General features: G+C 47.3%; 2 protein-coding genes across 8 annotated transcripts; both read right to left on the minus strand.

The window, feature by feature from the left end:
- Positions 1–6,209: 6,209 nt before the first annotated feature.
- LOC141059990 (nuclear RNA export factor 1-like) lies at positions 6,210–74,892 on the minus strand. Of its 6 annotated transcripts, none has more exons than XM_073556223.1 (23): positions 74,760–74,868; positions 68,913–68,956; positions 63,913–63,974; positions 54,823–54,882; positions 54,646–54,745; positions 53,223–53,306; positions 52,691–52,795; positions 49,664–49,774; positions 46,080–46,149; positions 41,604–41,692; positions 40,941–41,048; positions 24,549–24,658; positions 24,425–24,461; positions 23,827–23,895; positions 22,230–22,285; positions 19,284–19,391; positions 18,422–18,483; positions 18,023–18,138; positions 16,420–16,462; positions 15,952–16,027; positions 8,112–8,294; positions 7,718–7,778; positions 6,210–6,604 (listed from the first exon to the last, which is right to left on the minus strand). In XM_073556223.1, exons 3-23 carry the CDS (start codon positions 63,942–63,944, stop codon positions 6,539–6,541), a joined length of 1,746 nt encoding a protein of 581 aa, XP_073412324.1. In that variant the 5' UTR covers positions 63,945–63,974; positions 68,913–68,956; positions 74,760–74,868; the 3' UTR covers positions 6,210–6,538. The 6 variants fall into 6 exon arrangements, with proteins under 6 accessions (XP_073412324.1, XP_073412321.1, XP_073412325.1 ...); XM_073556220.1 differs by having other exon boundaries at positions 54,823–54,885; XM_073556224.1 differs by having other exon boundaries at positions 74,728–74,762.
- Positions 74,893–84,830: 9,938 nt separating this feature from the next.
- Positions 84,831–99,686, minus strand: H3-3A (H3.3 histone A). 2 transcript variants are annotated; one of them, XM_073556390.1, is made up of 4 exons: positions 99,502–99,686; positions 95,734–95,891; positions 92,151–92,304; positions 84,831–85,842 (listed from the first exon to the last, which is right to left on the minus strand). In XM_073556390.1, the coding sequence occupies exons 2-4, from the start codon at positions 95,859–95,861 to the stop codon at positions 85,714–85,716; spliced, it is 411 nt and encodes a 136-aa protein (XP_073412491.1). In that variant the 5' UTR covers positions 95,862–95,891; positions 99,502–99,686; the 3' UTR covers positions 84,831–85,713. The 2 variants fall into 2 exon arrangements, with proteins under 2 accessions (XP_073412491.1, XP_073412490.1); XM_073556389.1 differs by lacking the exon at positions 99,502–99,686 and adding an exon at positions 97,118–97,274.
- Between the last annotated feature and the right edge of the window lie 27,539 nt (positions 99,687–127,225).

The following is a 127,225-nucleotide window of genomic DNA, read 5'->3' on the forward strand; positions in this document are numbered from 1 at the left end:
CCTCCCCTTTTCCCATCGCATGGACAGTCTCGAAGGATCTTTCATTAAGGGAAAAACTTAGTGTTTAGGGGGGATTGTCAAGGTGAAAATATATTTTCTTACATAACTTTTATACTTTTATACTGTGAAACAATAAGTTTTTCCTAATTGCTTGCTAATGCAAATGTAACTGTATTAAAGATGGCTGCCAGTGTTCACTTTCACTTAAATTCAGTGTCTAAAGAGTTAAGTTTCATTTCTCCTAAAAAAAGATAACTCAGGAATGTGAAGAAGTAACCATCGGGAGACTTTTTGAGAATCAGAGAGAGACTGGACACTAGATGTATACTGCATAAACCCCGCCTAATGCACGCCTTCCCCTAACACTCAATATAGTATTGTGTATTTGTAAATAAAGCCAGTTGTTGTACTGCTCCTGACAGGTGTGGATGCGGGACATCAGCTAAGACTGAATCAGCTGCGTGTCTGAGTCATTCTTAATTGGTACCAGATGTTTTGCGCTCGCACAATGATTTGGAATGACTGGTGAATGAGGATTTATTGTCGTTTACGACCCCGACAATGGTATCACTGCATGGAGAGGACAGGTGTAGCGCATGAGTCATGAGTGGAGGTGGTATCACTGTATGGGGAGGACAGGTGTAGCGCATGAGTCAGGCGTGGACGTGGTATCACTGTATGGTGAGGACAGGTGTAGCGCATGAGTCAGGCGTGGACGTGGTATCACTGTATGGGGAGGACAGGTGTAGAGCATGAGTCAGGCGTGGACGTGGTATCACTGTATGGGGAGGACAGGTGTAGCGCATGAGTCATGCGTGGACGTGGTATCACTGTATGGTGAGGACAGGTGTAGCGCATGAGTCATGAGTGGACGTGGTATCACTGGTGAGGACAGGTGTAGCGCATGAGTCATGCGTGGACGTGGTATCACTGTATGGTGAGGACAGGTGTAGCGCATGAGTCAGGCGTGGACGTGGTATCACTGTATGGGGAGGACAGGTGTAGAGCATGAGTCAGGCGTGGACGTGGTATCACTGTATGGGGAGGACAGGTGTAGCGCATGAGTCATGCGTGGACGTGGTATCACTGTATGGTGAGGACAGGTGTAGCGCATGAGTCAGGCGTGGACGTGGTATCACTGTATGGGGAGGACAGGTGTAGAGCATGAGACATGCGTGGACGTGGTATCACTGTATGGGGAGGACAGGTGTAGCGCATGAGTCATGCGTGGACGTGGTATCACTGTATGGTGAGGACAGGTGTAGCGCATGAGTCATACGTGGACGTGGTATCACTGTATGGGGAGGACAGGTGTAGCGCATGAGTCATGTGTGGACGTGGTATCACTGCATGGGGAGGACAGGTGTAGCGCATGAGTCAGGCGTGGACGTGGTATCACTGTATGGGGAGGACAGGTGTAGCGCATGAGTCATGTGTGGACGTGGTATCACTGTATGGGGAGGACAGGTGTAGCGCATGAGTCAGGCGTGGACGTGGTATCACTGTATGGGGAGGACAGGTGTAGAGCATGAGACATGCGTGGACGTGGTATCACTGTATGGGGAGGACAGGTGTAGCGCATGAGTCATGCGTGGACGTGGTATCACTGTATGGTGAGGACAGGTGTAGCGCATGAGTCATGCGTGGACGTGGTATCACTGTATGGGGAGGACAGGTGTAGCGCATGAGTCATGCGTGGACGTGGTATCACTGTATGGGGAGGACAGGTGTAGCGCATGAGTCAGGCGTGGACGTGGTATCACTGTATGGGGAGGACAGGTGTAGCGCATGAGTCATGTGTGGACGTGGTATCACTGTATGGGGAGGACAGGTGTAGCGCATGAGTCAGGCGTGGACGTGGTATCACTGTATGGGGAGGACAGGTGTAGAGCATGAGACATGCGTGGACGTGGTATCACTGTATGGGGAGGACAGGTGTAGCGCATGAGTCATGCGTGGACGTGGTATCACTGTATGGTGAGGACAGGTGTAGCGCATGAGTCATACGTGGACGTGGTATCACTGTATGGGGAGGACAGGTGTAGCGCATGAGTCAGGCGTGGACGTGGTATCACTGTATGGGGAGGACAGGTGTAGCGCATGAGTCATGCGTGGACGTGGTATCACTGTATGGGGAGGACAGGTGTAGCGCATGAGTCAGGCGTGGACGTGGTATCACTGTATGGGGAGGACAGGTGTAGCGCATGAGTCATGTGTGGACGTGGTATCACTGTATGGGGAGGACAGGTGTAGCGCATGAGTCAGGCGTGGACGTGGTATCACTGTATGGGGAGGACAGGTGTAGAGCATGAGACATGCGTGGACGTGGTATCACTGTATGGGGAGGACAGGTGTAGCGCATGAGTCATGCGTGGACGTGGTATCACTGTATGGTGAGGACAGGTGTAGCGCATGAGTCATGCGTGGACGTGGTATCACTGTATGGGGAGGACAGGTGTAGCGCATGAGTCATGCGTGGACGTGGTATCACTGTATGGGGAGGACAGGTGTAGCGCATGAGTCAGGCGTGGACGTGGTATCACTGTATGGGGAGGACAGGTGTAGCGCATGAGTCAGGCGTGGACGTGGTATCACTGTATGGGGAGGACAGGTGTAGAGCATGAGACATGCGTGGACATGGTATCACTGTATGGTGAGGACAGGTGTAGCGCATGAGTCATACGTGGACGTGGTATCACTGTATGGTGAGGACGGTAGAGCGTGAGTCATGCGTGGACGTGGTATCACTGTATGGGGAGGACAGGTGTAGCGCATGAGTCATGCGTGGACGTGGTATCACTGTATGGTGAGGACAGGTGTAGCGCATGAGTCATACGTGGACGTGGTATCACTGTATGGTGAGGACGGTAGAGCGTGAGTCATGCGTGGACGTGGTATCACTGTATGGGGAGGACAGGTGTAGCGCATGAGACATGCGTGGATGTGGTATCACTGTATGGTGAGGACAGGTGTAGCGCATGAGTCATACGTGGACGTGGTATCACTGTATGGTGAGGACAGGTGTAGCGCATGAGTCATGCGTGGACATGGTATTACTGTATGGTGAGGACAGGTGTAGAGCGCGAGTCATGCGTGGATGTGGTATCACTATGGTGAGGACAGGTAGAGCGTGAGTCATGTGTGGATGTGGTATCACTGTAGGGTGAGGACAGGTGTAGAGCGTGAGTCAGCATGGACGTGGTATCACTGTATGGTGAGGACAGGTGTAGCGCATGAGTCATGCATGCATGTATCACTATGGTGAGGACAGGTAGAGCGTGAGTCATGTGTGGACGTGGTATCACTGTAGGGTGAGGACAGGTGTAGCGCATGAGTCATGCGTGGACGTGGTATCACTATGGTGAGGACAGGTGTAGCGCATGAGTCATGCGTGGACGTGGTATCACTGTATGGTGAGGACGGGTAGAGCGTGAGTCATGCGTGGACGTGGTATCACTGTAGGGTGAGGACAGGTGTAAAGCATGAGTCATGCGTGGACGTGGTATCACTGTATGGGGAGGACAGGTGTAGCGCATGAGTCATGCGTGGACGTGGTATCACTGTATGGTGAGGACAGGTGTAGCGCATGAGACATGCGTGGACGTGGTATCACTGTATGGTGAGGACAGGTGTAGCGCATGAGACATACGTGGACGTGGTATCACTGTATGGTGAGGACAGGTGTAGAGCATGAGTCATGCGTGGACGTGGTATCACTGTATGGGGAGGACAGGTGTAGCGCATGAGACATGCGTGGACGTGGTATCACTGTATGGTGAGGACAGGTGTAGCGCATGAGTCATGCATGCATGTGGTATCACTATGGTGAGGACAGGTAGAGCGTGAGTCATGTGTGGACGTGGTATCACTGTAGGGTGAGGACAGGTGTAAAGCATGAGTCATGTGTGGACGTGGTATCACTGTATGGTGAGGACAGGTGTAGCGCATGAGTCAGGCGTGGACGTGGTATCACTGTATGGTGAGGACGGGTAGAGCGTGAGTCATGCGTGGACGTGGTATCACTATGGTGAGGACAGGTGTAGCGCATGAGTCATGCGTGGACGTGGTATCACTGTATGGTGAGGACGGGTAGAGCGTGAGTCATGCGTGGACGTGGTATCACTGTAGCGTGAGGACAGGTGTAAAGCATGAGTCATGCGTGGACGTGGTATCACTATGGTGAGGACAGGTGTAGCGCATGAGTCATGTGTGGACGTGGTATCACTGTATGGTGAGGACGGGTAGAGCGTGAGTCATGTGTGGACGTGGTATCACTGTAGGGTGAGGACAGGTGTAAAGCATGAGTCATGTGTGGACGTGGTATCACTGTATGGGGAGGACAGGTGTAGCGCATGAGTCAGGCGTGGACGTGGTATCACTGTATGGTGAGGACGGGTAGAGCGTGAGTCATGCGTGGACGTGGTATCACTGTATGGTTAGGACAGGTAGCACGTGAGTCATGCGTGGATGTGGTATCACTGTAGGGTGAGGACAGGTGTAGAGCGTGAGTCAGAATGGACGTGGTATCACTGTATGGTGAGGACAGGTGTAGCGCATGAGTCATGCATGTGGTATCACTATGGTGAGGACAGGTAGAGCGTGAGTCATGTGTGGATGTGGTATCACTGTAGGGTGAGGACAGGTGTAAAGCATGAGTCATGTGTGGACGTGGTATCACTGTAGGGTGAGGACAGGTGTAGAGCGTGAGTCATGCGTGGACGTTGTATCACTATGGTGAGGACAGGTGTAGCGCATGAGTCATGCATGTGGTATCACTATGGTGAGGACAGGTAGAGCGTGAGTCGTGTGGACGTGGTATCACTGTAGGGTGAGGACAGGTGTAAAGCATGAGTCATGTGTGGACGTGGTATCACTGTAGGGTGAGGACAGGTGTAGAGCATGAGTCATGCGTGGACGTGGTATCACTGTATGGTGAGGACAGGTGTAGCGCATGAGTCATGCATGCATGTGGTATCACTATGGTGAGGACAGGTAGAGCGTGAGTCATGTGTGGACGTGGTATCACTATGGTGAGGACAGGTGTAGAGCGTGAGTCATGCGTGGACGTGGTATCACTGTATGGTGAGGACAGGTGTAGCGCATGAGTCATGCGTGGACGTGGTATCACTGTATGGTGAGGACAGGTGTAGAGCGTGAGTCATGCGTGGACGTGGTATCACTGTATGGTGAGGACAGGTGTAGCGCATGAGTCATGTGTGGACGTGGTATCACTGTATGGGGAGGACAGGTGTAAAGCATGAGTCATGTGTGGACGTGGTAACACTAGGGTGAGGACAGGTGTAGAGCATGAGTCATACGTGGACGTGGTATCACTGTATGGTGAGGACGGTAGAGCGTGAGTCATGCGTGGACATGGTATTACTGTATGGTGAGGACAGGTGTAGAGCGCGAGTCATGCGTGGATGTGGTATCACTATGGTGAGGACAGGTAGAGCGTGAGTCATGCGTGGATGTGGTATCACTGTAGGGTGAGGACAGGTGTAGAGCGTGAGTCAGCATGGACGTGGTATCACTGTATGGTGATGACAGGTGTAGCGCATGAGTCATGCATGCATGTGGTATCACTATGGTGAGGACAGGTAGAGCGTGAGTCATGTGTGGACGTGGTATCACTGTATGGTGAGGACAGGTGTAGAGCGTGAGTCATGCGTGGATCTGGTATCACTGTAGGGTGAGCACAAGTAAAGCGCGAGTCATGCGTGGACGTGGTATCACTGTATGGTGAGGAGAGGTGTAGAGCGCGAGTCATGCGTGGACGTGGTATCACTGTATGGTGAGGACAGGTGTAGAGCGTGAGTCATGCGTGGACGTGGTATCACTGTATGGTGAGGACAGGTGTAGGGCGTGAGTCATGCGTGGACGTGGTATCACTGTATGGTGAGGACAGGTGTAGAGCGTGAGTCATGCGTGGACGTGGTATCACTGTATGGTGAGGACAGGTGTAGAGCGCGAGTCATGCGTGGACGTGGTATCACTGTTTGGTGAGGACAGGTGTAGGGCGTGAGTCATGCGTGGACGTGGTATCACTGTTTGGTGAGGACAGGTGTAGGGCGTGAGTCATGCGTGGACGTGGTATCACTGTTTGGTGAGGACAGGTGTAGCGCATGAGACATGTGTGGACGTGTTATCAGTCAGGATGGGTGTAGAGTGAGATTCGTGGTGCGGAGGGGTCACACAATAACACTTAGTAACAGAACATTTCCTTTAATGGATGTTTTATACAAAAGTGAACGTTCTGAAGTCTTAAAAATTTATAATAGAAGAAACCATCTTTCCTCCGCTCTAATCGCAGCTTCCTGCTCACAGAGGAGCGTTAACACAACGGTGCAGATTCTCTGCAGAAACCTTGGGCGCCATCTACATGACGGGAACGAGGCCACATTTGACCATTTCTTCCACAAGACCCGGACGCCGAAAAACAGACAAACACAAGAACATGAAAGAAGGACAACAAAACCAGGGATGATCCCCCTCCGTGTAACAGAAACCGATCAGTGGGGACTCGTCCTCGCACACGTCATCCCAACATGATGGCCGCCAGCTCCTTCTCTTCAAAGGCCTCTGGAGGAATGGTGCCCCGAATCTAAAGGGGAAAAAAAGATACTAAAGGAAAACCCAATCATACATGACCGCCTGTAAACCTGGAGACAAGACTGAAGGACCATTCACCCCTTTATACAGTCGGGGGGCAAGCTCCCTTAAAGGGGTTCTCCAGTTATATGCAGATAAACATTAAATGGCGTCTGATCAAGACGACTGATGTCTATATGCAGTATTAGCGCTTATAGATATCACGGAGGGGTCTCTGTCAGACCCCCGGAGTGAGCTGGAATGGGATCAGTACATTGCGCTCTTGGTTACACCAGTGTCAGAGCCAGAGAGATGGACACATCTACCATGGAGGCAAGTATAGGACTCCATCACGGTTTCTCTTTCAGCCCCATCACACCCGGTGTTTCCAGTTTTGTGAGTTCGCCAGTTTCTGTTCCCCACGACTGCGCTCAGTGCACAAGCTCCATACAGACATGGGGGGAGAACGTGAGCGGCCGCAGAGCCCGGACCTCAGCCCCGTCCAAATCAATACTGGAGACTGTGAGCCCGGCCTCCCTCCAACATCAGGGTTCGACCCCATAAATGTTTCTCTAGATGCCGCCAAAGTCTTAGGGTATGTGCACACGCTGCGGATTTGCTGCGGTTTCTAATCCACAGCATGTCAATTCGTTGTGCGGACTTCCCAGCGGTTTTACACCAGCGCCATTGTAGAGGTGTCAAGTCGCAGGGCAAGACCGCAGGCTAATCCGCAGATAAACCGCAGGTCTTTTGACCTGTGCATTTTGCAAAATCCGCAGCACAAACCGCAGCGTGTGCACCTACCCTGATAGAAATCCTTCCCAGCACAGCGGGATTCATTATACCTGCAGAGGGGCCAACTCCATATTAATGTCTATGGATGTAGAATGGGAGGTGTGGGCCCCTGGAGGTGAATGTAGGGGGCACATACTTTACTCCACATTCTGTATGTACAGTGGTTCTATAGAGCAAGAACTGATCTTTGCAGCAGCAACCAGCTCTGGCCAATAGAGGGCAGCACTGAACCTCTCTCCACCTCAGTAGGACACCTGTGGACACAGTGCAGGGGCCGGCTCCGCTTCACTAGAGACCGTCAGCAAGTAGGTTGGTTATGAAAACCATTTACCTTCAGGTAATGAAACATTTCCTTTGCTTGCTGCACATCCCAGTTGTTGTCACGAAGACATCTGTATAGAGAAAAGAGCTTTTATCAAAAGACACCGGCGGCAGGAAGCCCTTGCCCGCAGAAAGCCCCCCTGCCCGTGGCTTGTTTGACCTATGGGGATGTCAGGGCAAAATGTCCTGAGACCTTGAGTGGATCAAAATCTAAAGTTACATGTCATAGAGACAAAACCTCAGCTGTGAGAAGCGTCAGGGCTGCACAGGCTTTCAGGACCTGGATTTTTTTTTATTCAGTGACAGCAAGCAGTGATCTTGGCCACCGACTCAAATTTAAAAAAAAAAAAGTGTATTATGAAGTTGCAGACCCCCGGGACCGGATGACGGCCGGCGTCACTCACTTTACAGCCCAGTCTGGTTTCATCTTCGTGTACGTAGAGAACGAGTGGACGGTGTCGCTCACGTCGGTGGAAGGGGCTTTCTCGACGATCGCCAGCATGGATTTGGGGGGCTCACGTGACGGCGTTTCTTGCGGACCCACGTAGGCATTCAGTATAACCATCTGATCATTCAGGATCTGAGCACTGAAAAAGAAAAGAAAAACACTTAATAGAATGATCATAAGAAGGAAAATTCGGCAATTTCAATATCTCCGCTTGCTTTCAGTGAATTGTCCCTTTCTTGCTGTTTGCACAGACCCGATACCTGTAGTAACTGGTGTCAATACAATCCCTGTGAGAGGAAGCTGGCAGAGTTTACCTGCGCTGATACACTGTAACGAACGAGAGAAAATCATCTCCTGATGTGTTTAGTCAAAAGATTGACTGGGCTGGAGCCAGCGCTAACAAACCTTCTTATTATTAGATTTTATGCCTCGGGGCACAATCAGGAATATTCTCACTCATTAGCAAGCAGAGATTGTAAAAACGCTGAAAAAATAGAAATTCTGCAAAACGGCCAGTCACACGCACTCTGCCCCTCCATGACTGCAAGTCCACTGCCAGGAGGAGCGGAATGGTTGCACATGCGCCCTGACACGAGGCGGCACGGACGAAGATCACCGATCCATAGGATAAGACGAAGCAGCAGGGAGCACTGGCGACCATTCAGCTCCTCATGGGGGTCCTGCCGCCACGGAGGGGTAATCTCTCCACACTACTCCTCCTCCTGGGGGTCTTGCGGCCATGGAGGGGCAATGTCTCCATACTCCTCCTCCTGGGGGTCTTGCAGCCATGGAGGGGCAATGTCTCCATACTCCTCCTCCTGGGGGTCCTGCTGCCACGGAGGGGCAATCTCTCCATACTACTCCTCCTCCTGGGGGTCTTGCAGCCATGGAGGGGTAATCTCTCCATACTCCTTCTCCTCCTGGGGGTTCTGCAGCCATGGAGGGGCAATCTCTCCACACTACTCCTCCTCCTGGGGGTCTTGCAGCCATGGAGGGGCAATGTCTCCATACTCCTCCTCCTGGGGGTCTTGCAGCCACGGAGGGGCAGTCTTTCCATACTACTCCTCCTGGGGGTTTTGCAGCCACGGAGGGGCAATCTCTCCATACTACTCCTCCTCCTGGGGGTTTTGCAGCCACGGAGGGGCAATCTCTCCATACTCCTCCTCCTCCTGGGGGTCTTGCAGCCACGGAGGGGTAATCTCTCCACACTACTCCTCCTCCTGGGGGTCTTGCAGCCATGGAGGGGTAATCTCTCCATACTCCTTCTCCTCCTGGGGGTTCTGCAGCCATGGAGGGGCAATCTCTCCACACTACTCCTCCTCCTGGGGGTCTTGCAGCCATGGAGGGGCAATGTCTCCATACTCCTCCTCCTGGGGGTCTTGCAGCCACGGAGGGGCAGTCTTTCCATACTACTCCTCCTGGGGGTTTTGCAGCCACGGAGGGGCAATCTCTCCATACTACTCCTCCTCCTGGGGGTTTTGCAGCCACGGAGGGGCAATCTCTCCATACTCCTCCTCCTGGGGGTCTTGCAGCCACGGAGGGGCAGTTTTTCCATACTACTCCTCCTGGGGGTCTTGCAGCCATGGAGGGGCAGTCTTTCCATACTACTTCTCCTGGGGGTCTTGCAGCCATGGAGGGGCAATCTTTCCATACTACTCCTCCTCCTGGGGGTCTTGCAGCCATGGAGGGGCAATGTCTCCATACTCCTTCTCCTCCTGGGGTCTTGCAGCCATGGAGGGGCAATGTTTCCATACTCCTCCTCCTGGGGTTTTGCAGCCATGGAGGGGCAATCTCTCCATACTACTCCTCCTGGGGTCTTGCAGCCATGGAGGGGCAATGTCTCCATACTCCTCCTCCTGGGGTCTTGCAGCCATGGAGGGGTAATCTCTCCATACTCCTCCTCCTCCTGGGGTCTTGCGGCCATGGAGGGGCAATGTCTCCATACTCCTCCTCCTGGGGGTCTTGCAGCCATGGAGGGGCAATGTCTCCATACTCCTCCTCCTGGGGGTCCTGCCGCCACGGAGGGGCAATCTCTCCACACTACTCCTCCTCCTGGGGGTCTTGCAGCCATGGAGGGGTAATCTCTCCATACTCCTTCTCCTCCTGGGGGTTCTGCAGCCATGGAGGGGCAATCTCTCCACACTACTCCTCCTCCTGGGGGTCTTGCAGCCATGGAGGCAATGTCTCCATACTCCTCCTCCTGGGGGTCTTGCAGCCACGGAGGGGCAGTCTTTCCATACTACTCCTCCTGGGGGTTTTGCAGCCACGGAGGGGCAATCTCTCCATACTACTCCTCCTCCTGGGGGTTTTGCAGCCACGGAGGGGCAATCTCTCAATACTCCTCCTCCTCCTGGGGGTCTTGCAGCCACGGAGGGGCAGTTTTTCCATACTACTCCTCCTGGGGGTCTTGCAGCCATGGAGGGGCAGTCTTTCCATACTACTTCTCCTGGGGGTCTTGCAGCCATGGAGGGGCAATCTTTCCATACTACTCCTCCTCCTGGGGGTCTTGCAGCCATGGAGGGGCAATCTTTCCATACTACTCCTCCTCCTGGGGGTCTTGCAGCCATGGAGGGGCAATGTCTCCATACTCCTTCTCCTCCTGGGGGTCTTGCAGCCATGGAGGGGCAATGTTTCCATACTCCTCCTCCTGGGGTTTTGCAGCCATGGAGGGGCAATCTCTCCATACTACTCCTCCTGGGGTCTTGCAGCCATGGAGGGGCAATGTCTCCATACTCCTCCTCCTGGGGTCTTGCAGCCATGGAGGGGTAATCTCTCCATACTCCTCCTCCTCCTGGGGTCTTGCAGCCATGGAGGGGCAATGTTTCCATACTCCTTCTCCTCCTGGGGGTCCTGCAGCCATGGAGGGGTAATCTCTCCATACTCCTCCTCCTCCTGGGGGTCTTGCAGCCATGGAGGGGCAATCTCTCCATACTCCTCCTCCTCCTGGGGTTTTGCAGCCACGGAGGGGCAATCTCTCCATACTACTCCTCCTCCTGGGGGTCTTGCAGCCATGGAGGGGCAATCTCTCCATACTACTCCTCCTCCTGGGGTTTTTCAGCCACGGAGGGGGAATCTCTCCATACTACTCCTCCTCCTGGGGGTATTGCAGCCACGGAGGGGCAGTCTTTCCATACTACTCCTCCTGGGGGTTTTGCAGCCACGGAGGGGCAATCTCTCCGTACTCCTCCTCCTCCTGGGGGTCTTGCAGCCACGGAGGGGCAGTCTTTCCATACTACTCCTCCTGGGGGTCTTGCAGCCATGGAGGGGCAGTCCTTCCATACTACTTCTCCTGGGGGGTCTTGCAGCCATGGAGGGGCAATCTTTCCATACTACTCCTCCTCCTGGGGGTCTTGCAGCCATGGAGGGGCAATGTCTCCATACTCCTTCTCCTCCTGGGGGTCTTGCAGCCATGGAGGGGCAATGTTTCCATACTCCTCCTCCTGGGGTTTTGCAGCCATGGAGGGTCAATGTCTCCATACTCCTCCTCCTGGGGGTCTTGCAGCCATGGAGGGGCAATGTCTCCATACTCCTCCTCCAGGGGTTTTGCAGCCATGGAGGGGCAATCTCTCCATACTCCTTCTCCTCCTAGGGGTCTTGCAGCCATGGAGGGGCAATGTCTCCATACTCCTTCTCCTCCTAGGGGTCTTGCAGCCATGGAGGGGCAATCTCTCCATACTCCTCCTCCTCCTGGGGGTTTTGCAGCCATGGAGGGGCAATGTCTCCATACTCCTCCTCCTGGGGGGTCTTGCAGCCATGGAGGGGCAATGTCTCCATACTCCTCCTCCTCCAGGGGTTTTGCAGCCATGGAGGGGCAATCTCTCCATACTCCTTCTCCTCCTAGGGGTCTTGCAGCCATGGAGGGGCAATGTCTCCATACTCCTTCTCCTCCTGGGGGTTTTGCAGCCCTGGAGGGGCAATGTCTCCATACTCCTCCTCCTGGGGGGTCTTGCAGCCCTGGAGGGGCAATGTCTCCATACTCCTCCTCCTCCAGGGGTTTTGCAGCCATGGAGGGGCAATGTCTCCATACTCCTCCTCCTCCAGGGGTTTTGCAGCCATGGAGGGGCAATGTCTCCATACTCCTCCTCCTCCAGGGGTTTTGCAGCCATGGAGGGGCAATGTCTCCATACTCCTTCTCCTCCTGGGGGTCCTGCAGCCATGGAGGGATAATCTCTCCATACTACTCCTCCTCCTGGGGGTCTTGCAGCCACGGAGGGGCAATGTTTCCATACTCCTCCTCCTGGGGGTCTTGCAGCCATGGAGGGGCAATGTCTCCATACTACTCCTCCTCCTGTGGGTCTTGCAGCCATGGAGGGGCAATATTTCCATACTCCTCCTCCTGGGGGTCTTGCAGCCATGGAGGGGCAATCTCTCCATACTACTCCTCCTCCTGGGGGTCTTGCAGCCATGGAGGGGCAATGTCTCCATACTCCTCCTCCTGGGGTTTTGCAGCCATGGAGGGGCAATCTCTCCATACTACTCCTCCTGGGGTCTTGCAGCCATGGAGGGGCAATGTCTCCATACTCCTCCTCCTGGGGGTCTTGCAGCCATGGAGGGGCAATGTCTCCATACTCCTCCTCCTCCAGGGGTTTTGCAGCCATGGAGGGGCAATGTCTCCATACTCCTCCTCCTGGGGGTCTTGCAGCCATGGAGGGGCAATCTCTCCATACTCCTCCTCCTCCAGGGGTTTTGCAGCCATGGAGGGGCAATCTCTCCATACTCCTTCTCCTCCTAGGGGTCTTGCAGCCATGGAGGGGCAATGTCTCCATACTCCTCCTCCTCCTGGGGGTTTTGCAGCCATGGAGGGGCAATGTCTCCATACTCCTTCTCCTCCAGGGGTTTTGCAGCCATGGAGGGGCAATGTCTCCATACTCCTCCTCCTCCTGGGGGTCTTTCAGCCATGGAGGGGCAATGTCTCCATACTCCTTCTCCTCCAGGGGGTTTTGCAGCCATGGAGGGGTAATGTCTCCATACTCCTCCTCCTCCTGGTGGTCTTGCACCCATGGAGGGGCAATGTCTCCATACTCCTCCTCCTCCTGGGGGTCTTGCAGCCATGGAGGGGCAATGTCTCCATACTCCTTCTCCTCCTGGGGGTCTTGCAGCCATGGAGGGGCAATGTCTCCATACTCCTTCTCCTCCAGGGGTTTTGAAGCCATGGAGGGGCAATGTCTCCATACGCCTTTTCCTCCAGGGGTTTTGCAGCCATGGAGGGGCAATGTCTCCATACTCCTCCTCCTGGGGGTCTTGCAGCCATGGAGGGGCAATGTCTCCATACTCCTTCTCCTCCAGGGGTTTTGCAGCCATGGAGGGGCAATGTCTCCATACTCCTTCTCCTCCAGGGGTTTTGCAGCCATGGAGGGGCAATGTCTCCATACTCCTTCTCCTCCAGGGGTTTTGCAGCCATGGAGGGGCAATGTCTCCATACGCCTTCTCCTCCAGGGGTTTTGCAGCCATGGAGGGGCAATGTCTCCATACTCCTCCTCCTGGGGGTCTTTCAGCCATGGAGGGGCAATGTCTCCATACTCCTTCTCCTCCTGGGGGTCTTGCAGCCATGGAGGGGCAATGTCTCCATACTCCTTCTCCTCCTGGGGTTTTGAAGCCATGGAGGGGCAATGTCTCCATACGCCTTCTCCTCCAGGGGTTTTGCAGCCATGGAGGGGCAATGTCTCCATACTCCTCCTCCTGGGGGTCTTGCAGCCATGGAGGGGCAATGTCTCCATACTCCTTCTCCTCCTGGGGGTCTTGCAGCCATGGAGGGGCAATGTCTCCATACTCCTTCTCCTCCAAGTGTTTTGCAGCCATGGAGGGGCAATGTCTCCATACTCCTTCTCCTCCAGGGGTTTTGAAGCCATGGAGGGGCAATGTCTCCATACGCCTTCTCCTCCAGGGGTTTTGCAGCCATGGAGGGGCAATGTCTCCATACTCCTCCTCCTGGGGGTCTTGCAGCCATGGAGGGGCAATGTCTCCATACTCCTCCTCCTCCAGGGGTTTTGCAGCCATGGAGGGGCAATGTTTCCATACTCCTCCTCCTCCTGGGGGTCTTGCAGCCATGGAGGGGTAATCTCTCCATACTACTCCTCCTCCTGGGGGTCTTGCAGCCATGGAGGGGCAATGTCTCCATACTCCTCCTCCTCCTGGGGGTCTTGCAGCCACGGAGGGGCAGTCTTTCCATACTACTCCTCCTGGGGGTCTTGCAGCCATGGAGGGGCAATGTTTCCATACTCCTTCTCCTCCTGGGGGTCTTGCAGCCATGGAGGGGTAATCCCTCCATACTACTCCTCCTCCTGGGGGTCTTGCAGCCATGGAGGGGCAATGTTTCCATACTCCTCCTCCTGGGGGTCTTGCAGCCATGGAGGGGCAATGTTTCCATACTCCTCCTCCTGGGGGTCTTGCAGCCATGGAGGGGCAATGTCTCCATACTCCTCCTCCTCCTGGGGGTCTTGCAGCCATGGAGGGGCAATCTCTCCATACTACACCTCCTCCTTGGGGTCTTGCTGCTATGGGAGAACAGGGGACACAGGTTGTAGATGGGTGGGATGCAGCGTATCTATAGCGGAGTGCCCCTTTATGTCCTCGGTATATTTGCTCTACGATCTACCGATGTTCCAGTCATTTCTCCCCACATACTTGTATCATGGCGCCAAATACCCCTCAAACCGAGACACACAGATCTCTAACTCAGACCCCAAAAATATCTCCAGGACCCTATTGCACCGAGATAAGGCCGGCAGGATGGAGGATGGATACCAAGGTCTGAACACTTTTACGGAGCTCTACTTGCTGTGGTCCAATTGCTAAACTGTAATGTGCTCATTACGTCGTGGTTATCGGGGTCCCGTCTCGTGACCAAGACACACTGTATCCACTAGGTCAAAATGACAGCAAGCAGAGTTACTGGAAACCCAAAGGAACTGAAGGAATTTTTGAAAATTGAGGAAACGGATGACACAAAACAAAATGTTATTTTCCAGAATTACTTTAGCATCCCTTTAAAGTGTAAAGGAATGGTAAAGTGTAAACCAAGAAGAAACTTCAGTGCAATTGTCACCATTATGCGTCCCACGTGCAGCGCAGCGGTGCGGGACCACCGCTCCATTCATTTCTACGGGATCAGGAGTGAGCAGTCACATAGACAGTGAGTGGCACAGTGTCATTGCTCTATTCTGTTTGCGATTGCGGGGGTCCCCAAGATGACAGACCCCCCCAACACCCCATCAATCAAAAATGAAGTAACTTTGTAACTATTTTTGTGTGTTCACAGCTCCCATACAAATCTATGTGCCTCCATAGCAACAGACTACGAACAAACCTTGTGTAGTCTGATCCTGCAATCATGTGTTACCTCCATCTAGAATGAGAGGACAGATACAACACATGTCTGTGCGGTTACAGGCTGCGCAGGGCCTGACTGCGCGGGGCCAGGCTGCACGGTGCCAAACTGCGCGGGGCTAGACTGCGCGGGGCCAGACTGTACGGTGGCGAACTGCGCGGGGCCAGGCTGCACGGTGCTGAACTGCGCGGGGCCAGACTGCACGGTGCCAGGCTGCGCGGGGCCAGGCTGCGCGGGGCCAGGCTGCGCGGGGCCAGGCTGCGCGGGGCCAGGCTGCGCGGGGCCAGGCTGCGCGGGGCCAGGCTGCGCGGGGCCACGCTGCGTGGGGCCAGGCTGCGCAGTTTCAGGCTGTGCTGGACCAGGCAGCGCAGGGCCAGACTGAAGTCTGTCTGATTCCAGCTCATTCGTTTGCAGATTTACCACTGGAGGACATGTTCAATTCTTATAATTCCAAGTCCATTTCTCGTACCTGTCTTCAGAGGCCGGGACAATGATGAAAGTCCTTCTGAAGGAGATGATGGGGTTCTTGCGGCAGTTCGGGTTCACTGTCGAGAGAATGTCTATTAACTTCTGTCCAAAGACCACCCCACCCCATACACAGACTTAAAGGGGTAAATCCCATCAGTATGTGATGACATATTCTTAGCATGTGTCATCACTTATTGATCACTGGAAGTCCGACCAATCCCGAGAATGGAGAGGCTGCAGTTCTCCATCGTCAGGAGTGCCCTGTGCAAAAGTGAGGGGATTATTGTACATAAGACTGATGTAGCCCCTTTATGCTGCCCACAGATATTTAATTTTTAGCAGATCTACCCAGTTTTTAATTGACTGTCTCCCCTCCAAGAGCCCTGTCCCCTGATAATGACCAGGCAGTTTGCTTTTTAATCTATCTGATCCCGGTGATTTCCCTATTGTACAGTAGGACATTACTCACCTTCCTTAAATCCACCTTCGAAGGTGAAACAAATGAGCGAAGCCTGCGGAGAACCAAGGAGTGATATACATAATATGTGAGAGCCGTGAAATATAAGCCGCCTAGACCCCACAATCACACAATGGGGGCTCCACACACGTCAGATCATTGGAAATTTAGAATTTGCAACAAATTTATTTCCTTTAAGGAAGAAATTTAAAAAAAAATCCAAAATGTGTAAATAGACCCCTAAAAATATTTTGCATACACCATTGCCCGATTCCACACACGGCCCAACGATCCCACACATGGCCCAGCGAGGCCCCGTTCCCACACACGGCCCAGCGATGCCCCGCTCCCACACACGGCCCAGCGATGCCCCGCTCCCACACACGGCCCAGCGATGCCCCGCTCCCACACACGGCCCAGCGATGCCCCGATCCCACACACGGCCCAGCGATGCCCCGATCCCACACACGGCCCAGCGATGCCCCGATCCCACACACGGCCCAGCGATGCCCCGATCCCACACACGGCCCAGCGATGCCCCGATCCCACACACGGCCCAGCGATGCCCCGATCCCACACACGGCCCAACGATGCCCCGATCCCACACACGGCCCAGCTAGGCTCCGCTCCCACACAGGGCCCAGCAATGCCCCGATCTCACACACGGCCCAACGATGCCCCGATCCCACACACGGCCCAGCGATGCACCGATCCCACACACGGCCCAGCGATGACCCGATCCCACACACGGCCCAACGATGCCCCGATCCCACACACGGCCCAGCTAGGCTCCGCTCCCACACAGGGCCCAGCAATGCCCCGATCTCATACACGGCCCAGCGATGCCCCGGATCCCACACACGGCCCAGCGATGCCCCGATCCCACACATGGCCCAACGATGCCCCGATCTCATACACGGCCCAGCGAGGCCCGATACCAGACATGGCCCAGCGAGGCCCCGATCCCACACACGGCCCAGAGATGCCCCGATCCCACACAAAGCCCAACAATGCCCCGATCCCACACATGGCCCAACGAAGCCCCGATCCCACACACGGCCAAGCGAGGCCGCGACCCCACACATGGCACCAAAGAGGCCCTGATCTCACAAGTTGCCCAGCGAGGCTGCGATCCCACACATGGCCCAGTGAGGCCCCTGATCCAACAGATGCCAGACTAACCTACTTCTTGGATTGCAGTACTCCCATAGGGCTTGTTCACATGTAACGTTCTTGATGCTTTTTCTTATGAGAAAATTTCATGGGAAATAAAAGCATCATTCACACTGTGCATTATTTCTTCTTGTGTTTTTTGACCTGCGGTGCGATTTAATTCACTGTTTTTACTGCAGTTTTTCTTCTGCTGAGATCAGCACCAAAAGTGCATGAAAAAAAAGAATAAAAAATGCTCAAAATATCTGCTTCAGTTTTATGGCCATAAACTGCGTGTTTCATGCAGAAAAAAATAAATGCATGAAAAACACTACATGTGAACACATGCTTATGTGACAGGGTCAGTGGACGTTCTGCAGTCGGGGGGGGGGGGAGGGGGTCAGAAACGTCTCTGCAGCTGAGGATCCTCGGGGCGAGAGTCACACCACACTCCGACACTTACGGTCACGCAGCTGACATCCAGTGTCATGGAGTCCAGCTGGTGCTCCGTTTTGGGAAGATTACAGAGGAAGCCGACCACCTGCAGCCGGTTGTACTTTAACAGCTGACGTCTCATTTCTAGAGAAAAAAAAAAGAACAGAAAGCAATGAAATATTAAAGGGGTATTCCTGCATTCACGGAGCAACCTCACCGCATCGCCATGCTTCTGCTTGCTACATGCATCTCTTCTGCATCACGAGTGTGGACCTTGATTTAGCCATTCTAGGTGGCGGACTACAGTTCCCAGCATGTACTGATGACTATACTTCTGGCTGTCCTGTAGTCTCCACCATCTTGTGCATTTCATATTGTGCAGTTTGTCTAACAGGAGTGATGGTATATACCGTACACATGGCCATACCTGATCCCTTCACTTGGAGAAAGTTGCGATTCTCTTTCCAGTATTCCTTAATCTGATCGAAGCTAAACACAAACAGACGGAGGTGTTACATAGCCGATCCCAGGGGCAGCGGACATAGACTACACAGCACAGGAACCAAACCCACAGACAGGACTGGCATCAACCCCCATATACAAAGCTGTCTGATACAGCAACGACAGGGTTGCACTGCTCCGCCAAAACCTGCCACTCCACAAATCAGTGGAGGCGCAGGATCTCCATCGATCCCACAGAGTTCCTAGAAATCCCTTTCAATCGTCCTACAAGGAAAAGTTCTGTAACTTTCTAAAATATTTTCAAGAGTTTTGTTTGCTGTCAGTAAATAGAAAAATTTCTTCTTACTTCCAAAGTCTAAAAAAATATTTTATATGTATATCATAGGGGCCGTTTTGTGCTGCCGTCCAGGCCCTGAGACCCCCACCAAACACGCAGCTATATAGTGGGCAGCGCCTGCATGAACGCAGCAGAGAGGGGTGTACATGCTTATTAGTAACTCTATGGGTCTGTACACCACACTGTTCGCACTTCAGAGTATTGTTTTGACTCATCGGTGGGGGTCTCAGAACGTAGACCGCCCTTCTGATACAGGTTACGGTGCATCGGAATCCTCTTTTTCAGTAGGGATCTTTCCATTCGCAGACAGCACCCAAATGGCTATGAAATGTAAAAAAATGTAAATGAGAAAGTTGCAGAACTTTGATTAAACTATTATAATTATATGTCATCTACTAAATAAAACAAATCTATGTAACGAGTAGACAGCGATGTAAGCGGAGGTCACGTCTTGACAACATACGGCCGCAATGCTACCCGGAACACCCACCAGGTTTTTGGATAGAAGACTTTGGGGACACTAAACGAGCAGCAGCATTTCTCGTGATAAAGAGGCAGGAGGGCCTTGCGGTCATTAGAATCGTACACAGTGAAGTACCTCAAAGAAAAAACAATATAAATAATGTAATAACCTATCAGAAGATGAATTTAATACTGAGTTCAATTTAAGTTATAAAAATGTATATGCAATGAGACCCCCCTAGTGGTGACTGTATAAATCTGAATGTAGTGAGCCCCCCTAGTGGTGACTGTATAAATCTGTATGTAGTGAGCTCTCCCTAGTGGTGGCTAAATAATTCTGTATGTAGTGAGCTCCCCCTAGTGGTGACTGTATAAATCTGTATATAGTGAGCTACCCCTAGTGGTGACTGTATAAATCTGTATGTAGTGAGCCCCTCCCTAGTGGTGACTGTATAAATCTGTATGTACTGAGCTCCCCCTAGAGGTGACTGTATAAATCTGTATGTAGTGAGCTCCCCCTAGTGGTGGCTATATAAATCTGTATGTAGTGAGCTCCCCCTAGTGGTGACTGTATAAATCTGTATGTAGTGAGCCCCACCCTAGTGGTGACTGTATAAATCTGTATGTAGTGAGCTCCCCCTAGTGGTGACTGTATAAATCTGTATGTAGTGGAGCCCCCCCCCTAGTGGTGACTGTATAAATCTGTATGTAGTGAGCTCCCCCTAGTGGTGACTGTATAAATCTGTATGTAGTGAGCTGCCTCTAGTGGAGACTGTATAAATCTGTAAGTAGTGAGCCCCCCCTAGTGGTGACTGTATAAATCTGTATGTAGTGAGCGCCCTCTAGTGGTGGCTATATATATCTGTATGTAGTGAGCCCCCCTAGTGGTGACTGTATACATCTGTATGTAGTGACCTCCCTCTAGTGGTGACTGTATAAATCTGTATGTAGTGAGCCCCCCCCCTAGTGGTGACTGTATAAATCTGTATGTAGTGAGCTCCCCCTAGTGGTGACTGTATAAATCTGTATGTAGTGAGCTCCCCCTAGTGGTGGCTATATAAATCTGTATGTAGTGAGCTCCCCCTAGTGGTGACTGTATAAATCTGTATGTAGTGAGCTCCCCCTAGTGGTGACTGTATAAATCTGTATGTAGTGAGCTCCCCCTAGTGGTGGCTATATAAATCTGTATGTAGTGAGCCCCCCCTAGTGGTGACTGTATAAATCTGCATGTAGTGAGCTCCCCCTAGTGGTGGCTGTATAAATCTGTATGTAGTGAGCTCCCCCTAGTGGTGACTGTATAAATCTGTATGTAGTGCGCCCCCCCTAGTGGTGGCTATATAAATCTGTACGTAGTGAGCCCCCCTAGTGGTGGCTGTATAAATCTGTATGTAGTGATCTCCCCCTAGTGGTGCCTGTATAAATCTGAATGTAGTGCACTCCCCCTAGTGGTGGCTATATAAATCTCTATGTAGTGAGCCCCCCCCCTAGTGGTGACTGTATAAATCTGTATATAGTGAGCTCCCCCTAGTGGTGACTGTATAAATCTGTATGTAGTGAGCCCCCCCTAGCGGTGACTGTATAAATCTGTATGTAGTGAGCTCCCCCTAGTGGTGACTGTATAAATCTGTATGCAGTGAGCTCCCCCTAGTGGTGGCTGTATAAATCAGTATGTAGTGAGCTCCCCTTAGTGGTGGCTGTATAAATCTGTATGTAGTGAGCCCCCCCTAGTGGTGATTGTATAAATCTGTATGTAATGAGCTCCCCCTAGTGGTGACTGTATAAATCTGTATGTAGTGAGCTCCCCCTATTTCTGGCTGTATAAATCTGTATGTAGTGAGCTCCCCCTAGCGGTGACTGTATAAATCTGTATGTAGTAAGCTCCCCCTAGTGGTGACTGTATAAATCTGTATGCAGTGAGCTCCCCTTAGTGGTGGCTGTATAAATCTGTATGTAGTGAGCCCCCCCTAGTGGTGATTGTATAAATCTGTATGTAATGAGCTCCCCCTAGTGGTGATTGTATAAATCTGTATGTAATGAGCTCCCCCTAGTGGTGACTGTATAAATCTGTATGTAATGAGCTCCCCCTAGTGGTGACTGTATAAATATGTATGTAGTGAGCTCCCCCTAGTGGTGGCTGTATAAATCTGTATGTAGTGAGCCCCCCTAGTGGTGGCTGTATAAATCTGTATGTAGTGAGCTCCCCTTAGTGGTGGCTGTATAAATCTTTATGTAGTGAGCTCCCCCTATTTCTGGCTGTATAAATCTGTATGTAGTGAGCTGCCCCTAGTGGTGGCTGTATAAATCTGTATGTAGTGAGCCCCCCTAGTGGTGGCTGTATAAATCTGTATGTAGTGAGCTCCCCTTAGTGGTGGCTGTATACATCTGTATGTAGTGAGCTCCCCCTATTTCTGGCTGTATAAATCTGTATGTAGTGAGCTGCCCCTAGTGGTGGCTGTATAAATCTGAATGTAGTGAGCTCCCCCTAGTGGTGGCTGTATAAATCGGTATGTAGTGAGCTTCCCCTATTTCTGGCTGTATAAATCTGAATGTAGTGAGCTCACACTAGTGGTGGCTGTATAAATCTGTATGTACTGAGCTCCCTCTAGTGGTTACTGTATAAATCTGAATGTAGTGAACCCCCCTAGTGGTGGCTGTATAAATCTGTATGTAGTGAGCTCCCCCTAGTGGTGGCTGTATAAATCTGTATGTACTGAGCTCCCTCTAGTGGTGACTGTATAAATCTGTATGTAGTGAACCCCCAGTGGTGACTGTATAAATCTGTATGTAGTGAGCTCCCACTAGTGGTGGCTGACGTAAACTAGAATTTTATCATTGTATTCATATTAGTGGGGTATTTGGATCCCTGTATTAGAATCAGCACACACTGAGAACCTTTATTAGGACCCACTCTGACCACTGCTCATTACCACACGATGTCCTCAAAGATTAATCGAGACACACTGCACACACTTACTTGTGCAGAAATTTTGCCAGGAAAGTTTTGATCTCGCTGTTAAGAAAACAGCTTCCCTAGGAGAGAACACACGTTATGTTAATATCACTGACAACCTGACAGTACGGAGTATTCTCTTCGCTGACCCTCCACTTTACTTTCTGGTAGCATTATGTTCTATAACTAAAGAACTCGGGAAGGCCGCTCTCATACTTTCCTGCAGGTTCGGGGTCTTTGCCGTCAATGCTGCACTGCAGGATGTGTAGTGTTCACAGCAGGCATACGGTTCTCCGCAAAAAGTTTTAGGCAGGTGTGGAATAAATGCTGGAAACTTTCATGCACAGAAGCGATAATCATTTATTTGTACCAATTAGCAAAATGAATGGACATGTAAAATCCCATCAATGTTTGGTGACCGCCCGTCGCCTCCATCGCTTCTTCTCGGCACACTTACACACAGTCAGGGATTTTGTAGGATTATAGGCATGTGCATAACTAATTATACCAAACAGGTGGCAATACAATTGTTAACTGAAACAGAAACATCTGTGCGGGAGGCTTAAAATTGGGTGAGGAACAGCTAAACTCTGCTACAAAGGTGATGTTGTTGAAGACAGTTTCATGTCACAAGACACAAGGTAGTTATACTGCATCATCCAGGACTCTCCCAGGCCAGAGCACCAAGAGTTGATGCTATTTTGAAGGTGATGGGCGGTCACCAAACATTCATTTACATTTCTCTTTTGTTCATTCACTTTACATTTTGTTAATTGATAAAAAATATTTTTTTCTTTCTGAAAACTTCTCACTCTACAGCATTTTTTTTCCACCTAAAACTTTTGCACAGTGACAATCCGCACTTCCAACACTTTACCACTTTATATCTAACCAATAATATAAAGGTTTAACCAAACTCATATACTCAAAGGGATTTGGGGTTTCGGAAAAAAAAAACTATTCCACACCGGCAACTTTTAATTTTTTTAAAAACGAAGAAAGAAACTGTGCTTTGCTCATCCTCACTGGGTCCGACACTCAGCCTCCGCTGTGCTTTTTGGTCTCCGTTATTCTCTGCAGCGCTACCATCACCACAGCCAGTAACTGAGATCAGCCCAAGGTGACGGCACGAGAAACTCAGAGCCAAACGCTGGTGATGCGACGTCAGCACTGCAGACAATAATAGACACTTGAGGCAGCGACAGACTCAGTGTTGGACCCGGGCATGGTGAGTAAAGGACAGGTTTGGGGGATTTAAAAAAAAAAAAAAAAAACTTCAGCCGGGGGGGGGGGACTGGATTTTCCAAAACTGGAAAACTACCTTTAAGGTATATCCATAGAATGTCCCATTGGGATAACACCTTTTAAAGGGGTTATTTGGAGAACTTCAGCATGGCTTACCAACACACTGGAATGGAACGGTGCCGCTGATGTTATGACCCGGGCGTTCAACAGATATTGGGCACATGTCCCATTCTAATGAACAGGACAGATGAGCGATACCCGCCCATCGTGCATGCGTCTTGATAGGTCTGCGGATTGCAGCGTCATCAGCACCGCTAACTTCCGATGCGGAGGTGAACTGCTCCGGATAACCCCTTTAAGTGAAGAATAAAGCTACCTTCGCCAGCGGGAGAGGTTTGCGTTCTTCTTGCTCAAAAAATAGATTCTCCTTAAAAAACCGTCCGTCCTGCAAGAATGGAAACAGCGGATATAATATAGGACAGGAAAGGTGACTGGTATGATAAGAGGCTCGCAGGGGGAAAGTCCTAAAGCTGGTGCATATGCAATAGCGCGACATGCACAAGATGGGACTATCCCTTTAAAGGCAAATATCCAGCCTATCTCAAAGATACTATCCCAATATGTAGAAGATATAATAATAATATTAGAAAATACCTCCAACTAGAAATGTAGTACAGTTCTTCTGATTAAACATGTCGCTTACCTCATGTGCAGGCCGCATTGCAGGAGCTTAGATATCTAACTCGTATAGTGACATTTAGCTGCTGGTGGTCGTAACCATGGATTCCCAATGCCCTGTACATGGGTAAGCAACATAGCTAATCAGAAGAACTATACTACATTTCTAACCAGAGATGTCTGCTAATATTAATATTATTACACCTACTACATATTAGGATAGGCTCTGGGAGATGGGAATATCCCTTTTTTCGGATCCAGTTGCTGAGCTATAGTGTTCCTAGGTGTATACTTACTAGTTTTTCAATGGAAGGAAAGTGATAAGTTACCAATCTGTGGGGAAAAAAAAAGAAAAGGAAAAAGCAATGAATGCATGATTTGTATTTGTTTAGTAATGTAATAACAGAGAAGTGCCGGCACCTGTAGTAGGTGGAGGAGCTTTCCACCTCCCTGTGCAGGGGATTTCCTTTCAGCCACAGCTCTCTCAGCTCCAGGTTGTGGATCAGATCCAGCTCCTGAACGTTGCAGAGCTAGAAAAAAAATAACATGTGGACGTCACGTGCTACCATCACTTTGTCATTTTTCGTTTTTGTTTTTTTTTCCTTCCAAGAGACACAAACCCATTTTATTTTTCCATCTATAGGGCCTGGGGCTTTTTTTTTCCCAGGACGAGATCTACTGTTGTATGACACCATTCATTTTACCACATCATGTAGAGAAAAAAAAAAAAGAAGATGAATATTCCGTTATGATTTTTTATTTTTATTTTTATTGTGCTAAACATTACCGTACCTGCCAACATGATGCCTCGGTTCAGTGTCCATTACTGCAATACCAAGCTTGTGTAGTACTATTTTATTTATATTTTTATATTTAAGCGATTAAAAAATTCAGGACTTTGAAAAAAAAAAAAAGAAATAAAACTTTGCTTTTGCCATTTTCTGAGACTTGTACCTTTTTCTGTTGTTGGGGCTATGTGACAGTGTTTTTGTATTTTTATTAATACTATTTTGATCGATTTTTTTTTTTATTGCATTTTTGAGTGCGGCGACCGAAAAGCGAAAATATATACCGTGTATGTATGTATATATATCTATATATATATATATATATATATATATATATATACACACACATGCATACAGTACAGACCAAATGTTTGGACACACCTTCTCATTCAAAGAGTTTTCTTTATTTTCATGACTATGAAAACTGAAGATTCACTCGGAAGGCATCAAAACTATGAATAAACACGTGTGGAACTATATAATTAACAAAAAAGTGTGAAACAACTGAAAATATGTCTTATATTCTAGGTTCTTCAAAGTAGCCACCTTTTGCTTTGATTACTGCTTTGCACACTCTTGGCATTCTCTTGATGAGCTTCAAAAGGTAGTCACCGGAAATGGTTTTCATTTCACAGGTGTGCCCTGTCAGGTTTAATAAGTGGGATTTCTTGCCTTATAAATGGGGTTGGGACCATCAGTTGTGTTGTGCAGAAGTCTGGTGGATAAACAGCTGATAGTCCTACTGAATAGACTGTTTAGAATTTGTATTATGGCAAGAAAAAAGCAGCTAAGTAAAGAAAAACGAGTGGCCATCATTACTTTAAGAAATGAAGGTCAGTCAGTCCGAAAAATTGGGAAAACTTTGAAAGTGTCCCGAAGTGCAGTGGCAAAAACCATCAAGCGCTACAAAGAAACTGGCTCACATGAGGAGTGCCCCAGGAAAGGACCAAGAGTCACCTCTGCTGCGGAGGATAAGTTCATCCGAGTCACCAGTCTCAGAAATCGCAGGTTAACAGCAGCTCAGATTAGAGACCAGGTCAATGCCACACAGAGTTCTAGCAGCAGACATCTCTACAACTGTTCTTTTTCTCCGAGCCATTCATTGGGGGACACAGAGACAGTGGGTGTTATGCTGCTGCCACTAGGAGGACACTAAGCAAACGCTGGATGAGATATCTCCAATTAAGTGAAAAAAGCAGTAGGAGCCAACAGTCAACAATAACGAACTATGTCAAAACCTAAGAATGCTACAAATGAGCCAGTAGGCTAAACAGGGCGGGTGCGGTGTCCCCCAATGAACGGCTCAGAGAAAAGGATTTTACGGTGAGTACACAAAAATCTCTATTTCTCCTATGCCTCATTGGGGGACACAGACAGTGGGACGTCCTAAAGCAGTCCCTTGGTGGGGAGCATACATCTGCTAATACCACATGTACCTCTGAGTTAAACTGAGGTACTGCCGATTGCAGGATGCGTCTGCCGAGAGCTGCATCTGCAGAGGCCTGAGAAAGAATTTGGTAATGTTTTGAAAAGGTATGCAGACTGGACCAAGTCGCAGCCTTGCAGACCTGTTCTACCGAGGCCTGGTGCCGAATGGCCCAAGAAGCGCCCACTGACCGGGTAGAGTGCGCCTTAATCCCCGCTGGGACAGGCGCATTCCTGACACGGTAGGATTCCTGAATCGCTGAGCGAATCCACCTGGCTAGCGTTGCTTTGGACGCGGCTAGGCCCTTGCTATGCCCCTCAGGAAGTATGAACAGGGCATCTGACTTGCAGAAGGGAGCCGTCCGCGAAATGTACCGTCTCAGCGCCCTAACCACATCCAGGGTGTGGAGGGCCTTCTCAATGCGATGGACTGGCGCCGGACAAAAGGAAGGCAAAAAAATTTCCTCGTTGGGATGGAAAGAGGAAACGACCTTGGCAGGAAGGACAGGGACGTCCTGATAACTACCTTGTCCTGATGAAAATTCAGGAACGGAGAACGGCAGGACAGAGCTGCCAATTCCGAAACTCGTCTGATTGACGTAATTGCTACTAGAAAGACCACTTTCCAAGAGAGGATGGTCAATGACACATCCTGCAGCGGTTCAAAAGGATCCTCTTGTAAGGCCCCGAAAACCAGGTTAAGGTCCCATGGTTCTAATGGCCTTCTATAAGGAGGCGTCACATGGGAGACTCCTTGAATAAACGTCTTGACCTGAGGTTTGGTGGCAATTCTTTGTTGGAAAAGCACTGACAAGGCCGAAATTTGGCCCTTGAGCGAGCTAAGTGCGAAGCCTGATTTTAATCCGGATTGAAGAAACTCCAATATGCCCGGAATGGAGAACAACAGAGGGGAACGACCATGATCCTTGCACCATGAAAAGAAGATTTTCCAGGTGCGGTGATAGATATGTCTGGATACGGGCTTCCTAGCACTAATCACTGTGGAAATGACGTCGAGAGAGAATCCAGCCTGTGCTAAAATCCAGGATTCAACGGCCATGCCGTCAAAGACAGGGCCCCGGAGTTCTGGTGGTAAATCGGGCCCTGAGAAAGCAGATCCGAGCGATCTGCAAGTCGCCAGGGGATGTCGGCGACTAGCTGTATTAGTTCCGCAAACCATGCTCGGCGCGGCCAAATCTGGTGCGACTAGGATCACTGGTACCCCCTCCGTTCAGATCTTCTTGATGACCCTCGGAAGCAAGGGAAGAGGGGGGAAAAATGTACGGGAGCCGGAACCGGTGCCATGGCAGAACTAGGGCGTCCGCTCCGATGGCGCATGGATCGGGCAATGAACCGAGACACCTTGTTGTTTAGCCTGGAGGCAATGAGGTCCACATCCGGAGTCCCCCAACGAAGACAGATCTGGTGAAAGACTTCCGGATGAAGAGGCCACTCTCCTGAGGCAATGCCTTGGTGACTGAGAAAATCTTCTGCCCAATTTTCCACGCCGAGGATGTGAATTGCTGAGATGAGTGAATGGTTGGTCTCGGCCCAATTGAGGATGTGACTCACTTCGTGCATGGCCATCCTGCTCCGGGTACCTCCCTGGCGGTTGATATACGCTACAGCCGTGGCGTCTGATTGGATCCTGATGGGGTGACCTGCGAGGAGATGGTGGAAACTCCATAGAGCAAATCTGATCGCTCGTATCTCCAAAATGTTGATGGGGAGACGTGATTCTCGGGTTGACCAACGACCCTGTACCGTGTGGTGATGAAAGACCGCACCCCAGCCGAGAAGACTTGCATTGGTGGTTACTACCAACTAACTGGGAGAAAAGACCTCCCTTGATTCAGGGAGGACCTCAGAGTCCACGACTTGAGGGCTTGCCTAACCCGCAGGGACAGAAGGATCCGACGGTCCAGGGAGAACGGGTTCTTGTCCCAAGCTGACAGCAACGCGTGTTGTAAGGAACGGAGATGGAACTGTGCAAACGGAACTGCTTCCATGGCAGCCACCATTTTGCAGAGAACTCTCATGCTGAAACGAATGGAGTGAGAAGCTGGACGGGAAAGAGTCCGCATTGCCTGATGTAAGGCTTGCGTCTTTTCCGGAGGGAGAATGACCAACCTGCGGGAAGTGTCCAAGATCATTCCTAAAAAGGAAATTTGCTTAGCCGGTTTTGGGGAAGACTTTGCGAAGTTTATCTTCCACTCCAGGCGTGAAAGTGTATTTACTGTTATCTCCACAGATTCTTCGCAGGCTGAAAGGGACGGACCCTTGATGAGCTGGTCGTCCAGATCCGGTAACACTACTACTCCACGAGAGTGGAGAATGGCGGCCATGACAGCCGCCATGACCTTGGTAAAGACCCTGGGGGCAGTGCGAGTCTGAAGGGCAAGGCCACGAACTGCAAGTGATCCTCGTGAATTGCAAAACGCAGGAACTGCTGGTGAGACGGGCAGATCCGAATGTGAAGGTACGCGTCCTTGATGTCGATGGATGCTAGAAACTCTCCTTTTTCCATGGAAGCGACCACTGACCGGAGAGATTCCATTCGGAATCGCCGAACCGTGACAAACTGATTTAACAGTTTGAGATTCAGAATGGGTCACATCGTGCCGTCTTTCTTTGGAACCACAAAAAGGTTTGAATAAAATCCTCTGAACCTCTCGTGATGAGGGACCGGAATGATGACTCCGTCCCTTAAGAGGGCCTGAAGAGCCCGAAGGAAGGCTCTTGTCTTTCCCTTGGGCGGAGAGGAAAGGAAAAAGCGAGTTGGAGGGGGAGCAGAGAACTCTATCTTGTATCCGGAGGACACCAGCTCCCTGATCCACTTGTCGTGGACGACCGCAAGCCAGGTGTGGCTGAAGGAAAGTAGGCGGCCGCCTACTTTGTCGGCGTCCGCCGGATACTGCAACAAGTCATTGGGTAGATCTATGAGACCTGGCTCCCTTGGAACCAGAAGCCCTAGGTCTGGGTTTCCAAGGGCGGTTAGGTCTGTATGAGACCTGGGAGCCTCTGTCTCTGCGCGGAGACGGACCTGATCCGGAAGAGAAAGTAGAGGATGACCAACCGGAGTTGTTGCGAAAGGAACAAAAGCGAGTCGGCTGTTGGTTGCGAAACGGCCGAGCAGCTTTTTGTTGAGGGAGGAATTTTTTTTTCCCCCCGGTAGCATCAGAAATGAGCTGATCTCCAAAAAGACGATCCGTTTGAAAGGGGAGAGAAGTCAAGGATCTTTTAGATGCGGCATCCGCCCGCCAGTCGCGGAGCCATAGGGCTCTTCTAATGGAGATCGCGTTAGCGGCAGTTTGAGCAGCGCAATTGGTGGTGTCAAAAGAGGCGTCCACTACAAAGTCAGCTGCGTGAATTATCTGCCTGGTGACCGTGGTTGCTTCCGGAGGAAGATTGGTGCCCTGGAAGGAAGTAATCAAGACCTCTGCCCAAGCGGCCATTGCTTTCGTGACCCAAATTTCCGCGAAAGAAAGAAAAAACGCTGCTCCTGAAGCTTCAAAAACTGAATGGGCAAGGTAGTCAATCTGACGATCGGAGGGGTTTCTGATCGAGGATCCCTCAGGCACGGACAGAAGCGTTTTTGAAGCCAGACGCGATACAGGCGGGTCCACCGGAGGGGACTGTAACCAATCTTTCATTAGGTCTGGATCAAAAGGGTATTTAGCCTGAGTAGACTTTTGCCCTGTGAACCGCTTATGCGGACGATCCCTATGTTGCTGGACAACTTCCTTAAAGTCCGGATGGCTGGTAAATAACCTGCACACACGCTTGGTTTTCTTAAGTGAGATAGCGTGTGCTGGAGCGGGAATATTTTCCTCATCCAACGTCAGAATCCTGTTAACTGATTCTATAAGAGAATCAAGCAACTCTTGATCAGTTGGGGGATTCTGAGAGGCAGACGTGTCAGAATCAAATTCAGAGTCGTGCTCGCTGAGAACTCCAGGAGAGGGAGAGCGAGACGGGAGTCGCAGATGCAGAGGCGTGAACAGGGCTAGGGGAAGTGTCATGGGTCCGCTTTCTAGAGCCCCAACCATCCCTTGAACGAGAATGGCCCCTGCTGGTGGACGGTTCCCGTTCGACGCCAGAGCCTTCCTCAGGGGGTAAGGATGCCTTCTGGCTTAAAGAGCCCTCCCGTAGAGAGAATATAGCCTGGGTCAGAGACTCCACCGACCGTGACAGTGACGCAGCCCACTCAGGGGTACTAAACGCAGGAGACCCGTCAGCAGCGGTGGCGGGGGGGCGATTGAACGCAGGTCGGGGCGCAAGCCAGGTCGCAGTCAGTGCATAACGGATTAGTCTGTGCACTAGGTAAGCCAGACTTACAAGAGGTACACATGGTAAAAAACGCAGTGTGCTTTTTAGCAGCCCATTTCGCTTCCTTAGATTGAGACATAGCGCTCCTGAAAGGGTTAACGGCAGAGTCTGCTGCAACTGCAGAGAACGTAGCGGGAAGGGGTTAAGCTTTAATCTGAGGGCAGATGCAGCTTCCCCGGTCCTATGCTGTGTCCCCCGGGAGGAATGGTGGTGGCCCTGCGGTGTTACCCGGTATCCGGCAGAATGCTCGCCTCACAGTTCGTATCCAGAGCAGGCTGAGATAAAAGGATATGGCCCCCGAGACTAGGATTGCGCGTCTCGTCAGGATGAGAGGCGCCAAGGCGAGGGGGCGGCGCCAATAGCGCGAGCGGCGCTATTCAAATTGCGGCCTAGTAGGCCGGGGGCTAGATTTTTGAGCCTACCCGAGGTAGGTGCCGGTGGGTGGGCCGGGGCAGCACTAGTGGGCGACGCTATTTAAATTGCGGCCTAGCAGGCCGGAAAGGACTACATTTTTCGGGCTACCCATGGTAGCGCCGAGGGAGGGGGGGCCGCGATGTGGGGGGGTGCGGTGCACCGCCGCTGACGCTACATCAGCGCTTCCCCCGGGGGACAGGACCCGACCCCATACCTCTACTCCAGTGCTCAGCGCTGTCCAGCCATCCATGCAGGCTCTCATCCTCCAGGGCTGATGTAGCAGAGCTGGAGGAGTTCTTAATGGGGCCATGCTCAATCGATCCTCCCTATGATAGGGGGATAAAGAGCTATGGGGCTGATTCAGGGCCTACGTAAGCGCTGTCCAGTCTTCTCGGTTACGTGCGCTGCCCTCATATTCGTGGATTACTGGACTCCGGACGCAAGCATCATCGCCAATGCTAGAGGAATCAGCCCCAAACGTCGCAGGAAAGTGTACGTGAAGGGTTACTCCACGTGCTTACCTGTTGTTGGTTCGGGGGAGAGTGGGCCGTAGAAAGGAACCATCGCCCCCTTCACTCCGTTAATTAAAAAATAAACATTTACAGAAAAACATGGATTTTTGTGATAACTCACCGTAAAATCCTTTTCTCCGAAACGCTCATTGGGGGACACAGGTACTGTGGGTGTATGCTACCGCCATCTGGAGGCAATAAGTAAACAACACAAGGTTAGCTCCTCCTCCGCCGTATACACCCTCGCCCCGATTGCGGGCGGAAACCAGTTTAGTGCATAAGCAGTAGGAGAATAACGAAAATCAGCCTTAATGCAGATAACAATATGTCTGGAAAAGAACCACCCTGACATCAACAAAAAATGCACATTAATTTAAAAAAAAAAATCAAGAGCCAACTTGGCTAACAGGGTGGGTGCTGTGTCCCCCAATGAGCATCTCGGAGAAAAGGATTTTACGGTGAGTTATCACAAAAATCCATGTTTCTCCTTCGTCTCATTGGGGGACACAGGTACTGTGGGACGTCCTAAAGCAGTCCCTGGGTGGGAAGTTGACTCACCAATCCAAGCTACATGCACCTCCTGTCTAAAGGTGCACCACCGCTGCTTGGAGAATCCTTCTACCTAGGCTCGCATCTGACGAAGCCTGAGTATAAAATAAAATATTTCACGAATCCGTTCATTCCTCAACCAAGAATCTGCAAAAACCCTAGTCCATGCCCTCATTATCTCTCGCCTTGACTACTGCAACCTCCTGCTCAGTGGCCTCCCCTCGAACCCTCTCGCACCCCTCCAATCTATTCTAAACTCTGCTGCCCGACTAATACACCTGTCCCCCCGCTATTCCCCAGCTTCTCCCCTCTGTCAATCCCTTCACTGGCTCCCCATTGCCCAGAGACTCCAGTACAAAACCCTAACCATGACATACAAAGCCATCCACAACCTGTCTCCTCCATACATCTGTGACCTTGTCTCCCGGTACTTCCCTGCACGCAACCTCCGATCCTCACAAGATCTCCTTCTCTACTCCCCTCTTATCTCCTCTTCCCACAATCGCATACAAGATTTCTCTCGTGCATCACCCCTACTCTGGAACTCTCTACCACAACATATCAGACTCTCACCTACCATCGCAACCTTCAAAAAGAGCCTGAAGACCCACCTCTTCCGACAACCCTATAACCTGCAGTAACCACCGATCGACCAAACCGCTGCATGACCAGCTCTACCCTCGCCTACTGTATTTTCACCCATCCCTTGTAGATTGTGAGCCTTCGCGGGCAGGGTCCTCTCTCCTCCTGTACCAGTTATGACTTGTATTGTTCAACATTATTGTACTTGTTTTCATGTATACCCCTCCCTACATGTAAAGCGCCATGGAATAAATGGCGCTATAACAATAAATAATAATAATAATAATAATAATAATAATAATAATAATAGTATGGACACTGTAATGTTTAGTAAACGTGTGCAGGCTGGACCAGGTTGCTGCCTTGCACACCTGTTCCGTCGAAGCCTGGTGCCGAAGTGCCCAAGAGGCACCCACCGAGTAGTGTGTGCTCTGATCACTGCTGGAACCGGCGCACCCCTGATGCGGTAGGCCTCCTGAATAGTTAGACGGATCCATCTGGCTATGGTCGATTTTGAGGCTGCGAGTCCCTTCCTGCGCCCCTCGGGGAGCACGAACAGCGTGTCCGTCTGACGAAAGGGTGCCGTCCGCGACACGTACCTTCTGAGTGCTTTCACCAGGTCTAACGTGTGAAGAGCTTTATCCACGCGATGTACTGGCGCTGGACAAAACGAGGGCAAGACAATATCCTCATTAATGTGGAATGAGGACACGACCTTCGGCAGGAAGGGGGGAGCTGGTCTAAGCACCACCTTATCCTCGTAGAAGGTGAGAAACGGTGCTCGGCAAGACAGGGCCGCCAACTCCGAGACTCGCCTAATGGAAGTTATGGCTACCAAGAATACCACCTTCCAGGAAAGGTACGACAAAGAAATATCTTGTAGCGGTTCAAAAGGAGCTTCCTGCAGAACACTCAGGACCAGGTTAAGGTCCCAGGTGTCCAGAGGCACCCTATAGGGCGGTACCAAGTGGGAGACTCTCTGGATGAAAGTCCTCACCTGCATATTGGTAGCAATTTTTTGCTGGAAAAGGATGGACATCGTCGATATCTGTCTCCTAAGGGAGCTCGGGGCCAATCCAGAGTCTAGGCCTGACTGGAGAAAAACCAAGATGTTGGGAATAGAGAATGTCAGTGGAGAAAAACCACGATCTCGACACCAAGCAAAGAAGACTTTCCAGGTGTGATGGTAAATTCTCGCTGAGGTAGGCTTCCGGGAACTAACCATTGTAGCGACCACCTCGCGCCCAAACCCTGCCTGGGTCAGAATCCAAGATTCAACGGCCATGCCATCAAACACAGGGCCCTTGAGTTCAGGTGGAAGATCGGGCCCTGGGACAGTAGATCTGGGCGCTCTGGCAGTCGCCATGGGACGTCGGCGAGCAGCTGCACTAGATCTGCGTACCAAGCCCGACGGGGCCAGTCTGGGGCCAGCAGAATCGCTGGAACCCCTTCTGTTTGGTCTTCTTGATGACCCTCAGAAGTAGTGGCAGCGGGGAAAACAAGTATGGAAGGCGAAACTGGTTCCATGGCAAAACCAACGCATCCACGGCGATCGCTCGCGGGTCCCGAGACCGATCGACGAACACGGGCACCTTGGCTTTCACCCTGGAGGCCATCAGATCCACATCCGGTGTTTCCTACCATTGTCAAATCTGCTGGAAGACCTCGGGGTGCAGAGACCATTCCCCAGACGCGACATCCTGCTGGCCGAGGAATTCCGCTACCCAATTTTCCACGCCCGGGATGTGGACCGCCGATATTACCGAATGGTTCCTCTCGGCCCAGTGAAGCACGTGTCCCACCTCGCGCATGGTTGCCCTGCTGCGTGTGCCCCCTTGATGATTTACGTAAGCCACCGCCGTGGCATTGTCCGATTGAATCCAGACGGGACGCCCTGCTAGAAGATGCTGAAAATGTTGCAGCGCCAGCCGGACCGCTCGTATTTCCAACAAGTTGATCGGGAGGCGTGCCTCCTGTTGCGACCATTGCCCCTGGGTCGTGTGGTGGCGAAAAACTGCTCCCCTGCCGAGGAGGCTGGTGTCGGTTGTGACCACTAGCCACTGATCTGGGGGAAAGGGCTTCCCCTGAAGAAGGGAGGACCTGATCGTCCACCACTCTAGTGACTGTCTGACCTGAGAGGATAGCCGGCACTGATGATCGAGCGTGAACGGGTTCTTGTCCCAAGATGACAAGAGGGCGTGCTGTAGGGGGCGAAGATGAAATTGGGCAAACAGAATCGCTTCCATTGCTGCCACCATCTTCCCTAGTACCCTCATCCCAAACCGAATGGTGTGCGGGACTGGCTGTAGAAGCTTCTGGACTCCTTGCCGGAGTGCTAGGGCTTTGTCTTGAGGGAGAATTACCCACCCTCGGGAGGTGTCGAAGATCATCCCTAAAAAGGAAATCCTCTGGGCTGGGACAAGGGATGATTTTTTTGCTGTTGACCAACCACCCTAAGCGGGAGAGGGTATCCAGCGTAATGCTGACATTCTCCTCGCATACCCAAAATGAGGGGCCCTTCACCAAGAGGTCGTCTAAGTATGGCAAGACGACTATGCCCCGAGAGTGTAAGTTGGCCATAACGACTGCCATTACCTTTGTGAACACTCTGGGGGCGGTGGCTAGCCCGAAGGGCAGTGCTGCAAACTGGAAATGTCGGCCATTGATGGCGAAACGTAGAAACCTCTGAAGCGGAGGAAAAATGGGGACGTGCAGGTAGGCATCCTGGATGTTGATAGAGGCCAAGTATTCTCCTTGCCCCATGGCCGATATAACTGAACGGAGAGATTCCATTCGGAAACGTTTGATCCTGATGAACCTGTTCAGGAGCTTCAGGTCCAAAACCGGCCTGACTGTCCCGTCCTTTTTGGGGACCGTGAATAGATTGGAATAAAAACCCTGAGCCTTCTCGTGCTCTGGTACGGGAACAATGACTCCGTTGTGCTGGAATGAATTGATGGCCCCTAGCAACGCCCTTGCCCGGGGCTCCACTTTGGGAAGTCGGGACAGAAAAAATTGTTTTGGGGGATACTTGATAAACTCTATCTTGTACCCTGAGGACACCAGTTCCGCCACCCATGAGTCGTATGCTACCACGACCCATACATGGCGAAAGCAGAGCAGACGGCCGCCTACTCTGCTGATGTCGCCTAAAAAGTGCTCCGAGTCATTTAGCTGAGGATCTCTGGGCCCTGGTTCCCCTCGACCTGGGCTGGCGAGCACGCATTCTCCCCAATGGGTTCGCTCTATATGAGACCTGTCGCTCCCTATCCTGGTAGGAGCGACTTGGAGCGGCAGAGCTGGCCGCTGCCGTCAAACCGGGGTTGCGAAGGCCCGAAACCGTGCCTGAGCCTGGCGAAATGGCTGTTTGACCTTTTGTTGCGGGAGGAAGCTGCTTTTTCCCCCTGTAGCATCGGAGATGAGTTGGTCTAACTTTTCCCCGAACAGGCGGCGGCCACCCTGATAAGGCAGCGAAGTCAAGCACTTCTTGGAAATTGTATCGGCCCGCCATGTCCTTAACCATAGGGCTCTCCTAATGGCTACCGCTTTTGCGGCTGCAAGTGCCGCACAATTGGCCGCAACCAAGGAAGCGTTGATTAGGTAGTCACCAGCCACAGCGATCTCTGATACCTCCGAAGGCAGGTCTCTATCCTGCAAGACTTTGTTCAATGACTCTGACCATGACATCATGGCCTTGCCTACCCACGTTGCAGAGAACGAGGGAGAGTGCTGATCCTGACCCTTCAAAAACTGAGGGAGCCAAACTCTCTATGAGCCGATCAGTGGGGTCCTTAATAGAAGAACCACTAAGTACAGAGAACAAGGTTTTCGAGGCCAAACGTGACACTGGCGGATCCACCCCTGGGGATTCCGCCCATATCTTACAGAGCTCCGGGGCAAACGGATATCTTGCCTCTATTCTGGCCCGAGAAACGCCTATCCGGCCATTCCCTGTGACGCTGCAGTATGTCCTCAATCTCTGGGTGAGTGCCAAACACTCTATGCGGTCGCTTAGCCCGCTTAAAGGATACCTTATGGCCTGAGGCCAAGTTGACGTCATCCTAAACCCCCAGAGTCTGATTAACAGCTTCGATGAGGCTGTCAACTGTTTCTCGACACCCTGGGATATCTAGGTCCAGCGGCTCGTTTGAGTCATAATCTGAACTCTGCCCGCTCCCGACAACTGGTGAAGGAGAGCGTGATGCCGAACTCACAGATGCCGAGGCACCGGATGGGCCGGGAGACGCCGTGTGGGTTTGTTTCCTTTGCGCCTGCCTGGAATGAGAGCGGCCCCTGCAGGCCGGAGGCTCGTGAGGTGGAGGACCCCAACCAGATAAGCGAGCCACTATCCTTGCCCCTATCTGGGGCGTGAAGAGGCTCGATCGCCTTTGTAAGCGATGCCATAGACTGCGATAGTGATAGGGCCCATTCCGGAGGATTTGGATCACTGGGCTCGGTCGCAGGGGAGGGTTCCTGGGCGCGTTCGGAGTCGCAGGCTTCGCATAATTTATTGCTCTGCGCCCGTGGAAACGGGGCCCTACAGGAGATGCATGCAGCGTAAATGAACATGTGCGTCTTCCCTTTCCCAGCCATATTGTATCTGCCAGGTCTCAATACTGCCCTGCTAGGGGATGTGGGGGGGGAGGAGAGCACTCGATTGTCCGTAGCGTGGCCTCTTGCAGTCGGGACCGCACTTACCCGGTCCTGTGTCCCCCCCCACACGTGCTGCTTCTCCTCTACTCTGTGCGCAGTCCTGCTGTGGGTGGGCCGATCGTCCTTTCCCGGTTGCGGCCTACCCTGACGCGAAGCCGGGGGCTCAATTTATCTGGCGCCCGCCCAGGCTCTGGAGGGCGGGCCGCCAGAAGTGACGTCGCGCAGGGAGGGCGGGACTTCCGGCTGCGGCCTACCACCGGCCGAAGCCGCGGGTGTTGTGAGTTCATTCTCCCCTTCACCTTTGATGCCTGATGAACTCCCTCTGCTGGTGAAGAGAGGTAGTGAAATTGATTGGGATGGGAAGAACCTGTCATCTGGACAGGCGGAGTGTGATTGGACATCTGGAATTTCTGAGTGGATATAAGGCAGCCGACACCCTGTAGGGCTGCTGGTGATCCTTTCTGCTCTGAGCTCTTGCATCCAGTTTAGTTCCTGTCTACTAAAAGCTAAGTTTTTTGCCCTGCTATTATTCCATGAGATTTTGTCTGGTTTCCTTAGTGTTTGTGTTCAGCCAGCCCTGGTTGGGACTGGCTGAATTCAATTTTTGTCTCTGATCAGTTGATCTCTTTGCTCTGTTTTCAGAATATACCTGAGTGCTGATATAGTGATTTTGAAGTCTAGCAACTTCAGGGCCTTTTTTCCCTATCAGACGGATGGGACACTTTTGGTAGGGTTTTTTGCGGATTGCAGCCAGCATCTTTTCTGTCCTGTCCTATCTAGTTAGTTGGGCCCCATCGTTTGCTCAGCCTGTCTTTCTGTCTGTGTTTTCATCTATTTTTCACCGACAATACATGTTTGGGGCTGTCTATTGCTTTGGGGTCTGCTCTGGGGCAGTTTAGATTTCCCCTTTCCTTCTTTAGGCTTATGTAGTTCTCCGGCTGTGACGAGGGGTCTAGTGCACCGTAGGAACCCCCCACGGCTACTGTTAGTTGTGGTGTATAGGATCAGGGGTCTGCAATCCGATAGCTACCAATCTCTCCGGTTTTCTGGACTTAAGCTTGTATTTTTGTTTTCTCCTCCTCCGGTGACTCATTCATAACACGCGGGATGGATTTTTAGTGTCCGCCCGCGAAGGGGTGGCGGCGGGCGGGATCCGCCGCATACCATGGACGGAGCCGGCGTCGGTACCCGGCGTCGGTACCCGGCGTCAGGCACGGCGTCTGTCCCGCCGCCAGGGGGGAAGGGAAGGGGAGGGGGCCTGCGCTGGAACCCCTCTCAGTCCGATGTGCGCACTCCTGCTGCCGCATGAAGCTAAGGGCTCCAGCCCTCTGGATGCCGCAGGGCCCTCCCAGGCCATCCCATCCATGCCCTCTGGACGCTGACGACTTCTCCGATCAGGTAGAGGGAAGGGGGGTGATATCCAGGACGGTGCAGGCACACTAGCTCCGTCCTCCTTCCAGGGCTGAGGAGATGGACCGTCCGCCGCCTTGCAGCACCACCGTCTAGCGTTGGTGGAGCAGTGGGGGCCGCTCGGACTGTCTTGTGCCTCTGTACAGCCCATGGTTTCCATACCTAGGGGTGGTCAGGGCTAAGTCCAGCCTCATGTCCCACGTCGCGGGAGAGGATACGTGGAGAGATACTCGCACGTGCTCGCCCGTTGATGGTTTGGGGAAATCGGACCCTTTCAATAGGATCCGTTGCCCCTGTCTAATCTTCATAGCAAAAGAGGAAAAAAAAAAATATGTTAGGTTAAATGGCCCAGATATGTCCCACGGTGCGGGAAAGGATACGTGGAAGCGATACTCACACGTGCTCGCCTGCTGTTGGTTTGGGGAGATCGGACTCTTTCAATAGGGTCCGTCGACCCTGTCTTATCTTCATAGAAAAAAAAAAAATAAGAAGAAGAAGTCTGGAGAAAATCAGACATTTGTGCCTCCAAAGGACACTAAGCATAAAACTGGCTTCCGCCCGCAATCGGGGCGAGGGTGTATACGGCGGAGGAGGAGCTAACCTTGTGTTGTTTACTTAGTGTCAGCCTCTAGATGGCGGTAGCATACACCCACAGTACCTGTGTCCCCCAATGAGACGAAGGAGAAATTCAAAAATAAAATAAAAACGGTGGGGTCTGAAACCAGACCCAAGTGCCTCCTACAGACAATAAGCATGAACTGGAGATATCTCATCCAGAGACGGGGTGTATACTGCAGGGGAGGAGTTAACTTTTTTATGGTTTGCTTAGTGTCCTCCTAGTGGCTGCAGCATAACACCGACTGTCCCTGTGTCCCCCAATGAGGCATAGGAGAAATAGCTGCTAGGAAACCACTGCTAAGGACAGGCAACAAGCAGAAGAGACTTGTTTGGGCTAAAGAACACAATGAATGGACATTAGACCAGTGGAAATCTGTGCTTTGGTCTGATGAGTCCAAATTTGAGATCTTTGCTTCCAATGACCGTGTCTTTGTGCGACGCAGAAAAGGTGAACGGATGGACTCTACATGCATGGTTCCCACCGGGAAGCATGGTGGAGGAGGTGTGATGGTGTGGGGGTGCTTTGCTGGTGAGGCTGTTGGAGATTTATTCAAAATTGAAGGCATACTGAACCAGCATGGCTACCACAGCATCTTGCAGCGGCATGCTATTCCATTCGGTTTGCGTTTAGTTGGACCATCATTTATTTTTCTACAGGACAATGACCCCAAACATACCTCCAGGCTGTGTAAGGGCTATTTGACCAAGAAGGAGAGTGATGGGGTGTTACGCCAGATGACCTGGCCTCCACAGTCACCAGACCTGAACCCTATCGAGATGGTTTGGGGTGAGCTGGACCGCAGAGTGAAGGCAAAAGGGCCAACAAGTGCTAAGCATCTCTGGGAACTCCTTCAAGACTGTTGGAAGACCATTTCTGGTGATTACCTCTTGAAGCTCATGAAGAGAATGCCAAGAGTGTGCAAAGCAGTAATCAAAGCAAAAGGTGGCTACTTTGAAGAACCTAGAATATAAGACATATTTTCAGTTGTTTCACACTTTTTTGTTAATTATATAATTCCACATGTGTTAATTCATAGTTTTGATGCCTTCAGAGTGAATCTACAATTTTCATAGTCATGAAAATAAAGAAAACTCTTTGAATGAGAAGGTGTGTGCAAACTTTTTGTCTGTACTGTGTACTATATATATTATATATATAATATACACACACATATACATTTCACTTTTTGGTCGCCGCATTCGAAAATGAAATTTAAAAAAAACATTAATTTCTTTATTTTTAATAAGCAAAAGCGATTGAACTGAAACTTATGAGTCTTAGTTTAATATTAAAATAAATAAAGATTTAATTAATTTCTACTTATTTTTGCACTGGAACCTGCGACTGATCGCTTGTACCATACTGTGAACGCAGGAGTACAAGTATGGCAGGACGGGGGTCTTTAAGAGGCCACCGGCTGCCATTGTAACTCCCCGGTGCCCCGCGATTGATGGTATAGACGGTGGGGTAATCAGAGGGGAAGATGTCACGATGGCTGCAGATCTGACCCCCAAGCAAGGAGGCAACATACCATATTATAGGAGAGGTTCAGACTCTGCAGGTGCGGGGTCAGATGGAAGAGATGAGCAAAACCCGTCAGCTTGGAGAGACGATTACAGCTCAGGTCCAAAGACTGAAGCTACAAAAAAATACATATAATTTCACAGAAGATTCTGGAGCTAAAAGGCAGAATAGCAGCATAGAGCACTGACATGGGGGTCCGCACTGGTCATACTGGTGTCTGCTGGATACAGGTTAGGTGCCGCAGACTTCATACAGGCAATTGCCCCCCAATTATGCGGGGGGATGCAAATAGCTGCTAGACACCTTGGGAGACACTTATCTCCAAGAAAACAGGTTCAGTGCTAATTTCCTGGTAAAGGGTCAGTCTATCAGCGGTGCAGACGATAGTTGCGGTTTGGAAGACATGGCCGCCTTGCTTCAAAGCATAAAGCACCTCATGTAACATCTGGATTTACAGATCGGCTGCATTGAAGTGAATGGAGCCGAGCTGTAATATCACAAACAGCCTATGGACAGAGGTGGCGCTGTTTCTTACCCTATGGATGATCAGTCCAAGAGTGACAGAAGAGATTGTGGGGGTCCCAGCATGGGCCCCTCCCCCAGGATTACTAGTAGCACAGGCTAGTGTGGATCAGCCCACAGATGGGGCTGTAAGTAATTGTATTATTACCTGGGGGTAACGCTCTGAGATGATCTGCAGGACGACTTCTGCGGCTGGAGGGTGATTCACCGAAAGCACAATGTTGGCAGAAAGCAAATCTAAGGAAAGGAAATAGCGTTACTGAGGCAGGCAGAGGAGAGAAAAACAATAGGGCCAAGAGTAAAGAAGAACGCCACCATTTCTGCACACCGCCTTGTCATTGTAAAAGATGTTTAAGCTTGTAAAATGCCGTCATAAAGTGCATAGACATTACTGCTATACAGTACCTACAAAATACCGTTATATAGTGCCCACACATTACTGCTATACAGTACCTACAACATACCGTTATATAGTGCCCACACATTACTGCTATACAGTACCTACAACATACCGTCATATAGTGCCTATACATTACTGCTATACAGTACCTACAACATACCGTCACATAGTGCCCATACATTACTGTTATACAGTACCTACAACATACCGTCACATAGTGCCCATACATTACTGTTATACAGTACCTACAACATACCCTCATATAGTGCCCACACATTACTGCTATACAGTACCTACAACATACCGTTATATAGTGCCCACACATTACTGCTATACAGTACCTACAACATACCGTCACATAGTGCCCATACATTACTGTTATACAGTACCTACAACATACCGTCATATAGTGCACACACATTACTGCTATACAGTACCTACAACATACCGTCATATAGTGCCCACACAAGAAGAGGTGCGAAACCGGCTAAATAAGATTTAAATAGATAAATCTCGGGGTCCGGATGGCATACACCCACGAGTACTAAGAGAACTAAGTAATGTAATAGACAAGCCATTATTCCTTATATTTAGAAACTCTATAGCGACGGGGTCTGTTCCACAGGACTGGCACGTAGCAAATGTGGTACCAATATTCAAAAAGGGCTCTAAAAGTGACCCTGGAAATTATAGGCCAGTAAGTCTAACCTCTATTGTTGGTGAGATATGTGAAGCGTTTCTGAGGGATGTTATTCTGGATTATCTCAATGAGAATAACTGTGTGACTCCATATCAGCATGGGTTTATGAGGAATCGCTCCTGTCACACCAATCTAATCAGCTTTTATGAAGAGGTAAGCTATAGACTGGACCAAGGTGAGCCATTGGATGTGGTATATCTTGATTTTTCCAAAGCGTTTGATACCGTGCCACACAAGAGGTTGGTACACAAAATGAGAATGCTGGGTCTGGGGGAAAATGTGTGTAAATGGGTAAGTAACTGGCTTAGTGATAGAAAGCAGAGGGGGGTTATAAATGGTATATTCTCTAACTGGGTCGATGTGACCAGTGGGGACCGCAGGGATCGATGTTGGGACCTATTCTCTTCATCATATTTATTAACGATTTGGTAGAAGGTTTGCACAGTAAAATATCGATATTTGCAGATGATACAAGACTATGCAAAGCAGTCAATACAAGAGAAGATAGTATTGTGCTACAGATGGATCTGGGTAAGTTGGAAACTTGGGCCGAAAGGTGGCAGATGAGATATAACAATGATAAATGTAAGGTTATACACATGGGAAGGAATCAATATCACCATTACACACTGAACGGGAAGTCACTGGGTAAATCTGACATGGAGAAGGACTTGGGGATCCTAGTTAATGATAAACTTACCTGGAGCAGCCAGTGCCAGGCAGCGGCTGCCAAGACAAACAGGATCATGGGGTGCATTAAAAGACATAGTAACATAGTAACATAGTTATTAAGGTTGAAGGAAGACTTTAAAGTCCATCTAGTTCAACCCATATCCTATCCTAACTTGCCCTAACATGTTGATCCAGAGGAAGGCAAAAAAAACCCATGTGGCAACAAGTAAGCTTCACATTGGGGAAAAAAATTCCTTCCTGACTCCATATAGGGCAATTAGACTTGCTCCCTGGATCAACGCAATATTAAGGAAACTAGTGTATATACCCTGTAATATTATACTTTTCAAGAAAGGCATCCAGTCCCTTCTTAAATTTTAGTAGGGAATCGCTCATTACAACATCATATGGCAGAGAGCTCCATAGTCTCACTGCTCTTACAGTAAAGAATCCGCGTCTGTGAGTATGCTTAAACCTTCTTTCCTCCAGACGTAGAGGATGCCCCCTTGTCCCCGTCACAGGTCTAAGAGTAAAACGTCTGGATACACATGATGAGAGCATTATACTGCCTCTGTATAAATCTCTGGTTAGACCACACATGGAGTACTGTGTACAGTTTTGGGCACCGCTGCTCAGGAAGGATATAATGGAACTAGAGCGAGTATGAAGGAGGGCAACAAAATTAATAAAGGGGATGGGGGAACTACAATACCCAGAGAGATTAGCAAAATTAGGATTATTTAGTCTAGAAAAAAGACGACTGAGGGCCGATCTAATAACCATGTATAAGTCTCTAATGGGACAATACAAATATCTCTCCGAGGATCTGTTTATACCAAGGAAGGTGACGGTTACAAGGGGGCATTCTCTGCGTCTGGAGGTGAAAAGGTTTTTCCACCAACATAGAAGAGGATTCTTTACTGTTAGGGCAGTGAGAATCTGGAATTCCCTGACTGAGGAGATGATGATGGCGAACTTGGTTGAGGAGTTCAAGAGAGGTCTGGATGTCTTCCTGGAGTGTAACAATATTGTATCTTACAGTGATTAGATTCTTTAGAAGGACGTAGATCTGGGGGATTTATTCTGCCTGAACTGGATGGACAAATGTCTTTTTTCGGCCTTGCTAACTATGTTACTATTACTGCTATACAGTACCTACAACATACTTTCATATAGGGTCCACACATTACTACTATACAGTACCTATAACCGTCAAATAGTGCTCACACATTACTGCTATACTCCCCATTGTCCACCAGAGGGCACCAGCAGCCACCTTCCTGCGGTGACGTCTGAGCACAGATACCCGGATTCATCAGACGGTCACATCATAGCACAGTAACCACAATTTTTCTCAGGTTCACAAAACATTTTATTTTCCGTGCACAATGCAGAAATCCTGGAAGCGTTCAGAATTTATTCACAGACTTTCCTCGAAGCGTACACAATGTAACCAATGGCCACACATGACATAGACGGCCGGGTGCCAAAAGCAATTATAAGCAGGGACCTCTGCCAGAAAACAATGTAGTGACACAATGAGAATCTCGGTGCACCTGACATTGAGCTGCTGCGGCTGTGAGGTCTGAGGGTTAATTGCATTACCCTCGCTGCACCGACATTTAATACCAAGCATTCTGCCTTTAACCCCCTACTGCTCACACAGACACTACTCAGCCTCATAACTACTTCTACAGGTGATAAATATAATTTAACTTTTTTACTTTCTATTTTAAATTAGGAAAAAGGGGTGGAATTTACTGAGGGAAAGAGGTTATTGGCCAAAATCTCCCATACATAACCCAATCCATCTTCCCTTCAATACGGTGCAGTCGTCCTGTCCCTTTTACAGAAAAGCACCCCTAAAGTATTATGTTTCCTCCACCATGCTTCACGGTTGGGACGGTGTTCTTGGGGTTGTACACATCCTTCTTCTTTCTCCAAATACGGCGAGTGGAGTTGATACCAATAAGTTCTATTTTATTCACATCTGACCACATGACCTTCTGCCATGCCTCCTCCGGATCATCCAGATGGTCATTGGGAAACTTCAAACAGGCCTGGACATGTGTTGGTGTGAGCAGGGGGACCATGCTTGATTGGCAGGATTTTAATCCATGACGGCGTTCCACTCCACTCCATCGGTCTTGACTACCTTTCCTCTCTTTAAGACTTGAGAAGGGTGCTATATATATTATTTTATATCATATATATTAATATCTTATTATTTTTTAATATTTTCATGTACTTTTTTTAGTCCCCTTAGGGGACTTCAACCTGGTATCGTCAGATCACTTGTTCAATATGTAATGCAATACTACCAATTTGCAGTAGATAGCTAAAATGATGGTCTTCTATAAAGTCTGGCCAGAAGTACCAACATGGTAGCCACAAGACCTTCAGTAGGCTCCCGGATGTCATGGTAATTCCCTGCCACCCTACTACCTATTCCAGTGGGTTCCTGGAATGATATATGATGCCCACTGCTACACCCAGTTCCTTCTCTACAGGTGACTCTCCTAGTTTAACTCCCCTTAGAACATTTAATGCACATATATCATTACACACAGACCGTTCTTTGCAAAAATCCCTGGATTCATGATTCCATCTAACCTCCCCTTCAATACTGTGCAGTCGTCATGTCCCCTTTGCAGTTAAGCACCCCCAAAGTATGATGATTCCTCCACTATGCTTCACGGCTGGGAAGGTGTTCTTGGGGGCTATACTTATCCTTCTTCCCCTAGAACATTTGATGCCCATACATTATCAGTACCAAAAGGCAGATGAATTGCAATTTTATCCACACTAAACCTCAACTCATTCATACAACACGTAAGTCAAATGCTTCTTACCTGGATCATTTTCAAGATCGCTCAGGTCAAGTCTTTTGTGTGACTGGTCATACCTTTTCCATAGACAGGACTGCAAGAATGCGATAAATAAAAAAGGAATAAAAAGCAGAATATATACTCAATTCTAATTGGCAAAAACCATCAAGCTGTGAATATAGTCAAGAATGTATCACCAGTTTACTCTTGATCCACAAGTTATAGCGGTGGTATTTTACAGTCCGTATTGTAACCACAATTACCAACCTGACCTGAACTGACATGGCTGAGATGGCGAACCTATGGCACGCAGAGCCCCTCTCAGCTGGCACGCGGCCTCGCCTCACTGATCCGGAGCTGCAGCTTCCTCGGCTCTCATAAGTTCCTCTCACACATTGAGCGACAAGGCCGCGGAGCTGAATGATGATGTCATCCAGCCGCGGCCGCGCCTCTCAATGTGTGAGAGGAAGTGAGAGCCGAGGAAGCTGCCTGCGCGCGGAGAGGCGAGTGTGGCCCCACTGGTGTGTGTGGCCGCTGGTGTGTGTGTGGCCGCTGGTGTGTGTGTGTGTGGCCGCTGGTGTGTGTGTGTGTGGCCGCTGGTGTGTGTGGCCGCTGGTGTGTGTGTGTGGCCGCTGGTGTGTGGCCGCTGGTGTGTGTGTGTGTGGCCGCTGGTGTGTGTGTGTGTGGCCGCTGGTGTGTGTGTGTGTGGCCGCTGGTGTGTGTGTGTGTGTGTGGCCGCTGGTGTGTGTGTGTGTGTGTGGCCGCTGGTGTGTGTGTGTGTGGCCGCTGGTGTGTGTGTGTGTGTGTGTGTGTGGCCGCTGGTGTGTGTGTGTGTGGCCGCTGGTGTGTGTGTGTGTGGCCGCTGGTGTGTGGCCGCTGGTGTGAGTGTGTGTGTGTGGCCGCTGGTGTGTGTGTGGCCGCTGGTGTGTGTGTGTGTGTGTGTGTGTGTGTGTGGCTGCTGGTGTGTGTGTGTGGCTGCTGGTGTGTGTGTGTGGCTGCTGGTGTGTGTGTGTGGCTGCTGGTGTGTGTGTGTGTGGCCGCTGGTGTGTGTGTGTGTGGCCGCTGGTGTGTGTGTGTGTGGCCGCTGGTGTGTGTGTGTGTGGCCGCTGGTGTGTGTGTCCGTGGCCGCTGGTGTGTGGCCGCTGGTGTGTGTGTGGCCACTGGTTTGTGTGTGTGGCCGTGTGTGTGTGGCCGCTGGTGTGTGTGGCCGCTGGTGTGTGTGGCCACTGGTGTGTGTGGCCACTGGTGTGTGTGAGTGTGTGGCCGCTGGTGTGTGTGTGTGGCTACTGGTGTGTGTGTGTGTGTGGTGAGTGTGGCAGCTGTGGTGTGTGTTTGCCAATGATGGGGAGATGGCCAGTGATATGGGGAGATGGCCAGTGAATATGGGGAGATGGCCAGTGAATATGGGGAGATGGCCAGTGAATATGGGGAGATGGCCAGTGAATATGGGGAGATGGCCAGTGAATATGGGGAGATGGCCAGTGATGGGGGGGAGATGGCCAATTATATGAGGAGATGGCCAGTGATGGGGGTGATGTGGAGAGGGCCAATGATGGGAGTGATGGGGAGATGGCTAGTGATGGGGGGAGAGGGCTAGTGATGGGGGGTGATAGGGAGAGGGCCAATGATGGGAGTGATGAGGAGAGGGCCAATGATGGGAGTGATGGGGAGAGGGACAATGATGGAGGTGGTGGAATGGGCAATTTCTACATGAAAGGGATCATGATGGGGCATATTTCTGCATGAAGGTGATCATGATGGGGCATATTTCTGCATGAAGGTGATCATGATGGGGCATATTTCTACATGAAGGGGATCATGATGGGGCATATTTCTACCTGAAGGGGATCATGACGGGGCATTTCTACATGAAGGAAAATATGATGGGGCATTTAGCACATGTCAGCACCTCGTCATAAATAGTTGGGTTTTAGGTTGCAGTTTGGGCACTCGGTCTCAGAAAGGTTCGCCATCACTGATCTATGCCATACGGATGTGTTAAAAAAGACGCATCGTGCATTGGTAATCAGGTCATCTGTTTGGACCAGGAGCCACACAGCATGTCCGCCGGATGTTCACTTTGATAGAGACACTGGCACTGTCATGATTGGAGCTTTAGACACGTGATCCCGGGGCGCAGTATAAAATCCAGCCAACGAAAGAGATTAGATGATTATCACTCTGAAAAAAGGAACAGCTGAAGAATTGTCCTGATAAAAGGATCAGAAGGGATGTAAAGAATCATTCTGATGAAAAAACAAGATGAGTATATGAGGAATCGTATTATCGAAAAGTGTCTGAGGAGGTGGTGAAGAATCGTTTTTAAGGAAAGGGTCAGAGAAAGATCAGAGGAGGATGTCAAGAACTGCTCTGCTGAAAGAATCACTGGGGGAATCATTCTGATGAAAGTATCAAAGGAGATTGTGAAAAATTGTTTTGATATAATGAGAGGGAAGAACGTAAACAATTGTTCTACTGAACGTGAAAAATCGTTCAGAGGAAAGCTTTCAGAGGAGGAAGTGAAAAATCATTCTGATGAAAAAAAGAGATGAGTGGATCGCTTCGAGCCACCCCAGTCCACAATCCAGCTCAGTGCTTTCTGGCTGTGGACAGGAGCTGTGTGAATTTACTCACCTTGTGACACACACCGTACTGATGACATCACACCAGGTTGAGTCAAACTCAGCGCCTGGAAACTCAGGAAATTGAGGCAGCTCCTGTCCACAGCCAGAAAACACTGACTTGGACCGGAGCGGCGCAAAGCAATCCACTTATCTCTAATGAAAAGGTCAAATGAAGATGTGAAATATCGTTCTAACAAAAGCGGTCAGAGGAGAGTGTGAAGAATTGTACTGATGAAAGTAATCAGAGGAGGATTTCAGAAATTGTTCTAATAAACAGGCAGTGCACAATGAAGAAAACTACAGGTGAATACAATGCTAGTACCCAACTAACAGGTCCGAACCCACAACCTGATGTTCCTTAGCAGAGATTGTCTACAACAGCAGATGACCAAGCGCCAATAACGTTCATCCCTTCTTTTTAGCAGCAGAGTACCACAAGGGTCACATAGCCATAGATTATGGCTTCCAGGAGAACATCAGCAAATTTTCCTAGCTTCCCAGTACTCCGATCTTAACTTTTTGCAACATTTCTGGGTCCATACATCTAACTAATTTGCAGCTAACTCAACCATGTGAGCTGATATTCCTGCAGAACAATGACAACAGAAGAGCAAGCTATGCGACGGAGAATTGATGCGGTTCGAAAGACTAAAGGAGGTCCGACACCCTCCTGGATGGGCGTCTCTAATAATGTAAAGGAAGAAAAGAGGAATTAAAAAAAAAAGAAAGACACAAACCTCCGACACACGAGCAAACATGAAAATAGCAGATATTACCCATCCAGCTGATTTAGTTGACAGCATTCTCTCCCGGGCACAGTGGTCTCCATCACCTGCTAATCCACTATATATGGGAAACAGATGGCACCACAGGGTGCACGCAAACTCGCTCTATGTTTACTGCCCCAGTAAGCACACTGGCCTTTTCAGCAGAATATAAGGACATAACACGTCACCAAATATTGAAGTTCTAGACAAACGTTACCTGGATATCTGTGATTCTGTGTTCCAGGGAATTTCCTGTATTCAACGGGCTCATATTACGCGTATCCATCAGCTGATTTGAGAAGTAGACTGGTGCTGCTTTAATGACTATCTGCAAAAAATATATATATATATATATATATATATATATATATATATATATATACACACCCACATATATATATTGATTCCAAATCAAAGTAAAGCATTAATTTCATCACAGTATCTCATAATGTAACTTGAGTGTGCACTCCTAATAATGTCTGTGCATGCTCCTGATGAGACCTCGGATGGTGTCCAGGGAAGGGGTGGATCTCCTCTGAGACCTGGACCAGTGGTCAGGGAGCTCCTGGACAGTCCATGCCAAGATTTGGTGGTGTCCCAGAGTTTCTCAATTGGATTCAGGTTTGGGGCTCGTGAAGGCCGGCCCATGACCTCAATGCCTTCGACATCCATGACCTGCTTCTACATTCTGGCCACACAAGGCTGTGCATTGTCCTGCACTTGTTGGCGACCACATGGAGCTTTCTGTGACCCTCCAAGCCTCCCCACACTATTCCTAACCCACCGCCAAACCAGGTATAATGGATGATTGTTGTTGATTTTCACCATCACATATCTCCAGACTCTCACACCTGCCCCATGTGCTCTCATCTGTTAGAAGAATGGGGCGTCAATGACATACCTGCCAAAACAGCACTGTGAGCACAGGTCCTACTACAGGACATCAGGCCTCGTACCACCATCATGGTGTCTGTTTGTGGCAGTTTGGTCATGCACATCAGTTGTGGCTGCTCATGCGATCCCTCCTCACACAAAGGAGCAGATACCGGTTCTGCCGCTGGGTTGATGGCATCCTAGGCTCGGCCCTGTCTATCTGTCCTTGTGTATTGGCTGTGTCCTTGTATCTGCTCCATGCATGGGAGACACAGCAAACCTTCATGTGATGGCATGTATGAAGGTGTCACCTGTACAAAGCACAGCCAGCATCTGCCTGTAAGAGACCGGTGTTAGCTACGATTGCTGCTGTTTAACCATTTAAATGCCATTGATATAACCTGATAATGGCATTGACGTGGCCCGCTTTCCTGCTTCCCTCCCGAAGGAAACACAAGGAGCCGGTGGGTTACCATAGAAGATGGAAGTCGGCTGAAGGCCAGCTTAGACTTAATATGGGCTTCATAGGAGAACGCCAATAACACTATATACAGTACAGACCAAAAGTTTGGACACACCTTCTCATTCAAAGAGTTTTCTTTATTTTCATGACTATGAAAATTGTAGATTTACTCTGAAGTCATCAAAACAATGACCTAACACATGTGGAATTATATAATTAACAAAAAAGTGTGAAACAACTGAAAATACTGTATGTCTTATATTCTAGGTTCTTCAAAGTAGCCACCTTTTGCTTTGATTACTGCTTTTGCACACTCTTGGCATTCTCTTGATGAGCTTCAAGAGGTAGTCACCGGAAATGGTTTTCACTTCACAGGTGTGCCCTGTCAGGTTTAATAAGTGGGATTTCTTGCCTTATAAATGGGGTTGGGACCATCAGTTGTGTTGTGCAGAAGTCTGGTGGATACACAGCTGATAGTCCTACTGAATAGACTGCTAGAATTTGTATTATGGCAAGAAAAAAGCAGCTAAGTAAAGAAAAACGAGTGGCCATCATTACTTTAAGAAATGAAGGTCAGTCAGTCCGAAAAATTGGGAAAACTTTGAAAGTGTCCCCCAAGTGCAGTGGCAAAAACTATCAAGCACTAAAAAGAAACTGGCTCACATGAGGACCGGCCCAGGAAAGGAAGACCAAGAGTCACCTCTGCTGCGGAGGATAAGTTCATCCGAGTCACCAGCCTCAGAAATCGCAGGTTAACAGCAGCTCAGATTAGAGACCAGGTCAATGCCACACAGAGTTCTAGCAGCAGACACATCTCTACAACAACTGGTAAGAGGAGACTTTGTGCAGCAGGCCTTCATGGTAAAATAGCTGCTAGGAAACCACTGCTAAGGACAGGCAACAAGCAGAAGAGACTTGTTTAGGCTAAAGAACACAAGGAATGGACATTATCCAGTGGAAATCTGTGCTTTGGTTTGATGAGTCCAAATTTGAGATCTTTGGTTCCAACCACCCTGTCTTTGTGCGATGCAGAAAACGTGAACGGATGGACTCTACATGCCTGGTTCCCACTGTGAAGCATGGAGGAGGAGGTGTGATGGTGTGGGGGATTTATTCAAAACTGAAGGCATACTGGACCAGCGTGGCTACCACAGTATCTTGCAGCGGCATGCTATTCCATTCGGTTTGCGTTTAATTGGACCATCATTTATTTTTCAACAGGACAATGACCCCAAACACACCTCCAGACTGTGTAAGGGCTATATGACCAAGAAGGAGAGTGATGGGGTGCTACGCCAGATGACCTGGCCTCCACAGTCACCAGACCTGAACCCAATCGAGATGGTTTGGGGTGAGCTGGACCGCAGAGTGAAGGCAAAAGGGCCAACAAGTGCTAAGCATCTCTGGGAACTCCTTCAAGACTGTTGGAAGACCATTTCTGGTGATTACCTCTTGAAGCTCATGAAGAGAATGCCAAGAGTGTGCAAAGCAGTAATCAAAGCAAAAGGTGGCTACTTTGAAGAACCTAGAATATAAGACATATTTTCAGTTTCACACTTTTTTGTTAATTATATAATTCCACATGTGTTAATTCATACCTTTGATGCCTTCAGAGTGAATCTACAATTTTCACAGTCATGAAAATAAAGAAAACTCTTTGAATGAGAAGGTGTGTCCAAACTTTTGGTTGGTACTGTACTTATACAGCAAAGTGACAAAAAAAAAAAAAAAAAATTAAAGGTCTTAAGGTCAGTACGTAATATATATATATATATGTATATATAAATAAATGGGGGGAAAAAAGGACTCTTGGAAGAAAAGAAGGAAAAAAAATGCAATATATATATATATATATATATATATATATATATATATATATAGCGCAATCTGTGTGCAGGTAGTGGATACCTTGTGGTAGTGAAAACCTTGTATCTTCTTTGACACTTGAAGCAGAGATCTGGCAGTGGAGAACTTGTCCACGAAGAAAGTCGCCATGCTATTCACATAGTGGAACTGGGGAAAAAAATGACTGTCATATGTAACAGAAATAAGGTTTCTAGACAGTTTCTGCCTACTTCCATTCTTTTAGTTTTGTCCTATCTATAAATTCAGCACAGCCCTGGAGGTTCTTCCTAGGCTCCGGACCGCTCATACAAAAACACCCCCCCCCCCCCCCCGAGGCGCAGATTCAACCAATGCTGGAGCAGGCAAGGAAGTGATACAGGAAAGCCCCTCTAAATATTGTATCATCTTTTATCATCATTAGCACTTAGGAGGTTAATTGGCCTTAGAGGTCATCACTGAGCTTTCCCAGGACCCTGAATGACAAATCAGCAGAGTGATTGTCCAGATTGTGACAAGCGTTGTGCAATAAGTGAGCAATACTTCTATGGGAGGGTTTATGCACTATGGCAGGGGGGGGGGTATTGGATATTCATACCTGAAAAGCTCGAAAGTGAAATCCGCACTCGTTTTCAATAGAAGTCAATAACCACATCTTATTGTAGTTCCGTCCCTGAGGGATCTACAGACAGAGAGACAGGGGCTTTGTTACAAGCTCTAGTTTTACTTAGTAAAATGTCAGAAGTACCGACAAATAGTAATAACTTTTCATTGTTTTTTGATGACCAGGAAAAAAAATTGCAATTTTTAAGTTTTATTGTTTAATCTTTATGCATAAGGGTTGATTAATTTTTATGTTATCATAGCTCACCCTCTTATAAAGGCGGCAATTCTAAATATGATTATTTTTAATGCTTTATTTCTGAACTAGGAAAAAGGGGGCAATTTTTGTTTTATTTTTATTTCATTTTTACTTTATTTTTTTAATGCCATTAGGGCACTTGAATTGTTCTAGATCATGCAATACTTCATCATTAGGTCCCCGACCACAGTCCGTAAAATAATTGTTTCACGTAACTGCTGTTGTCAGAGATTGCGTGCCTAGCTCCTGTCGCTGCTGTTAGAGGCAGATGCTGGTTGTAATAATACACCAACTACAGTACAGTAGCTCGTTTCTACGAGACCTTTGCAATTTTAAACATTTATTATCCTGAGAATAAACCAGTAAACGTTATGCTTATTCTTATAAGAAACCATGTGCATTCTGTCAGAGATGACACAAATCATGTGGTTCCCTGGTGTGAACTGCATTACATGTCCCCTGTGGTCTGCATTACATGACCCATGTGGTCTGCATTACATGACCCCTGTGGTCTGCATTCCAGGTCCCCTGTGGTCTGCATTCCAGGTCCCCTGTGGTCTGCATTCCAGGTCCCCTGTGGTCTGCATTCCAGGTCCCCCGTGGTCTGCATTCCAGGTCCCCCGTGGTCTGCATTCCAGGTCCCCCGTGGTCTGCATTCCAGGTCCCCCGTGGTCTGCATTCCAGGTCCCCCGTGGTCTGCATTATTGGTCCCCTGTGGTCTGCATTATTGGTCCCCTGTGGTCTGCATTATTGGTCCCCCGTGGTCTGAATTATTTGTCCCATGTGGTCTGCATTATTGGTCCCCTGTGGTCTGCATTAATGGTCCCCTGTGGACTGCATTAATGGTCCTCTGTGGACTGCATTAATGGTCCCCTGTGGTCTGCATTAATGGTCTCCTGTGGTCTGCATTAATGGTCCCCTGTGGTCTGCATTTGTAATTCCGTACTAGGCCACCCCTCAGCTGGACAGGAGAAGCTCCAGGTAACATCCCTGCAGCTACAGACTTATTACAGGACGTGGTCTACACAATGTGAATGGTGATCTGTAAGTTATTAACCGGCCCCAAACTTGTGATATGAAATTAACTTCATACAACAAATGTAAAATGACAATGAAAATGTTCTGTACGTGACACAGACGGCGCCGTATAGGAACACACCGTTATCTTGAACCACAAGTTTTTGTCTTTCTGACACTTTCGGTTGTTGCAATTCTCCATCTTTTCTTCAGATTGATGCCACTTAGATCCATAGGGAGTCCTACAAAAAAAAGATCAAATATCACATTAAAGACTTCATTTCATGCTCCTTGTGGAAATATTGTGGTGGAAACATACCGGATGGCATCAGTATAATGCCCCTTCACCACACGCTTCCCTTTGGTCGATAGCTGCACTCTGCTGGGATGAATAAAGACACAAAGTTAAAAGGATTGCTCCGGCACTGGAGAGTGATGTTAATGATTTGTCCGCGGATGTCTTCACGACCTTATAACGCAAATTTACATCACATGCAGGGCTGTGGAGTCGGAGTCGTGGAGTCGGAGTCGGTAGAAATGTACCGACTCCAGCTTTAAAAAAAATGTATTAATATTTCATAATTGAACTTTCATATGAATTTTATAAATGTTACTCAAATATATATGTTCTATCAAACTATGAACAACAGTGATAAGCAGTTCTGCTGGAGATAGAGACATTTCTTACTTCTTGTGTGTCACTGTTCTCCACTGCCCTTATCTAATATTATACTTGGTTAACCTCATGCTGCCCCAACCCCCCTACTTACAATGTATGAAACTGAAATTGAAAATGTGTTGCAAATTCTTAGTAGTAAAGCTCCTCCTCTAGACTAGATCATACTAGGTGTGCGTCTTCCAAGCATCTCACAGCTGCCTGCTACTCAGAAGAGGAAGACTGTAAGAAGTATTATCCTTTCAACAAACTTTGCATCAGTTAACTGTGGGTACATGAGGAATAATAACAGTATTACTGACCACTATATCAGTTGTATGACCTGGCAGTAATTTTGTACAATTGTTTTTAGGAAAAACAATTGTCATTTGGATTGTGAATGCAGAATTAAAAACCTGAGAATGTCAAAGAAGCATCACATTAAATCAGCTGTATTTGAACATTTCACCATCACTCAAGATAGAAAACATTATGTCTGTCAGTGTATGACAAATGATCCAGACGAAAACAAATGCTGTGAAGCCAAGATGAGTGCATATTCAGGCAAAGATAAAAATGCTCCTACCAGAGCTTCTAATCTAAAGAGACATTTACAGCGCTTTCATCCAGAAGTACTGAAAGCAGTGGATGAGAAAGACTGCATCCAAACCAATGAACCAGTGCCCAGCTCTTCCAGCCAAACAAAGGAGCAGAGAACTTTGTAGCCATCAGTTGCAAGATATTTTGTCAGTGACAAAGTTACTGTGACAATGACAGTAGATACATTTAAAAAACAGATCATAGAGCTTGTTGTAAAGGATAGTGTGCCTATTTCATTATTTTCACGACCAGCTTTTATGTGTCTGAATGGGGAAATGGCCCGCAAGCTTGGTGTTTCTCTGGAGAGAGAGAGTATTAGAAAATTAGTAATCGAAGAAGCTTTTAAACAAAAGGAAGAACTTAAAAAAACTCTCAAGGGACGCTTTCTGTTTCTTAAAATGGATGCCTGCACACGTCACAGAGTGAACTATTTTGCCATCAACGTCCGATTTGTTTGTGACAAAAATGAAATAGTTACCAAGACATTGGCAGTAAAAGACACCAAAGCTCATCACACCAGTGAGTTTCTCCAGGTCTTGGTGGAAAAGGTTCTGCAAGACTATGAACTTAAAAAAGAGTAAGTTCTTTCTGTCGTAACTGACAATGCTTCAAATATGATAAGTACTATTAAGCTAATGAATGAGAGTAATGATGGTGACCAGCAGCTAGAAGAACATTCTGGGTCCACAGACACAGAAATGTTTGAAATAGAGGAACACAGTATTGTAACTGAGGAGCAAACTGAAGTTGCTTCAGATGAACAGCAACATGATAGTTTAGATGATCTTGTTGAAACTGTGTCAATATGTTCTTTCATTCATCACATGCGCTGTGTTGTGCATACGCTACAGCTGGCTATAAGAGACAGTCTGCAAGAAGGACATGCTGCTGCACTGATTGGCAAGGTGAGAAAATTGGCTACTGTTGCCAGAACCCCTAAAGTTGACTCAATTTTGAAGAGACGTGCTGGAAAAGGGGCAATTATTGATCAAGCCACACGATGGGGCAGTACTTACTTAATGATTCAGCGCTTGGTTGAACTGAAAACCTTTCTTGTAGACATGGCTAACCCTCAACTGACGCTAAATGAAAGTCAGTGGAATCAGGTGACTGAGCTGGAAAAATTGCTAGAGCACCCATTTACAGTGACTAAAAAATTACAAGCAGAGGACTTAACTCCAGGTATTTTCTTAAAGGAGTGGAAGAACCTGATGTTTCGCCTGTCCCAAAGAGGAGGGTTAATTGCAAGTGGCATTGCTACATCAATGAAACGGAGAGAGGAGCTACTATTACAAAATAACATTCTTTTGGCAGCTGTTTATGTAGACCCAATGCATCGGATTCTTCTAGATGATCAACAGCTAAGTAAAGGAAAAGAAGCTCTGTTTGAAATAGCAGTAAGGATGAAAGGGTTGCAGAACAGTCAGGAGGAACAAGAAGAATTTGGTCGTCCTGCCACATCTTCACCCTCATCATCAACTGATGAAGAATTTAATTTCGAAAAATATTTGGATCACAAGGACCGTGCAAAGCGTTCCCGCATAGAAGAGGAGTCATCCCCATCAAGGAACACAGCCAGTACATTTCAGCAGAATTTTTCATGTGCACTAAAAGAAATTGAGAAATTTGACCGTTCATCAAAAATAACAGTGCAACAAGCGATTCCTCTGTATCCTGACATTGTCAGAGATGTTGCCCGAGTGGTTACTGCTTTGCCACCAACACAAGTTAGTGTAGAGAGGTTGTTCTCTGCTCTCAAAATAATTAGATCAGATTTGAGAGCATCCATGAAGGAGGATCTGACAGAGGCAATACTTTTTCTGAGGACAAATTTATAGATTTCTTCTTATTAACTGCATAAAAGTGTTTATTGCATATTTACTTACAGTTTAGAAAAGTTTAGAAAAGTTATTTCCTATATTCTAATTGTATTCTAATAAATGTAGTTTTTGCTCTAAGTGGTCTGATTACTTATATGATGGTGAGAAACTGAATAAGCACGATGTTTAATATTTTACAACAGTAAATTTGTTGTTATGAATTGGCCATTTATGAAGGAGTCGGAGTCGGAGCCGGATAAAATCCAGGAGTCGGAGTCGCAACTGTGGCTTACCGACTCCACAGCCCTGATCACATGGATGCAAGAGATGTAAGGAGCGCATTCAATCCGCACAATAGGTGGCCGATGCGAGTAGCAGCAGTGACTGGATCAGGCTCCAATTGCTGCTGTTAGCCATTTGGCTGCTGCTGTCAAATGCACTGGCACCTATCATCCACCCTGGTATCACGTAATATGATCACAGGGTGCAGATAGCTAACATATTAACCTGAGGGTCAACTAGAGGTCCCCATGGTTATAACGTTGATCCTTCTATAAAGACTAGCCCATAACCAGGCTTTATAAGAGAACCTTAATTTAACTACAAAGTGCAAAATTGTGTTATTACAGTTGTGACGGACACAGTGTGTTTCTGGCCACTGATACGGGGTGAATTATACTTAATTATGCCAGACGTATTGTTCCTTTGTTCAGTAGGTCATTGGATGTGAGCCATTGTTTCATATGAGCCTGTATGTTGATGCTTGTTGTATGTTAATTTGTGGAATGCCTGCTGATTACATATTGTATCAGCCCCTGCGATTTACTAGTCTACGCACCTTGGAAGAAAAATACGCAGGTTAATTGAACAATCGAACAATGAGGGATAACCTCCCACCCACCTACCCCTAATCCTTTAGGAGAATGCCCTGAATGGGAGTTGTGGGTATAAAAGTCTCTCTCTCCACAGAGAGTCTACAGGATTAGCCCAAGGGGCTGTAGAACTGTCGGCCCCGGGTTGGGATCTTGTGGACTGGGGTACATTGCATTGTAGCCATCTACCCGGAGTTGCTGTAAGGATTAAAAATAATTGCATTGTTAACCTGCCTAGGTGATTATTACAACCCACAACCTCAGATCCTCACAAATTTGAGGGATCAAGTAATTACAGGTTTGAAAAAAAAAAAAAAAAAAAAGTTTAAATTACTCCTTTTTCCAGGTAAAAAAAAATTAAGAAAAACAAACAAATTTGGCATGGCCACAACCATAAAAATCCGATCTATCGAAATATAATTATTTAAACTGTATGCCTGTTTAAAAATAAAAAAAAAAATACATAAAAATAGCCATTTTTGATAACTGTACTTCCTCCCCAAAAAATAAAAAAATGCGATAAAGAGCAGCCAAAACATCATATATACTCCAAAAAATACTATTAATAAAAATGTCAGCTCAGAGTGGGGGAAAAAAAAAAAGAAAAAAGCCTTTTTTGTTGCTGTTTTTTTCTTTTTAAACAAATAAATGAAAAAACAAACGGGCAAAAATGGAAAATATCTTAGTTATAAAAAAAGTTAAAAGGGTCCTTCAGAGGTTACAGCATGTTGATACAATACTGACAGATGGGGTCTAATTGTGCCTTTTAAGGCTGTGTGCACACGATGCGGATTTTGCTGCGGTTCCGCAGCGGTTTTGGCCGCTGCGGACCCGCAGCAGCTTCTGCTGCGGTGTACAGTACAATGATTCCCTATGGGAATCAAAAACCGCAGTGCAGACGGTGCGGAATTTTCCGCGCGGATTATCTGCGGTTTTCAATCCGCAGAAAGAATTGACATTCTGCTGCGGTTTGCCATCTCCTCCATTGAGGAGATGAAAAACCGCAGGGCAAAACCGCAGAGCAATCCGCAGGTAAAACCGCAGGTCTTTTGACCTGCGGTTTGACCTGCGGATTGTACAAAATCCGTGCGGATGAATCCGCACCTTTTCCGCAGCGTGTGCACACAGCCTTAAGGGGTTTGAAAAGATATTGGGAAATCATAAAACATAAATCCGCTTACATTTATTTTCTACTAGCTGAAGTAATAACTTCATCAAAACCACTGATTTGGGACACTACAGGGGGCAGATGTGTTCATTTTTATATATCACTGTCTTATTGTATTAAAGGGGTTGTCCACTTTTCAGGACTTTTTTTATTCTAATTTAATTGCCGGTATTTTGGGCTACAAATCATTTTTGGAATAGGGTTTCTTTGACAACTCTGCACCATTCGGCTTTTACGAGCACTTTGCTTCCTGTCACGTTCAACTTTGATGTGGTCTATGGTCATAAATCAGCTTGGGCAAAGTTGATCTGGTCACATGCTCCTCCACCAACAGCCACTGTATAGACAGAAGTGCTGGTCAGTTTTTGAGAGACCTGTCAATCACCAGAAGCCCTGGGGGGAGGCAGCCAAGGGCAGAGGCGGCCAAGGGCAGAGGCGGCCAAGGGCAGAGGCGGCCAAGGGAAGAGCCGGCCAAGGGAAGAGCCGGCCAAGGGCAGAGCCGGCCAAGGGCAGAGCCGGCCAAGGGCAGAGCCGGCCAAGGGCAGAGCCGGCCAAGGGCAGAGCCGGCCAAGGGAAGAGCCGGCCAAGGGAAGAGCCGGCCAAGGGAAGAGCCGGCCAAGTGTGGTCTCCGGATCTTCAAAGTATAATTACTGCAAACACTTGAAGCACGTCAGAAGATAACATAACCGACTACAATTGATGCTACATGCAGTTTAGGCAGCATGAATTGCCTGACAAGTTCCCTTTAAAAAAAACTTTGTTTTGGCTATGCAAATTATAACCGCTTTTTTCATGATAAGTAGGGCCCAATTTTTAAGTTATTTTCATTGTCTCTTCTATTTTTGATATATGCAATGTCAGTGGGGGGAAAAAAGAAAATACGTGCTTGTTTTTCACAATTTATTTTATTTTTATATAACGACAAAGGATAGATAAAATACATTTTAAATTTTTTCCCCTTTTCCGAACAGTTACTTTTATATATCAGATACGTTATTTATTTTTTACTTTTTTTTTTCAACGGAAGCGGGACTAAGCAATTGCCATTTGGATTGGCAGTGGCTTTATTTTCTCCTGCTTTTTAGTTATGCATTTATTTCACACATTCCCTCCCTTCCCCCCGCCTCCAAGGTCAGAAAAAAAACTCTGATGGTGGGAGGAGGGGTCTTTTAACATTTATATACTTTTTTTTTTCCCCCATCTACTTTCTCCTGTAACTGTGGCTGGTATATTATCTAGTAATCCAGGTGCCCAAACCAAAGATGTGTCTGATAGGGTATCAAGAGTCTTCAAGGCCACAGGCGACTACTCATGTCTAATAATACATATGGGAACAAATGACACAGCAAAAAAGGACCTGGAAACGATATGCAGAGGACTTGGAAGACCTAGGCCGGGAAGTGAAGGAACTGGGAGCAAAGGTCGTCTTCTCATCCATCCTCCCAGTGGATGCACATGGAACGAGGAGATTGAACAGGATTCTACAGTTGAACAACTGGATACGTCAATGGTCCCATCAGTAACGTTTTGGGCTTCTTGACCTGTATGGTGGACTCCTTGCTAGAGATGGGTTGCATCTTACAAAAACAGGAAAACACATATTTGGTAGATGCCATGCTACACTCATCAGGAGAGCTTTAAACTCAATATGGGATGGGAAATAAAAGGCCAGAAAAAAGTTTGCAGCTAATGAATTCTTCTAGAGCCAGATTACAGGCCAGTGAGCCTTACTTCTATACCAAAAAAGATCTTTGAAGAAATTATTAAACAGTATCAACAAACTGGAGCAAGTTCAGAAAAGAGCGACCAGAAAGGTGACCAGTCTGCAAACCCTGTCTTATGAGGAAAGGTTGCAGGATTTGGGAATGTTTAACTTGCAGAAGAGAAGACCGAGAGGAGACTTAATAGCTGTCTACAAATATCTCAAGGGCTGTCACATTGTAGAAAGATCATCTTTATTCTCATTTGCACAAGGAAAGACTAGAAGCAATGGGATGAAACTGAATGGGAGGAGACACAGATTAGATATTAGAAAAAACTTTTTGACAGTTAGAGTGATCAATGAGTGGAACAGGCTGCCACGAGAGGTGGTGAGTCCTCCATCAATAGAAGTCTTCAAACAGAGCCTGGACAGACATCTGTCTGGGATGATTAGCGAATCCTGCATTGAGCAGGGGGTTGGACCAGATGGCCCAGGAGGTCCCTTCCAAGTCTATGATTCTACGATTCTATCAGTATGTAAGTACCTGGATAAGAATACAATATAAGGCCTGTTTCACACTTCAGTTTTTTTCCATCAGTCAAGATCTGCCGTTTTCGTAAAAAAACGGATCCGCCATTTTGTTTGGAGGATCCGTTTTTTTCCCATTGACTTGCATTACTGGCGGATTTTGACGGATGGCCATCCGTTGGATCCGTTTTTTGGCGGATCCGCCAATTATTTTGCGTCCGCCGACATGCCCGGACGGAGCTTGTAACGTTTTTTTGGCTGAAGGATCCGCATTTCTGTACTGCTCATGCCCGGAGGAATGATCTCAGGTGGCGGACGGTAAAAATTCATTCTCTCGCTCTCTCGTCCCCGGACTGCGGTTCCTTTAAAATTCTTCAGCCAACGGATCCGTCAAACAACCGGTCCGCTGCCATCCGTTCACTTCAGTTACCAAAGGATCCGCTTTCCGCTTTTTTGGCGGATTTTAACTGACAAGAAAAAACTGAAGTGTGAAACAGGCCTAAGGGAGAAGATACAGATTAGATATTCAAATAACCTTTTTAACTGTGAGGATGATCAATGAGCTGGAACAGGCTGCCACGAGAGGTGGTGAGGTCTCCAACAATGGAAGTCTACAGAGTCTAGACAGACATCTGTCTGAGATGGTTTAGTGACTCCTGCATTGAGCAGGGGGTTGGACACGATGACCCTGGAGGTCCCTTCCTACTCTAACATTCTAGAAATAGCCTCAGATACAGTGATAATTCAGTCTCCTAGTTGCAAAGCTCCTAGGATACCCAAAACTCAGGAAAAAAGGAGTAGGGCCAAACCACAATTAATGAAAATACATGTAATATTTATTGATAAAAATCACAATAAAAACAGATTAGACAAAATACATGTAAATACAATACATACAAACGGAGGAGACATGAAGGTAAGCAAGGGATAGGTGTAGGGTCAAAGAATGAAAAGACCTGGAAAAGCTGGGTGGATAAATATTATAAGTGCACATGGATAACGCCAAATGAAGATCGAAGTAACTACAAGTGAGCTAAAGTGGGGGAAATAATTATTTGATCCCTTGCTGATTTGTAAGTTTATCCACTGACAAAGATATGAAAGGTTTATAATTTTAAGGGTAGGTTAATGTGAACATTGAGAGATATCGAAAATAAAATCCAGAAAATCACACTGTATAAATTATATAAATTTATTTGCATTTTGCAGTGAGAAATAAATATTTGATCCCTATGGCAAACAAGACTTAATACTTGGTGGCAAGCACAACAGTTAGACTTTTTTGTAGTTGATGATGAGGTTTGCGCACATATCAGGAGGAGTTTTGGTCCACTCCTCTTTGCAGATCATCTGTAATTCATTAATATTTGAGGCTGTCGTTTTGGGTCATTGTCTTTCTGGAGGACCCAGGCACGACCCATTTTTAATGTCCTGGTGGAGGAAAGGAGGTTGTCACTCCGGATTTTACGGTACATGGCTCCATCCATTCTCCCATTGATGCGGTGAAGTAGTCCTGTGCCCTTAGCAGAGAAACACCCCCATAACACAATGTTTCCACCTCCGTGCTTGACAGTGGGGACGGTGTTCTTTGGGTCATAGGCTGCATTTCTCTAACTCCAAACACGGCGAGTTGAGTTAATGCAAAAGAGCTCAATTTTTGTCTCATCTGACCACAGCACCTTCTCCCAATCACTCACAGAATCATCCAGGTGTTCATTAACAATCTTCAGACGGGCCTGCACATGTGCCTTCTCGAGCAGGGGGACCTTGCGGGCACTGCCGGATTTTAAACCTTTAAACCTACGGCTAACCCACCCCCCATTGTAAATCATGAGAATTAACTTGCGCCGTGTTCGATCGGTTGAACAAAAGTACAATACAGTCACACAAATAGGATGTAGCAGTCTAAGGCCACAAAGAAATAGAAAGGGGAAAATGTACAAAAGAACAACTTTTGATGGTCACCTATTCCCATCTCCTGGCAGCTCACCCTTACAGAGTAAGAGGCATTCGACCATGGCATAAAATCAAAGACAAACATTATCCGAGATACTGTGTTCTTACCGCAGCTGGCAGCGGTTCTCTTCCATGGACATCGCTTAGACTTTTGTAGGAAAAATGTTTTCCTAAAAGGTACAAAAAAAAACAAAAACAAAAAAAAAAAAACACTACATTAAATGCATAAATTAAACATTGTTGTGATGTGAACAATGGCTTATAGCAGCGAGTGGAAACCAGCTAATAATTAAAGGACCTGTCCATTCCTGGGATCCGCAGCTCAGATCACCTCTTAAAGGGGAACCTGTAATTTAGATTTCATACCCTGAACTAATGGCATGTCTGTACAGGCGTTTTAATGCTGATTAAATGTGATTTTGGCTTGCTTTACCCTGTACATCGCAGTGCTTATAGAGCACATATACGACTTACTCTGCTGTGCGGTGTATTTTTCTTGAACTTGATTGGCACCTTTGATTGGGGGCACTTAGTGCCTGTATGTCATCATTTTTTTACATATACTCACCGTAACTATTTTCCTGTCTTGCCCCTTTCCAGGGCCTATTTGGTCGTAAGGGAGTCCACGGATGAGGACGCCCTTTCATGATGTTTGCTAGCCCTTATGGTCCTATGGCGTAGGAGCGAGAGTGTCCCAATCCCTTATTTATGAGCGTGTATAATTGAGGACTATGTCCTCTCACCCTCTGACAGGAGTGCCCTCAGTACACTGATTGACCTAAGTATTGCGTCACCATACAGTACCTTTACCAGGAGCATGGCAAGAAGACGGCTCCTTTACCAGGAGCATGGCAAGAAGACGGCTCCTTTACCAGGAGCATGGCAAGAAGACGGCTCCTTTACCAGGAGCATGGCAAGAAGACGGCTCCTTTACCAGGAGCATGGCAAGAAGACGGCTCCTTTACCAGGAGCATGGCAAGAAGACCGCTCCTTTTCCATGACCATGGCAAGAAGACGGCTCCTTTACCAGGAGCATGGCAAGAAGACGGCTCCTTTACCAGGAGCATGGCAAGAAGACGGCTCCTTTACCAGGAGCATGGCAAGAAGACGGCTCCTTTACCAGGAGCATGGCAAGAAGACGGCTCCTTTACCAGGAGCATGGCAAGAAGACGGCTCCTTTACCAGGAGCATGGCAAGAAGACGGCTCCTTTACCAGGAGCATGGCAAGAAGACCGCTCCTTTTCCATGACCATGGCAAGAAGACGGCTCCTTTACCAGGAGCATGGCAAGAAGACGGCTCCTTTACCAGGAGCATGGCAAGAAGACTGCTCCTTTACCAGGAGCATGGCAAGAAGACTGCTCCTTTACCAGGAGTATGGCAAAAAGACGGCTCCTTTACCAGGAGCATGGCAAAAAGACCGCTCCTTTACCAGGAGCATGGCAAAAAGACCGCTCCTTTACCAGGAGCATGGCAAAAAGACAGCTCCTTTACCAGGAGCATGGCAAAAAGACCGCTCCTTTACCAGGAGCATGGCAAGAATAATAATAATAATAATAATAATAAATTTTATTTTTATAGCGCCGACATATTCCGCAGCACTTTACATTTCAGAGGGGATTTGTACAGACAATAGACATTACAGCATAACAATAATCACATACAGTAGATTATAACAAATACCAAGAGGAGTGAGGGCCCTGCTCGCAAGCTTACAGTCTATGAGGAAAGAGGTAGACACGAAAGGTGGGTGGTAACAGTTGCCCTGATTGTATGGACCAGCCATAATGTTAAGTGTGTAACAGTACAGACACAGAGGGCTAATGGATGCATAAAGCATGTGGGAACATGATGCTGGGAACCTGGTTATGGTAAAACTTTTGGCTCTGCCACACAGGGATAGGTTAGGTTAATGTGTTGAGGCGATAGGCCAGTCTGAATAAATGCGTTTTCAGGACACGCTTAAAATTGTGGGGACTGGGGACTAATCGTATTGACCTGGGAAGTGCATTCCAAAGAATTGGCGCGGCACGTGTAAAGTCTTGGAGACGGGAGTGGGAGGTTCTGACTATTGAGGATACTAACCTCAGGTCATCAGCAGAACGGAGGGCGCGGGTAGGGTGGTATACTGAAACAAGGGAGGAGATGTAGGGTGGTGCTGAGCCATGGAGGGCTTTGTGGGTGAGGGTAATAAGTTTATACTGAATTCTGGAGTGGATGGGTAGCCAGTGTAATGACTGGCACAAGGTAGAGGCATCGGTGTAACGATTGGTGAGGAATATGATCCTGGCTGCAGCATTCAAGACAGATTGGAGAGGGGAGAGTTTTGTAAGAGGGAGACCGATTAGAAGAGAGTTACAATAGTCGAGACGAGAATGAATAAGAGAAACAGTAAGAGTTTTTGCAGAGTCAAAAGTAAGAAAAGGTCGAATTCTAGAAATGTTTTTGAGGTGCAGATGACAAGAGCGAGCCAGTGATCGAATGTGGGGGGCAAAGACCCCCATGAAGACCGCTCCTTTACCAGGACCATGGCAAGAAGACTGCTCCTTTACCAGGACCATGGCAAGAAGACCGCTCCTTTACCAGGACCATGGCAAGAAGACCGCTCCTTTACCAGGAGAATGGCAAAAAGACCACTCCTTTACCAGGACCATGGCAAGAAGACCGCTCCTTTACCAGAAGCATGGCAAGAAGACGGCTCCTTTACCAGGACCATGGCAAGAAGACCGCTCCTTTACCAGAAGCATGGCAAGAAGACCGGTTATTTATCAGGAGTATGGCAAGAAGACCGGTCCTTAACAAGGAGCATAACAAGACTATTGGTCATTTACCAGGAGCACGGCAAGAAGACGGCTCCTTTACCAGGAGCATGGCAAGAAGACCAATCCTTTATCAGGAGCAATCACAGATCACAACCGCTTCAATCTCTGTGCAGATGTGGCCAGGTGTTCTTTCACCGGGGTCAAACATTCAGCTCTCTGCAGCCAAAGCAGACTGGCATGTTGGCATCCTCCCTGGTACATGTCAACAGAGCCATTTCACAGCTAGGACAAAACCAGAAACCACTAGCCCATCAGGAGCACTGACAGGTGACTGTATCGTCTCGAGGATGGATGAACCGTGTGTTAGTTACATACTGGCAAGGAAGATCTTCACAAACTCTACCTGCGGAATTTAAAGTGTGTTGGCAGGGGGCACGTCATCCATGTGCCCGTGACATGATCGCGGAGTGGATGCTGATGGGTTGCCATGATAGCCGAGGGTCTGCAGAAGACCTCCGTACTTGTCATGACAATTCTCCTGCGAAAGCAAACCTCTAGCCGACGTTCATAGGAGATCATGATTTTCACGATTCACAGCAGTGCTGATGCCCTGCTATATACAGTACAACTGATCGGATGATCGTAAGTTTCAAGTTCCCCTAAGGGGACTATAAAGTAACAAGAAAAAATGTTTTTAAAAAATATTTTAAACAAATTGCAGTTCAAATCAACCACCCAGTCAAAATAAAGCAATAAAAAAATACACATATTTGATATTGCTGCATTCGTAAAAGTCTGATCATTTTTATTTTATTTTTTTTTCACTACTGAAATAAAAAAAAAACTATTCAAGTTTGGTATCTGAGTACTCATACTGACCTGGAGAATCATATTGCCTCGTCAGTTTTACCATAGAGCAAACATGGTAAATATATATATGGATTGTTTACACATATCAGTAGGAGCCATACTTACCTTCCAGCAGATGTAGTGCAAATATCTGCTCCATTCAAATGTCAACTGATCGCTCCAGTCTGAGACTGGCTGCAGCGGTCAGGTGATGGGAAAAGCATATGATGGTGTGCTCTTTTAGTCACCTGACCGCTGCAGCCAAAATAAATAATAAAAAAAAGCCTAAAATCCCGATATTTACTCCAAAAAAAAGTCACATTTCTTCCTTTCCTTTTTTGGAGAAAAATACACATAAAAACTCCATCAAACTGCCCCATGTGAATATTACCTTGTAAAGTTTTTTTATTTTTGTAAATATATATATATATATATATATATGTATTTTACAGTCGAACAACCCCATCTTAACCCTTTCCAACATTAGACCTTTAATAACTGTAATTAGGAGAGGTCTGCAAGTGTGTATGGGGCTGAGGCGGTACATAGCTGGAGTCTGTGTCCAAGGCCATATTCACACACGTTCAGTATTTGGTCAGTATTTTCCATCAGTATTTTTGTAAGCCAAAACCAGGAGAGGAACAATCAGTGAAAAAGTGTAATAGAAACATGGCACCATTTCTGTATTTATCACCCACTCCTGGTTTTGGCTTACAAATACTGATGTAAAATACTGACAAAATACTAAGTGTGTGAATGTGCCCTAACAGCTGAGCTCTGACTGCTAATCAATTAGATACCACTGTCAATTTCTGAGAGCAGCATATAAATAGAGCAGCTGCAATGGCACCCTTCACCGCTCCACAAAGAAATCGTAGGATACCGATGAGTTACCATTACAGCCGGACCCCATGGCTGCAATCTTAAGTACTTCTGTGAAGCTCAGTACAATATACTGCAGTCCTATAGGTATCAGAGATCAAAAATCGCAGCCTCAATTCCCCTAAATTGATTAAAAATAATGTAAAATTTTAAAGTATTTAAAAATGTTAAAAAAATGTGAAAATTCAAATCTTTTCCCATTAAAAAAAGAAAATAAAAATAAATAAAACATCTTGTAGCGCTCCGTCAGTTCAAGTCCGCTATATCAAAATATAAGACTAATTAACCCGCATGCTCAACACCGTAAGGATGAAAGAAATCTAGAAGTCAGAATTGCTCTGGGGGGATTTTGGGTCACCTCTCCTCCATAACAAAAAATGCAATAAAAAGCTCCAAAAGGCCTATGTACTCAAAACTGGTATCAATAGACCCGTACGCTTGCCATGCAATAAATAAGTCCTCAATCTGCTCCATCAAAGGAAAAATAAAAATGTTACGGGTCTCGGAAAAAGGGGATACAAGGCAAAATAAAAATTTTCACAAAATTCTGATTTTTTTTCATCACTTAAATAGTAAAACATTGATCCGTGTTCAGTATCACCATAAATCGTACTGACCTGGAGTATCGGGTTAGCAGGTAATTTTTACTGCAAAATGAACACTAGAAAAAAAAAGAATGGTTGAATTGCATTTTTTCACCAATTCATTACACTTGGATTTATTTTTTTTACATTTTTCAGAACATTGTACAGCAAAATAAATAGTGCTACTCAAAACTACAGCTTGTCATGCAAAAACAAGCTCTCATATCGATTGAGAAAAAGAATTATGGCTCTTGGAAAAAAACGAGGAAAAAGAAACAAAGTGCAAAAATGAACTCGGATCCCAGACAAAACAGCCAAGTGGCATCCGATTTATATGGGCACATTTCTTTATTAACGGAAGAAACTGTATTTGATCATGTATATTATTTTATCGTAGCTATAAAAAAAATGATGGCACACACAAGGATGACACATGAATACAAATCAGATGAAAATTGTCTGAGCTTTCTGGACAAAACTACAACGCTCATCTCCAATTAGGTTGCAAAGTCACGAATGATAAATTAGGCCAAAACTTCTGGTAATTAGTGCTGATCAAGCAGTCAAAAGATCGGTACTCAAATCGAGCATGTTGGACACTCGACTAGCAAGCATTATGGAAGTGAATGGCAAACTCAAGCATTTTTCCAAAGGACTCGAAAAATGTCTCTCTGCTCAGCTCAAATAATTCACTTACGGGGATCCGAGCACGAGAGTCTCACGCGATCCTCGGCACTGCTCGCTACGCGATTGAGTATCAAGCAGCACGCTAGCCCATCACTAAGGCTGAGTTCACACGTGGCGTTTTTTTCGCGTTTCCGCGGCGGTTTTAACCGCGCGATTTTGCCGCGAAAAATAAGCATCCCATGCATTCCTATGGGATTCCGCAATGCTGTGCTAATGCTGCGGTTTTTACTGCGGCGGAATCGCTTCGCGGTAAAAAACGCAGCATGCTCATTAATTTGCGGAATCGCGGCGATCCCGCACCCATTGGAATGCATTGTTCCGCTTACCTCCCGCATGTGGCTGTGCACACCATGCGAAAAGTAAGCAGAACAATTGCGGATGGTACCCACGGTCCAGAGGAGAGGAGACTGTCCTCCGGGCTTTGGGTATCATATCCCTGTAAAAAATAGAATTTAAAATAAAAAATATTGTTATTCCTACCTTCTGGCGTCCCGCGCAGCATTCCCGCCTCTCTCCACGCTCCCGGTCCCAGTAATCCTTTGCGAAAATGCCCGCGATGACGTCCGTTCTCGCGTGATCGCAAAGTCTCGCGGTCATTCGCGCGACGACATCGCAATGCCGCGAGAACGGACGTCATCAGGGGCATTTTCGCAAAGGATTACTGGGAACGGATGCGCGGGACGTCGGAAGGTAAGAATAACACTATTTTTTTTTTACATCCTATCTTTTACTACTGATGCCGCATAGGCAGCCTCAGCAGTAAAAAGTTGGTCACACTCGTCAAACACTGTGTTTGACGAGTGTGACCAACCTGTCAATCAGTTCTTCAAGCGATGCTCCAGATCGCTTGGAAAACACTAGCATTTTGCAAGCTAATTATGCTTGCAAAATGCTAGTTTTTCCGCAGGAAAATCGCAGGAATTTAAAATGCGATTTTCCCGCGGAATGGAATTCCGGAATTCTCGCGGTAATTTCCACAAGAGTTCTGGTACGTGTGCACTTAGCCTAATGGTAATGAAATCCATTCCCCCACACAGTCAAGCAATCCCCATAAAAATGACAATGACTGAATGATCTATGGTAAAAATGGCATATATGCGATCATGAATTTAAAGCAAAAATAAAAGTGCATAAAAACCAAATGTTTAAAAAAAAAAAAAAGACTGATGAATTGGGGCTGAAATCTGTGAAATTATATTTTGCTCAATTGAACAGTAATATGCAACATTTTTTTCTTCAGAGGTGAAAACAATATTCTAATTTGCTCCACATTCTACACCATTTTTATGAATTCGGTGCAAAGTTCATCAGCTGAAACAGAAGAACAGGGGAAAAGAAAATACAGTGTGTCCCTAAAGTCATGGTGCACTTTTGACAAGTCACAGGAAAGTATACACGATCCCCGAATCTGACGCCCTTAGGGTCCCGTTTCACTTAGCGACGCATCAGCGATCCCGACAACGATACGACCTGGTAGGGATCGCTGGTGCCTCACTAAATGATCGCTAGTAAGCTGCCAAAGAGGCAGATCTCTTCAGCGACGATCCAGCGATCAAACACAGCGATGCATGCTGGCCAGCAGGACGCCGACGACGAAAAAATGGCCCAGGACATTCCTGCACGATCAGCGATATCCAGCAGGGGGGCCGGTCGCTGCTGCTTGTCACATGTAGCAAGATCGCAGGTGAGATCGCTGTTGTGTCACAAAATTGGTGATGCATTAGCGATCTCGCTATGTGTGACGGGGACTTTAGACTTTTACTTTTGGGGTTATGTGAAGCAACATGTGTACACTGAACATATCAACTCAACTCACTTAAAACAGAGAATCACAGACATTATTCACTCTGTTACACCAGACGTCCCTTGTGTGGCAAGATCTTCACTATCGTTTGGATGTGTGTAGGGCAACAAATGGAGCTCACATCGAACTGCACTGAATAGGCATGAACCTGGGAGAGGTTTTCTTTTATTTGGAACAGATTTCACTTTCCTATCGTTTTTTTTTTGTTGCTTTCCAGTGACTGGTCAAAAGTGCACCATGACTTTACAGACACACTGTACTTCAGCTAAAAACAATTTTTTGAAACGGAGAATCCCTTAGGGTATGTACACACGTTGTGGATTCTGCTGTGGAATTTTCTGCACGGATTTTGAGAAATCCGCAAGTAAAATGACCTGCGTTTTATCTGCGGATTTAGTGCAGATTTACTGCAGTTTTTGTACGGATTCCCCCTGCGGATTGCTATAATGGAGCAGGTGTCAAAACGCTGCGGATCTGCACAAAAGAAGTGACATGCTGCAGATTCAAATCCACGGAAAAATCCGCAGCATGTGCACAGTGTTTTTTTTTTCTACATAGGCTAAAATGGTACTGTCCATCACTTGCGGATCTGCTGCGGATCCAAAGGGCCAAACCCGCTGCGGATCAACAGCAGAATCCGCAACGTGTGCACATACCCTCAGAAGTACTGATACACACAAATGAATGACTGGAACCACTTGGCGATACATACTGACCAATCAAAGTTCGATAGGTGTTGCGGCACAATACAAGTGAATGGGGTCACATTGCAACTGGAATAAGCAAGTCGCAAAAAGCTTAATCGTGACGGATTTTTTGCAACTTCCTTGAAGTAGTGGCTGTACGCTGGGAGTCCCAACGCGACCTTTCACCTGTTGTGCGCTGTGATGTAGCAGCTCTTAGTGAACTTTGATTGCGCCAATGTCTAGCATCAGCCAATTTGTTCATACCACCTGCAGACATCTAAGAGCCCTGTGCCCACTAATGCCCCATTGTATACTGCAAGATAAATTTCATCAAAGTATTACTTGTATGTGCCACACCCCTAATGCAGAGATAGTCACATGCATCAAATTTATTGCATTCAGTTAAGCTGCTGAAGACCGACTGTGTTCATCTAAATGGGGTTAATACATACACGTGCATTAATTCCTGCAAATCTCAAGCAAGTTCTGCCGCCAAAGTGGCCGTGTGGCTCTCCGGTTATGTGCATGTTCACTTCTAATGGTTTCTCGTGTGTGAATATTCCATAGGACGTACAAATAGGGACTGGAATGACTTATGGGGGGGTTGTGTGCACAAAGGACTTCTTTGTATCACGTCCATCTCTGTGAATAACACTGGTCAACAGCATTTTTGGTGCCAAAGATATTTCATCGAATTTAGGGTATTTTTGGGGTGCTGATTCTGAATATGTCATCAGTTTTGCCAGATTGGCTCAAGTTTTTGAGATTTTTGGTATCTTATTTATAGCACTTGTTGGTAAATGCGACGCATCATCTCATTAATTTCTTTGGATTAGTACTTGAACTGAGCAGTTCTCAATATAGTTTTGTGTTAATTAGTGTTCTAAAAGTTTGTTCATAGCTTGATTTTTGCACTAACTTTATGTTGTTGTCTGTTTTCCAGTGAAAAGCATGAACTCATCATGAAGAAGTTGTCTTAACGATCCAGACTCATTCTGTTACATTTGTGGTGAATATACACTGCCAAAACATAGAAGAAACATAACAGACTTCGTAAAAAAAGTGTATTTTGCCTATTTTGGGGTTATGCTTGGGGACCAAGACAAGTTTTGGGCACCACACATAGTGTGCAAAGCATGTATCGAATTATTACGAAAATGGAGCAAAGGACAAAGAAAAAGCTTCAAATTTGGTGTTCCAATGGTGTGGAGAGAGCCAAAAAATCATCATGATGACTGTTATTTATGGTAAACACAGGTACAGGCACATCTTCACAATGAGGGACAGGCCTTCTTGCAGATTCCATGTTACTCCCATTTTCGTTTCTTATGCTTATTGAATCCTTGCACTTGCACTGCACAGAAATAACAGTCATCATGATGATTTTTTGGCTCTCTCCACACCATTGGAACACCAAATTTGAAGCTTTTTCTTTGTCCTTTGCTCCATTTTCGTAATAATTCGATACATGCTTTGCACACTATGTGTGGTGCCCAAAACTTGTCTTGGTCCCCAAGCATAACCCCAAAATAGGCAAAATACACTTTTTTTACGAAGTGTGTTATGTTTCTTCTATGTTTTGGCAGTGTATATTCACCACAAATGTAACAGAATGAGTCTGGATCGTTAAGACAACTTCTTCATGATGAGTTCATGCTTTTCACTGGAAAACAGACAACAACATAAAGTTAGTGCAAAAATCAAGCTATGAACAAACTTTTAGAACACTAATTAACACAAAACTATATTGAGAACTGCTCAGTTCAAGTACTAATCCAAAGAAATTAATGAGATGATGCGTCGCATTTACCAACAAGTGCTATAAATAAGATACCAAAAATCTCAAAAACTTGAGCCAATCTGGCAAAACTGATGACATATTCAGAATCAGCACCCCAAAAATACCCCAAATTCATTAAAATATTTTGGACACCAGAAAAAAAAATTTTTTTCGTTGACCTGTGTAATCAACTGTGTATTACAGCAGCAATGTGCAAAACGCAATGAGTAAATCACTCTGCTGCAGATTTTTTTACATTAAGGGTAAGTGCACACGTTGCGGATTGTGCTGCGGATTTTGCAAAATCCGCAGGTCAAAAGACCTGCGGTTTATCTGCGGTTTGACACCTGATCATGGAGCAGGTGTAAAACCGCTGCGGAATCCGCACAAAGAATTGACATGCTGCGGATTAGAAACCGCAGCAAATCCGCAGCATGTGCACAGCGTTTTTTGCTTTTCATAGATTTTAATGGTACTGGGCCAAAACCGCTGCGAATCCGCTGCAGAATCCGCAGCGTGTGCACACACCCTAAGGCAGTTTATGCCTTTGCAATGCATGGGGGTGAAATGCGCGGCAGTACAGGACCGTGCATACCAGCAAAATGGCAGCAGAAATACCAGTAACCTGTCCCATTTCCCCTGCAGCAGGCATGGGCACGCAGGTGGGCTGCATACACAGGGGCCCAGGAGGGTGGCAGCTTCCTCCTATCAGACATATTGGCAGTATGTGGGGGCACAAGGCATAGACAGCACCGTGGGCCTCCTCACTGCGGCCATACAGACCGCTATGGACGCTTTGGGCTGTGTCCAATACTTTGCCCCTCTCTATAATATACAGCGCACGTCCGGCGGCCATTACTCCCGGCCGGTTCGGAGACATTACACCTTCACCTGCGGACACTAAGCTGCCGCCTCGTACTCACTGCCAAGTTCTCCGATTAGCTCCTTACGTCATCACCGCTCCCGCCAGCAGTTGCGCACGGCGCCTGCCAATGACGTCACTGTCTCCGCCCCTGAGCAAGAGCAGTACGGCTTGTGAGAGCTGTCAATAAAGTTTGTTGAAAGTCACGTTATGGCTATAGCTACAGATGAGGGTGTATAAACTACTTATTAAATGCCTGAGTTATTTCTCTTCTTGTCTTCATTCATTAGTGTTGTAAATAAAGTATTTGTCCAGGGTTAGTAAAAAAAAAAAAAACCATACTGTGGTTTGAACGTGTACGCAGCACCACTGCTGGGCCATTGAGAAGCAGACGGCTGGATTCGGCCGCATAGGTTATTTTCATATGTATTGCAAAAAAAACACGTAGTGCGGTAAACCAGTATGGGGTTTTTTTTCCAACTCTAAAAAACAAAAAACAACGTAAAATTTCCTGTTGCAGTGTGTGCACAGAGGACAGGACAGTACGTGTGACTCTCCGCAGCGATGTGTCGTGGAGTGTGAAGCCCAACTTATTATATTTAAACAGGACCCAACTTGGCCCAAGAAGTTTTATTCCTAGGGCAAGTCGTGCGTATGGCATCACAACATGAATACAAGCCACAAGCAGGGTCGGACTGGTCCACCGGAGAACCTGAGGATTCTCCGGTGGGCCCAGGCACTGACACCTGCTGGCATACTGGCCCGCAGCTGCCTAGGGCCCCCACTGCTCCAACGACCCCCAGCCAGTGGTGTGTCGCTAATAGCGGCACACCCATCTGCTATGGGGCCCCTAAGTCGGGGGGGCCCTCCTGGTGCCAGCGCAGCAGCAGCTGGAGACAGGAGCCTGTCCCCGCTGCTAAAGAGAAATGAATATTCTCGCTTCCCCACGCCCCCATGGATGTGGAGAGGAGTGAATGTCATTTCACTTTAACATCAGTGCTTACGTCATCAATGTGCGCCCGAGAGCGGTCAGCTTTTACCAGAAGAATATGGCAGCGTAACGTTAGTGCGTCGTCAGGGCCACCGTGGTTTTCCGCTCACCGGTCGGAGGGTGTACTGAGAACTCGCATCACGGTGCAGATCTGCCAGCTGCTGACTGGCTCCCAGAGTTCCCGGAGGTGACGTCGCAGTGACGGTGTGGTATGAGGAAGAGCTCTTAGTGCGGCCTGAGTTTCGCCAGCACCTACCGAGAGCCGGTGAGGATCCTCACACATGTACAGCACCTGAGCCCAGGACCGCCAAGCTCCGTCTCCTGCCTCGTACATATCGCTGTGTGTGTGCGGCTCTTCTACATTCTCGACTCTACAGTCCTCCAGACGCCATGTCGGGCCCCCCGACATCTTCCACCTCCTCTGACTCCCCTCGGATCATTAAAGTGACCATAAAGACCCCTAAAGAGAAGGAAGAGTTCACGGTCCCGAAGACCAGCAGTGTCCGAGAGGTAAGCAATGAGTGATGGTGTATCTGATGTCTGCACTGGTTGGATCAGTGATTGTGGATCTGACCTAGTATTGGTTAGAACAGTGATGGTGGATCAGACCTGGTATTGGTTGGACCAGTGACGGCGGATCCAACCTGGTACTGGTTGGATCAGTGACGACGGATCCGACCTGGTATTGGTTGGACCAGTGACGGCGGATCCGACCTGGTATTGGTTGGACCAGTGACGGCGGATTTGACCTGGGATTGGTTGGATCAGTGACGGCGGATCCGACCTGCAATTGGTTGGATTAGTGACGGCGGATCCAACCTGCGATTGGTTGGATTAGTGACGGCGGATCCAACCTGCGATTGGTTGGATCAGTGACGGCGGATCCGACATCTACGCTGGTTGCAGCTATTACAGCTCATACTTCATATTTATTAATTTTTGTTTTATTTTTTTAACCCTTTATCAGACTTGTTACAAAATCCTGGTTGAAAATACTTGTCATACATATTAAGTAGTCAGATCCCTTGCAGACTGTGAGCCCTCGAGGGCAGGGTCCGCTCTCTTTCTGTACTTGTCTGTGCCTTGTATTGCTCATGTTTATTGTACTTGTCTTTGTGTGCCCCTTTTTCCCTTTGGAATAATTGGCGCTATAAAAATTAATAATAATAATAGCGGGCAGTGTTAGCCCGCAGGCTAAGGCTAACACTGCCCGCATGTAAAGCCAGGGCTGTTGCATCGGGTCCCGAAGGTGGGTGGCTAACCCTGAGGGCAATTGGTGGGCAGGGAGCGATCCCTGCAGCTTGGCAGAGGAGCTGCAGGGATCTGATGCCTTCCTGCCCGGCACCTCCTGTCTGACACAGCGCAGCTGGATGATGTCATCATTCAGTGCGGCTGTTTCAGACTCTGAAACAGCCGCTCTGAATGATGACGTCATCCAGCTTCACTGTGTTATTTCAGACATGAAGTGCTGGTAGGAAGGCATCGCTGGCGACGAAGATGCTGCCGGAATGTGCTGTGGCTGTGGGGAACGTGCGGAGAGGTAAGTGGTGCTGTGTGTGTCTTGTCTGCCTGCATGCGTGTGTGTATGTGGTGCGGTGTGTGTGTGTGTGAGAGTGGTGCTGTGTGTGTGTATTGGAGATTGCCTTCTCCCCATCACCCACATCATTGCCAATGTTGGTGGTGGTGGAAAGGACGATGGGGGAGGAAGCAATGATGGAAGTGGTGGAATGGGCGATGATGGGGTGATGAGGGAGAAGGCAATGATGGCTGTGGTGGAAAGGACAACGATGGTGGTGGTGTGGGGGAGGCAAAGATGGAGGTGTTGAAATGGGCAATGATGGGGGTGGTTGGGGAGAAAGCAATGGTGGTTGTGGTGGAAAAGACAATGATGGTGGGGGAGGAGGCAATGATGGAGGTGGTGGAGTGGGTAATGATGGAGGTGGTAGAACGGGCAATGATGGATGTGGTGATGAGGACAATGATGGGGTGAAGGGGGAGAACAATGATGGAGGTGAAGGACTGCATTATACCCTATGAGGGGGCTGCGTTATACTTTGAGGTGGCTGCATTATTCTCTCAGGGGGCTACATTATATTCTGGGGGGGCTACATCATACTATATGAGGGGTACTGCATTATGCCCTATGAGAGGACTACAGTATATTCTATGGGAGGCTGCATTATACTCTGAGGGGGCTACATTATATTCTGTGGAGTTGCTGAATTATACTATATGAGGGGGCTACATTATATTCTGTGGAGGGGCTGCATTATACACTATGAGAGTGCTACATTATATTCTATGGAGGGCTGCATTATACTTTATGAGGGGGGGCTGCATTATATTCCATGAGGGAGGGTACATTATATTCTATTAGGGGGCCACATTATATTTTATGAGGGGGGCTACCCCAACCCCTGCTACATAATTAAGATGTGTACTACCTTATATTATACCCTGACATTAGCGTGTTTCACCACACAAATGGTGGTTTTGTATTTATTTCTATGTAGCTACATAGTGGGCCCAAGGTGCTCCAGTCCGACGCTGACCACAAATACAGCCTTCAGACAAGACCCCCTTAAAATACAGACCCCAGATTAAATCTACTGAACAAATATGGATTCCAGACCAGATCCCATAAGCAAATACAAACATATCAGACTTCCTAATAAAATAGACATCAGACCAGCCCCCCTAAGCCAATACTGATCCCAAACCAGAACCCCTGAAAATACAGCCCCAGACCAGATCCATTATATACAGACCACAGACTAGATGAATCCCATCTCCGTAAAATAAAAATACAGAATCCAGACCAGGTCACTTAAGCAAATGCAGACTCCAGACCAGACCCCCCCCCTCCTGAACAAATACAGACTCCAGACCAAACCCCCCACCCCTCCTAAACAAATACAGACTCCAGACCAGACCCCCCCTCCTAAACAAATACAGACTCCAGACCAAACCCCCCCTTATAAACAAATACAGACTCCAGACCAGACCCCCCCCTCCTAAACAAATACAGACTCCTGACCAGAACCCCCCACCTAAACAAATACAGACTCCAGACCAGGCCCCCCCACCTAATCAAATACAGTCTACAGAACAGATCCCTTAAACAAATATGGACTCCAGATCAGATGCAAGTAAGAAAATAAAGCCATATCACATCCCTATTAAAAAGAAACCAGAACAGCCCCCTAAGCAAATACTGATCCCAGACCAGAACCCCTGAAAATACAGCCCCGAACCAGGACCCTTAAATATTGGCCCCAGACAAGATAGACCTCCCCCTTTAAAAAACAAACCAAAAAAAAACAGAATTCAGTCCGCAGACCCCAAACCAGACCCCCTTAACAAATGCATACTCCAGACCAGACCCCACCTAAACAAATACAGACTACAGAACAGATCCCTTCAAACAAGTATGAACTCCAGACCAGACCACCCTCCTAAACAAATACAGACTCTAGACCAGACCCCGCCTAGACAAATATGGACTACAGAACAGACCCATTAAATAAATATAGACTCCAGACCAGATCCATGTAAGAAAATAAAACCAAGTCAAATCCCTACTAAAATAGAAGCCAGGCCAGCCCCCTAAGCTAATACTGATCCCAGACCAGAATCCCTGAAAATACAGCCCCAGACCAGGTCCCTTATATATAGACCCCAGAGTAGACAGCCTCTACAGCAGGACACCTAAGCAGTTACGGACCAAATACCTGATCCTTTATATAGACCCACAACTAGATAGACACCCTAAAAATTACAGATCCCTGACCTGGTGACCGAAGCAAAGTATAGGAGGAGCTTTGTAATTTATTTATTTTTTTTATCCATATCGTAAAAACACTCATAACAGGCTGGTGGTAAAGACAGACACACATTGAAGGAAAACCTGATGACACCGATATCCGTTTTTTCACGTACGTGTTTCATATAGACATGTGAATGAGGTCTTAGACCCACTAATAAAGTACAGATGCTAGACCGGCCCCCACCACCTTCACCAATATAGATCCCAGCCAAAAGCCTTACAAATACAGCCCCAGATCCCTTTTACACAAACTCAAGGCTAGACCCCCCCCCCTAAGGCAAATACAGTCCCCAAACCATGCACCCCGAAACAAATTTAAAAAAAAAATCCAGACCGGACCCCATAATACAATAAGACCCCAGACAAGCCATCCTAAACTGATACAGACCCCTTAAACTAATACAAACCACAGACAAGACCCCCTATAAAAAAAAATCGCCTAAACACATCCTCTTAATAAATACAGCAGTTAGACTAAGCCCCTTAACAGATACTGATCCCCCCTAAATACATACATTAATGCCAACTACAGACTGGACCCTCATACATAAAGCCAATCTCAGATCAGGCTGACCCCTCTTCTATCATGCAGTACTTTTCCCTTATGGCTGGTCTACCATTTTGTCCGGGAGCCATCGCGTTACATACAACGCGTTTTAGACCAAATTCAATATTTTACATCAGTATTTGTAAGCCAAAACCAGGAGTGGGTGATAAATAAAAAGTGGTGACTAGAGTGGAGCGAATATCTTCGGTTCCCCGCTTATTCGGCGGCAAGCTTATAGCACTTGCCGAATGAGCTACGGCGGGAAACTGGTTTCCTGGATCGCGCCGGTTGAACAGCTGACCGCCGCCGCAGCTGCATATGTCGCAGCTGTGTCACTGTCACACCACATGCATGGAGAGCCTGTGTGTTGGATTCTCCATGCATGTGCTGTGACAGTGACACAGCTGTGACAAACGAAGCTGCGGCGGCGATCTGCTGATCAGCCGCAGCGATCCAGGAAGCCGGGTTCCCGCTGTAGCTCATTCGGCAACTACAGTTTTGGCCAAAAGTATTGACACCCCTGCAATTCTGTCAGATAATACTCAGTTTCTTCCTGAAAATGATTGCAAACACAAATTCTTTGGTATTATTATCTTCTTTTAATTTGTCTTAAATGAAAAAACACAAAAGAGAATGAAGCAAAACATTGATCATTTCACACAAAACTCCAAAAATGGGCCAGACAAAAGTATTGGCACCCTCAGCCTAATACTTGGTTGCACAACCTTTAGCCAAAATAACTGCGATCAACCGCTTCCGGTAACCGTCAATGAGTTTCTTACAATGCTCTGCTGGAATTTTAGACCATTCTTCTTTGGCAAACTGCTCCAGGTCCCTGATATTTGAAGGGTGCCTTCTCCAAACTGCCATTTTTAGATCTCTCCACAGGTGTTCTATGGGATTCAGGTCTGGACTCATTGCTGGCCACCTTAGAAGTCTCCAGTGCTTTCTCTCAAACCATTTTCTAGTGCTTTTTGAAGTGTGTTTTGGGTCATTGTCCTGCTGGAAGACCCATGACCTCTGAGGGAGACCCAGCTTTCTCACACTGGGCCCTACATTATGCTGCAAAATTTGTTGGTAGTCTTCAGACTTCATAATGCCATGCACACGGTCAAGCAGTCCAGTGCCAGAGGCAGCAAAGCAACCCCAAAACATCAGGGAACCTCCGCCATGTTTGACTGTAGGGACCGTGTTTTTTCTTTGAATGCCTCTTTTTTTCTCCTGTAAACTCTATGTTGATGCCTTTGCCCAAAAAGCTCTACTTTTGTCTCATCTGACCAGAGAACATTCTTCCAAAACGTTTTAGGCTTTTTCAGGTAAGTTTTGGCAAACTCCAGCCTGGCTTTTTTATGTTTTGGGGTAAGAAGTGGGGTCTTCCTGGGTCTCCTACCATACAGTCCCTTTTCATTCAGACGCCGACGGATAGTACGGGTTGACACTGTTGTCCCCTCGGACTGTAGGGCAGCTTGAACTTGTTTGGATGTTAGTCGAGGTTCTTTATCCAACATCCGCACAATCTTGCGTTGAAATCTCTTGTCAATTTTTCTTTTCCGTCCACATCTAGGGAGGTTAGCCACAGTGCCATGGGCTTTACACTTCTTGATGACACTGCGCACGGTAGACACAGGAACATTCAGGTCTTTGGAGATGGACTTGTAGCCTTGAGATTGCTCATGCTTCCTCACAATTTGGTTTCTCAAGTCCTCAGACAGTTCTTTGGTCTTTCTTTTCTCCATGCTCAATGTGGTACAGACAAGGACACAGGACAGAGGTTGAGTCAACTTTAATCCATGTCAGCTGGCTGCAAGTGTGATTTAGTTATTGCCAACACCTGTTAGGTGCCACAGGTAAGTTACAGGTGCTGTTAGTTACACAAATTAGAGAAGCATCACATGATTTTTCGCACAGTGCCAATACTTTTTTCCACCCTCTTTTTTATGTTTGGTGTGGAATTATATCCAACTTGGCTTTAGGACAATTCTTTTTGTGTTTTTTCATTTAAGACAAATTAAATGAAGATAATAAAGAATTTGTGTTTGCAATCATTTTCAGGAAGAAACTGAGTATTATCTGACAAAATTGCAGGGGTGTCAATACTTTTGGCCACAACTGTAATATAGCTTGCCTAAAAAGAGGGGAACCGAAGATATTCGCTCAACTCTAGTGGTGATGTGTTTTTTTTATTATACTTTTCCTCTGATCGTTCCACTCCTGATTTTGGCTACAAATACTGAGGTTAAATACTGAACATGGCCGCAGAGACCACTGCATACTTGGCTGTTACAGGGCATCTATATGGGGCCTACCTGCAAGCATGGCCGGCTGCAGGTTTATTCAGGCCTTCGGATCCCATTGGGCCCCTTCTTTGCTTCCCAAGAGCCTTAACATTTCTTTTCCGGTCAGCAGAGTGGTATGAGGCTTTTTTTTTTTTTTTTGCTCTTGCAGGCGAAGCTGTAATTTTTTACATAATTTTGTAATAGACAAAATGACCCCTCAAAAAATGATCACACGGTGATACCAAACATTATTTTTAGATTTTACGTGTGTGATACTGAGGTGCATTATAAAGTTACCATTTTCCTATGAAGCTCAGCTAGTGGCATGCAAAACATGGCGAATCTTCCATAGGACCACCTCCTGCCATGACATCCTCAGCAATCAGCTGACAATGGGGGCAAGTGACATTTCAAACCTCTAAGGGGGTAAACTTCTGTGATCGGGTGCCAGCCTTTCACACCACTCTATAGACGCGTTATGTATGTCCACCATACATGTACAGCTGGTGTGGTGTCAGCCATCTCTTTCCCTCTCTGGATGTGGCATTCAGAGCGCCGCTATTTTGGAGACAGATGCAGTTCATGCCTTTGAGGCCTCTGTGCACCCATCATACATTTTAACAAATGAACCCATAAATATGCTTTATCTGCAGCTTTTCATTTCAGCAAGATTACCCTGCATGGTCAGGGGTTATAGACATGCTCACCCTGATTCATGTATATGCCCGAGTTATATTACATGGATATACAGAGAGGCGACTGCATACACTTTGAATGGCCTGCAGACTCCATAGCAGGGGACCCCAACTTTTTTTTTTTGTTACCTTGAGAGCCACACTCCGCTCTGAGATGATCACACACCACACTATGCGGACAAATCTCAGAAATAGTCCGAGTGCCCCTTAGTAATAATGCTACATTATACAGAACCCCTTAGCCCTGTTTCACACATCCGTTTTTTGTGTCCGCCAAACGGATCAGTTTCCGTTTTTTGCCACTAACGGATGCTAACGGATACGTTTGGATCCTTTTTTTGACGGATCCGCGGTAGCCGCTAATGCAAGTCTATGGGGAAAAAAAACGGATCCGCCAAAAACATGGCGGATCCGTTTAACAGAAGACGACGGATTTGGACGGATTTAAAAAAACGGAAGTGTGAGCCAGGCCTTAGGGTACATGCACACAGCGAGTACTTACTGCATCTCTTCTGCGCAGATTTGAATGCAGAAAGTCTGCTGTGTACTTCAGCACCAACTAAATTAATGATACAAGTCACCTACACGTTACGGAAACTTTTTGGACATTTATTTACCAGTTGGGTGGAATTTTTAAATCTGTAGTATGTAAGTTCTTTGTGACGGGATTCATTGCAGTCTTCTCTCTTGCAACGCAAAGGCTGAAAATCTCAAAAAATGTGCGGGTTTGCTGAATCGCAGCAGAAATGGAAGAAATGCGTAGTGCTAAGGCTCCGAGGAGCACCAACCCCCTACAGAACACTAAGGGTTTGAGCTCCAACCCCCAACACAGTGCTAAGGGTCTGAGCACCAACCCCCCTACACAGTACTAAGGGTCCGAGCACCAACCCCCCTACACAGTACTAAGGGTCCGAGCACCAACCCCCTACACAGTACTAAGGGTCCGAGCACCAACCCCCTTACACAGTACTAAGGGTCTGAGCATCAACCTTCTCCCTAAACAGTACTAAGGGTCCGAGCACCAACCCCCCCCCCCCCACACACACACAGTACTATGGGTCTGAGCACCAATCTTCTTCCTATACAGTACTAAGGGTCTGAGCATCAACCTTCTCCCTACACAGTACTAGGGGTCTGAGCACAAACCTTCTTCTTATACAGTACTAAGGGTCTGAGCACCAACCTTCTCCCTAAACAGTACTAAGGGTCTGAGCACCAACCTTCTCCCTAAACAGTACTAAGGGTCCGAACACCCACCCCCTCTACAAAGGGTCCAAACACGCCCCCAAAGTACTAAAGGTCTGAGCACCCCCTTCAAAAAAAACACTAAGGGTCTGATCATTCCCCCCCCTACAAAGTACTAAAGGTCAGAGCGCTTTCCCTCTCCCTTAAAAAGTGCACCTCCATACAGTGATGAGGGTCAGAGTGCCCCCAATACAAAGTGATAAGGATATGAGTGCCCCACTTACAGGAAATAAGGGTCAGTGTCCTCTTTACAGAATGATAAGGGTCAGTGTACCCCCCGTGAGTGGCTCACGGACACCATCCAGAGTGATGAGGGTCAGAGTAGCTCCCCTTACAAATTAAATAGGGTCCAAAAAGTAGCAATATCACAAGTGCCCCTTATAATCATTCCCGAGAACCCCCCTGCCCATCAACAATAAATGCCCCCTGTGGACACGGATACAGTTGAGAGTGGCACTCGCCTGAGCAGACATCAATGGCCTTGGACCCGCGAGCCAGGTTCAATTTTCCTTGTTACACAAATAAAATTAAAAAAATTCCCAAAAACCAAAAGTAGTTTAATGTCTTTTAATAGCAAACTTACAGGACAGCACAGAAGACAGACGACAACATTAAAAACATGTAGCTGAATGTAGGACGACTCCATTAGAATAAAAAATAAAATAGAGTGAATGGATGGAATTTTTCTACATGGTAAAAATGCTACAAACACTTAGGTCGCCATCAATAAGAGTTTTACTCACTAAGAAAAAAAAAATAAAATCCAAATGCTGGCATTGTCCAGAAAAAAAAAAAAATATATAAAAACAAAAAACTAAAATGCTTTATTTGCAATTTTTCCTACAAAGTTGACATGGTGTTACAACGATGAATGAGCTTCTGTAGAGTATATAGAAAACGTGCCCAACGTCCCTACACTGCGGAGGCGGCCGTTTTTTGGGCTGAGCAGAGGAAAGCAGCCGTTTTACAGAGGGCAGCACCAGTGTTTATGAAACAAATCCACTTCAATAAGAACCAAAGAGACGCCACGGAGGCGCGAGGCCTCACCTCACGGCCCTGAAGGGTCTCGGGTTCCTGTTGAATTTCAGGCTGTCAAATTCAGCTCATAAAATGGCTGCCTCGGCGGTGTCAAGGGTGACGGTGACACGGTGAGTGTAGGATGTCACCACACTTTCGAGAAGGAAAAAAAAAAAAAGTAAAAAAAAATAAAGTGGAAGAAGGTTGTCCACACCTGAACCTGTCCCCTACATTTCCATTCACAACCATATATTTAGGTACCTTTGTAACCCCATGGAGAAAAAAAAAATATATATCTAACGCTCAAACTACCAATTACAAGGAAGAAGAGATTTATTTTTTTTGTTGTGGTTTTTTTTTTTGTTTTCGGATTTGTAGATAACAAGATAGGGAATTTTAGGGGTATGTTTTGTTTTTTTTAAGCACGCTCTCCGCGTATGCGGCGTGCTAGCTGGATGTCTTTTGGCATAATCGTGACGCGTTTGGCGTGGATGGCGCACAAGTTGGTGTCTTCAAACAGGCCGACCAGATAAGCCTCGCTGGCCTCCTAGAAACAAAAGGGGATAAGAGAAACGTCAGTCAGGAGGAGAGACCAATGCACTATAATAAAGCCATAATAGACCGTAACACACGATTATTTTCAGATGTTTCTTATGGCGGTGATGTGGTCGGAAGCTCGGCACCAGTTTCTGCTCAGATTTTATTCCAGCTGCTCCTCTGAGTAATCCACTCTTTACCCCCCAACTCTGCTATATGGTACCAGAGATATGGGCATTTTTATTTTGTGCTAATTTTTATTATCTTTGCCAAGGGGACAGGGCTAAACAGATTAAAGGGAACCAGTCACCATGAAAATGCACTCTAATCTACAGGCTATAGAGCAGGAGGAGTCGACTGATAGTTTTGTAAGAAAAGTTTCAGTATAATTTGTGTATTAATCATTTAAAACACTCCTCTTTCTGGGATGTTAGGTCCAGTGGGCCCTCCGATCAGTGACCGATATTTCTACATGCACTCGTATACTAAGGTCAATGAACAAAAACGCCCCAAAAGCGATTAAACCCAGTGGTGTAACTAGAGTGTGACGGGCCCCCCTGCATGTTCATCAGAGGTATGGGCCCTTGTAGCGTAAGGCTATGTGCACACTACTGCGGTTCCACAGCGTTTTTGGCCCTGCGAAACCGCAGCAGTTCCGCTGACATGTTACCCTATGGGTTTCAAAAACCGCTGTGCTCACGCTGCGGTTTACAAACCGCAGCATGTCAATTGTTTCTGCGGATTCCGCAGCGGATTGGCACCTATTCCATTGTCCAGGTTCCAAACCGCAGGTCACTTTACCTGCGGTTCCGCGCGGAAAAAACCGCAGGTGAATCCACAGCGTGTGCACATAGCCTAACAGATCTTGTGAAGAAAAAGTTTGACCTTTCCTGTAACAATGACCCCCCCCCCCCCCCCATCATGGTACCTCTGCAGTAATGCAGTATTACGTATCAGCCCCCCCTCAGTCCCCCTCCCGATAATACATGCCTCCCCCACCCGGTCCCCTCCCAGTGATACATAACCCCCCCCCCGATCCTGGTTTCCTGATTATAATATTTACACCACCTCACGTAATACATGCCCCCCTTCCAGTAATATATTCCCCATCCCGATTATTAAATGGGACTCTGCATGGCAATACATGTCAACTGAATTTGCGTCCTCTAAACCAACACCCAGCTGACATAGTTACGGACGTCGGCAGTCCACCTCTTGCATGGGTTCAGTCACAATCGTACTCTCTGCAACCACGATCGTTATGCTCCTAATTAAAACTCAGGTTATACCGAGTCTTTTCTCATAAAACTACACATCAATCTGGTCTGCTCCCCATGCTCTAGAAAGGTGTTCAGAATCTAACCAGCGCTAACCATTAGCACTGCAGCCTCGCAGCGCTGGAGTCCTGGGTTCAAATCCCACCAAGGACAACATCTGCAAGGAGTACGTATGTTTCTCACCATGTTGTGTGAATTTCCTCTGGGTTCTCCAGTTTCCTCCCACATTCCCAAGACATAACGATGCCGAATTGTGAGCCCCATCGGGGAAGGCGATGATTATGTGTACAAACTATAAAGCGCTCCGGAATATGTTAGCGCTATATAAAAATCAAGATTATCATCATCTACGGTCTTCTAAAGCCACCAACAGATCAAGGTTTCAAGATATCCTTAGTATATCCCTGGTGATGGAATTCTCGCCAATACAGGTGATTTAATTATCAGCTAGGCGATACTTCAATCACCTGTTGGTGGTACTAGAGGACCGGAGTTTGGGAACACTAAACTGCTCCGGAACATGATGCCTGCAGATTGGATTTCATGGTATGCTCTCTTTAATTATGCAAAGCAGCATAAATGCACGCCCCTGAGGATCCAGTGAGCTACATCAATTTTCTAAAATTGGCAATAAATAGAGCAATATCTCACACACACTAGATGGTGGCCCGATACTGAGGAATCAGGTATTCTAGAATATGTATATAGTTTATTTAAAGGGAATCTGTCACCATTTTTGCCCCATAAGCTGCGGCCACCGCCATCAGGGGCTTATCTATAGCATTCTGTAATGCTGTAGAGATAAGCCCCTGATGTAACCTGAAAGATAAAAAAAAAAAAACACTCATCGGGGGCGGGGGGTGTCACGGTCCGGTTCCCATCTTCATATGATGACGTCCTCCTCCTTGCTTCTCCCTCGGCTCCTGCGCACGCGTACTTTATCTACCCTGCTGATGGCAGAGTAAAGTACTGCAGTGCGCCGCGAAAGGTCAGAGAGGTCCGGTGCCTGCGCACTGCAGTATTCTGCTCTGCCCTCAACAGGGCCGATAAAGTACGCCTGCGCAGCAGCCGAGGGAGAAGCAAGGAGGAGGACATAATCGTATGAAGATGGGAGGCGTCGGACCGGACGGAGACACCCATCGGACCGAATGCCAGGATGAGTATAACTCTTTTTTCTTATCTTTCAGGTTTCATCAGGGGCTTATCTACAGCATTACAGAATGCATTACAGAATGCTGTAGATAAGCCCCTGATGGCTGTGGCCGCAGCTTATAGGCCAAAAATGGGGTGACAGACTACCTTTAAATCTTCATAAATAAGCTGCATACATATTCTAGACTACTCGATGCGTTAGAATCAGGCCACCATCTAATATATATATATATATATATATATATATATATATATATATATATATATATATATATATATTATATAAAAATACACACACTGGATGTCTCGGAAACAGTGGGAATAAAAAATGATATTGAAAAATAACAAAAATATAAAAATTGCCAAAAGTAAAAACACGGCACAACACCCTAAAGTAATATGTCCTTTTCTGATTACACATTTGCTTTAAAGGAGTTTTTTTCTTTTTTCTTTAAAGCAGAACACATTTTTTGTACCAGAAGTGGATTTAAAAAAAAAAAAACAACCTCTGCCCCCTAGAGGACATGCATGGCAGTGCCACCGACAGCTCGTGAGGATGGAGGTTTCATGCAATAGTGTTATTTTGAAGCTAAAGTATCAGCGTGACCCTGAAAAAAAAATAGATATTTTAAATTGGCAAGTAAACAACGCACTTCACCGTCACATGACGCCATCCGCTTGGAAAAATATAAGAACTTAAGTGATTATTTTGCTCATCTGTTTGGCCTAGGGAGAATTTAAAAACTAATTATTCTGCTGAATGGCTTCAATAGTCTATGGACGAGCCTCTCACGGATAACTAAAGAGACAGTGCATTGAGTAAGAATGGTTCCGGAGATATAGAAAGAACTAGTAATTCTCATCCTGTTAGTGCATATGGATGTAATGGACATCCTCTGCTTGGTAGCCCCCTCTAAGCCAAATAAGCCAGGGGATCAGGCAAAAACAGCCAATGCCCACACTATAACAACATATTTCTCCTGTAGTGGCCCCTGTAGGGGATAAAATTTGCTGACTTCTCTTCCTCAGCAGATCAGGACAAGGGGCCGGGCCAGTGGCAACCAGCAGATCGTCAGAGAACAGAGGGACCGGGCCAATGGCAACCAGCAGATCTTCGGAGGACAGAGGGACCGGGCCAGTGGCAACCAGCAGATCATCAGAGGACAGAGGGACCGGGCCAGTGGCAACCAGCAGATCGTCAGAGGGACCGGGCCAGTGGCAACCAGCAGATCGTCAGGGGACAGAGGGACCGGGCCAGTGGTAACCAGCAGATCGTCAGAGGACAGAGGGACCAGGCCAGTGGCAACCAGCAGATCATCAGAGAACAGAGGGACCGGGCCAGTGGCAACCAGCAGATCCTCAGAGGACAGAGGGACCGGGCCAGTGGCAACCAGCAGATGGACAGAGGGACCGGGCCAGTGGCAACCAGCAGATCATCAGAGGACAGAGGGACCGGGCCAGTGGAAACCAGCAGATCATCAGAGGACAAAGAGACCGGGCCAGTGGCAACCAGCAGATAGTCAGAGGACAGAGGGACCGGGCCAGTGGAAACCAGCAGATCGTCAGACGACAGAGGGACCGGGCCAGTGGAAACCAGCAGATCGTCAGACGACAGAGGGACCGGGCCAGTGGAAACCAGCAGATCGTCAGAGGACAGAGGGACCGGGCCAGTGGAAACCAGCAGATCGTCAGAGGACATAGGGACCGGGCCAGTGGCAACCAGCAGATCATCAGAGGACATAGGGACCGGGCCAGTGGCAACCATCTGATTATTGCACAAAATTTATTTTCAAAAGATGGGCAATCATGGTATAGTCGGCAGTGACTATGACTTGTGGATGTTGACCAAATATGCAACATTTGTTTTGCCCATGAAAAATTAACACTGCAGCCATTTGCTAGTGCTACTACTAAACGAAGTTCCTATGTTCGGGTCTGAGGCGCCGCCATCCTGTGGCTGCGGGAAGGAGGCTGTGTCTTGAATATCAATCAGCAGCGTGGAGTCCTGCACAATGTGCAGAGCAGGCGCTCACATCACAGAAAACGCCCCGGGCTATTTTAATAAAATCCAAAATATAGAACGGCTGGAATTAAATAAATCTGCACGGTGCAGACAATTTACAAGTGTAACTTACACGATGCAAGTAGCAGGTTGGGTTATTACATTACTGCTGCAAAATAAGCTACGGTTCCAGGCGCCAATCGGTGTGCAATAATCTTGTTGAAATAACAGTAGCACATAGTTGCCCGAGTGAGAAAATATTAGAAGGGATTTTCCTATCACAGTCGATAAGGATGGGTCTGGCTTCCAGGACCCCAGCAAACAGGAAGGATGCAGTCAGCGGCCACTACAAGAGAAACTAGATTCCCATAACTTTTACATCCATCATATGACAATAACTTAGTAGTCATATACTCCAGAACTGCACTCACTATTCTCTGCTGGTGGAGTCACTGTGTACATAAATTACATTACTGATCCTGTAGCATGCTCCAGAGCTGCACTCACTATTCTGCTGGTGCAGTCACTGTGTACATACATTACATTTCTGATCCTGAGTTACCTCCTGTATTATACTCCAGAGCTGCACTCACTATTCTGCTGGTGCAGTCACTGTGTACATACATTACATTACTGATCCTGAGTTATATCCTGTATTCTACCCCAGAGCTGCACTCACTATTCTGCTGGTGCAGTCACTGTGTACATACATTACTGATCCTGAGTTACATCCTGTATTATACTCCAGAGCTGCACTCACTATTCTGCTGGTGCAGTCACTGTGTACATTACGGATCCTGAGTTACATCCTGCATTATACCCCAGAGCTGCACTCACTATTCTGCTGGTGCAGTCACTGTGTACATACATTACTGATCCTGAGTTACATCCAGTATTATACTCCAGAGCTGCACTCACTATTCTGCTGGTGCAGTCACTGTGTACATACATTACATTACTGATCCTGAGTTACATCCTGTATTATACTCCAGAGCTGCACTCACTATTCTGCTGGTGCAGTCACTGTGTACATACATTAATGATCCTGAGTTACATCCTGTATTATACTCCAGAGCTGCACTCACTATTCTGCTGGTGCAGTCACTGTGTACATACATTACATTACTGATCCTGAGTTACATCCTGTATTATACTCCAGAGCTGCACTCACCATTCTGCTGGTGCAGTCACTGTGTACATACATTAATGATCCTGAGTTACATCTTGTATTATACTCCAGAGCTGCACTCACTATTCTGCTGGTGCAGTCACTGTGTACATACATTACATTACTGATCCTGAGTTACATCCTGTATTATACTCCAGAGCTGCACTCACTATTCTGCTGGTGCAGTCACTGTGTACATACATTAATGATCCTGAGTTACATGCTGTATTATACCCCAGAGCTGCACTCACTATTCTGCAGGTGCAGTCACTGTGTACATACATTACTGACCCTGTACTGATCCTGAGTTACATCCTGTATTATACTCCACTGACAAGTCTGCAGACTTCAGAGATAAAATCTTACAGCATCCTGTTTGCCAAGTATGCGCATATACCTTGTTCTGCTGATTTTCATTAGTAATGTGTCACGTCTACAACAAGCACTAAAAAATTATCTGATCTTGGTGAAGCCGTCAGGGATATTTCTCGCTTTTCTTGACTGTCTCCAATAACCCAGCAGAACTGTGAGTGCAGCTCTGAAGCATAATGCACGTTGTAATTCAAAATTGGCAAAACAAAAAGTTACTCAATTTTTGCAGAATATACACAGACTCAAGTCCTGAAACAGAGGAGGATCGAACTTAACAAGCACCTGTAAAAAAAAAAAAAAAAATAATACTGTGCAGAGGTGGAAAACGGGGAAGTTTACAAATTTACCTGCAAAGCACCGATAGCAGCGCTCTGGAAGCGCAAGTCTGTCTTAAAGTCCTGAGCGATTTCACGGACCAGACGCTGGAACGGGAGTTTGCGAATCAGCAACTCAGTGGACTTCTGGTAACGTCTGATCTCACGAAGAGCGACAGTGCCCGGCCTTAAAGACAAGAAGGGAAAACGAATGTGAAATCACAGCAGACGGTGCGGCACGAAACCGCTCCGACGAGAACAACAGCGCAACAGACTGAGGTGTCAGAAATTCCTAGTATACTTCCGTTCTTTTTCCAGAGCCCGGCCTTTGGTCAGTGAACTTGGAACATTGAAAATCATGGAAAAATTGCTAACTTATAACTATGCATGGTTGCAAAAATCTTGCATTACTGTCAAGTTTTCTGGTGCAAATCGTTGAATTGGGCCAATGGTTTATTAAAAAAAAAAAAAAAGTTGAAACATGGCCACTTTCTTCTACAAACAGCGCCTCCCTTGTCCATTGGTTGGGATTGGTACTGCAGATCGGCTTAATGCAATTGAATGGGACTGAGTAGCAATACCAAAGCCAACCAGTGGACAGGAGTGGCACCTTTATTGTTTTTTTTTCTATTCTGCACAACCCCTTTAAGGAGACAAATTTGTGGAGAATAAATAGGGTGCAAGCATTTCAGGGGAATTTTAGGGCCTGTGTTAGAACAGAAATATCCCGGAAAACTGAACGACACAGTTAAAACGAATGATTTCGAGGTCCTGGGGCCAATATCAACCTATCCTGCTGTCCTCTGTGTGAACATGAGGTAGGACACCATTTCGGGACATTGACTTGTATCCTGCATTTCACCACTTTTCCCCCTCTGCAGACTCTAATTTTCAGCTGTCCCTGAGCTAGTGGGTGAAGATGTCTGCCATACACAGCGCACACAGACATGAGGGATTCTTGTTCTATGAAGCACATATTCTGAAACAGCAGCATAGAGGACATTATACAGCTGTACTGAGCAGTGTAGATGTGATTCCAACACTGAGGTAAGAAACACTTACTAGAAAGCCTCAGCACCATTGGTCTGAGTCGGTGCCTCCCCCTACTATCCTCTCTACAGTTGTAATCTGATCCCTCAGTGATCTAACAACATAGGTTAAACAAGTAATTTATTTGATCTGGTCAGAAAGGCATCGCATTGGTAGAATGAACGGCATTGATGGCACCAGTCAGTGCAGTAAACCTTCATTTGTGTGCCCAGAACTGCCTGCTCAGCCTCTGTATGGATAGGAATGTGCCAACTCACTGACAACAAGCAGAGATCTTGTTTGAAATAAAGCATTGACATGGAAGAGTTTGAGTTCCCAGCACTCAGCCCATCAGTGGCCGGGTCTGTTCATAGATTCACTGCTCTGCAGGCAGATTATACAGACTGTGAGCTCCGCTGCCCGGACCCAGCGATATAAACATGGCTTCTATAGATGAAGAAAATGGGAGTGAAGGGACAATGGACGTCACTGACTGCAGCAATAATAGTGCAGGTGGTCACCAAGGACCAAAGACCCCAGGCTACTGCCATTATGACCACCGTAAACGTCAGAGTACATCAGCTAAAAGTACAGAACTCCAAGAATCAATACAATAATGTCAGATCTATGACTGGAGAGGAAACAACACGAGCTGCACTCACTATGCACATACATTACTGATCCTGAATTATACTCCAGAGCTGAACTCATTATTCTGCTGGTGAAGTCACTGTGTACATACATTACATTACTGATCCTGAGTTACATCCTGTATTATACCCCAGAGCTGCATTCACTATTCTGCTGGTGCAGTCACTGTGCACAAACATTACTGATCCTGAGTTACATCCTGTATTACACCCCAGAGCTGCGCTCACTATTCTGCTGGTGCAGTCACTGTGTACATACATTACTGATCCTGAGTTACATCCTGTATTATACCCCAGAGCTGCATTCACTATTCTGCTGGTGCAGTCACTGTGCACATACATTACTGATCCTGAGTTACATCCTGTATTACACCCCAGAGCTGCGCTCACTATTCTGCTGGTGCAGTCACTGTGTACATACATTACATTACTGATCCTGAGTTACACCCTGTATTATACCCCAGAGCTGCACTCACTATTCTGCTGGTGAAGTCACTGTGCACATACTTTACTGATCCTGAGTTACATCCTGTATTATACTCCAGAGCTATGCTCACTACTCAGCTGGTGCCGTCACTGTGTACATACATTACTGATCCTGACTTACGTCCTGTATTAAACCCCAGAGCTGCACTCACTATTCTGCTGGTGCAGTCACTGTGTACATACATTACATTACAGATCCTGAGTTACATCCTGTATTATACTCCAGAGCTGAACTCACTATTCTGCTGGTGCCGTCACTGTGTACATACATTACTGATCCTGTGTTACATCCTGTATTATACCCCAGAGCTGAACTCACTATTCTCAGGAGTATAATACAGGAGGTAACTCAGGATCAGTAATGTATGTACACAGTGACTGCACCAGCAGAATAGTGAGTGCAGCTCTGGGGTATAATACAGGATGTAACTCAGGATCAGTAATGTATGTACACAGTGACGGCACCAGCAGAATAGTGAGTGCAGCTCTGGAGTATAATACAGGAGGTAACTCAGGATCAGTAATGTAATGTATGTACACAGTGACTGCACCAGCAGAATAGTGAGTGCAGCTCTGGGGTATAATACAGGATGTAACTCAGGATCAGTAATGTATGTACACAGTGACGGCACCAGCAGAATAGTGAGTGCAGCTCTGGAGTATAATACAGGAGGTAACTCAGGATCAGTAATGTAATGTATGTACACAGTGACTGCACAAGCAGAATAGTGAGTGCAGCTCTAGAGTGCAATACAGCCAAGTAATGCAATACATATAAATAAAAAGTCTGTGTAGGTGTATATGGTGATAAAAAAAGTAGATGTACGCAAAAATATTCCAACTACAAAGCTTGGAATGGACAGAAGTGTAATTATGGTTGTGTTACTTCACTGGTAAGTAACTTCCTCCAGCCTATAACGGGTTAAAGCAGGATCAAGTCTAAAGCTGCAGGACCGCCCCTGCCCTCTAGCGGCTGCTCCGCGTTAGTGCAGTCAGTGTGTGCCGGAGAAGGCTGGCACCGTGCCAACATCAACGGAGCGGGGAAACGAGTGAGAGCGGCGGCCGCCCCGCCCCCCACCGATCCGTGCGAGACAGCCACGTGACCCCACTCACCCCCGGCCACGAGAGACCACAACAACCCACCGACACCCACACACTCCGCCTAATGTATGCAATAATTATAAAAGAAAAATGAACATACGGGGGGGGGGGGGGATGTACAAATAAAAAGAAAAGCCAACCCCCCCACCCCCCCCCCCCAAAAAAAAAATAAATAAAAAAAAGTTAAAATAACAATGTAACCTCCTTCCTATTGCTGCCGGTCATTCATGCAATCGATGCAGCAAAACATTTTTTTCATAAAAACAGGACGGATCCGTGGGAATTTCAGGTTTGCATAGAGTGAGTCGGTGCACGCATGCGCAGGGAGCAGCCGTCGGGTTTGTATTCACCTGTAACGATGCGGTTTCTTCACCCCTCCGGTAGAGGGCGCGCTCTTCCTCGCTGCCTTAGTCGCCAGCTGCTTCCTGGGGGCTTTCCCACCGGTGGATTTACGGGCTGTCTGCTTGGTACGAGCCATGGTGAAGACGACAGAAGAGGAATCCTAAACCTGTTCAACCACCCCCCAGAGGAAAGAGGAGGAGGAGGAAGGGGGGCAGAAACACAAGAGCAGATTGTTTAGTGGCGGGGAATAAACACTCGTGGGCTCCACATCCCAGTCACCTAACATGACCGATTTTTAAACTGTGGCGCTGCCCAATCCTGAGCTCTCCTCCTCCTCCTACCATCACTGACAAAAACAACCAGAAAAAAAGAAGGGGGCGGCACCTGCACCCACCCCAGAATATACCCCCTCCCCACAGCCCCTGGGTGCAGTATGAAGACCCCCAATACTGACCGCACATCTGGCTGCCCCCCCAGATCAAGGACTATCAAAGAATGAATTAACTATAGCGTAACCCCCCCCCACAGCAAATAAAGCCCCCCCCCCAATTATGACAAAGCCCCCTCCCCCCCCCCATAGTCTGTGGGTGCAGATCCTTGCTGCCCCCTCTGGAAGGGTAAAACACAGGGCAATGCCCCTGTGCCGCCTCCCTTCCCCCATCAGACAGGTCCCAGCTGCTGCTCAATAATCCAGGCGCCAGCAGACCCCCCATAAACACCCAGCATGTGGGGGTGTCAGCAGTGCACTTTGGGGGTGCAGAGTGGGGGAGGGGGGAGCTGAGGCTGCGGAGACTTCGGAACCTTCCTGATACAATGTAACAATCTCCGGCGGAAACAATGTAACAAGGGGGGAAATAAACCCCCCGGGGGGGCAAAGAAGGGGGGGGGTGGGGAGAAGGGGGAGCCCCAAAATACTAAGTGGCCCCAATACAGCAGCCTGGGGCCCCTGAGTGCTGTGTGGCAGCTGCTACAGGGAAAAATAAATATGGTGGTGACCAGACTGAGGAAGACAAGATGGTGAAGCTGCTGGGGAGCACGGGACATTGGGGGGGGCATTTTGCCTCGGTTTTTAGGCACTTTCCCCCTCAGTAAAGCGGCCGGGGGGAGCCCGAGCTGTGAGGGTGGGCGGTGAGGGGCAGCTCGGTGCGGGTCTGGGGGGGATGCAGCCGCAGGATGCGGGGATTCTGTCGAGTGAAGCGGCCCCGGGTGGTGGAGGGAGAGCGGGGCAGGGAGCGGGGCAGGGGGCAGCGGCACGCGCCGGGGCTGCAGCCCCAAAAAGTTTGTGTGTGGGGGGGTCGGGAGGGGGCCGGGGGCGCCCGGGCGGGGATCGGTGATCGGTCTCCGGAGCTTTGTGTCCGGTTTGGGGTCAGGGAATTGCAAATAGAAACTTACCTTCCCCGCGAGCAGAGAGCAGAGCACAGGCGGCGGCTGCGAGCACAATTGAAAAATGGCTGACAGCGGAGAGGAGTCCCCCAAGCCCTGCTGGGAAGCGGCCTCAGCGGCGGCAGCCAATCAGGCACAATGGAGGGCAGGCCCAGCCGGGCGACGGTGTGTACAAACACAAAGACACGCTCCTCACTACTACTGCCTGACACACGGGCTCCTCACTACTACTACTGCCTGACACACGGGCTCCTCACTACTACTACTGCCTGACACACGGGCTCCTCACTACTACTACTGCCTGACACACGGGCTCCTCACTACTACTACTGCCTGACACACGGGCTCCTCACTACTACTACTGCCTGACACACGGGCTCCTCACTACTACTACTGCCTGACACACGGGCTCCTCACTACTACTACTGCCTGACAAACGGGCTCCTCACTACTACTACTGCCTGACAAACGGGCTCCTCACTACTACTACTGCCTGACACACGGGCTCCGCACACTACTACTGCCTGACACACGGGCTCCTCACTACTACTACTGCCTGACACACGGGCTCCTCACTACTACTACTGCCTGACACACGGGCTCCTCACTACTACTGCCTGACACACGGGCTCCTCACTACTACTGCCTGACACACGGGCTCCTCACTACTACTGCCTGACACACGGGCTCCTCACTACTACTACTGCCTGACACACGGGCTCCGCACTACTACTGCCTGACACACGGGCTCCTCACTACTACTACTGCCTGACACACGGGCTCCTCACTACTACTACTGCCTGACACACGGGCTCCTCACTACTACTACTGCCTGACACACGGGCTCCTCACTACTACTACTGCCTGACACACGGGCTCCTCACTACTACTACTGCCTGACACACGGGCTCCTCACTACTACTACTGCCTGACACACGGGCTCCTCACTACTACTGCCTGCCTGACACACGGGCTCCTCACTACTACTACTGCCTGACACACGGGCTCCGCACTACTACTGCCTGACACACGGGCTCCTCACTACTACTACTGCCTGACACACGGGCTCCTCACTACTACTACTGCCTGACACACGGGCTCCTCACTACTACTACTGCCTGACACACGGGCTCCGCACTACTACTGCCTGCCTGACACACGGGCTCCTCACTACTACTACTGTACTACTGCCTGACACACGGGCTCCTCACTACTACTACTGCCTGACACACGGGCTCCTCACTACTACTACTGCCTGACACACGGGCTCCTCACTACTACTACTGCCTGACACACGGGCTCCTCACTACTACTGCCTGACACACGGGCACCGCACACTACTACTGCCTGACACACGGGCTCCTCACTACTACTGCCTGACACACGGGCTCCTCACTACTACTGCCTGACACACGGGCTCCTCACTACTACTGCCCGCCTGACACACGGGCTCCTCACTACTACTGCCTGACACACGGGCTCCTCACTACTACTACTGCCTGACACACGGGCTCCTCACTACTACTGCCTGACACACGGGCTCCTCACTACTACTACTGCCTGACACACGGGCTCCTCACTACTACTACTGCCTGACACACGGGCTCCTCACTACTACTGCCCGCCTGACACACGGGCTCCTCACTACTCCTGTCTGACACACGGGCACCGCACACTACTCCTGTCTGACACACGGGCACTGCACACTACTCCTGCCTGACACACGGGCACCGCACACTACTACTGCCTGACACACGGCCACTGCACACTACTACTGCCTGACACACGGGCACCGCACACTACTCCTGTCTGACACACGGCCACTGCACACTACTCCTGTCTGACACACGGGCACCGCACACTACTACTGCCTGACACACGGCCACCGCACACTACTACTGCCTGACACACGGCCACCGCACACTACTACTGCCTGACACACGGGCACCGCACACTACTACTGCCTGACACACGGCCACTGCACACTACTACTGCCTGACACACGGGCACCGCACACTACTCCTGTCTGACACACGGCCACTGCACACTACTCCTGTCTGACACACGGGCACTGCACACTACTACTGCCTCACACACGAGGATTGTACACTACTCTTGCCTGGCACACAAAGGTTTTCAAACTGAAACACCATCTTGGAGGGATGGTGCGCTGTAACGCTTTGGCATTTCATCCTGCACAGCGCCTCTCTGACCTGTAGGCTGTGTATGGTATTGCAGCTCACCCCCCATATTAGTAAATTTCACTTAGGGCCAGATGGATGTTTAAAGACTATAGAGATTTATGGCTATGTCCATTGTATACATCTGGAGATTTTCACACATTATGGGCCTGAAGGTCACACCAGGCTCACACACACACACAATCCCCTTACCTGACCACCGCTAGGACCGTACACCGATGTCTGATACAAGTCTGCCGCGGTTTAACTGTTGCCCGGGGTCGCACACCACCGCTGTGTAACGGACACCTGGCACCGCATGCACACGACTATGTATGAGGCCTGTAACAATAGGCACAAAAAACTGCCAAGTGATGGCGCCACCTGATGGGCGTTACATACCTATATTGCCCAAAACAATATGGCGGCATGCACATCCCCATGTATTGACAGCTAAAATGGGAGAGGCTTATATAAAAGACCCCAGAGCAGACTATATATATCCTCACCCATAGACATCCATGACTTCACAGCCAAAATAGGGATTGCACCCTGAAATAAGTCATGTGACCTTACCCCTCTCTTAGGTGGCCACACAAGGTGATGGGAATCACCGCCATTAATTTAGCGCACCCTATGGTCAGTCCCTCTTTTCTTAAGTGATAGAACTACAAGTAAAAGCATTCCCTATTTACATCAGGCGAGGCTACCCAATGGGGGGCAATAATTGGGACAGTCCTGGCAAATTCGGAGACTGTAGGCATCTTGTACCAGTTATGATACATCTCCACCTTTAGGCCTAGTTTGTCAAAGCTAACTACACAGAAAAGCTGGCCTGGTTGCCCATAGCAACTAGAGCTCAGCTTTCAAAAGGGACCTTGGCGCTGACTTGGTTGCTATAGGTAACTAGTCCAGTCTTTCTCTTTCGACAGTTTTGGATATTTGAAGAGCTTGCGGAAGTAATGTGAGGCGCTTGTGGAAGTAACCTACGGCAGCAGGAGCCTGACAGATCATTTCTACTTGTATTTTTTCACACCCTCCATTTCAGTACACGGTTGCCAACCTGCCCGTAGCGCATGGCCGAAAGGGGCGATAGGATGCTAAGGAGAAAGGGCAAAGGCCTTAAAGGGAAGGTTGGAGCATTGCCAGGGAATTCCCAGAAATGTTATCTTTAAATGTTAGTTTTACACTGCGCAATTTCTAGTAAAACCAGTGGTCTCCTCATATATAGCAGAGCAACAAGGGAAACGTGCAAGTCAAACAGTGTCAGACATCTTTTTAGGGCATTTCTGTTTTATTTACTGGCCTTTTTTTATTATTTTTTTTTCTTTTTTGTTAATAGGATTTATGTCTTTCTATTGAGGAAGTTTTGGATTTTTTGCCGTTTTCACATGAGAAATCACACAATGTTTTAATAAATCTATGAATAGTATGATTTGATGTGCTAAAAAAAAAAACCTAAAGGGTCTACTAACTCATTAGTGCTGCCGTCGAAGGACGCCACCCTTTCCACTCAGCCCTATCCATTGTTTTGTTTTTTTTTATTATTATTATTTTGTTTTTTAAAGTGGCAACATGGCGTAAAAGTGGGAAAAAAAGGAAAGCCAAAAATTTAAAAAAAATTGGGGCCAAACAGACACACATAGTTGGCAACTGTCCATGCAAATCTGGGGCACCAGGAGTAGTGATGAGCGAGCGGGCTTGGAGAGAATGTTATCTGAGCATGCTCATATCCTAATCGAGTATTTTCACATGCTCGAAAAATATGCTCGGGTGTCTCGGCCGCATGTCTTGTGGCTGTTAGGCAGCTGCAACACATACAGGGATTGCCTAAGAAACAGGGAACCCCTGCATGTGCTGCACCTGTTGAACAGTTGCGAGACGTGCAGCAGAGGTGACTCGAGCGCGCCGAAATTATTAGAACAGGACACAAGCGTGCTCGGATAACACCTTATCCGAGCAATCGTGCTCACTCTTCACTAAGTGTGGATGTAAAACTCACCAATCAGTGAGTATCTATGTGTGAACAAGGGCGCAAACGTCTCCAGAATTGTTGGCAACTTCGGAAACATCACAAAAGTTTTGACTTATTTTCCACTAGAGAAGAAATGAATAAAATTCTACTATTGTTTAAAAAAAAAAAAAAAATACAACTATGTAAAAATGCTCACAAAAAAAAGCATTTGAAGGTAGCTTAAAGGGGTTGTCTACTCTTTGGGGTACAATTTTTTTTTTTTTTTTTTTTTATACTTAAATCAGTTTATATTGGTCTAAAATTCATTTTTTTCAAATGGGTTTCATCCGTCAGAGATCTGGGAGAATCTGTCGGTGGGGTCGCTGGGGCGGCTGACGGAGCGTTGGTGACTTTTATCTGTCTTTTTCTGCGCTCCTCTCGTCTAATTTATGACCACAGACCACATCAAAGTTGATGGTGGAGGGAATCCAAGAACCTGTATAGGCCGAATGGTGAAACATATTTAATAAAACCTGATTGCAAAAGTGATTTTTAGCTCCAAATAAATGCATTTGAATAATAAAAAAAAAATGTTGGCAGGTTCACGTGAAACAGGCCTCAGGCCTCCAAACACTTCTGTTACAAAAACCCATATTTGAACGCAGCCTGCATTCAGCCCTGTTTAGACTCTGCCATGTGCACCGCCATATAGTGCAGGTGTTGGAGGAATAGTTCTACAATATCCAGTAATTACATGACAACGCAATGTGCACGGTAATAAGGCTACTTTCACACATCAGTTTTTTGCCGTCAGGCAGGATCCGGCTATTTTTAGAAAAAACGGATCCGGCGTAAATTTTGGAGAACTGTAGAAACGGATCCGTTTTTCTGGCGGATCCGTCTAGCAGGTTATATCTGTTTCCTGGGGGCTGGCCAAATGGATCTGAGCATGCGCAGACTTAAAAAACCGGATCCGGTGGCTGGATCCGTCTTTTTCTGGATCCGGCGCATTCCGGCGCCCATAGATTTTCATTGTGGCAAAAAGCCGGAAGCGTCGGATCCGGCGCTTCAGGCTTTTTCGCCGGAGACAAAAAACGTTACAGTAGCCGTTTTTTCCAGACGCCGGAATGAGACAAGTAGCCGGATCCGGCAAAAAACGGACGAACCGCAATGCCATCCGGCGCTAATACAAGTCAATGGGGAAAAACTGGATCCGACACTGCATTTCGCCGGATCCGGGTTTACAAAATAAAGCCGGATCTCACCTGATGGCGCAAAACGGATGTGAGAAAGAGGCCTAATTACTTGATTATAATCGGTGAAGTAGGACAAGTTTGCAGCAGAGGATTATGAGAAATGAACCACATAAGGCTATGTGCACACGCTGCGGATTCTCCTGCAGATCCGCAGCGGATTTGGCCTCTGCGGATCTGCAGCGGTTCTGCAGACAGTGTATAGTACCATGTAAGTCTCTGGGATTTACATTCCGCTGTGCACATGCTGCGTTTTTTTTCACTGCGAAAAGCTGCGGTTTTAAATCCGCAGAAAGAATTGACATGTCGAGTCTTTCTGCGGATTCCGCTGCGGTTTGCCACCTATTCCATTGTCCAGGTGTCAAACCGCTGGCCAATCCGCAGGTAAAACCGCAGGTCAATTTACCAGCGGATCCGCACGGAAAAATCTGTTGGTGAATCCGCAGCGTGTGCACATAGTCGTAAGCCTGGATCACACTTCCGTTTTTTAAAATCCGTCAAAATCCGTTGTTTTCCGTTAAAAAATGGATCCGCCATTTTTTGGGCGGATCCGTTTTTTTGTCCCATAGACTTCCATTAGCGGCTACCGCGGGTCCGTCAAAAAAACAGATCCGTTTTTTCACACTTTGGCGGATCCATGCGGATGCCAAAAAACGGATGTGTGAAACAGGCCTAAGGCAGGAAGACCCAGGCAATGGGTGTTGACCTGCAGGCTATCCCCGTCACAGGCCTAGCATCATGTCAGCAGCTGCCACACTTGTGTTCACACACCAGGAACAGAGCCATTGCCAGGGTGTGGCCGGATTACAGGCATCTAGGACGGCCATAACCCATCTGTGTGCAGAGAAACCGCTGCAGGCCAGCACCCACGGTGTCCTCCGCTACCCATCACCAGAGATGAACCATCAAATGTGTTATACCAGTGTAATCTGTAACAAAACCGCAGCGGTCTTTGCCAGCTGCAAAAAAAATAAAAGTTGCATAACTGCAATGTGTGAATACGTTCTAAGGTTTCAGAATCAGTATTTGGTGTGTAAAAAAAAACTGCATCAAAGGGGGCAATTAAAAAAAAAAATGCAACGAATTAGGGAGCGGACACCTGCAGGAAAAAAAGCAATGTTTTTGAACATGGCTACAAATTTCTAAGGCCATGTTCCCATGTAGCATAAACATTGCATGATTTTTTTTTTCCAGGTGCATTTTTCTTTTTCGGAGGTGGGGAGCACGAAAGTCTGCTGCATTTAATTTTCCAATCAAAATGTATGTAAATTCATGAAAACTCCTGCCCACTATGCTTTTAAGGGCACTCTGGAACTGTGTATTTTTGTTGTTGTTGTTTTTTTCTCCCTTGGCTTCTATGGGAGCCTAAAAAAATGAATACAAAAAATGCGCTCATATACATTTTTCCTATATATATTTATTTATTTTTATAGTACAGAAATGATTTGCATCCGCACAAATTCTGCACCAAAAACGCATAAAACAAAGGGAATATATATATATATTAGTATGTATTATGGTACAGACACCTACAGAAAAAAGGCAGCAGAAAAAAAGTTGCAATTTTGCAGGTGGGAACATAGCCTATGAGTGCCCTTCTCAGTGGTTCACATATGCAGCAGATCATAAATTAGATATAAATTAGATTCCCTGAATCCACTCTTGTGGATTTGAAATCTATGCCACCATGCTAAAAATGTCACATCCTAGCAATTTTTTGCTGAGAATTTATGGATTTTAATCCCTTTCAATAGCAGATTTTGCAGTGGGATTTTCCATTCTAGAAGGATGTATCCACGCGGGGTTGTTTAAGGTGCTCAAAAAATACTTCAAGAAACTCTCCTACTTTGGGGTTCGTGCACACAATGTCTTTAAGACGCTGGAGGATGGAGAACCCGGATGGAGGTTTTTCTAGGCAATATAACTAGTGAGTGGAAGTCGCCTGAAAAATGAAGATGTCACTTATTTTAACTGCTTCACATTTTCTAAACCCTAACATAAGACAGATCATGTGCACTGCAGTGCTGTAGTTTCATGGAGTTTTTTCAGGTGGGTTCCAGGTGTCCACATACGCTTCGAGAGGTTTAGAGGTTTTTTTTTTTTCCTTCTTTTCCTGAAGCAGTTTTTAAGGCTGTGTGCACACGATGCAGATTTGCAGCGGTTCCACAGCGGATTTTACCGCGCAGAATCGTTGTATATCCGCATTGTGATGTACAGTAGCCGTAAAATCAATGAAAAAAAAAAAACGCTGTGCAGACGCTGCAGATTTTTCAGCGCGGTTTTCCTGCGGTACAAAATCCGCAGCATGTTACTTCTTTTGTGCGGTTTTCCATCTCCCCTGTCACCAAATCCGCAGGGGGAAAACCGCGATGGAAAACTGCACAAAAAACGCAATAAAACCGCAGGAAAAATGGAAGAAATCCGCAGGAAAAATGCAGGTCATTTGACCTGCGGATTTCTTCCATTCTGCGCGGAAAAATCCGCAGGGCCAAAAAGTCCGTCTGCACTCAGCCTAATACTTTGTAAAAACATCTTTGGGGAAAAAAAAGCTCATAATATTCCTTATATGAACAGCGTGAAGAACATCCTAAAGAAATTAATAGAGAGATTTTTTTCCACGTGTTTATGAAGCAATTTTTGGAGTAGATCTGCCCCAAAATCTGCGAAAAGAAAACAAAAAGAAAATATATCTTTTGTTTTAATTCCTACCCCAAAATCCTGGCCTTTAACCCCTTCACCCCCAAGGGTGGTTTGCACGTTCATGACCGGGCCAATTTTTACAATTCTGACCACTGTACCTTTATGAGGTCATAACTCCGGAACGCTTCCATGGATCCCACTGATTCTGACATTGTTTTCTCGTGACATATTGTACTTCATGTTAGTGGTAAAATTTCATTCAAATAACTTGCGTTTATTTGTGAGAAAAACGGAAATTTGGCGAAAATGTTGAAAATTTCGCAATTTTCCAACTTTGAATTTTTATGCCCTTAAATCACAGAGATACGGCACACAAAAAACTTGATAACTAACATTTCCCACATGTTTATTTTACATCAGCACAATTTTGGAACCAAAATTTTTTTTTTGTTAGGAAGTTATAAGGGTTAAAAGTTGACCAGCGATTTCTCATTTTTACAACACCATTTTATTTTTAGGACCACATCACATTTGAAGCCACTTTGAGGGGTCTATATGATAGAAAATACCCAAAAGTGACACCATTCTAAAAACTGCACCCCTTAAGGTGCTCAAAACCACATTCAAGAAGTTTATTAACCCTTTAGGTGCGTCACAGGAATTTTTTTGAATATTTAAAAAAAAATGAACATCTAACTTTTTTTCATAAAAAAAATACTTCAGGTTCAATTTTTTTTATTTTACCAAGGGTAACAGGAGAAATTGAACTGCAAAAGTTATTGTGCAATTTGTCTTGAGTACGCAGATACCTGATATGTGGGGGGGAACGACTGTTTTGGCGCATGGCAGAGCTCAGAATGGAAGGAGCGCCGTTTGACTTTTTCAATGCAAAATTGGCTGGAATTCAGATTGGACGCCATGTCACGTTTGGAGAGTCCCTGATGTACCTAAACAGTGGAAACCCCATACAAGTGACCCCATTTTGGAAACTAGACCCCCCAAGGAACTTATCTAGATATGTGGTGAGAACTTTGAACCCACAAGGGCTTTACAGAAGTTTATAACGTACAGCGGTACAATTAAAAAATCATATTTTTTCCACAAAAATGTTCTTTTCACCCCAAGTTTTATTTTCCCAAGGGTAACAGGACCCTAAAAGTTATTGTGCAATTTGTCCTGAGTATGCTGATACCCCACATGTGGGGGTAAACCACTATTTGGGCGCATGGCAGAGCTCGGAAGGGAAGCAGCGCCATTTGACGTTTTTGGCTGGAATTGAGATCGGACACCATGTCGCATTTGGAAAACCCCTGATGTACCAAAACAGTGGAAACCCCCCACAAATGACACCATTTTGGAAACTAGACCCCCTAAGGAACTTATCTAGATGTGTGGTGAGAACTTTGAACCCCCATGGGCTTCACAGAAGTTTATAACATAAAGCCATACAATTAAAAAATCATATTTTTTCCACAAAAATGATCTTTTCACCCTCAATTCTTATTTTTCCAAGGGTAACAGGACCCTAAAAGTTATTGTGCAATTTGTCCTGAGTACGCTGATACCCCACATGTGGGGGTAAACCACTATTTGGGCGCATGGCAGAGCTCGGAAGGGAAGCAGCGCCATTTAACGTTTTTGGCTGGAATTGAGATCGGACACCATGTCGCGTTTGGAAAACTCCTGATGTACCAAAACTGTGGAACCCCCCAACAAATGACAACATTTTGGAAACTAGACCCCCTAAGGAACTTATCTAGATGTGTGGTGAGCACTTTGACCCCCCCCAGTGCTTCACAGAAGTTTATAACACCCGGGCGTGAAAATAAAAAATTCGTATTTTTTCCACAAACATGATCTTTTAGTCACCATTTTTTTATTTTCCCAAGGGTAACAGGAGAAATTGGACCCCAAAAGTTGTTGTCCAATTTGTCCTGAGTATGCTGATACCCCATATGTGGGAGAAAACTACTGTATGGGCACACGTCAGGGCTCGGAAGGGAAGTAGTGACGTTTTGGAATGCAGACTTTGATGGAATGGTCTGCGGGTGTCATGTTGCCTTTGGAGAGCCCCTAATGTACCTAAACAGTGGAAACCCCCCACAAATGACCCCATTTTGAAAACTAGACCCACTAAGGAACTTATCTAGATGTGAGGTGAGCACTTTGAACCCCCAAGGGCTTCACAGAAGTTTATAATGCCAGGGCATGAAAATAAAAAAATCGTATTTTTTCCACAAACATGATCAATTAGTCCCCAATTTTTTTATTTTCCCAAGGGTAACAGGAGAAATTGAACCCCAAAAGTTGTTGTCCAATTTGTCCTGAGTACGCTGACACCCCATATGTGGGATAAAACTACTGTATGGACACACGTCAGGGCTCGGAAGGGAAGTAGTGACGTTTTGGAATGCAGACTTTGATGGAATGGTCTGCGGGTGTCATGTTGCCTTTGGAGAGCCCCTAATGTACCTAAACAGTGGAAACCCCCACAAGTGACCCCATTTTGGAAACGAGACCCCCTAAGGGACTTATCTAGATGTGTGGTCAGCGCTTTGAACCCCCAAGGGCTTCACAGAAGTTTATAATGCCCGGGCATGAAAATAAAAAAATCGTATTTTTTCCAGAAACATGATCAATTAGGCCCCAATTTTTTCATTTTCCCAAGGGTAACAGGAGAAATTGGACCCCAAAAGTTGTTGTCCAATTTGTCCTGAGTGCGCTGACACCCCATATGTGGGAGAAAACTACTGTATGGACACACGTCGGGGCTCGGAAGGGAAGCAGTGACGTTTTGGAATGCAGACTTTGATGGAATGGTCTGCGGGTGTCATGTGCGTTTGGAGAGCCCCTGATGTACCTCGGACGTGAAAATAAAAAAATCATTTTTTTCCACAAAAATGATATTTTTGCCCCCAATTTTTTATTTTCCTAAGGGTAACAGGAGAAATTGGACCCCAAAAATTGTTTTGCAATTTGTCCTGAGTAGGCTGATACCCTACATGTGGGGGTAAAACACTGTTTGGGCGCATAGCAGAGCTTGGAAGGGAAGGAGCACCATTTGACTTTTTCAACTCAGAATTGGCTGGAATTGAGATCAGACGCCATGTTGCATTTGGAGAGCCCCTGATGTGCCCAAACAGTGGAAACCCCCAATTCTAACTCCAACCCGAACCCCAACATGCCCCTAACCCTAATCTCAGCCCTAACCCTAACCCTAAACCTAGCCCTAACCCTAACCCTAGCCCTAACCCTACCCCAACACACCCCTATACATTTTTTTTATTTTATTATTTTTCCCTAACTAAGGGGGTGATAACGGGGGGTTTGATTTACTATTTATGGCGGTTTTTATATTTGGCGGCTGTCGCACGCTAAAAGACGCTTTTTATTGTAAAAATAGTTTTTGCATCACCACATATTGAGAGCTATAATTTTTCCGTATTTTGACCCACCGAGTCATGTGAGGTCTTATTTTTTGCGGGACGAGTTGACGTTTTTATTGGTACCATTTTCGGGCGCGTGAAATTTTTTGATCGCTTTTTATTCCGATTTTTGGGACGCAGAATGAACAAAAACCAGCGTTTCATGAATTTCTTTTGGGGGGGGGTGCGTTTACACCGTTCCGCGTGCGGTAAAATTGATAAAGCGGTTTTATTCTTCGGGTCAGTACGGTTACAGCGATACCTCATTTAGGTTGTTTTTTTATGTTTTGTCGGTTTTATGCAATGAAAACTATTTTATATAAAAAATAATTATTTTTGCATCGCTTTATTCAGCGAGCTATAACTTTTTTATTTTTTCGCTGATGATGCTGTGTGGCGGCTCGTTTTTTGCGGGACAAGATGACGTTTTCAGCGGTACCATGGATATTTATATGCGTCTTTTTGATCGCGCGTTATTACACTTTTTGTTTGGCGGTATGATAATAAATCATTATTTTTTGCTTCGTTTTTTATTTTTATTTTTTAAGGGGTTCGCTAAAGGGGTTAACTAATGGGACAGTTTTATAGGGCGGGTCGTTACGGACGCGGCGATACCTAATATGTGTACTTTTATTGTTTTTTTTTTTATTATTTCCAAAAAATGGATTTATTGGGGGAATATTTTTTTTTTTTTCCTAATTTATTTGGCGATTTTTTTAAAATTATTTTTACACTTTTTTTTATTTTTTTTTTAACTTTATTACATAGTCCCAGGTGGGACTTCACTGTCCTGTGACAGATCGCTGAAATGTAACATCACAGATCACTGTGACAGATCAGCAATCTGTCACAGGCATTGAAGAAGACTTCCTCTTGCCTGCGCTTTGCAGGCACTGAGGAAGCCAGCTTCCTCCAGGCCCCCGAAGGCCCCCGTCGCCATCTTGGATTCGGGGGCCTGGAGGAAAGGAGCCCCCCGCAGCAGCGCTGCACATTGCGCTGCCGTGGGGGGCTCAGGGAAGCACGGAGGGAGCCCCCTCCCTGCCGATGCTTCCCTTTAACCCCCGGTACACCGCGATCGTGTTTGATCGCGGTGTGCAAGGGGTTAACGTTTCGGGGGCGGTCCGTGACCGCCCCTGACACATTGTGCCGGGTGTCAGCTGTGATAATCAGCTGACACCCGGCCGCGATCAGCGGCGCTCACCACGTGGGCGCCGCTGATTGTGCCGACGTACTATCCCGTCCCCGGTCATACGGGCCCGGGTACCGTGGACGGGATAGTACGTCGGATGGCAGAAAGGGGTTAAAGAGATATTCTCAAGTTTGATCGTCAACAGTTGTTGGACCCCCAGCAATCAGTGATTGATCACGTATCTTTTGGTTAACTTTAGATTTTGGAAATACCCCTTTAAGACCAATACTCTGTCTCTCTAAGGCTGTGTGCACACGCTGCGGATTAGGTGCGGATTCATCCACGCAGATTTTGTAAAATCCGCAGGTCAAAATACCTGCGGTTTTACCTGCGGATTGCTCTGCGGTTTTTCATCTCCTCAATGGAGGACATGGCAAACCGCAGCAAAATCCGCAGAAAGAATTGACATGTCAATTCTTTCTGCGGATTGAAAACCGCAGATAATCCGCGTGGAAAATTCCACACCGTCTGCACTGCGGTTTTTGATTCCCATAGGGAATCATGGTACTGTACACCGCAGCAAAATCCGCAGCGTGTGCACACAGCCTAATGGGCGGACATGCAGGAGAACCTCAGAGAGTTGCTCTCAGTAACCACTCTCCATTTCATGAGACATCCCCTTTATAGTGCAGTGTGACTATACATTTATTATATACTAGCTGACGACCCCGGCGCTGCCCGGGCATAGTAACTAACTGTGGTTAGTTATAGCAAATTATAATTATCCTCCATCCCATAATCCCGTGCCCATATACCCATCACACATATCCTCCATCCCATAGTCCCGTGCCCATATACCCATCATACATATCCTCCATCCCATAGTCCCGTGCCCATATACCCATCATACATATCCTCCATCCCATAGTCCCGTGCCCATATACCCGTCATACATATCCTCCATCCCATAGTCCAGTGCCCATATACCCATCACACATCCTCCATCCCATAGTCCAGTGCCCATATACCCATCATACATATCCCCCATCCCATAGGCCCGTGCCCATATACCCATCATACATATCCTCCATCCCATAGTCCCGTGCCCATATACCCATCACACATCCTCCATCCCATAGTCCCGTGCCCATATACCCATCATACATATCCTCCATCCCATAGTCCCGTGCCCATATACCCATCATACATATCCTCCATCCCATAGTCCCGTGCCCATATACCCATCATACATATCCTCCATCCCATAGTCCCGTGCCCATATACCCGTCATACATATCCTCCATCCCATAGTCCAGTGCCCATATACCCATCACACATCCTCCATCCCATAGTCCAGTGCCCATATACCCATCATACATATCCTCCATCCCATAGTCCCGTGCCCATATACCCATCATACATATCCTCCATCCAATAGTCCCGTGCCCATATACCCATCATACACATCCTCCATCCCATAGTCCAGTGCCCATATACCCATCACACATCCTCCATCCCATAGTCCAGTGCCCATATACCCATCATACATATCCTCCATCCCATAGTCCCGTGCCCATATACCCATCATACATATCCTCCATCCCATAGTCCCGTGCCCATATACCCATCATACATATCCTCCATCCCATAGTCCCGTGCCCATATACCCATCACACATCTTCCATCCCATAGTCCCGTGCCCATATACCCATCACACATACTCCATCCCATAGTCCAGTGCCCATATACCCATCACACATCCTCCATCCCATAGTCCCGTGCCCATATACCCATCATACATATCCACCATCCCATAGTCCAGTGCCCATATACCCATCACACATATCCTCCATCCCATAGTCCCATGCCCATATACCCATCATACATATCCACCATCCCATAGTCCAGTGCCCATATACCCATCACACATCTTCCATCCCATAGTCCCGTGCCCATATACCCATCATACATATCCACCATCCCATAGTCCAGTGCCCATATACCCATCACACATATCCTCCATCCCATAGTCCAGTGCCCATATACCCATCACACATCCTCCATCCCATAGTCCCATGCCCATATACCCATCATACATATCCTCCATCCCATAGTCCCGTGCCCATATACCCATCATACATATCCTCCATCCCATAGTCCCGTGCCCATATACCCATCATACATATCCTCCATCCCATAGTCCCGTGCCCATATACCCATCACACATCTTCCATCCCATAGTCCCGTGCCCATATACCCATCATACATATCCACCATCCCATAGTCCAGTGCCCATATACCCATCACACATATCCTCCATCCCATAGTCCAGTGCCCATATACCCATCACACATCCTCCATCCCATAGTCCCGTGCCCATATACCCATCATACATATCCTCCATCCCATAGTCCCGTGTCCATATACCCATCATACATATCCACCATCCCATAGTCCCGTGCCCATATACCCATCACATATCTTCCATCCCATAGTCCCATGCCCATATACCCATCATACATATCCACCATCCCATAGTCCAGTGCCCATATACCCATCACACATATCCTCCATCCCATAGTCCCGTACCCATATACCCATCATACATATCCTCCATCCCATAGTCCCATGCCCATATACCCATCATGCATATCCACCATCCCATAGTCCAGTGCCCATATACCCATCACACATATCCTCCATCCCATAGTCCAGTGCCCATATACCCATCACACATCCTCCATCCCATAGTCCCGTGCCCATATACCCATCATACATATCCTCCATCCCATAGTCCCGTGCCCATATACCCATCATACATATCCTCCATCCCATAGTCCCGTGCCCATATACCCGTCATACATATCCTCCATCCCATAGTCCAGTGCCCATATACCCATCACACATCCTCCATCCCATAGTCCAGTGCCCATATACCCATCATACATATCCCCCATCCCATAGACCCGTGCCCATATACCCATCATACATATCCTCCATCCCATAGTCCCGTGCCCATATACCCATCACACATCCTCCATCCCATAGTCCCGTGCCCATATACCCATCATACATATCCTCCATCCCATAGTCCCGTGCCCATATACCCATCATACATATCCTCCATCCCATAGTCCCGTGCCCATATACCCGTCATACATATCCTCCATCCCATAGTCCAGTGCCCATATACCCATCACACATCCTCCATCCCATAGTCCAGTGCCCATATACCCATCATACATATCCTCCATCCCATAGTCCCGTGCCCATATACCCATCATACATATCCTCCATCCAATAGTCCCGTGCCCATATACCCATCATACACATCCTCCATCCCATAGTCCAGTGCCCATATACCCATCACACATCCTCCATCCCATAGTCCAGTGCCCATATACCCATCATACATATCCTCCATCCCATAGTCCCGTGCCCATATACCCATCATACATATCCTCCATCCCATAGTCCCGTGCCCATATACCCATCATACATATCCTCCATCCCATAGTCCCGTGCCCATATACCCATCACACATCTTCCATCCCATAGTCCCGTGCCCATATACCCATCACACATACTCCATCCCATAGTCCAGTGCCCATATACCCATCACACATCCTCCATCCCATAGTCCTGTGCCCATATACCCATCATACATATCCACCATCCCATAGTCCAGTGCCCATATACCCATCACACATATCCTCCATCCCATAGTCCCATGCCCATATACCCATCATACATATCCACCATCCCATAGTCCAGTGCCCATATACCCATCACACATCTTCCATCCCATAGTCCCGTGCCCATATACCCATCATACATATCCACCATCCCATAGTCCAGTGCCCATATACCCATCACACATATCCTCCATCCCATAGTCCAGTGCCCATATACCCATCACACATCCTCCATCCCATAGTCCCATGCCCATATACCCATCATACATATCCTCCATCCCATAGTCCCGTGCCCATATACCCATCATACATATCCTCCATCCCATAGTCCCGTGCCCATATACCCATCATACATATCCTCCATCCCATAGTCCCGTGCCCATATACCCATCACACATCTTCCATCCCATAGTCCCGTGCCCATATACCCATCATACATATCCACCATCCCATAGTCCAGTGCCCATATACCCATCACACATATCCTCCATCCCATAGTCCAGTGCCCATATACCCATCACACATCCTCCATCCCATAGTCCCGTGCCCATATACCCATCATACATATCCTCCATCCCATAGTCCCGTACCCATATACCCATCATACATATCCACCATCCCATAGTCCCGTGCCCATATACCCATCACATATCTTCCATCCCATAGTCCCATGCCCATATACCCATCATACATATCCACCATCCCATAGTCCAGTGCCCATATACCCATCACACATATCCTCCATCCCATAGTCCCGTACCCATATACCCATCATACATATCCTCCATCCCATAGTCCCATGCCCATATACCCATCATGCATATCCACCATCCCATAGTCCAGTGCCCATATACCCATCACACATATCCTCCATCCCATAGTCCAGTGCCCATATACCCATCACACATATCCTCCATCCCATAGTCCTGTGCCCATATACCCATCACACATCTTCCATCCCATAGTCCCGTGCCCATATACCCATCATACATATCCACCATCCCATAGTCCAGTGCCCATATACCCATCACACATATCCTCCATCCCATAGTCCAGTGCCCATATACCCATCACACATCCTCCATCCCATAGTCCCGTGCCCATATACCCATCATACATATCCTCCATCCCATAGTCCCGTGCCCATATATCCGTCATACATATCCTCCATCCCATAGTCCAGTGCCCATATACCCATCATACATATCCTCCATCCCATAGTCCCGTGCCCATATAGCCATCATACATATCCACCATCCCATAGTCCAGTGCCCATATACCCATCACACATATCCTCCATCCCATAGTCCAGTGCCCATATACCCATCACACATCCTCCATCCCATAGTCCCGTGCCCATATGCCCATCATACATATCCTCCATCCCATAGTCCCGTGCCCATATACCCATCATACATATCCTCCATCCCATAGTCCCGTACCCATATACCCATCAAACATATCCACCATCCCATAGTCCCGTGCCCATATACCCATCACACATCTTCCATCCCATAGTCCCATGCCCATATACCCATCATACATATCCACCATCCCATAGTCCAGTGCCCATATACCCATCACACATATCCTCCATCCCATAGTCCCGTACCCATACACCCATCATACATATCCTCCATCCCATAGTCCCATGCCCATATACCCATCATGCATATCCACCATCCCATAGTCCAGTGCCCATATACCCATCACACATATCCTCCATCCCATAGTCCAGTGCCCATATACCCATCACACATATCCTCCATCCCATAGTCCTGTGCCCATATACCCATCACACATCTTCCATCCCATAGTCCCGTGCCCATATACCCATCATACATATCCACCATCCCATAGTCCAGTGCCCATATACCCATCACACATATCCTCCATCCCATAGTCCAGTGCCCATATACCCATCACACATCCTCCATCCCATAGTCCCGTGCCCATATACCCATCATACATATCCTCCATCCCATAGTCCAGTGCCCATATACCCATCATACATATCCTCCATCCCATAGTCCCGTGCCCATATACCCGTCATACACATCCTCCATCCCATAGTCCCGTGCCCATATACCCATCACACATCCTCCATCCCATAGTCCCGTGCCCATATACCCATCACACATCCTCCATCCCATAGTCCCGTGCCCATATACCCGCCATACATATCCTCCATCCCATAGTCCAGTGCCCATATACCCATCATACACATCCTCCATCCCATAGTCCCGTGCCCATATACCCATCATACATATCCTCCATCCCATAGTCCAGTGCCCATATACCCATCATACATATCCTCCATCCCATAGTCCCGTGCCCATATACCCGTCATACACATCCTCCATCCCATAGTCCCGTGCCCATATACCCATCACACATCCTCCATCCCATAGTCCCGTGCCCATATACCCATCACACATCCTCCATCCCATAGTCCCGTGCCCATATACCCATCATACATATCCTCCATCCCATAGTCCAGTGCCCATATACCCATCATACATATCCTCCATCCCATAGTCCCATGCCCATATACCCATCATACACATCCTCCATCCCATAGTCCTGTGCCGATATACCCATCACACATCCTCCATCCCATAGTCCCATGCCCATATACCCGTCATACATATCCTCCATCCCATAGTCCAGTGCCCATATACCCATCATACATATCCTCCATCCCATAGTCCAGTGCCCATATACCCATCATACATATCCTCCATCCCATAGTCCCGTGCCCATATACCCGTCATACACATCCTCCATCCCATAGTCCCGTGCCCATATACCCATCACACATCCTCCATCCCATAGTCCCGTGCCCATATACCCATCACACATCCTCCATCCCATAGTCCCGTGCCCATATACCCATCATACATATCCTCCATCCCATAGTCCAGTGCCCATATACCCATCATACATATCCTCCATCCCATAGTCCCATGCCCATATACCCATCATACACATCCTCCATCCCATAGTCCCGTGCCCATATACCCATCACACATCCTCCATCCCATAGTCCCGTGCCCATATACCCATCACACATCCTCCATCCCATAGTCCCGTGCCCATATACCCATCATACATATCCTCCATCCCATAGTCCAGTGCCCATATACCCATCATACATATCCTCCATCCCATAGGCCCGTGCCCATATACCCATCATACATATCCTCCATCCCATAGTCCCGTGCCCATATACCCATCATACATATCCTCCATCCCATAGTCCCGTGCCCATATACCCATCATACATATTCTCCATCCCATAGTCCCGTGCCCATATACCCATCACACATCCTCCATCCCATAGTCCTGTGCCCATATACCCATCATACATATCCTCCATCCCATAGTCCCGTGCCCATATACCCATCACACATCCTCCATCCCATAGTCCTGTGCCCATATACCCATCATACACATCCTCCATCCCATAGTCCCGTGCCCATATACCCATCATACATATCCTCCATCCCATAGTCCCGTGCCCATATACCCGTCATACATATCCTCCATCCCATAGTCCAGTGCCCATATACCCATCATACATATCCTCCATCCCATAGGCCCGTGCCCATATACCCATCATACATATCCTCCATCCCATAGTCCCGTGCCCATATACCCATCACACATCCTCCATCCCATAGTCCCGTGCCCATATACCCATCATACATATCCTCCATCCCATAGTCCCGTGCCCATATACCCATCATACATATCCACCATCCCATAGTCCAGTGCCCATATACCCATCATACATATCCTCCATCCCATAGTCTCGTGCCCATATACCCATCATACATATCCTCCATCCCATAGTCTCGTGCCCATATACCCATCATACATATCCTCCATCCCATAGTCCCGTGCCCATATACCCATCATACATATCCTCCATCCCATAGTCCCGTGCCCATATACCCATCATACATATCCGCCATCCCATAGTCCCGTGCCCATATACCCATCATACATATCCTCCATCCCATAGTCCCGTGCCCATATACCCATCATACATATCCTCCATCCCATAGTCCCGTGCCCATATACCCATCATACATATCCTCCATCCCATAGTCCCGTGTCCATATACCCATCATACATATTCTCCATCCCATAGTCCCGTGCCCATATACCCATCATACATATCCACCATCCCATAGTCCCGTGTCCATATACCCATCATACATATTCTCCATCCCATAGTCCCGTGCCCATATACCCATCATACATATCCTCCATCCCATAGTTCCGTGCCCATATACCCATCATACATATCCTCCATCCCATAGTCCCGTGCCCATATACCCATCATACATATCCACCATCCCATAGGCCTGTGCCCATATACCCATCATACATATCCTCCATCCCATAGTCCCGTGTCCATATACCCATCATACATATCCTCCATCCCATAGTTCCGTGCCCATATACCCATCATACATATCCTCCATCCCATAGTCCCGTGCCCATATACCCATCATACATATTCTCCATCCCATAGTCCCGTGCCCATATACCCATCATACATATCCTCCATCCCATAGGCCTGTGCCCATATACCCATCATACATATCCTCCATCCCATAGTCCCGTGTCCATATACCCATCATACATATCCTCCATCCCATAGTCCCGTGCCCATATACCCATCATACATATTCTCCATCCCATAGTCCCGTGCCCATATACCCATCATACATATCCACCATCCCATAGGCCTGTGCCCATATACCCGTCATACATATCCTCCATCCCATAGTCCCGTGCCCATATACCCATCATACATATCCGCCATCCCATAGTCCCGTGCCCATATACCCATCATACATATCCTCCATCCCATAGTCCCGTGCCCATATACCCATCATACATATCCTCCATCCCATAGTCCCGTGCCCATATACCCATCATACATATCCTCCATCCCATAGTCCCGTGTCCATATACCCATCATACATATTCTCCATCCCATAGTCCCGTGCCCATATACCCATCATACATATCCACCATCCCATAGTCCCGTGTCCATATACCCATCATACATATTCTCCATCCCATAGTCCCGTGCCCATATACCCATCATACATATCCTCCATCCCATAGTTCCGTGCCCATATACCCATCATACATATCCTCCATCCCATAGTCCCGTGCCCATATACCCATCATACATATCCACCATCCCATAGGCCTGTGCCCATATACCCATCATACATATCCTCCATCCCATAGTCCCGTGTCCATATACCCATCATACATATCCTCCATCCCATAGTCCCGTGCCCATATACCCATCATACATATCCACCATCCCATAGGCCTGTGCCCATATACCCATCATACATATCCTCCATCCCATAGTCCCGTGTCCATATACCCATCATACATATCCTCCATCCCATAGTCCCGTGCCCATATACCCATCATACATATCCACCATCCCATAGGCCTGTGCCCATATACCCATCATACATATCCACCATCCCATAGTCCCGTGTCCATATACCCATCATACATATTCTCCATCCCATAGTCCCGTGCCCATATACCCATCATACATATCCTCCATCCCATAGTCCCGTGCCCATATACCCATCATACATATTCTCCATCCCATAGTCCCGTGCCCATATACCCATCATACATATCCTCCATCCCATAGGCCTGTGCCCATATACCCATCATACATATCCTCCATCCCATAGTCCCGTGTCCATATACCCATCATACATATCCTCCATCCCATAGTCCCGTGCCCATATACCCATCATACATATCCTCCATCCCATAGTCCCGTGTCCATATACCCATCATACATATCCTCCATCCCATAGTTCCGTGCCCATATACCCATCATACATATCCTCCATCCCATAGTCCCGTGCCCATATACCCATCATACATATTCTCCATCCCATAGTCCCGTGCCCATATACCCATCATACATATCCTCCATCCCATAGTTCTGTGCCCATATATCCATCATACATCCTCCATCCCATAGTCCCGTGCCCATATACCCATCATACATATCCTCCATCCCATAGTCCCGTGTCCATATACCCATCATACATATCCTCCATCCCATAGTCCCGTGCCCATATACCCATCATACATATCCTTCATCCCATAGTCCCGTGTCCATATACCCATCATACATATCCTCCATCCCATAGTCCCGTGTCCATATACCCATCATACATATCCTCCATCCCATAGTCCCGTGTCCATATACCCATCATACATATCCTCCATCCCATAGTCCCGTGCCCATATACCCATCATACATATCCTCCATCCCATAGTCCCGTGCCCATATACCCATCATACACATCCTCCATCCCATAGTCCAGTGCCCATATACCCATCATACATATCCTCCATCCCATAGTCCCGTGCCCATATACCCATCACACATATCCTCCATCCCATAGTCCCGTGTCCATATACCCATCATACATATTCTCCATCCCATAGTCCCGTGCCCATATACCCATCATACACATCCTCCATCCCATAGTTCCGTGCCCATATATCCATCACACATCCTCCATCCCATAGTCCCGTGTCCATATACCCATCATACATATTCTCCATCCCATAGTCCCGTGCCCATATACCCATCATACACATCCTCCATCCCATAGTCCAGTGCCCATATACCCATCATACATATCCTCCATCCCATAGTCCCGTGTCCATATACCCATCATACACATCCTCCATCCCATAGTCCCGTGTCCATATACCCATCATACATATTCTCCATCCCATAGTCCCGTGCCCATATACCCATCATACACATCCTCCATCCCATAGTTCCGTGCCCATATATCCATCACACATCCTCCATCCCATAGTCCCGTGTCCATATACCCATCATACACATCCTCCATCCCATAGTCCCGTGTCCATATACCCATCATACATATTCTCCATCCCATAGTCCCGTGCCCATATACCCATCATACACATCCTCCATCCCATAGTCCAGTGCCCATATACCCATCATACATATCCTCCATCCCATAGTCCCGTGTCCATATACCCATCATACATATCCTCCATCCCATAGTCCCGTGTCCATATACCCATCATACATATTCTCCATCCCATAGTCCCGTGCCCATATACCCATCATACACATCCTCCATCCCATAGTTCCGTGCCCATATATCCATCACACATCCTCCATCCCATAGTCAACCATTATGACATCATAATGAGGGGCGGGGCTTGGCGCCCACACACTTTTTCCCCATTATGTAGATAGGGGCAAAATTGTTTGGTGAACTGGAACGCTCGGGGTTAAAATTTCACCTCACAACATAGCTTAGGACGCTCTTGGGGTCCAGACGTGTGACTGTGCCACATTTTGTGGCTGTAGCTGCGATGGTGCGGATGCCTATCCCGGACACACACACACTTGAGCTTTATATATTAGATAGTCCCCGTGTCTTACGTCCTCCATTATGCTTCTTCTCACTCCTGTCAAATCGGCTCACATTCTCCTTTTTTTTTTTATTTTTAACAAAATGGACGCCGCAGAGGTGTGAGGTGATCTGTGGAAGGTCTCGGCCATGTCTAGCCTTTTTTCTTCAGCCGTGGGACGGACATAGTGCCATCATCATTGGCGCTGATCCATCCCACACCAGGAATTTCCATGTTCCACAGCTCCCCCCGCCTCTCTGCAGTGGCCATTTTGAAGAAGCAAATAGGGCACAAATCTAAAAGGAAGCAGCACGTACATAACGGAGGACATTAGAAATGTGTAGTCACATTTAATATGGGGGGTCACTTTATTATAAAAACACCGTGTGAACAGCTCCTATGGCCTGATTCACACCTCAGTTTTTGATTTCCTTGTTGTCAGGGATTTTTTCCGAGTACAAAACGGGCCTCATTTACCAAAACTAAACTAGAAGTGAAGCTGCCATTGTTGCTCCTAGCAACCAATCACATCGTAGCTTACATTTTACCAGAGCAGCTTGAAAAATGAAAGCTGAGCTCTGATTGGTTGCTAGGGACAATAAAGGCTGTTTCCTTTCCATGTTGGATAAATGAGGCCCATTGTATTCGATGGGGCTTTTCACTTATCCTGGATTTTTTTGCTGACCATTAATAAAATGCAAAAACCCAGATATGTCCTATTATGGTCCTTTTTGGAGACAGGTCTCTCCAATTCAAATAAATGGGTCACTGAAAAAAAAAAAGAAAATGGACAACACATGGACGCCATTGTATATGTATTATGCCAAGTCTAGTCAAATTAAAGGGGTTGTCCAAGACTTTAACATTGATGACCTATTCTTAGAAAAGATCATCGGTGTCTGATTCGTGAGGGTGCGACACCCGCCACCCCGCCGATCAGGTGTTCCTGATGTGGTCAGCGATCGAAACCGCTCAGTTGCGGAACACAGCTCCATCATCGGACTAGTGGCCACAGTTGGGTATTGCACATCCACTCCCTACTGATTTGAAAAGATGGTGGATGTGCAGTACCCGGCAGCGGCTCCTATACAGTCGACTGATGTGCTGTGTAGCTCCACAACTGAGCAGTTCCATCCATCACCGATACAGGGAACAGCTGACCGGTACCTGTCAGACATTAATGACCTATCCTAAGGATAAGCCATCAACGTTAAAGTCCTGAACAATCCCTTTAAGTCATCCCTGCCCAAGAGTAAGTTTTAGGGTATGTGCACACGTTGCGGATTTTTCTGCGCGGAATCTGCTATTTTTTGGTAGAATCCGCAGGTCAAAATCTGCGCGTTTCACCTGCAGATTTAGTGCGGATTTGCCCTGAGTTTTTACACCTGTAGATTCCTATAATGGAATGGGTGTAAAAACGCTGCGGAATCCACACAATGAAGAGGGATCCATTGGGACTTAACGCCTGGAGCCAGGCCTGACCGCTGCCTGGGGTCACCAATCGTTGCTGTCTTCTGAGACCCTCACCTGGAGAATACCGGTCACACTGGTGGTTATGGATGATGCGGCTAATAATTCCACCGGTGTCTACACCTGCTCAGTATTACAGTCTTATACTCTGCAGACGGAGGCGCTTGTACATCTGCACCAGGGATGCAGGTGCTGCCTAAATAACAGCTTGTGACGTGTGCCAGTGAATTCCTGGAGGAGAAGGTCTCATGGGGAGTAGCGACTGTGCAGCAGCAAAATCCCGGAATATCTCACATCCTGCGTACACCGGGCTGACAACTGTGTCAGACATATCAATAACATATAAATACAGCGGTTATCAGTGGCTGTACCAGCAGAATAGTGAGTGCAGCGCTGGAGTATAATACAGGATGTAACTCAGGATCAGTAATGTAATGTATGTACACAGTGACTGCACCAGCAGAATAGTGAGTGCAGCTCTGGGGTATAATACAGGATGTAACTCAGGATCAGTAATGTATGTACACAGTGACTGCACCAGCAGAATAGTGAGTGCAGCTCTGGAGTATAATACAGGATGTAACTCAGGATCAGTAATGTAATGTATGTACACAGTGACTGCACCAGCAGAATAGTGAGTGCAGCTCTGGGGTATAATACAGGATGTAACTCAGGAGCAGTAATGTAATGTATGTACACAGTGACTGCACCAGCAGAATAGTGAGTGCAGCGCTGGAGTATAATACAGGATGTAACTCAGGATCAGTAATGTATGTACACAGTGACTGCACCAGCAGAATAGTGAGTGCAGCTCTGGGGTATAATACAGGATGTAACTCAGGATCAGTAATGTATGTACACAGTGACTGCACCAGCAGAATAGTGAGTGCAGCTCTGGGGTATAATACAGGAGGTAACTCAGGATCAGTAATGTAATGTATGTACACAGTGACTGCACCAGCAGAATAGTGAGTGCAGCGCTGGAGTATAATACAGGATCTAACTCAGGATCAGTAATGTAATGTATGTACACAGTGACTGCACCAGCAGAATAGTGAGTGCAGCTCTGGGGTATAATACAGGATGTAACTCAGGATCAGTAATGTATGTACACAGTGACTGCACCAGCAGAATAGTGAGTGCAGCTCTGGAGTATAATACAGGATGTAACTCAGGATCAGTAATGTAATGTATGTACACAGTGACTGCACCAGCAGAATAGTGAGTGCAGCTCTGGGGTATAATACAGGATGTAACTCAGGATCAGTAATGTAATGTATGTACACAGTGACTGCACCAGCAGAATAGTGAGTGCAGCTCTGGAGTATAATACAGGATGTAACTCAGGATCAGTAATGTAATGTATGTACACAGTGACTGCACCAGCAGAATAGTGAGTGCAGCTCTGGGGTATAATACAGGATGTAACTCAGGAGCAGTAATGTAATGTATGTACACAGTGACTGCACCAGCAGAATAGTGAGTGCAGCGCTGGAGTATAATACAGGATGTAACTCAGGATCAGTAATGTATGTACACAGTGACTGCACCAGCAGAATAGTGAGTGCAGCTCTGGGGTATAATACAGGAGGTAACTCAGGATCAGTAATGTAATGTATGTACACAGTGACTGCACCAGCAGAATAGTGAGTGCAGCTCTGGAGTATAATACAGGATGTAACTCAGGATCAGTAATGTAATGTATGTACACAGTGACTGCACCAGCAGAATAGTGAGTGCAGCTCTGGGGTATAATACAGGATGTAACTCAGGAGCAGTAATGTAATGTATGTACACAGTGACTGCACCAGCAGAATAGTGAGTGCAGCGCTGGAGTATAATACAGGATGTAACTCAGGATCAGTAATGTATGTACACAGTGACTGCACCAGCAGAATAGTGAGTGCAGCTCTGGGGTATAATACAGGATGTAACTCAGGATCAGTAATGTATGTACACAGTGACTGCACCAGCAGAATAGTGAGTGCAGCTCTGGGGTATAATACAGGATGTAACTCAGGATCAGTAATGTAATGTATGTACACAGTGACTGCACCAGCAGAATAGTGAGTGCAGCTCTGGGGTATAATACAGGATGTAACTCAGGATCAGTAATGTAATGTATGTACACAGTGACTGCACCAGCAGAATAGTGAGCGCAGCTCTGGAGTATAATACAGGATGTAACTCAGGATCAGTAATGTAATGTATGTACACAGTGACTGCACCAGCAGAATAGTGAGTGCAGCTCTGGGGTATAATACAGGATGTAACTCAGGATCAGTAATGTAATGTATGTACACAGTGACTGCACCAGCAGAATAGTGAGTGCAGCTCTGGGGTATAATACAGGATGTAACTCAGGAGCAGTAATGTAATGTATGTACACAGTGACTGCACCAGCAGAATAGTGAGTGCAGCGCTGGAGTATAATACAGGATGTAACTCAGGATCAGTAATGTATGTACACAGTGACTGCACCAGCAGAATAGTGAGTGCAGCTCTGGGGTATAATACAGGATGTAACTCAGGATCAGTAATGTATGTACACAGTGACTGCACCAGCAGAATAGTGAGTGCAGCTCTGGGGTATAATACAGGAGGTAACTCAGGATCAGTAATGTAATGTATGTACACAGTGACTGCACCAGCAGAATAGTGAGTGCAGCGCTGGAGTATAATACAGGATGTAACTCAGGATCAGTAATGTAATGTATGTACACAGTGACTGCACCAGCAGAATAGTGAGTGCAGCTCTGGGGTATAATACAGGATGTAACTCAGGATCAGTAATGTATGTACACAGTGACTGCACCAGCAGAATAGTGAGTGCAGCTCTGGAGTATAATACAGGATGTAACTCAGGATCAGTAATGTAATGTATGTACACAGTGACTGCACCAGCAGAATAGTGAGTGCAGCTCTGGGGTATAATACAGGATGTAACTCAGGATCAGTAATGTAATGTATGTACACAGTGACTGCACCAGCAGAATAGTGAGTGCAGCTCTGGAGTATAATACAGGATGTAACTCAGGATCAGTAATGTAATGTATGTACACAGTGACTGCACCAGCAGAATAGTGAGTGCAGCTCTGGGGTATAATACAGGATGTAACTCAGGAGCAGTAATGTAATGTATGTACACAGTGACTGCACCAGCAGAATAGTGAGTGCAGCGCTGGAGTATAATACAGGATGTAACTCAGGATCAGTAATGTATGTACACAGTGACTGCACCAGCAGAATAGTGAGTGCAGCTCTGGGGTATAATACAGGAGGTAACTCAGGATCAGTAATGTAATGTATGTACACAGTGACTGCACCAGCAGAATAGTGAGTGCAGCTCTGGAGTATAATACAGGATGTAACTCAGGATCAGTAATGTAATGTATGTACACAGTGACTGCACCAGCAGAATAGTGAGTGCAGCTCTGGGGTATAATACAGGATGTAACTCAGGAGCAGTAATGTAATGTATGTACACAGTGACTGCACCAGCAGAATAGTGAGTGCAGCGCTGGAGTATAATACAGGATGTAACTCAGGATCAGTAATGTATGTACACAGTGACTGCACCAGCAGAATAGTGAGTGCAGCTCTGGGGTATAATACAGGATGTAACTCAGGATCAGTAATGTATGTACACAGTGACTGCACCAGCAGAATAGTGAGTGCAGCTCTGGGGTATAATACAGGATGTAACTCAGGATCAGTAATGTAATGTATGTACACAGTGACTGCACCAGCAGAATAGTGAGTGCAGCTCTGGGGTATAATACAGGATGTAACTCAGGATCAGTAATGTAATGTATGTACACAGTGACTGCACCAGCAGAATAGTGAGCGCAGCTCTGGAGTATAATACAGGATGTAACTCAGGATCAGTAATGTAATGTATGTACACAGTGACTGCACCAGCAGAATAGTGAGTGCAGCTCTGGGGTATAATACAGGATGTAACTCAGGATCAGTAATGTAATGTATGTACACAGTGACTGCACCAGCAGAATAGTGAGTGCAGCTCTGGGGTATAATACAGGATGTAACTCAGGAGCAGTAATGTAATGTATGTACACAGTGACTGCACCAGCAGAATAGTGAGTGCAGCGCTGGAGTATAATACAGGATGTAACTCAGGATCAGTAATGTATGTACACAGTGACTGCACCAGCAGAATAGTGAGTGCAGCTCTGGGGTATAATACAGGATGTAACTCAGGATCAGTAATGTATGTACACAGTGACTGCACCAGCAGAATAGTGAGTGCAGCTCTGGGGTATAATACAGGAGGTAACTCAGGATCAGTAATGTAATGTATGTACACAGTGACTGCACCAGCAGAATAGTGAGTGCAGCGCTGGAGTATAATACAGGATGTAACTCAGGATCAGTAATGTAATGTATGTACACAGTGACTGCACCAGCAGAATAGTGAGTGCAGCTCTGGGGTATAATACAGGATGTAACTCAGGATCAGTAATGTATGTACACAGTGACTGCACCAGCAGAATAGTGAGTGCAGCTCTGGAGTATAATACAGGATGTAACTCAGGATCAGTAATGTAATGTATGTACACAGTGACTGCACCAGCAGAATAGTGAGTGCAGCTCTGGGGTATAATACAGGATGTAACTCAGGATCAGTAATGTAATGTATGTACACAGTGACTGCACCAGCAGAATAGTGAGTGCAGCTCTGGAGTATAATACAGGATGTAACTCAGGATCAGTAATGTAATGTATGTACACAGTGACTGCACCAGCAGAATAGTGAGTGCAGCTCTGGGGTATAATACAGGATGTAACTCAGGAGCAGTAATGTAATGTATGTACACAGTGACTGCACCAGCAGAATAGTGAGTGCAGCGCTGGAGTATAATACAGGATGTAACTCA

The sequence above is a fragment of the Dendrobates tinctorius genome, unplaced genomic scaffold (assembly GCF_039654945.1).
Source record: "Dendrobates tinctorius isolate UK_male_01 unplaced genomic scaffold, ASM3965494v1 ptg000232l, whole genome shotgun sequence".
Classification (NCBI taxonomy): domain Eukaryota; kingdom Metazoa; phylum Chordata; class Amphibia; order Anura; family Dendrobatidae; genus Dendrobates; species Dendrobates tinctorius.

Coding starts and splice junctions, on each gene's coding strand:
- LOC141059990 (XM_073556222.1), bottom strand. CDS start 63,944: ATGTCCATGGAAGAGAACCGCTGCCAGCTGCG. Junction 22,286..23,826: donor AACCTCTCCCGCTGGCGAAG/GTAGCTTTATTC, acceptor GTTCTCTCCTAG/GGAAGCTGTTTTCTTAACAG. Junction 7,779..8,111: donor AAACCAGACTGGGCTGTAAA/GTGAGTGACGCC, acceptor TTCTCTATACAG/ATGTCTTCGTGACAACAACT.
- H3-3A (XM_073556390.1), bottom strand. CDS start 95,861: ATGGCTCGTACCAAGCAGACAGCCCGTAAATCCACCGGTGGGAAAGCC. Junction 92,305..95,733: donor AAGAAACCGCATCGTTACAG/GTGAATACAAAC, acceptor CTTGTCTTTAAG/GCCGGGCACTGTCGCTCTTC. Junction 85,843..92,150: donor CTGCTATCGGTGCTTTGCAG/GTAAATTTGTAA, acceptor TTTTGTTTCTAG/GAGGCCAGCGAGGCTTATCT.